At 36.0% G+C, this 121,896-nt stretch overlaps 19 protein-coding genes, 3 non-coding genes and 1 pseudogene across 27 annotated transcripts; 11 read left to right on the top strand and 12 right to left on the bottom strand.

Annotated features, from left to right (window-relative positions):
* The first annotated feature begins 397 nt into the window (after window positions 1-397).
* On the top strand, window positions 398-3,673 carry LOC147276780 (AP2/B3-like transcriptional factor family protein). The gene is made up of 7 exons (XM_086255284.1): window positions 398-438; window positions 538-628; window positions 1,725-1,756; window positions 1,851-2,013; window positions 2,111-2,317; window positions 2,751-2,841; window positions 2,946-3,673. The coding sequence occupies exons 1-7, from the start codon at window positions 398-400 to the stop codon at window positions 3,671-3,673; spliced, it is 1,353 nt and encodes a 450-aa protein (XP_086111410.1).
* An 866-nt stretch (window positions 3,674-4,539) lies between these two features.
* Window positions 4,540-4,611, bottom strand: TRNAT-UGU (transfer RNA threonine (anticodon UGU)). Its single transcript has one exon. It is a non-coding gene; the product is annotated as a tRNA-Thr (tRNA).
* Window positions 4,612-12,053: 7,442 nt separating this feature from the next.
* On the top strand, window positions 12,054-12,896 carry LOC147276778 (oil body-associated protein 1A-like). The gene has a single exon (XM_086255212.1). The coding sequence runs from the start codon at window positions 12,192-12,194 to the stop codon at window positions 12,894-12,896; it is 705 nt and encodes a 234-aa protein (XP_086111338.1). The 5' UTR covers window positions 12,054-12,191.
* A 634-nt stretch (window positions 12,897-13,530) lies between these two features.
* On the bottom strand, window positions 13,531-23,903 carry NQR (ARP protein (REF)). The gene is made up of 18 exons (XM_086253245.1): window positions 23,664-23,903; window positions 23,032-23,205; window positions 22,451-22,632; window positions 21,326-21,431; window positions 21,066-21,142; window positions 20,889-20,976; window positions 20,115-20,304; window positions 18,825-18,951; window positions 17,782-17,862; window positions 17,565-17,666; window positions 17,281-17,376; window positions 16,942-17,016; window positions 16,318-16,437; window positions 15,452-15,580; window positions 14,926-15,003; window positions 14,500-14,586; window positions 14,111-14,197; window positions 13,531-14,010 (listed from the first exon to the last, which is right to left on the bottom strand). The coding sequence occupies exons 1-18, from the start codon at window positions 23,716-23,718 to the stop codon at window positions 13,960-13,962; spliced, it is 1,905 nt and encodes a 634-aa protein (XP_086109371.1). The 5' UTR covers window positions 23,719-23,903; the 3' UTR covers window positions 13,531-13,959.
* A 1,534-nt stretch (window positions 23,904-25,437) lies between these two features.
* On the bottom strand, window positions 25,438-25,964 carry LOC147276776 (defensin-like protein 1 pseudogene; annotated as a pseudogene).
* A 638-nt stretch (window positions 25,965-26,602) lies between these two features.
* NPQ6 (YCF20-like protein (DUF565)) lies at window positions 26,603-28,810 on the bottom strand. 2 transcript variants are annotated; one of them, XM_086253381.1, is made up of 2 exons: window positions 28,485-28,810; window positions 26,603-27,338 (listed from the first exon to the last, which is right to left on the bottom strand). In XM_086253381.1, exon 2 carries the CDS (start codon window positions 27,269-27,271, stop codon window positions 26,804-26,806), a length of 468 nt encoding a protein of 155 aa, XP_086109507.1. In that variant the 5' UTR covers window positions 27,272-27,338; window positions 28,485-28,810; the 3' UTR covers window positions 26,603-26,803. The 2 variants fall into 2 exon arrangements, with proteins under 2 accessions (XP_086109507.1, XP_086109506.1); XM_086253380.1 differs by having other exon boundaries at window positions 26,607-27,293; window positions 28,485-28,809.
* Window positions 28,811-29,870: 1,060 nt separating this feature from the next.
* On the top strand, window positions 29,871-42,403 carry LOC147276774 (autophagy 2). 5 transcript variants are annotated; one of them, XM_086253375.1, is made up of 15 exons: window positions 29,874-30,405; window positions 31,019-32,088; window positions 32,340-32,488; window positions 32,989-33,161; window positions 33,279-36,503; window positions 36,598-36,710; window positions 37,647-37,851; window positions 38,719-38,832; window positions 39,550-39,657; window positions 39,749-39,881; window positions 40,215-40,417; window positions 41,415-41,611; window positions 41,729-41,803; window positions 41,905-42,002; window positions 42,192-42,403. In XM_086253375.1, exons 1-13 carry the CDS (start codon window positions 30,202-30,204, stop codon window positions 41,799-41,801), a joined length of 5,967 nt encoding a protein of 1,988 aa, XP_086109501.1. In that variant the 5' UTR covers window positions 29,874-30,201; the 3' UTR covers window positions 41,802-41,803; window positions 41,905-42,002; window positions 42,192-42,403. The 5 variants fall into 5 exon arrangements, with proteins under 5 accessions (XP_086109505.1, XP_086109503.1, XP_086109501.1 ...); XM_086253374.1 differs by having other exon boundaries at window positions 41,729-41,808; XM_086253376.1 differs by having other exon boundaries at window positions 41,729-41,808; window positions 41,905-42,098.
* A 2,258-nt stretch (window positions 42,404-44,661) lies between these two features.
* Window positions 44,662-45,664, bottom strand: LOC147276773 (uncharacterized). The gene is made up of 2 exons (XM_086255040.1): window positions 45,047-45,664; window positions 44,662-44,934 (listed from the first exon to the last, which is right to left on the bottom strand). Exons 1-2 carry the CDS (start codon window positions 45,467-45,469, stop codon window positions 44,887-44,889), a joined length of 471 nt encoding a protein of 156 aa, XP_086111166.1. The 5' UTR covers window positions 45,470-45,664; the 3' UTR covers window positions 44,662-44,886.
* A 3,066-nt stretch (window positions 45,665-48,730) lies between these two features.
* Window positions 48,731-58,279, bottom strand: RAD54 (DNA repair/recombination protein). Its single transcript, XM_086254621.1, has 21 exons — window positions 58,035-58,279; window positions 57,178-57,561; window positions 56,791-56,877; window positions 56,415-56,655; window positions 56,224-56,349; window positions 56,070-56,126; window positions 55,907-55,993; window positions 55,430-55,525; window positions 55,158-55,208; window positions 54,703-54,777; window positions 54,500-54,586; window positions 53,974-54,065; window positions 53,763-53,895; window positions 52,018-52,137; window positions 51,776-51,889; window positions 51,581-51,664; window positions 51,379-51,456; window positions 51,240-51,298; window positions 50,282-50,471; window positions 50,093-50,191; window positions 48,731-49,207 (listed from the first exon to the last, which is right to left on the bottom strand). Exons 1-21 carry the CDS (start codon window positions 58,277-58,279, stop codon window positions 48,836-48,838), a joined length of 2,877 nt encoding a protein of 958 aa, XP_086110747.1. The 3' UTR covers window positions 48,731-48,835.
* A 242-nt stretch (window positions 58,280-58,521) lies between these two features.
* TRNAR-ACG (transfer RNA arginine (anticodon ACG)) lies at window positions 58,522-58,594 on the top strand. Its single transcript has one exon. It is a non-coding gene; the product is annotated as a tRNA-Arg (tRNA).
* Window positions 58,595-59,728: 1,134 nt separating this feature from the next.
* On the top strand, window positions 59,729-61,728 carry LOC147276770 (protein PLANT CADMIUM RESISTANCE 2-like). The gene is made up of 4 exons (XM_086255105.1): window positions 59,729-59,948; window positions 60,069-60,140; window positions 60,398-60,610; window positions 61,652-61,728. Exons 1-4 carry the CDS (start codon window positions 59,729-59,731, stop codon window positions 61,726-61,728), a joined length of 582 nt encoding a protein of 193 aa, XP_086111231.1.
* A 4,457-nt stretch (window positions 61,729-66,185) lies between these two features.
* LOC147276769 (Tetratricopeptide repeat (TPR)-like superfamily protein) lies at window positions 66,186-68,344 on the top strand. The gene has a single exon (XM_086253951.1). It carries the CDS (start codon window positions 66,270-66,272, stop codon window positions 68,091-68,093), a length of 1,824 nt encoding a protein of 607 aa, XP_086110077.1. The 5' UTR covers window positions 66,186-66,269; the 3' UTR covers window positions 68,094-68,344.
* Window positions 68,345-69,366: 1,022 nt separating this feature from the next.
* On the bottom strand, window positions 69,367-70,209 carry CML30 (Calcium-binding EF-hand family protein). Its single transcript, XM_086253701.1, has one exon. The coding sequence runs from the start codon at window positions 70,098-70,100 to the stop codon at window positions 69,543-69,545; it is 558 nt and encodes a 185-aa protein (XP_086109827.1). The 5' UTR covers window positions 70,101-70,209; the 3' UTR covers window positions 69,367-69,542.
* Window positions 70,210-70,340: 131 nt separating this feature from the next.
* On the bottom strand, window positions 70,341-73,150 carry SCO2 (protein disulfide isomerase). The gene is made up of 3 exons (XM_086253702.1): window positions 72,616-73,150; window positions 72,401-72,527; window positions 70,341-70,596 (listed from the first exon to the last, which is right to left on the bottom strand). The coding sequence occupies exons 1-3, from the start codon at window positions 72,997-72,999 to the stop codon at window positions 70,523-70,525; spliced, it is 585 nt and encodes a 194-aa protein (XP_086109828.1). The 5' UTR covers window positions 73,000-73,150; the 3' UTR covers window positions 70,341-70,522.
* A 965-nt stretch (window positions 73,151-74,115) lies between these two features.
* TRNAR-CCU (transfer RNA arginine (anticodon CCU)) lies at window positions 74,116-74,188 on the top strand. Its single transcript has one exon. It is a non-coding gene; the product is annotated as a tRNA-Arg (tRNA).
* A 97-nt stretch (window positions 74,189-74,285) lies between these two features.
* LOC147276765 (EKC/KEOPS complex subunit tprkb-like protein) lies at window positions 74,286-76,185 on the top strand. The gene is made up of 6 exons (XM_086254927.1): window positions 74,286-74,445; window positions 75,025-75,091; window positions 75,206-75,328; window positions 75,417-75,500; window positions 75,607-75,699; window positions 75,785-76,185. Exons 1-6 carry the CDS (start codon window positions 74,378-74,380, stop codon window positions 75,869-75,871), a joined length of 522 nt encoding a protein of 173 aa, XP_086111053.1. The 5' UTR covers window positions 74,286-74,377; the 3' UTR covers window positions 75,872-76,185.
* Window positions 76,186-79,310: 3,125 nt separating this feature from the next.
* Window positions 79,311-84,097, top strand: LOC147276764 (Vacuolar import/degradation, Vid27-related protein). The gene is made up of 2 exons (XM_086255187.1): window positions 79,311-81,162; window positions 83,602-84,097. The coding sequence occupies exons 1-2, from the start codon at window positions 79,507-79,509 to the stop codon at window positions 83,881-83,883; spliced, it is 1,938 nt and encodes a 645-aa protein (XP_086111313.1). The 5' UTR covers window positions 79,311-79,506; the 3' UTR covers window positions 83,884-84,097.
* A 319-nt stretch (window positions 84,098-84,416) lies between these two features.
* On the bottom strand, window positions 84,417-85,745 carry LOC147276763 (putative FBD-associated F-box protein At5g56400). The gene is made up of 3 exons (XM_086255561.1): window positions 85,336-85,745; window positions 84,725-85,139; window positions 84,417-84,596 (listed from the first exon to the last, which is right to left on the bottom strand). Exons 1-3 carry the CDS (start codon window positions 85,743-85,745, stop codon window positions 84,417-84,419), a joined length of 1,005 nt encoding a protein of 334 aa, XP_086111687.1.
* Window positions 85,746-87,698: 1,953 nt separating this feature from the next.
* Window positions 87,699-88,814, bottom strand: LOC147276762 (uncharacterized). The gene is made up of 2 exons (XM_086255560.1): window positions 88,668-88,814; window positions 87,699-87,848 (listed from the first exon to the last, which is right to left on the bottom strand). Exons 1-2 carry the CDS (start codon window positions 88,812-88,814, stop codon window positions 87,699-87,701), a joined length of 297 nt encoding a protein of 98 aa, XP_086111686.1.
* A 1,548-nt stretch (window positions 88,815-90,362) lies between these two features.
* On the bottom strand, window positions 90,363-92,059 carry LOC147276761 (putative FBD-associated F-box protein At5g22720). Its single transcript, XM_086255559.1, has 2 exons — window positions 90,833-92,059; window positions 90,363-90,542 (listed from the first exon to the last, which is right to left on the bottom strand). Exons 1-2 carry the CDS (start codon window positions 92,057-92,059, stop codon window positions 90,363-90,365), a joined length of 1,407 nt encoding a protein of 468 aa, XP_086111685.1.
* A 7,783-nt stretch (window positions 92,060-99,842) lies between these two features.
* Window positions 99,843-101,521, top strand: LOC147276760 (putative FBD-associated F-box protein At5g22720). Its single transcript, XM_086255557.1, has 2 exons — window positions 99,843-100,958; window positions 101,318-101,521. The coding sequence occupies exons 1-2, from the start codon at window positions 99,843-99,845 to the stop codon at window positions 101,519-101,521; spliced, it is 1,320 nt and encodes a 439-aa protein (XP_086111683.1).
* Window positions 101,522-109,012: 7,491 nt separating this feature from the next.
* LOC147276759 (putative F-box/LRR-repeat protein At4g00320) lies at window positions 109,013-110,637 on the top strand. Its single transcript, XM_086255556.1, has 2 exons — window positions 109,013-110,170; window positions 110,446-110,637. The coding sequence occupies exons 1-2, from the start codon at window positions 109,013-109,015 to the stop codon at window positions 110,635-110,637; spliced, it is 1,350 nt and encodes a 449-aa protein (XP_086111682.1).
* Window positions 110,638-117,246: 6,609 nt separating this feature from the next.
* RRTF1 (redox responsive transcription factor 1) lies at window positions 117,247-118,421 on the bottom strand. Its single transcript, XM_086253481.1, has one exon. The coding sequence runs from the start codon at window positions 118,344-118,346 to the stop codon at window positions 117,540-117,542; it is 807 nt and encodes a 268-aa protein (XP_086109607.1). The 5' UTR covers window positions 118,347-118,421; the 3' UTR covers window positions 117,247-117,539.
* Between the last annotated feature and the right edge of the window lie 3,475 nt (window positions 118,422-121,896).

Genomic DNA, 121,896 nt, shown 5'->3' with positions numbered 1-121,896 from the left:
TCTGAAATAAAACTGATTGTTCTATCTCTAAGTTTTGTTCCATATAGAGCAAAAATTAAGAATTTCTTTCCATTTCTCTCCATTGGAGATGGTTTCATCTCTAAAATGGTCTAAGTGGATGGTAAGTAAAAAAAGGGCAGGAAAAAAAAGGGTGAACAAAAATGTTTTCAAGACATTGTTAATGCCCAAAGAGCCCCTATTAGTTTCCCTTTTTCCCTATTAATTTTGAAAACTGGCTCCATTTTAGGTAAGCTTCTACCTCTTGAGTGTCTGACAGAAATCCAAATTTGAAAGCAAACAGTCTGTTCATCTTCCCCATTCTATATCTTCACTTCTTCACTCTTCAGTCTTTACCCCCACAAACCATAAGCGAGACTGTGAGAGAGCCAAAGACCCAATGGCTGTTGTTCAAGAGCAGAAACAGAGCTCCTCTTATCTACCTCCTAAGGTCCTCTCTCTCTCTCTCTCTCTCTCTCTCTCTCTCAGGTAAGTGTATGGTTTTGCTTGTAAGCTGAGTATGTGACTGTTCAATAATGGTTTGCAGATTAAGAGGGGAAGACTACCAAAGAACACAGAAAAGCTGTTCATGAAAAAATCTTCATGTCTCAAACTGATAACTGCAAACAATGTGAGAAACACTATACTCTGTGTTCTTTTTTTTCTTTCTTTTTCTTATTTCCCATTTCATGTTCTCTATTTATACTTATTCCTTTTGTGGGTTTTTTTCCCTGAATTTGAACTATACAAGGACATGGTTAGATGGGCTTGCTAGAAAGTTTTGAAATTTACTAAATGTGCACAGAGAATGGTGCTAATCTGTTCTAGTTATAGAGGCATTCCCAAATGTGTTTAGACCACAGTTTGGCATAGTTTTGGACAATTTCATGGACATGAGTCGTGGTGGAGCTAGAAAAATATACCTGGGGCACCGTAGACAATATAAAAATTAAAAGTTGAAGCTCATATTTAGACAAAATATCAATATTGATTGATAAAAGTTTTGTTCATTACAATGACAATTACAGTTGTCATCGATTTTTTCATTTTTCATTTTGAAATCGTTGCATGATAATTTTATTATGAAAACTGTCTTGCTCAGTATATTGAATCAAACAATTGTTCATCCATCGATCTTTCATTCTATTGCGTAATCAATTTTTCACAATATTCATTTAAAGCAGGAAAACACATGAGAGGTGGAAAATGTAATGACTGTTTTAGTAGCATTTAAGTAAAATATTTGAAGCCTTGAAGAGTGTATACACAATGCTTTTCTTCCAAATAGTTAGAGAGGGGGCACGTGGCTCCTCCACTGGGAATGAGCCTTTTTCAGCAACCAAAGACTTCCTCCAAACCACAAGTTTTTTTGTTCATTGTCTCCAATTTTGATGATTGAAAAGGAAAAAACAAACTGTTTCTGAAAGTGGACTGCCCAAGACTTCAAACTATGTACAGTGAGTATGGGGTGGTGTCTGTTTCCTTTGTTTATGTAGTAGAAAACTGTTTTGTTTTGTTTTTTTGTTTTTTTTTGTGATACTCTAGTCCTACATATGGAAGCCTTAGTGTGATTTCAAACCCACTCTGGGTCAAATATTTGGTTGAACTTGAACTGGCCAACATTTTCTCATTTCTTCAATTGTTTGTAGATGAATAGATGGTATTTTTCTTTCTTTGTCAATAGATTCAAATGCTGAATTAACTAACACATTTTCAAATTCATACAGGTAGTTAATGCTAATGCCATTAACTCTGAAAGGTCAGTGAGTGTATTCTAATTACTTCTTAATCTGTTATTACTCAGTTATTTTTTTGTCTTATTAAGTAACACTGGAATCTCAATCTTTAAACAGTCATAAACGAAAGAGAGCCACAGTGGGTGACTTGTATGAAACTTCGGCAGCTCGGATTTCTGCTCTGGAAAGAGCAAAGGAGGTTCAAGCAAACCTAGCAGCTGAGTTCCCTTCTACACACAAAGTTATGCTCCCATCACATGTTTCTGGAGGATTCTGGCTTGTAAGTAAAGCCTCACTCTCTTCACAAGTATTCAATATATGAAGGCATTGACTACTAGGATGATTAATTTATATGCATTTACCTTTTGAGTTGGCAGGGTCTTCCTAGGAAATTCTGTTGTGACCATTTGCCAAAGCAAGATACAATGTTTGTTTTGGAAGATAAAGGTGGGGAAGAATACCCAACGAAATATCTTTGGGAGAAGGTGGGACTGAGTGGTGGATGGAGAGGGTTCTCCATTGCTCACAAGTTAGTGGAGGGAGATGTTGTAGTTTTCCATCTAGTCACTCCTTCCAAATTTAAGGTAAATGATTGAAGCTTCTTGAAATGTTTGTGGATATTTCGTTTAATATTCTCAAAATTGTTTGGTTGCAAGTGTTACTATGCTCCATTTAGTTAAGATTGGTGAATTGCCTAAAACGGTTGATCATTGGTTTGCAAACTAAATCTTTAAGGCAAAGCTATTCTCAAAGTAGAGTGTATAAAAAAGTAGATGATATGAAGGTTCGGAAAGGATAGGACTAATTTGGTTGGGTTAGATTTTTTGAGTATTTCATATTCTTCTTAAATTTTGATGGGGTTGCTCTTGAATGGAGATTTGAAGGTTCTTAATGCTTCTTCTTGAATGAAGCCCTTGCATGTGGGTTGTCGAGCATAGATTATAGTTATTTTTGCTTTGAGATACTACTTCTGAATGCATATGAACCACTTCATGCATTTGCTCCGTATTTGTTTAGGTGTATATTGTTAAAGCAAATGGTTCTGATGATCTGGATTGCGCTCTAGGCCTTATCCAATTAGATGCTTGCATCAACCAAAGTAATACCTGTAAGTTGTTTCAAGATTCACCGAGTTATTTTTCTAAATGCTTGAAGTCATAAATTTTACTTTCTTTGACTCCCATCTGTCATTTCATTATTTAAATCATGCAGCTGATATTACTGCATATGAAAGAGAAGAAAATAAGAATTTGGAACCTATTCCAGAGGACAGTCAAGAAAATATTCAAAAGAACAACACAATAGCCTGTAATACAAAAACGGGTCCAATATCAGATCACTCTGAAAATGAAAGTGAAGGTCTTGGTTCTGATGTTATGGATGGAATTAGACTTTCAGAGTCTGTTGTCACTTTTGAAGAAGTTAAATGCATGGAGAACTTCAATGTTCTTGTCAATGGTTTAATCATAAATTCCGAGTTTACGAAACACCTTCTGACCAAGTACCATGAGCTTTGCTGCAGTCAAAAGTCATTCCTTCATGACCATCTTCTTGAGGGTCTGAACTGCAAACTGGCTGCTGGAGTAATTTCCGAGACAATCAACATTGCAGATGCCATTCGATCCTGCAAGATCACTACCTCAGAAGGCTATTTTTCCACTTGGGATAAGACTTTGAAAGCCTTTGAGGAGTTAGGCATGAATGTCGGCTTCCTGCGTACCCGGCTGGACCAGCTTGTAAGTCTTGCTTCCAAATCAAAAAGGTGTAAAGAGGCTAGAATTGAAAGGGACCAAGCAGAGGAGGGGATGAGAGCCTTGGAAGCAAAGCTTTTGGAAGTAAAAGAGACCATAAATAGGCTTGACTCTGAGATTGAGACTATAAATGTGAGTTCAGAGAAGATTGAGCTTATGTTCCGAGAAGTGGCTAATGCCCCTTGGTGATGGCAAACTTCAATGCCTCTTTTTCTTTTTCTTTTTTGGCATACCTCAAGCTTCATTATATAGTCCAAGAACTAGAAATGTGCCAAAGCTGCATGATGAAGAACCGTTTTGTGTCAAGAGCATTCAGCTTTTTTGTGGTGTTCCATGCACATCAGTTGACAATCTTTTGTATAGGAGTGTTGTACTCCAGCAATGTAGTTTATCCTTTTCTGAGATTTTGAGTAACTTAACAATAGAATTATGATCATTAGAGGGATGAGTAGGTACCAAGCAGGGAGGATTATTGTACCTTCTGGTTCTCTCTTTTGTTATTTCTAGTTAAATTATATTGGACAATATGATATAGAAGTATAGAACCAATTGACCAAATATCATTTTCTCTCACACACAAACACAGTCACTCATACACAAGAAGTTGATGTCATCTTAAAAGTTTAAACACATAGCGGGTTTTTATTGGGCTGTCCTACCACTTCAGCATATTGAGGTGGTAGGACTTTCCCACCCAAGTTTTATTCCAGACCAAAAGAAGTCAGATGACTCAGATGTGTCTTTCTCTCCCCCAAAGGAATGCAATCAGTTGCTTCTATTGAGATCAAAATATGTGAACAAAGGAATGCTTGGGAAGTTACATTTCCACTTGTATAATGCATATATGTAACTAAAATGGCTTCAAGGACCATGTTCATGCATGATCACATTCATAGCAACATGTTAGGACAACTGGTTGTAATTAAGTAATAATTAATTGATCTGACCAAAAAGTAATAATTTATCTTCTGGAAGAAAAAAAAAATGTTGGCCAAAAAAAATGCTCTGTGCCAAAGTGAAGAGCTAGAGCATGATGAAAAAATGTTATACCCATCTGCCCACATGCAGGATCGAACTACAGACCTTCAGTTTACAAGACTGACGCTCTACCACTGAGCTATACGGGCACTTATGGTTGCTTTTTCTTTTTTGATTAATTTTACCTTTATAGTCTTAGTGAATTCCGCACAAAGTCAGAAATAAAAAAAAAGAGAAAAGAAATTCAGCTCAATGTTCAGTCCACCTTCTTATTAGAGAAAATAACAATGCTTGGAAAATAAATACTTGAGATTACTGACTAATTCTTTCTAACTTGAGACTAAATTCGAGAAAATAAGAGTAATAAGATTCAAATTTGAAGCCATTTTATTTACTCAATTGATTTCTCAAAATAAGAAAAAAGAATTGTTTTTATTTTTTGAGCGTAAATAAGATTACAATTTTTTTAATTTTAACAAAAAGGAGAAGAATGGGGAAAAAAATGAAAATATAGTAAGAAGAAAGATTTTTTTAAATGGAAAACATAAGTCTTTTTCATTACATAAAACCAGCGGCAGATTCAGGAAATTAGTCCAGGAGGGCTTCTAAATATTTTTTTTAAAAGATAAAAATAACAAAGATAATAAAAACTATGGTTAAATACAAAAATGGTCTACGAATTTTACAATGATTCTCAATTTGGTTTACTAATTATAAAAAGTGTTAATTTGGTCCACAAATTTTTCAAGTTGTACCAAAACAGTACAAACATTAACTTCCATAAAAAAAAAAAAAAAAAAGTTAACGGAAACTAGTCATGTGCATAGCATGTGACTACATTTTTAAGAAAATTTCAGTTTGTTCATCATATTTTCATGTGACCACAGCCGTCAATTTTTTGATAAAAATTAATGTTTTTTACTGTTTTGGTACAACTTAGAAAGTTTATAGACCAAATTGACACTTTTTTATAGTTAGTAGACCAAATTAAGAATCAATATAAAATTCATGAACCATTTTTATATTTAACCCTAAAAACTATATAGCATTACAATTACCACAAAAATTCAAATATCTTATTTATAAAGTTCATACTTCATACTTACATTTATAATTGGCCTCTACAAGTTTTCATATTTTGAAATTTTTTCATGGTTGTATCATTATCAATCTCCTCCAAAATATCATTATCTATGTATACAACCATGTTATCGCTCAGCCACTCATCACTCATCCAATTGCGCAACCTACCATATTTCAAGTTAATTATAATTGTCAAAAAGCCTAAACAGTGCACATGGCCTAATCATATAAATTGCAACTACTTGCAAGTCAATTATCAAAACCTACGATATTTCAAGAAACAATATGTTATTGTAAATGTCTTCTTTACATAAGTACAATAAGATTTGAGTTTTACATGTAATTGTAGTACTATAAGTAGGTTTTATGATATATGTATATGTATATAACTATATATGTAAAGTTAACACTCTTTTATAAAGAGGGCTGCTATTTGCACACTTTTTTTTTTTTTGCACACATTTTTCTCTTACACACCTTCTATTATTTTTTAAAATGTAAAATGTCTCCTTAACACACCCCTCTCATTACCAAAATACCCTCAATCTCATTAATCTTACTAAGTTTCTCTTACACACCTCACCCAATCTATTCAAACAATATACACCCACTCAATCCTTTCAGACAATACACACCCCCACCTCTAACCTCACACCCACTCAATCCTAGCCAAGAACACATAGTCATAGCCATTGTTGTCAACACCATAGTTATGTCTTAAGTTAAATTATTTTGATTCATATGCAAATCTAGGTTATTTTTTTATCAAATTTAAATTGGTTAATCCATTTCAAGACCTATTTTTTTCTGTTTGAGATAATTTGGAGTGCGGGTTTTCTGGATTTCAAGATTGAAATTTCGGGTTTGAGTTATAGGGTTTCGCAGGTCGTTCTGCACTGGTCTACTGAACATTTCGGTTTCGTTCGGTAGTTTACTACCGAATGAAATCGAAATATTCGGTAGACCAGTGCTGAACGACCTGCGAATCCGAAAATGAATAACCAGAAAATTCACTCTTGCACTCTAAATAACCTCACTTGAAATCATCGCAAACAGACGAGAAAGGTATTAGGATTGATTAACCAATTTAAATTAGATAAGAAAACATTAGATTTACATTCAAATCCAAAAATTTTAGGTTAGAGCATATCTCCAACTTCCAATAGCTATGGTGGAGAGAGGATGCATGAGCGGCGATGAAGGCGGGATGTGGGTGTTGGCAATTTTGGGATGGAGGTGGGGTCACGAGTGGAGTGTGTTTTGGTTGTGGTTGGAGATGAGGTTGAGGGTGGGGTGTGTAAGAAGAGTTTTTTTTTTTTTTTTTTTTTTAAATGATGCAGATTGTCCTTTAAGGTAATTTCTCTTTATGTCAATTAAGTAATTTCACAAAATAAATTAGTAGAAGTGTGCAAAAAAAAAAAAAAAAAAGATGTGCAAATAGCAACTCTCTTTATAAATTACAATCCTACTACATGGGCTTTTGATCATTTATTAGAGGGGGCTTTGTTGTCATTTAATAAATATACACACACAAAAAAAAAAAAAACTAGTTAAAAGTGAGTGGGGGCTTAGCGCCCTTGGTCCTTAATTGGATCAGCCCCTGCATAAAACATAAACCCAATTACAGAGTAACAGAGCTCATAAAATTAAAAACTAAAAACCATAAATAATTTTTTTTCCAGTTTTTAATTTTATTTTATGTATTTTGTTTCATTTCTTCATCACAAATCTCATATCACATCGTCTCCATCCTTTCTCCCATGTATTTTCTCTATATTTCTTTAATTAAATGAAACTAAAAACCAAAAACATATAAATATTAGCAAAGAGACCCTAAGAAAATAAAATACTCGCACCTAAAATTTTTGAAAGAGCTATAAAAGCAGACGTTATTTTGTTCTTTAGTTGGCCTGTAAATTAATTTATGCATTTTGTGATGATTCAACCCAAACCTTTTATTTCAAGTGCTATTAATTAATAAGGCCAACATGTATAATTGACAATTATAAAATGCAATTAACTAACAAATGCAATGCAGAATGAATCCGATCTATTATCAAGTTTATCAAAAGGCGACAAATTGATTGGCAAATATTTGCCAATCATCCTACAATTATATAATATTTCTATTTCATCGCTCATGATTTAGGATTTAGATTCAAAATTTTAGAAAAAAATGTCTCGCAATTGCCAAACAAATCATAAAATGAGATGCTGAATTCAGAAGAACTTATTTTATTGATTAATCTATTGGACTAATTAAGCATCAAGATCGAATTGAAAATGGATAGAAATTATATATTCTAGTCACATATTTTTCTAGAAGTTCTTCTTGCGCTTGTACATGCAGTCATACTCATGGCTCATGCATGTGTTGGAGGTTTCTTTGGAGGATGTGTCCTTGGAGGAGTATAGTCCCCCCCCAACTCATCTTCCCAATCTGAATTTTGTGTTGGAGGACTCCTTGGAGGGTGTGTCCTTGGAGGAGTATAGTCCAACCCAAACTCATCTTCACCATCTGAATTTTGTGTTGGAGGACTCTTTGGAGGGTGTGTCCTTGGAGGAGTATAGTCCCCCCCAAACTCATCTTCACCAACTGAATTTTCTGTTGGAGGACTCTTTGGAGGGTGTGTCCTTGGAGGAGTATAGTCCCTCCCAAACTCATCTTCACCATCTGAATTTTGTGTTGGAGGACTCTTTGGAGGGTGTGTCCTTGGAGGAGTATAGTCCCCCCCAAGCTCATCTTCACCATCTGAATTTTGTGTTGGAGGACTCCTTGGAGGGTGTGTCCTTGGAGGAGTACTATAGTCCCCCCCAAACTCATCTTCACCATCTGAACTACTACTTCTTCTTAATGAAGGGGGCACAGGGGAGTAATGTGGTGGATGCGCACTTGGAGGAGGATAATCGTCCTCAAAGTCATCAACATCGCCATACAAAGTGTGTTTTTCTTCACCTTGTTCCTGTAATATTTGACAATATTCATTTGTAAACCTTAAAATTTGAAGGAAAAAGTTTAAGAAAACAATTATATTATAAAATTATTTGTACCACATTTTTTTATAATATATTAAAACACATTTTTAATAGAGATGAAATTCACTTGTATTAGTAGGTCTCATCTTTATTAGAAATGTGATATCAACGTGATACATCTAACATTACTTGAGTTGTAATCTTTTTTTTACTCACGTAGATATTTTCTTGGTCAGTTATTATAGATCTCTCAAAGCTTGCTAAGCGAATTCCTGGGCAAAATAATATGATTTAATATATAACACAATAAAATATATATATATATATAAAGCTGAAAATAATTAAGATCGATCCTGCTATGTATATATGCTCATCATGATCAGATGTTGGCTACATTAATTACCTTCAACATTATGGAGGTTAAGGAACAATTGCAAGAGAACAACGGAGGCAAATGTGCAAAGCATGGCACTTGAGTTTCTCATGACTCCAGGCCCCAATTCCAGATTTGTTCTAGCTTTGCAAGCTTGAGAAGTATGGTACGTTTAAGCACAGGGTATATATACACTGACACACACCTATGTATCATGTATGTATGAATGCACCCAAAGACTGTTTCTTGATATTGCGTAAACCGTAATTAATTAAATTGATTACTTTCCTTTTTTCATATATATATTTTTTAATGGAAAGATTACATTCCATATATGGGATAGAGGGATTTAAGAACGAATTTGGTTTTACTTTTACCAACAAAAAAAATAGAAGAATGAATTTGGAACCAAATTAACGTAATAATTTTTTACTTTCCTATTTTTTATTTTATTTTTATGGAAAGATTGTAATCCAGGGAAGGAGGGATTGTAATGATATAAATTAAAATATATTTTACTTTCCTCAATTAAAACATATAAGTTTCTAGATATAAGGGTCTCCAAAGATTAGTTTTTGATATAAATTTTATAGAAAATTAGGATTAAATATCAAATCTCAATAATTTTTTGGTATAGCATGAAGACCATATAATTAATATTTCAATTGAACTACTAAATTTAAATGTAGTTTTTTAGATTAGGTCACAAATATGTTGGCCCCTTTGATTTGAGCATTTTTCATATGACATTTTTGTCCTTTGGCCCACATATGATGAGTGTTAGTTAAAATTTATAAGGTTTTGACAAAATTACCCTTGAGTCTTTTATATTATCTTGAAAATTTGCTAATGTAGTCTCAACTTCACATTTAGTTGTGACTGTACGACACTCACAACTTCAAATTTAGTTGTGACTGAACGACAGTCACATATAAGTTGTGAGACAGTCACAGTTAAGTTGTGACTTAATTGAATTATTTTTAGAGAAATTATACTACAATATAGTACAAATAGAGGTCAAAACAATACTTTTACTCAAAATAATACATAGTATAAAGGTGTGAGTTGTCTCTTTCAATTTACCAAGACAGTCACTGTTAAGTTGTGACTGGATTGATTTTTTTTAATACATTATAGTATAAATTAATGTAATATTTGTGATGTAATATTATTATTATTATTTTTTATTGTAGTGGCATGTGAATAATATTTGTAAATTTTAATACCTTTTACTTTATTATTTTGTTTGACTTTTCAACTAGTACCTAATTTAAAATGCTATTTAATTTTGGTATATAAATTAAAAAGTTATTAAAATTTAGTAGTTAAAATCAATGGACTTTAAATTTTATGCCATTTTGAATTATAATTAATTTTGATCCTTTGACTACATATACTGATATACACATTGGATCCAACTTTTGACTATTGATTGTGCAAATTTTTAAGATTTTAATTATTTATCAATTAATATCCATAATTTTAGATGATTGATTATAATTTGCATAATGACTTATTTATAGCAGCTCTAGTTAAAAAAAAAAAAAACATATTTCACATTTATTTCCCTGATTTAGTTTAAATTTGCCTATTTCAAATTTCAAAATTTTTCAAACGTAAGTGAAAAACCTATAAGTTAAAGGAGGTGATTCTGGCACTCCATTTTTCTCTTTCTATACTTCTTCTATTTTATAAATATTTATCATATTTTTTTATTACTTTAATTTCCTAATCTACCGTTCATATCTGACTCAAAAGGCATTTAATTTTCTCTCTTATAAATGTAGGTCGGTCTTCTTCTCCAAATAGTACAGCACAATGTGCTATAGTCTATAGGCTTTAATGCTAACACTAACGCTGATCTGATTAATGCTGCCTATAAAGAAAAAACCCAAGTACATAAATCTATATGTTCACTCCCATCTGGAAACGCAACAATATTATAACGCACAAAAGATTTTAGTGTTTTCAGTTGTTTTTGTACCTTTTTTTTTTTCTACAAACTAGTTTCTTGGCTTTTATAAAACTCACTTTAGATTGTTTTTTTTTTTTCATGCACCCACATGGATGTTTTGTTGGCCAGTTGTTGTAGATCTTTCTACTCCTGCAAGGCGAATTCCTGTGCAAATATTAATATATTGAACAATTAGATATAATCTAATATAAAGCTAAAGATTAATAAGTATATATGTATGCTGATCATGATTAGATAGATATATTTTGGCTACGTAACCTTCAACATTATTGAGGTGAAGGAACAAGAGCACAAGGGAGACAAATGTGAAAAGCGTGGCACTTGAGTTTCTCATGATCACATGCCCCGATTTTAGATTTGTTCAAAGCTTGATGCTTGTGCATGTATATATAATGTGGGGAACCATAATAACTTGGTACGACTAATTCCTTGGGATGGAAAGATTAATTACAATCCATTTGGGATGGAGGGATTTAAAAGAAAGAATCTGGTTTTAGAAAAAATAAAGGAAAAGAAGAATAAATTTGGATCTCTACGATATGCTTTTTTAAAGAACGTATTCAATACTGGATAAATGTGTGTATTATAAATGAATAGGAAAGGACTAAACATGTGAAATGACTAGGATTACCTAGCTGGCTAGCTCTTACAAGTACTTCTTTCATATACCCAAAATAATTTCTTTCGTATACAAAAGATTTTATGTGACCGTAACATCATAATGCAGTGTGATCAATATATTCATTTATATGCATGTATAATTTAAAAAAAAAAAAATTAAATTTTATAATTGTAAATATTAATGCATGTATACATATACATATATCATACAACTATGTGATTTTACGATTACATATTATTCCCTTATACAAGTGCGTGTGGGAATAAATCTTGAATGAAGAAGTCTGACCACATATATTATACGATCACTTAATGATATAATACTATATGTTCTATTTATTTTAAAAGACCGTAAGCTTTACTTGAAACGAGAACACATATAATTGTAACATTTCACAAAAAATCTCAAGTAGTTCCTGAATAAAATTTACGTTAGTAAAACAATATACATGGCAGCTTAGCTATTAAAGAATTTTGTACAAGTAGTTCCTGAATAAAGGCCACGTTACAAGTGAAACGCGCCACGTCCATAGCTCCTACCACGCGTAACACTGCATGCAACACAGCCTTCAACAACCCCAACACCCAACATTTAAAAGTCTCGATCTCCTTCCTTCTTCTTCACAGATAACCCAAAACAAAAACCACTACTCTTTCTTCTTTCACCATCATCATCTAAACAGTACACCCAAAAGCACACAATGTCGGCCACTCACCCTTTCGTCCCCGGCGAGCCAACCCAGACCGGAACAGCCCTCCTGGAGACGGCGACCTCCGCGATCCAATCCTTCGGCCCCATCAACAAAATCCACCAGCACCTCTGCGCCTTCCACTTCTACTCCCACGACATGACCCGACAGGTGGAGGCCCACCACTTCTGTGCCCACCAGAACGAGGAGATGAGACAGTGCCTCATCTACTCGGGCCCCGAGCCCGATGCTAAGCTGATCGGGCTCGAGTATATAGTTTCCGAGACCCTATTCCTCACACTACCCGACGACGAGAAGCGGCTCTGGCACTCGCACGAGTACGAGGTGAAGAGCGGGGTGCTGTTCATGCCCGGGGTCCCGGCTCCCGTGCAGCGCCAGGACCTGGAGAAAGTGTGCAAGACGTACGGGAAGGTTTTCCATTTCTGGCAGGTGGATAGGGGGGACAATCTTCCGGTGGGGCTGCCGCAGCTGATGATGGCTCTGACCCGGGACGGCCAGCTTTATGAGGAGATGGCGAAGACCGTGGAGGAGAGGTATGGAGTCAGTTTTGAGGAGGAGAGGGTGAAGAGGAAGTATATGAGTGGGCCCCAGCACGGGGTGCATCCCATGGCCAATGGCGGAGGGAAGGGGCTTGTGGTGGAGCTCAGGGAGACCCAGTGTAAGCCTGTGGCTTCTGTTCCCAGGGTCTTTGTTTGACTGTTTGAGAGAATGTGTGTTTATATCAAGAATCTGTAGTTTGGCAAGTGACATGACATTGGTCCTTACTAGTTGTATGTTTTAATGTAATTTTGTGGATAAACTATACTAGTTGCTTGGTTTAATTCTAGGATTTTCATGTTTTGTGATCTTGACCTTCCATCTTAAAAACAAAAAAAAAATGTTTTTCAGATGAAAGAATTTATATTTCAAAGTAGAGATAATTACACGTTGGTCTATTTATTATTTCATAATTTTTGTGTTGGTCCACAAAATTTTTTTAAGTGCCAAATGAACTAACGTGGGGAGCACATGAAAGTGCAGAAGGGAGAGAGGACATGAAATCACCGATTTACCGATTTGCCTCTCTATGTACGCCTCACGTGACAAAACTTAACAGGCCTGTTTGGGGTATCATTTGGCACTTCAAAAAATTCATGAACTAACACGGAAATTATAAAATAATAAGTGGACTAACAAGTCTAACATGTAATTATCTCTTCAAAGTAGGATTTCTAGAGTCTTCTCTAGAGTGGATGTTCCTATTCCTTAAGTACATGTCCAAGTGGTCAGGCTGAATGATGAATATAAGAAGTGCTGTGATCAAAGCTTTTTATCAATTAAAAAATTAACAGATCCAAAACCCTCCTGATTTAATTAATGATGCAAAAGAGGGCAGTAACTATAATTCAATGTATATAGCTCATATTTAGCCATATATGACAGACGATAAAAAAAGTATTTTGCAGTTGCTGTATACCTGCACCACCACCTTCACCTTCTTCTAGCCATATATATATATATATATATATATATATATATATATATTTTTGGCCAAATACAACCACAGATTTGCTTGTCAAAACTGATCAAATTTTCTACTAGTTTTGAAGTGGTGTATGGCTTGTATCTGTATTGTCAATATTTTTGGCTAGGCTTGTTGGACAAGAGCTGAACAGAGCTGCAAATAGTATCGGTGCCCTTCAATTTTCTTTCTTACTCGAATACTTATTGTTCAGAAAAGAAGGAAAATATGTCTGGGAAGCAACAGAACAACATCTGCTCATAATCTTGCTGTTTGTTTCCCATAGGATGGATCAATGCAAACAACAACCTGTAACATTTTTGTTGCCAGGAAAAGAGTATTTAGGGGCAAGTTGAATGGCAGCAATGACCACAATGAGAGTGAGATAAAGAGAGAGCAGAAGACATACCTTCCCTACACTTTTACCAGAATGAAGATACTCGACAGCATCTGCAATGGAATGGACACCCAAAAATTGTTTTGGGTCTAAAGAAACCTGTAAAAATGAAGGCATACAATCAAGGAATACCAATCACTTAAGTCCAAGAAGTCCTTGGATAAGAACTATAGTAAATCAGCGGGTGTCTTGTTTAGGTGAGTGAAAAGGGTGACCAATCACAACTTTCATGCTGAAGAAAAAAAGCATATGCTCATCTATCATGTTAAAACTGGTAAATAAATGAAAAATGTGCCTTGGCATAACCAATAACCATAGATTAAAGAAAGCATCAGCTTAGAAAGGAACTCCAAAAAACATGCACACACACATATACATATATATTTTTATTTATACATTACCTTCAGCTTTCCCATAGAGAAAAGATGAAATAATTTATCCAGATGTTCTTGCCAGAAGCGACTGTATTGCACTAGGAAGAAACCAGCCTGAAAACATTAGCATTGTTAAATCAACCAGTTTGCTATATAATGATGAATCCACCTACACTAAAAAATTTAAATATAACAAACTAAATTAGAATCAGACATGCTAAAACAAATATATTTCAATGTAGAATCAGATCTCAAAACTAGGATGATGAATGTGACAAAACATAGTGTGGGATCTATCATCGAAACAGATCAATGAGTGGGTGTACTAATGACCCAATAATAGTATCCCAGTACCAAAAACAGTTGAATGCGAGAATACATAAGGGGGATAAAATGAGGATGGAGTGATGGCTATGTATATGAGGACCAATTTAGTATTTAGCAGCTACATACCACAGTTTGGCTTTTCGCTAAAAGCTTCTCGCAAAGTCCGGGGTAGTTTGATGGCTTCCACCCATGCTCTCCTTGATACTGAGACCAGAATGAATCATCTCATTGGAATAAACCAAAACCACCAATATCAATCCCAAGAAGACAAGAAATAATTAAATTGAAATACTAGTTCTCACTGACATTCAGGGCACCATATGATTGAACTAAAACCAGATCCAGTTATATACAAATTTAAATAAACAAGAAAACTACCAATAAAACCAGGTCCTTAATGTGTGTTTGATTGGTACAGAATTTTGATCACTAAATTCCTTCATGTGACCATAAAACAAAAGTTTTTACCATTTTACCAAGATGATGGAGAGCTAGATTAAAATTGTAAGTAAACCAAACCATGAAGCCAAACCGAAAAAAGAAAGGGATCAAATTTATAGCTTATTTCAGTTTTTCTATTCAAACAGCATGTCAAGTGTCAAGAAAGATCATCATAACGTAATGATGTTTGAGCTTGCTTTAAATAAACCACCTGAGAAATCATTCCGATCACTATGAGTCTTCCATAAACTGCCAGAGCATTCAAGCACAAATCGAACATGTGACCACCAACAGACTCATAGATAATGTCAACACCTTTTGGAAACTCCTCCTTTAGAACCTGGAAAATTAAAAGTTATCAACATCTACGACTTTGAACTTAAATGACTTAGAATAAAATGTATTGCATTGCTCCTAAAATTAAATCAGGTTCAAGAGCATTTAGTTCTTACTGTAACTGTTCCTTTATCCATTCAACATATACGTGTGCGGGTCCATGTTATAAAGTAACACTCCAAATAGTCCAATTTAAATTGGAAGAGTAAGGGATTACACAAGTGTGTTGAACTTTCATGAGTGTTACAGACTGCATTCTAAAACCAATTTCAGTGATGATATAATTGGACAATGAAGGTAAACTAACAAAAAATGAAAAGGAAAATCATACAAGCAGATGAGTCAAGGTTACTTCAAGAAAATGGGAGAACTAGACTCCACATTACCCAGTAACAGATCATGATAGGCTTCGAGAAATTCTATAATCTAATACCAAGTGTATCACAAGCCTTCTTACTTTTTGCAACTTGGATTTTGGAGTCAGTGAATTATGCTAATATTAAAAAACATACATGCACATGCTTTAAATTAGATATTAATCTGAAGAGGCTTTGAAATTAAAACCAAACAATCAATATAAGCAGATGTAGTCAAATACTCAATTTTATTAGCTGGAATCTGGATTAATTGACATGTTGCATCACAATAATGAAGTCATGGGAGGCTACAGCTTCCCATTCCACCAAATACAACTATAGAAACAATTTAACAAAATAACAGGGAAAGATTTAAAAGACGTACAGTTTTGATATCTTCAGCTTTATAGTCTATGACTCGATCAACCCCCCATTCTTTCAAAAGCTTTGCCTTGTCCTTTCCTCCACAAGTTGCAACCACGGTATTTCCAGCTAGTTTTGCAAGCTGTGCATATATCACCTCCCAATTAATAGTTTTTTTTGTCATAAAAAATTAGAAACAAATACAATTGGGGACCAGAATTTCTTAATGGAGAATGGGGAGAAGGTAGGAACAAATTTGACTATAAAAGACAGCTAAAAGTAATGTTTGAGCAAACAAAAACAAAACATTAGAAAATGATAGGCAATCCTTCAGAAAATGCCTGAAAGACGCACCAACATTTCGGTCTATATTCACCAAAATTTTGGAGAGTTTTCAGGAGTCGATGGAGAAAATGAGGCTTTTGCCTCAGATTTCCAATGACACCAAAATTTGCCATCATTCTGGTGAAATCATATACCCTCCACCCCTAATCAGTGTTAGTGGTTTGAACACCTGAAATGGCGGTATGTTGGTCCACATTTTAAACACTGAGTGCACTGCACTCACAAACAGTCATATACCCTATGGAATCAAACAAAAAAGCATGCATGTAATAAAGAGCTATTTCCACATTTGAAAGCAAACCTGGACTGCAAATTGTCCAGTCCCTCCAGCAGCAGCAGTAACAAGAACTACTTTTCCAGAGTCCATTTGTCCCGCCTAAAAAATTCATGATGAAATTCTTTCAGACAAGTAGAAATGCGGTGTCTCAGTGAATAATCTAATACAAACTATTAAAACCAATGAAGGCTACAAAACAAAGAATATAATACACAATGGCTAGAAAATTATTCCAAAAATCGACATGAAGTTATCATTCTGAATGTGACCACCAGGGAATCAGCTAAGGAAATAATATGAAACTCTGGTACACAGCACAAACACGCACACACACACAACACATATACATTACACGCATTTTACCTTTTCTAGAGCAATTGATGCTGTCAGTCCAGAAGTAAGCATAGCAACAACTTCTGGATCTGGTCTTTCCACAGGAAGGATGTATTTTGAAGGCACCTAACTCAAGTGAAAAACTCAGCATTAATTAAACTAGTGATTGATGTTAAATAAAGATAAAAGATGTTGACAAATATAATAGAATCATTTGGTGTAATGATTAAGTGGACACTTGGAAACATTCATGACATTAAAAATGAAAGGATTTCTCACTAAACATTGAAAAAAATATTCTCCAGATAGTGTACCATCACGAATTCAGCATAACTTCCAAAATTTATGACTGCAGCAGGAGTACCAATTTTGAAGTTAGTGACAGATTCCCCTACTGCTGCAATTATCCCAACAGACTGCAACAGTGTGTCATGTTTATCAACTAGGCATCATATAGATAATAATAACTTTGTAAATAACAGTCAACTGCATGAGTGATTGTAGAATGTCAAAAATTATATCGTCCTGCACCTCAAACCCAGCATCAAATGGAAGAGGAGGGCCAAGGCCTTTGCTGCTTCCACTGAAATAACGTCCTGAGCTGAAATTTACCTGCCAATAATAAGTCCTTGTTAGAGTATATATTGATATGAGAGAGAGAGAGAGAGAGAGAGAGAAAGTAGAATTTACTCTACAAAAAAGAGGCAAAAATCCTCAATAACATTATACTTGGTAACAATCATCACAGTATAGAAAAAGAAAGACCAGAAATCTTGAGACTCCTTACTTTCTTAGATCTTTCCCCACCCCCAACCCATTTTAATCTACACGAGCATCCCTTCTCTGTACAATTAGCAGTTTTTCCCGTCATAGAAGGTGATAAGTCCCCCAACCACAGAATTTATGTGTTTAACTAATGTTGATGTTGTGGAGTAATTCAGTCTATATGTCAAGACTCTATTGCCAGTCATGGACAATTGCCAGTCTTGTGTCCATGCAAAAGAAACTTACATAGACTGCTAGAGACTTGACTAAATCCAGTTAGAAAATAAGAAAGGATATGACAATAGGGAGGGAAATCCCTAAGAACAAGCTACTCAAGCCTCTGAGGTCCAGAATAGCTCAGGTTTTGTATCCGCATTCCATTTCCTCAATAATAATAATACTCTGGATGAAGTGATCATGGACTAATAATAACTCCAAAATGTAGCGAGAAGCTTGTGTTATCTAAAAGCTAAGCTACAAAATCCCAAATTTGGACATCATAATTTATACAATTTATTAGAAGAACTTCAGGTCAGATGAAAATGAGCCTGAGCAAATAACTATATGCCTTATCTTTTGTTCATTAGAATAACCATTGTGCCAGTGCCTCAGGCAGCTGGTCACCCAGTTGATCACCAAGTTCAGTCCAGTTCTAAACACTAGTCAGATAATTTAGACTTCATTAAAATAAGCTGAATATCATAAAATGAAGAAGGGCGATACATGTTAGCCAATACAAATTTGGTAAAAAATAAACTATGAAAATGAAAAACTTAGGATAAATATTTCAAGGGGAGTCATAAACTTACATCACTAGCATTTACACCAGCATATATGATTTTCACAAGAACATGATGTGGTTCAATTGGTAATCTCAATGGTGTGCGCACTATGCGGGTAGCATTACGAAAATTGTGACTCAAGGTGTGAACAACTCTGAAGACAAAGAACTATGATTAACTGCCAAAATTTAATAACAAACCACTTGCCTTCTTTCGAGAGATAATTTAGGCTTGCTTCTGTGAAAATAATGATCAACAAAATACGTGAAAGATTTCAACAGATAACAAATGAAGCATGAATGGAAGAAGTTTTGGGTTACAAGACCAAAGCCATGCTTTATTGAAGAGAAACAAAATTTTATTAACACAAAAAAACAATAAGTAAAATGTGTGGATGAGGCATTCACAGCTGAATTTCAAGAAGAAAAAAAAAACATAATACTCTAATCTATCAAAAAAGTCAAAGGCATCAAAAACATCTGAGACCACAGAAGGCAAACATCACTCCACAACAGCTAGCAAATCCAGCATAATCTTTACAAAGGAAATCTCCCTAAAATCACAACCAAAGTCATACATTATGGTGAGCATTTTAGACATAAGCATATTAAAAGCAGTTAGAAAGTTGTTCTTTCAAAACATTTAGGGTCAGTTTGGTATTCTATTCAAAAACTATTTTTTGTTTTCAAAAACAAAAAAACAAGTTTTAGTCAAGAAAACGTGTTTGGTAGACCATTTTTAAAAACAGTTTTTAGAAAAAAAATTCAAAAACATGCCTCTTTTTAAAAATGATAAAACATCGTTTTTCTCTTTTTTTTTTTACACTTCTTTTTTTCTTAGATGTCATCATTTTTTAAATTTAAAAATTGTTTTCAAATTTCATACCAAACACGTTTTCAAATTTTAAAAATTGATTTTGAAAACTCACATTTTAAAAAAAAAATCTTAATTTTTGAAAAAACAATTTGAGTTGGATACCAAACGGGCCCTTAGTGATCAAAGGACATTGTAAGTCGAGCAAAAGGAAAACTGGACTACAATGAACAGATTTATGCAAAGGCTCTGGATGCAAAGCTTCATATTCAGCTTATATCAACAAAAGTAATCATTTGGCATATTTTTTTCAACAAAAGAGTTAGTGTGGAATATTCTAACATCGTTACCCAAAACATAACTTTATCCTGCATATGCAAGCCAATCAATTTGTAAATTCACATATACGATATATCCAATCATGATCACCTCAGAATTGAACTTGTATCTTCTCATAAAAGAAATGGGGGGAAAAAGAATAATGTTTCATGTATTATTACTCACAATTTCTCAAAACTTTGTGGAAGTTCAAAATTCAAAGGAACTTGTGTCGTAGCTCTCTTCCTCGAGCTTGAGGAGCGAACCAAGTATTTTGCTATTTCTGTGGGAGTCGGCCAATATTCCATGCCCCTCCGATTTGTAATCCATAGGCAGGAACCAGCTTTACTCTCATCAGTAATAAGCTCAAAAGCACCTAAAATGCACAACAGCTAAAAATCATGAGAACTTATTTTTAAAAATTTGAAAAATTAAGAAGAGTTGATCAGTCACTGATTGCATGGATTGAGCTGAGCTCCTTTATTTATGAATAAAACATGGAATTTCTTAAACCCAGAATTTTAACACTGTGGTGTAAACAAAATATTCAAGCACCAAATTCAGTGCTATGGTTCACATCCATACAAGCTAAAAGCAAGTAAAAAATGTATCCGATAGCCCTTCTGAAAGTTTTGACCTTTTCAGTACATAGACTGCAAAGAACTGTGACTTTGCAAGGTACTGACAATAGATAAGTTTTCAAAATCATCCCTCCTCCATTTTGGGGCTAAAAGACTATTGAAAAACACAAAATCATCATTGCCACTATACAACTGTTTCTTCTAATTATTTATAGGAATATTGATTTTCTTTTTTATATAGTAGGATATCGTACAGGAGACTTGAGAAAATCCTAATTATGAGGTCCAAAAATCTAATACCTATGATTAAAATTTGCCTCCACACATGATTACTAGAATTCCAAACTTCATCAGAGAAAAGATTTCACATAAATCATACCTTTCACCACCATTTCCATAGGTACAAAGCCCTCCATTAGATTAACATATTCAGTATCAATCTTTGAGCCCATTTCAGTTTCAACAAACTGCATCAAAGAAGTTGGCAATTATTTTTTACTAAAATATACCATTGAATTGGAGTCTTATTTCAGTCATAATTAAGTTACATTCTTACTTCAGGACAAAGCACATTGATGCGAATGCCTCGACGTTTGTAGGGAACAAGTGATCTAGTAAACAGAACAACACCACCTGCAAAACATTATTTTATGTTATCAATTTATATATGAAAATGGCACTAACAATATATGTAAACACACATTAGATATACTTTATGTTATCTGTATCCATCGATACTCCAAAAAAAGGTATAAACTGACCAGAAGAAGAGTTTTGACGAGGAAATCAGCAACAAAGATAGTGCAAAGAACAAACCTTTTGTGGCAGAGTAGATTGGATCAAGGTACATCGGGTAAAGACCAGAGGCAGACCCCAAATTGATAATTACGCCAGGCTTTTGCACAGCTTCCATGGTTTTAATCTGTTTGGAAAATAGTTGCTTCATGAGACAGGCTACTGTAGTCAACATTAATAAGTTCAGAAGGATAATTAACATAGAAAGCCTTTCCCTGTGGACCTCTATAATCCTCAATTAACATATATCAAATTTCAACATTATTGCCATATCCTCCCACCAGGTATAAATTCAAAAGTTTGGAAATCTGAAGCATCATCATGGGCAATATTTTTCTTTCAGATGAATTTATGATGAAATAAGAAAGATGAAGAACACCTTATCATCCACTTTCATAAGCCCAAATTAAAAGCTTTGCAAGCAAGGCTCAGACTGAACAAACAGTTGTCTAACTACTGGGAAGAAAATTGGACCACAAAAAAAGGACTATAGAATTTAGAAGCCAACCGTGCAAGACTATAGGTAATCCATGTTTCTTATAAATGGTGAAATATTCCCTTAAGTTCTAAGTATGAGGACTGTAGGATTTAAAAATTTTTTACTACTCACATAGTCTTTTAATATATTGGTCGTGTAAGGAGAGGCTTCACAACATCACTTTTCAGTCTATAACAAGTGGAGTTTATTTTCCAACCAAAAAAATATATATATATATACTCCATAATAATTCACTATACTTTTAAGAAATGGCCAAAAACAATAGAGAACCTCAAAAATGGACTGCTGAAATTGTATTTCCAAGATACCAGAAGGACCTTCATAAATCAACACATGCTAATCCTTGGTTCAAATTTTTTTGATGCAACATGGAAATGGCTATGCATTAAATACCTCGATTCCTTGGAAAGAAAGTAATACTCATTCGGAAATTGAGTCTTTGATCCTTAAAGACTACACTAGACTAAAACATCAGGAATGGCAATATATTCCCCGTCAACACTACAGACTAAACTTTGTTGGCAATGCAAATTAATAGATTTTTTATTGTTTTCGGGGAAACCCTTGGGAGGTAAATTAATATGTAGCAGAATCAGAAGCTGATATGGAAGTACATCAGCAAAACCTAGTAAAAGTTCAAAGCATACCGCAAGGCGAGTGCAATCAATGATTGCAATCAGATTCACGTGAACTGTCCGTCTCCATGAATGAGTGCCATCAGTTTGATCCTTATAGAATGGTATGGGAGTACTGATGCCCGCACTGTTAATACAGATATCCAATCCTCCAAATGTTGCTAAATGCTTCTCAAATGCAGCGGTTATAGCTCCTGTCCATGGCATAAAGAATATTGTGATTATCTGAAGGGTACCATCTAACTCCAAATTAATATAACTGTCCACATAGATAAATAAGAAGCAAACCTTTAAGTTTAAGTTCATTATTGTGAAATGCAGATACATGTAAAGATTTGTAATCACCAAAGCATGCCTAGAAAACAGAACGTTTTGCTTTTTTCTTCTTTTCTTTATATCCAAATTTTTTAATCATTGCTCAATAGACATTTATGATAATTTTCGGCCTCCTCATAGAATGTTTGGTGTTACCATGCCAAGTAAGTATGTTAAAACTTACAAGCCTTAGTTCTCAATCATAGAAATACAACAAAAAACCAAAAAATAAATTAGCCGCTCATTCCTAGGAATTATGTACAAACAGTTACACTTACCTGTATCTGTCACGTCGCATTTTTTAAACATAGCAGATGGGAAATTCAAATTGGTATGGAACTTGGCATTCTCCTTCTGAACAAGGGCTGCAACTTCCTTTCCCTTTTCTTCAGAGAAATCAACGACCGTCACAAATATTCCCTTCGCTCCAAGAGCTAAGCTAAGAGCTTTTCCTACATATCAACATCAAAAAAATCACCAATGTTTACAGCTTGTGCTCACAATCATACAGCTAAACATCTACAAGTCTTGAATATAAAATGTTTCTGCCATTGGTTAGTGATTACATTACGAGTTGAATTGGGATTGAAAGCTCCAACCCCAGCCACTGATTGGTTCCTATGCATACTAATTTCTCCATTATTTGATAATTTAATAGATTTCAAATCAACCCCAATTCTTTACAAACCAAACACAACCTGATGATGTACAAGATCACAATCCACAGCGGCTCTGCAGCTGCCATCTACCAGTTACACTTATACACAATGGTTTTCTTTTTCTTTTTTTCGTTTTTGTTTTTGACAATTGAGCTATAAAATCAATCCAATATTTACAGCAGTACTAGTCTTTTCTTGTTGAATGATGAAGCAAAAAAATTGATAGAAGAAGATAGTAATGGATGGTTTACCAATTCCAGAGGCTCCACCAGTGACCAGAGCTGATAGACCTGGTTTAAGCTCCATTTCTTTTGGGAATTTGACTGTGAAAAATGGAAGGTACTGATCTGGGGATTATCGGCTCAACTATTGAAGGCTAACAAATACGTGCCGTTTCATAGCTTTTCTCGTCATTCAAAAAGGCGCGATTCTCCCGGTAACGGACAAAAGGCAAGGCCGCCCTCGGGAGGGAGTGAAAGGTCAATTTATCCAGTTTTTACTATATCCAGAATGTCCTATCAACACTTGTCGCTTTATAAGAGGGCGTATTGGGTTTTTTGTTTTTTTTTTTGGGCATTTGGATTGGGTTCTTCAAGTACTCCTATTTTCTGTTCTATGTCAATTTGGGCCCATATATTTATAATCGTGTACAGTACACATGTTACTAGAGGCACCGGTTTGAATACAAATCATGCACTTACTACAAAAGTTTCTCTTCATTTTGTCATAACTAATTTGCAATTTTGACGTGCTTCTAACTTCTAAGTTCTAACCATGTCATTTGGAGAGTTTCTAATCCTATGAGGTACAGTTTTTTTAACAATACTCCACAGTATATCTCTATATATATTATGATCATAACTATTTTTTTTAAGATTATTATTTAATATTAACTAAATTAGAAATCATTTAATTATATTTTTTTTTGTCATATTTAATTATCAATTAAATAAACGATTTTGATAACAATTAGTTTATTATCTATTTATTTGATAACAGTTACTTAAATGATTAAATAATTTTTTATTTAATTAACTTTTTACAAATATAATATTTAAAATGTGATACAGAAACTAAACAATTTTGGCTGCAATACGGAATTGACACGAGAAGAGATAAAGACAACTAACATTCTCATACGCATATGTTGGAGATGCTTGATCTTTATATACTTATTTTTATAGTTAGTGTATGGTACTGTTTTTTCAAGTTTTCTTTTAACTTGTTCAAACTTTTTTGTTTGAAACTTTGAATGGAGAATTTAGTCTAAATAACGGTACACTAGTTTTTTCTTATTTATTGAGTAATAATATATTTTGTCCATCTATCTAAAAAACGTACACCATATTGAACGATACACTAGTTTGTTCTTATTTATTGAGTAATAATATATTTTGTCCATCTATCTAAAAAACGTACACCCATTGTTCAATATTGAAATAAGCCTCTATTTATGTGTTATTTATGAATTATTTAGTGATACTTCTTTGTACAATGTTAGAGATGTCTCAAATTCAAAATTTCTCTCTTCAAATTAAAAATAAATTAATATTAATAATACACCAAAAATGCAAAAATAGAAGGTTTATACATTGGTTATTTTTATTTTTTTCTGATTTTCTTTATTTTTTTGTATCGATCAAAAGTCTAGTCATTGACATGTATTCAAAAAGATAAAAACAAAACTTGGTTAAGATTTGAAAATTACAATTTAACCAAAAACCTATCAACCATGCTAATTGCACAACAATACAATTATGCATGTTTCATCAACATAAATTGGATGGAAAAATATGATAATGAATTTAGATTTTTTTTTTATTTGCTAAGCCTAAAGCTGAAAGTATTGTATGCATCCAAAGAACAAGTCACAGAGACAATCAACCAAGTAATTAGTAGTATATATTCATAAACCATGAGTTCCTACGTTTTTAGACAACATTGCTCCATTCAGCAGCCCAGTTTTTGATACACTGAAAGTACTGAATGCATTTGTGAAATGTGGGTATTCATTCACTATTCTATTCAGCAATCGAAATAGCAATCACAATGATGAAAAAGAAACCCATGGCATGCTCCATGAGAAGCATGCTCCCACCTTATGCAGTGCTTATTACACCCCTTTGATGAAAACCAATTGCAAACCCCTGACCATGTTCTGCTTCTTTGACTTCTACAAGATGCATGAATTCTTGCATCTGCACCATGTAAAAATAAAAAGAACTAATGACCAAAACTAAAATTACGCATGAATTGTAAATATGTATATTACGGAATTTGAAAGATTTCTAATCTAAGTCTCGTATCAGAAATTTACGTATTCTCTCAGTTTATTTAAAGTTTGATAGTAAAACTCAAAAAAAAAAAAAAAAAAAAACTAAACTCTTAGATTTTTGATGAACTGACTTAGATTAGAAACTAATGATTGTTGAGAAAATAAGATGAAGACCTGATTATCTGATAAATATATGTTTAAACTCACCGATGTTTGTTAAGAGATTGAAGATGAAGATAATGGTAAAGAGGTAAACAAGTTTAGAAGCTTTAGCCATGTTCTTTTCATGATTGATAAATTTGATTTGGCTCCCTCATGAAGGTGCCCTTTTATGTATGTTTCTTGCTTGGCCTTTTCATGGGCTTTTTATGAAGTGATATTTATGTAAGCTTGGAGATACATTAATTTAAAGCACTCGTTCTAAATTGCCAGTCGTCACCTATTTTACCCCAACCCCAACGCTTCGTTACTTGTTGAGTCAACCATATCGTAATTTTTCGACAAAAAAAAAAAAACATCGTAATTTCAAATTTGGTTTTCCTCTTATTTAACGATTGTTCACTTGCTTAGTTGCTTGTATGATTAAAAAAAGCACCTATCCAAATAATCAAGAGGTTGGTGAAACATTACAGTCATTGATGTATGTATAAACAAAAGTCCAGCTTATCTTAAACAGTGTATAAATATATATAGAAATTGAAGCCACCTACTAAACATTTGTTTTAACAAGCAATACGGACATAACATATGAACCTTTTTAAACTGGAATCAATTACCAAAAGTTCACAATGAATTTACAGAGTAAAAACCATACGACATAGGGCTATTGATCTAGTGGTATTTCTCTTCTCAATGTTAGAAGAGATTTTAAATTTAAATCACCTATCGGATAAAAGAAAAAAATAGCAAAATGTAGAGTTTGATATACAAATCAAAGGCAACTTTGAATATGGTAAAAAAATAAAGAAATACAGAGTGTTGTATTCAGACCACAAAAAATAGTGGGTGTGTATAACTGGGAAATGTATCTTTTAATCTTTACCAATACAAACACAGAACAGAGAACTTTACATAGCCAAACCAAAGGTCATGGTCAAGAGAGTTTCCAATATGCCATTAACTGGCAAGCTTAAAAGCATCTATGAACAGACCATAAGTGAATCCCATTTTGAAATTGTTGAGAAGGGCAATAGGGAATGTAACTTTTGGTCGACTGTAATAAAATTTCGTCACATACTCTGTAAGGAGAACGCACACTACTGCAGCAATAACATCATTGACTCCTAAAGCTCCAAATGACAGAGATATTGTTTGTGCAACATAAAAGCCACCCAGCAAAGAGATCCCCCCAAAGAGAGCCCTACGAGATGGACTTCGAAAATAGTTCCTGGAGAGCTCTGGCACAATTCTGATAATATCAATTAGTCTTCGAGGCCCTCCACTCTCTTGCACAGCCCGAACACGAAGAAACCCAGGTGAAGATCTCAAAGTAAAAGCTCCGTATTTTCTGCCTGAAACTCTGTTTTGAGGACTCAATCCAAATTTATGTAGGCCTGTAGATAGCAAACTCAAAGAATGTGCCATTTGCTATCAAGATTCCACTATCCTGGAAAAATGAATCGGAAGCAACACTTCTTAACAAGCCAACCAGCTAGAAACATAAGCAAGGCACATATGAAAAAAATAAAAGAAAAGAAAAATCAGTTCAGAGCACAAAAAGAGAGTATGTTTTTAGTCAATAGCAAAAGTAATACAAGGACTCCGACAATGTGAATATCCAACTTCTTCTATTTTTTCATAAAAGAAAATTCCTCACATAATATTTTTATGCCATCAATTAGTTAATATTGTCATGTTTGTATACTGATGCTTTTCTTTTACTACTCAAAATTATTTAACGTTGTCATGTATAATAGGACCAATGTTATGGAAAACATGACTGCAGAGAGTCCAACCTCAACTCTACTATTCCTATATAATCCATCACCATGACCTCAAGCATTCTTCCAGACACCCCCATAAATCACACCACAATCCTACTAAGGAACATCACCACAATTGGTAAGATCTGTAGGTTCACCTAAGGAATGCAGTTCTCTTGTCATCCAATCAATCAAAGAAAATGTGTTTTCAAACTTAAACTACATAATTTCCATCTACAACTACAAGAGATCGAAAAGGGGGTCCCCTGACACATTGAAAGGACACAAGTTCTATAGCCCCAACTCACATGTGAAATAGAGAAGTTGGTCTCCTACACTATCATTCCGACAACTAAAGTTTTCCACAATATACAAACCATTTTGATCTCTAAAACAAGAAATGAGGCATAAACAGGCCATTGCGGACCATATAACCATGAAATTTATGCTCCACCTTGATGCCATGAAAATGTAATAATACAGTAAAAATTATCTTGGGTTTTTAATTTAGAAACAAAAAACTGAAGTCAACCTTGTATAATCATCTGGGTTTGTCGAGTTTTTCACTTTTATTATACAAATAACAAAAACATGCTGCCAAAAAAAATAAAAATAGATGACATTTCTTTGCCTCTAACATGCTAAGCAACCAAATGGTAAATCCCCAATGGAAAAATGTTGAAATTATTGACAACCCTGATGTAAAAGATCAGAGATTTCACAGTTCCAAGGCTCAGTTTGGTTCCATGGATTTGGCATTGCATTGGGTCCTTTCAATGCCAAATCCAAATGTAGCCCCAACCCCAATTCGCATTTGGCTGAGAACCCAAATTCCAAATTTGTTTTAGCTAATCATCAGAATCAAATCTACTTACCCCAGAGTCCTCCTTTCAACTTCAACAGCAATGGCGAGCCAGAAGCCACTCAAAAGGTATGGTTATCACTGAAAATCCCTAATCCAAATCCAATAATCCGAAACAGATCCCCCTTTATCTCTCTTCTCAGCGAGCCGTAGTGTAAACTATGGAGGACCATGACTCATGACTGTGATGTGTATGTAGGTGATGTACTATCGGAAGAGACACTCTGCGACTGCAGCTTCAATTGTAAACTTCGGGTTCCACCGCTGGTTTAGCATCTTATCGTTACTCGTAAAACAAAAGTGTGGCATGTTCCTGCCAAAAAATGAAGCAGCAATCAAACAAACTAATAAAGTGTAATATTGCACATTTGCACCCAAACAAAAGAATTGACTTTATGTACGAGGAGGAGAATTTAATAAAATCAACATTTTTAATGAATTTACTTTAACCTAAAAAATAGAAATTATGATTATTTTTTATTTATCTTTAAATTATTAATTTTGATGAATATTTTTTTTAGAAGGTTTTGAACATTTTTAAATGTCAAATGACTTTAATATTTTGCATCCTTATTGGAGTATAATTTATAGTGGAATATGTTAAGATCATAAGTCTAATAGATTGAGCAATTATAGTCAAACATGTTGAAATTAAAGTTGAAAATTTATATTTCTAGTAAATATTGAAGTCGAATAGATTCAGATTATGTCAGTGACAAGTAATGCTTAATTAACAAACAATTACAAGCTCAACTTTCGAACTCTAGTGTCAATTTTGAGTGTTTAAACATTGGACACAAATAGGTAAAAGTAGACCAACTTCAATTGTTTTGAACACCTCCCTTATTCCACATATTTTTTTATTAATTAATAACCTTAAAATAAAAAATTATTTATAATATACTTAACTATAAAATAAAAATAAAATTTAATTATTTCACTATAAGGTACACAAAATTAAATGAATTTCAAACATTAACAAACAACAAAGTAAGTAATTGTAATTATTACAGTTTGGTTTTTAAAAATAATATTGAGTGAGCGTTTTTGGACACAAACGAATGTCTTTCATGATTTTCATCCAAGGTTTTGGCCAAAATTTAAATTTGGTACTAAACTAATAAGAAGAAAAAAATAATAATATGAAGATAAATAAAGTTTAGAGGGAATAGGGATTAAGGAACAAATAAATAATATATTCAATAAAAATTATAAAAGATGATAAATAATGTTTAATATTTTTAAATTTTTGTCATGGGAGTGTTTTTTCCTAAATTTAACTTTTTTTCCAGTTGTCTTTCGACACAGTAACATCACCAAATTTTTGGGAAAGAGTTGAAGATGAGTCAGGAAATCATATATAGGAGCCGAAATTAAAATTCCCGGGAGACCTCGACGACGCGCATAGACCAAAAAACTGAAAACTGAAAAGGGGTCATCGTCATCGTCACCCTCCCTCCTTTTTCTAAAAATTCTAATCCCATCCAACTTTTCTCTCTCTATCTTTCGTCAGCACACAAATCAAAATTCAAAAGCAATTATTCTTCTTCTTCTTCTCTCTCTCTCTCTCTCTCTCTCTCTCTCTCTCTCTCTCTCTCTCTCTCGGCTTGACGGGGGTTCGACCTCGACCTACCGTCTCAAAATTCCAATTCTCCAAACCCTAAATTCCCCAATTCCTCCACCAAATTTCAAATTCATTGTCGTCGTCGTTCTCCTCCTCGTCAGCCGCCATGTTCCCGTGGAACATCGCGAAGTCGGCGGAGGCGATGTTCTCGCGGTGGGCCGTGAAGAGGGTGTGCAAGTTCTTGTTGAAGAAGAAGCTCGGGCAGTTCATTCTCGGCGACATCGATGCTGACCAGCTCGATGTCCAGCTCTCCGAGGGCACCATCCAGCTCAGCGACCTCGCGCTCAACGTCGATTTTATTAATCAGAAGGTACGCGCCGTTTTCTTGTGTAATTGGTTTTGGAATTCAGCTCATGTTTGGTTGATGAGAAAGTAAAGGAAAAGAAAATATTACGTTTCTATTTGTTCATAGACTGTGAAATGTGAATATTGCGTCGGTACAGTGCCGTTTTTCTTCTCCGTTTTTCAATATTTTGAAGTAGTGTGGGCCTGAAAGTTCGTTCAGGGATATTGTGAATTTATTTATAGTTCGACACCAAGCTATACAGAAGATTTTATCAACATCTTTTGAATCTTTGTTAACTTTCATCTTGTGGTTTTTCTAATTTGTTGCTAGTAGAACACTTATATAGTTGTAGTTGAGCTCAGAAAAGCATAAAACTCCATGTTATATGAATGCTACTGATAATCTGATAATCATAAGATTATAAATAGTAAACGTCTTTAAATATTAAAGACTCCAATTTTCGTATCATTGGCCCAGTCTATTCTGTTGTCACTATGGTAACGGGGGTTTCTTATACGTTAAGTTTTGGTGGAGTTTAGAGAGCCATTGTATTTTTGCTTTAACTGCATCTGAATTTTGACCTTTTATATAATATTTCTGTAATTTTATTGCTTTCTTATGGCCAATGTTTTTCCAGTTTGGTGCTGCCACATCAGTCATAATAAAAGAAGGATCTATTGGCTCCCTATTAGTTAGAATGCCTTGGAAGGGTAAAGGTTGTGAGGTGGAAGTGGATGAACTTGAGCTCGTGCTAACTCCATGCTCAGAGAATAACTCACCAGCTAGAGCTGAAAGTTGTAACCGCGACCAAGATGGTAATCTGGGGAAGTTAGATGGTGACATGGCAGACAATGCCACAAAATCTACTTCCAGGGATGTGCATGAAGGGGTTAAAACAATTGCAAAGATGGTAAAGTGGTTTCTTACAAGCTTCCATGTAAGGATAAAAAGGTTGATTGTTGCATTTGATCCTTGTTTAGAGATGAATGGAAAGACCTCGGGGTGTCGCTCAACGTTGGTGCTTCGAATTTCAGAAACAGAATGTGGGACATGTGTTGCTGAAGATGCTAATCAAAATCCTGATGCAAGAATTGAGAACTTTCTTGGGATTAGTCAACTAACCAACTTTGTCAAGTTTCAGGGAGCAGTACTTGAACTGCTTCAAATGGATAATGTTGATAATCAAGCATGCATTCCATCTGTTTCAGAAAGAACTTTTGGGGAATTGTTTTCAGGGTGCTGTCCATCGGTTACTACCACTCCAATCATGATTGGGAAAAAAGGTGGATTTTCAGGGAATTTAAAGTTAAGTATACCTTGGAAGAATGGGTCTTTAGACATTCGTAAAGTGGATGCGGAGGCTTTTATTGACCCTGTAGAATTAAGATTTCAACCCAGCACAATTAAATGGTTTTTACTTTCTTGGGAAATGTATAAAAATCTGCAGAAGGATGGAAGCAATCATAAGTCAACAGATTCTGTTTTCCATAATTCAGCCTCTCACTGCATTTCATCAATATCTGGTTCTGCAACAGATAAGGTCACACCAATCTGTGGTAGTTTTCCCACTGAATTCTCTTCTTTGACACTGCAAGAATCAGGGACTGAAGCTCTGCTACCTGGGTCACATCTCATATCAGATTGGGTACCATTTTTCATCAATAAAAATAACAAGGATGGTATTGAAGAACTTGATTTCGGGGCAAGGTTGGTATTCTTTTTCTGCTGTCAGTGTTTTTATAACAGTTGCAGTAGGAAGGAACTACTGTTGACACTCTTTCTAGAGTCTGTTAGTATCTTTAATTAATTTCTTTTCACTGGTTATTAAGTTGTTGCAATTAGTAAAGCTAATCATATCACATAAATTAAGACATATGTTACAAACTTCTCACCAACTTATTGGTCTGTATCTCCTATTCTCGTATTTTTGCTTACATTCATTTTTGGTCTTTGTGCAGTGTGGACCAGTTTTTTGAATGTTTTGATGGAATGAGAAGTTCCCAATCAGCATTAGGAAGCAGTGGGATGTGGAATTGGACGTGTTCTGTTTTCAGTGCCATCACAGCTGCATCCAGCCTTGCTTCTGGTTCTTTGCATATTCCCTCTGGTAAGTGCAATTTGACTTATACCTAGAATATTTAATGCTTTAAAATAAATTAATGCATTGCATTTTCATTTTAATATTTTTTGTGCAAGTTATTTGCATCAAAGTTCTGTATCATATTAAAAATATCGTGGTGCCAAATTGTTGTAAATGCAGTTTCTATTTGCATAACTTGTGTTTGGTGTGATATGGTCGGCAACACCCAGGTAGTAAAGAAACTTTTGAACTCGTTTGAAACTATGCATAAAGAAATTAGATTGTATGTTCTGAATATTTTTTAAATATTGGAAATCTTACACAGTCTTTCAGGAAGAACATGAAAGGAAGTTAAATAAGAAGAGAAAACATAGTTTCTCTTGGAGATATACATGGACTTGATTGGTTGACTCTTTAGATGCTTTTATTCTCTGATATTTGTTTCATATTAATAAAGTTTTCAGTCTGTGTCATTACTTTCTTCAGACATTTGTCATTGGACCGTTGATTTTAATCTTTGTGTACAGAACAGCAACATGTTGAAACCAATCTTAAAGCAACTTTGGCTGGGATTTCTGTTGTATTTTCATTCCAAGATGAAAACCAGAAACATTGTGATACTAAGGGTGATCATTTAGGTATTGGTTCAGATGTACTATACCTAGGTGCAGAATGCCGAGACATCCTTCTTGTTATGCAGGTAATAACTGTGCTTTGGGAACGTCTTATCTTTTGAGTTTGATGGCTCTGCTTTACGCTTGTTGGTTCTACATGATTGTTAACTACACTAACTTGAAACATTTGATAAGGTGAACAGGTATGTCCTCAAGAAATAAAGTTTGAGGGAACAATGAACTATATTGAGGTTGCTAATTACTCAAGTTACAAAGATGATAACTTGGAGTTTGGCTTGAAAGGGTGTAATAACGATATTAACAGCCAAACTCTTTCAATTCAACATCTTCAAGCTGCGGTTCAAAGTGCTCTTCCTCTGCATGTCTCATCTTCTGAACATTTGGATGAATCAAATGGTTTAACTGCTGAAGATTTTCCATTTGGGTTCAAGGATGGTGTAGTCAGAACTACATTGCTTAAAACTTCAGGTGCCACTCATTGTCAATTTACTGTGAGATCTAGTTCATCAGATGGGAGTTTATCTGGGCGAACATCATTTTCACTTAAAATGCCACGTTTTGTTTTCTGGGTGGACTTCTCTTTGCTAAACATGTTATTAGAGATGTTGAAGGAAGTTGGAAATTGTGTTGAAATGAATAAACAGGCTGAGTTTCTTTCTGAGGTCTCCAATAAGAAGCATGAATCATCTCATGGTGATCTTAGAAGAACTTCTAGTTGTGTTACGACCTTGTCTTCTACAGAAAGTCTGCGAGGTAATATGTTGATCCCTAATGCAAGGATAATTCTGTGTTTCCGTACTAAAGATGGTCGAAAAGTTAGTGGCATCTCTTCCTGGGATCAGTTTATTGCTCTTGAATTTTCTTCACCATCAAATTTTAACAAAGGTATAATTCAAGACCATGGTCCAACCTTAGGTGCAAGTTCAGAGAAAAGGTATTCTTCAACAGTCACACGTTCTTTACACCTGAATGTTGGTAATCTTGATATTTTCCTTGTCAGTCCTGCAAGTAAAGATAATGATGGAATCAGCTCTGGAAACATGCAGAGGCCAAAATTTTCTGCACAGAATATAATGTCTGTCACCAACACTACAGGCCGTCTTTCTGTCATTAGTATGCTTTGGCAGGAGGGTTATGTGACTGGTCCTTGGATTGCAAAAAAAGCCAAGTGCTTAGCTACTTTTGAGGAATCAAGGAGCGTTTCTAAATTTGTGGGAAAAGATCATGAGTTTGCTTCTGTATCTACTGTGAAAGACCTGGAAGATTTAAATTCCCATGCTAGACAAGAGATTATTTTGAGCTCTGCATTTTTCCTACATGTGTGTCTACCCGCTGTTACTATAAATTTAGGCAATCCTCAATATAAAGGGTTATATTGTCTTTTGGATCAAATGATAAATGACTTATCAAATGTGGCTTGTGATTCAGTCAATGTTAAGGAAGAGTCTTCCATGTCTCAGACATCTATCCTTGTGGGCTGTGATTCTGTAGAAATTTTGATTAGCCCGGATGTAAAGGAGAATATCAAAGGCTCAATGCAGAGTGAACTTCCTGGGTCGTGGAATCGTCTAAAACTGAATGTTCAGAAACTTGAAATGCTGTCTGTTTCAAATATTGGAGGTATAACGGGTGCCAATTTTTTCTGGCTGGCCCATGGTGAAGGCAAATTGTGGGGTTCTATCACTGATATTCCTGATCAGGAATTTCTTCTGATTGCATGTAGCAACTCAACAATGAAACGTGGTGATGGAGGAGGTTCGAATGCATTATCATCTAGGTTGGCTGGTTCTGATATTATACACCTGTGGGATCCCAAGAGTTTTCATGGTTCTACATCTATAACTGTCAGATGTGCCACAATTGTTGCAGTAGGTGGTCGCTTGGATTGGTCAGAAGTAATATGCTCCTTTTTTATTATTCCTTCTCCTGAAATTGAACAAGCAGTGGACAAGTGTAACGGAAAGGGTGACATTAATGCATCTCATGGAACTTCTTTTGTTCTTAACTTGGTTGATATTGGATTAAGTTACGAGCCCTACCCAAAGAATTTGGTGGTCAGGAGTGAAGCTTTAGATTCTGAGTCTAGTTATTCATATGTCAATGAAGAGATGGGTGAGGAATATGTTGCTTGTCTTTTGGCTGCATCTTCCTTGAATCTTTCAAATTCAACCGTGGCAGATTCAATAGAAAATGTTTACAGAATTAGAGTGCAAGATCTTGGGCTTCTTCTCCGTGTAATGTCAAAGCCTGAGGTTGTTGCTGGCACTTACAGTGTAGAACATCTTCAGAAGATTGGGTATGTTAAAGTTGCAAGGGAGGCACTTGTTGAAGCAACTTTGAGAACTAATTGTAAGAATGGCCTTCTCTGGGAGGTAGAATGTTCAAAATCTCACATTTTTGTGGAAACGTGCCATGACACCATGTCTAGTCTGATTCGTTTGGCTGCTCAACTTCAACAGCTATTTGCCCCTGACATGGAGGAATCAGTCGTACACTTGCAGACTAGATGGAATAAATTTCAGCAGGAACAAGAAAGGAGAGGTTTCAATGATGAAACATGTATCTTTGACAGTGATTCTTTACTACCAACTTCTCATTTGCGCACTTCTGATGTAGTTTCAGAGAGTGAGCCTCAGTTGGTTGGTTTAATGGATGAGATATGTGAAGATGCATTCCGCTCAGATAAGAATCTGACCTTCCTTTATGATTCTCCTGAGTCACAAGCTTGTATGTCATTTGATCAAGACCTTGGAGAGGCGTGTTACTCAAGTATTGAAACTCCTGAAATTCTCTTGCCTGGTCTGTCTTATGATGGGTCAGTGCCTTCAGCGGAAATGGAAAGTGGTCAAACATCATTCCTACAAGAAGGTAATGCTCTGGAGTTAATCGAAGGGTATTGTTTATCTGAGTTACGGTCTCTCTCGGAATTGTCTACCAACAGACAATCATCTCATGAGGTTCTGAAATGCAAGTCCAGGAATGTCAGAAATGGAAATGTTGGAAGAGAAAATAATGGATGGTATGGTACCTCAGTAAGAATTTTAGAAAACCACATTTCAGAAGCGAGTGAAAGTAGTATGGAACAATTTGTCGAAGACAAGCTTCCTTCTACTGAAAGTACAAAATGCAAAGATGTTGGGCAGGCTATTGGATGTGTTCTTCTTAAAAACATTGATGTTAGATGGAGAATGCTTGCTGGGTCTGACTGGCATGATTCTAGAGCAATCGGTCAGCGGATGGTGGATTTTAGTGGAAGGGATGCTACTGTATGTCTAGAAGTCTCACTATCTGGGATGGAATTTCAGTATGACATTTTCCCAGTTGGTGGAATATGTGCGTCTAAGCTTTCTCTTTCAGTTCAAGATTTTTATCTATATGACAGGAGCAAAGATGCTCCTTGGAAACTGGTAAACCTTTTATACTTTAATACTCAAAAAGAGAAATTTTACATTTTGTGCTTTACGGAATAGGTTAAATTTATTTTACCTTTTGGATTGGAAGGTGCTAGGATATTACCATTCAAAGGATCATCCTCGGAAATCATCTTCAAAAGCATTCAAGCTGGACTTAGAAGCTGTCAGACCAGATCCTCTAACCCCTCTTGAAGAATACCGGTATTCCTTCAGTTTTATACTATAATTACTGTGTTAATTAAGTTTCCAGTACGCATTTGTTTAACTTTACCTCAGGGGGATTCATTATATATAAGTCTCTGCCTTGTTATTCAGAGCTGTAGGTTGTTAACTTGATAAAAGTGTATTAATTTAGTTAGTATTTTATCTGTGGTGATCAAGTAGTTATTAGATAATAGGAATCAAAAGTAAAAATCTTAACAATGGATTTTTTTCTCTGGCGTTCTTGTTTACTTTCAGATTTTAGTGGAATTGATCTAGGTTTAGGGTTGTCCGTGGTTTGGGGTTTCATTTAATTTTTGTTGTTTTGAAAGCTGATTACTCATGGTTTCAGGTTCTGGTTTGCTATACAGTTTTTTATGGGGCCAGGCTTGTCTACATAATGTTAATTTATGTCAAAGTTATTTATGACTTGTGAGATCTTTGTTCTCTTGAAAAGGTTAATGAACCTTTATGTTTATAATTTCTCAGAAATTTCAAATGCAAATCTTCAGTTCAAATTTTTTTAAAAGGACCATGGTAAACTTTATAAGGTTGGCAATGCACTCTAGCCTTTCCTGAATAAGAAAAAGTTACCTCAATTGCTACTTTTTCTGAGTATATCTAGTAGTCCTATCCTTGCAGAATATGTGTTTCCACACTAGTCAATCTTCTGTGAAGCTCAAGTCTGCTGCATGAATGTTCACTTTTCACATCATGAAATTCATGATTTTTCATGCTTTTTAGTTTATTTAAAACAGTAGTGGCCTGCTTTCTTCTAATATTTTTCAAAGTGGTGTTTCTTTACCCAGAAATTTGATGTCCCGTCAATAATTTTGAATTGGGTTGATTGTTCTTTTCTGTAAATTTTTCATGGAAGGATAAATGGTGTTGTAACAGTGTTAATTGAGTGTTTGTTCCTGTATTCTTCCCTCATAGGTTACGTGTTGCATTGCTTCCCACGCTATTGCATCTTCATCAAAGCCAACTTGATTTTCTCATCGGCTTCTTTGGGACAAAGAGCTCTTCAGTCGACCAGTCTCCAGGTTATCGAGATTCAGATGGTTCAAAAGTGTTGCCAACAAAGAGTAATAATCTTGCAGGGGATTCCATTGCAGAGGAGGCATTTCTTCCTTACTTCCAGGCAAGTTTTTTACCCTTTCTCCCTGCAGTGCCTTGAGTTCTAGCTTGCATCCTAAGAAGTGCCCTTTAACTTTGTGTGTTTGCATTTTCTAGAAAGTGATAGTATGTTATAAAAAGAACATAAAGGGATTTGGCACATGGGAAATATCTGTCTAGCTTAATTAATCCTTTACCAAGAAAATTAGGGTCAGCTGCACGACCCTGCTTTTTTGAGACTACTGTGGTCCTCAAGCATGTATTCTTTTAGGGCTCTTAGCCGTGTTCCAAGCCAGTCTCCATTATATCTATAATGATTATATCCTTTCTACTTCTACAAGAGAGAAAACTGAAAGGGAAAAAAGGGAAAGAAAAGTAGGAAAATCAAATAAAAGAATGGGACCAAATTTTCCTGCATAATTCATTGGAACAATCAATGAAACTCATGGGAGTAATAGATCTTGAGCAAGCTGGCATTTTGGTAACTGGTGATGCACAGAAATCTCTATGCTTGTAAGTGTACAATCCTTCAACTTCTCCATGAAATGTAAAAAGAGTTGCACTAGTTTTGTGTCTCCAAATCCCTCCTTGCAACTCACTGGCAGCTTTACGTGTGCTGTGAGTAGTTTGATTAGTTACACGGTTCTTATTTACGTATGAGCACAGTAATGCAAGCTGCTATCCAATTGGTTGTCTTTGCTCCCTTCTGCAATTCTATGTTGTTCTGATGATGCTACTTTCAATTTACGCTTACATGATTTAGTCATTTTTAGAATTCATGCCTTGTGATTTGGCTAAACTACTGGCTTTTCATTGTTCCCCCTTAATATGTGGATTTTTATATATTCAAATCCATGTACTAACTTTTAGAATTTTTTTTTTTTCCCTTCAGAAGTTCGAAATATGGCCTATCCTTGTTCGGGTCGACTACAGTCCCAGCCGTGTTGATCTGGCAGCATTAAGAGGTGGGAAGTATGTAGAACTTGTAAATCTTGTGCCATGGAAGGTAATTGTTTTCTTTCTATGTTGACCATTTTGAGGTTTTATACAAGGGAAAAAAGGTGTTACTTGTTACTTATTTGTCCTCATAGAGCTGTTTGTGTAAAGAACAAATTAGTCTGATGATCTCATGAAGGATACTATGTTTGATGTTGTCCTATTTATTAATTTCAGTTCAAGAGTTCGTTCTATTGTTTTTCATTTTTCTATAATAAAACATTAAAAGAGAATATATATTGATCCTTAACTGGAGGTCTAGAAATTGAATGAATAAAGCAAACAGAAAGGTTGCCTTTAAAAGAGGCTTATCATAGATATGTATGTGCATTTGTATGTATTATGCATGTGCACACTCACACACAGACACACGTGTGTATAACTTTACAAACTTCACAGAACTTGGGTGATGACTGATGAAGTGATGAGTTATAAACAAGATAAGCTTAGATCTTTTCCTCATTCTGCTTATTTAAATTTGTTTACACAACTGATGTTTGATTTTGTTACTTAGTGGTATTGTCATTCTTGGTTATGTATTGTCTCCAACAATTTGGTTGGAGTATAAACTGAACTTATAACGTTTATTTGTGTCAGTGAATTTTGTAGTCCTGACAACTAAATATCTGATCCCTGTTTTCCATTGTTTGAATTTGAACTTTTTTTGCTCGTTGAGATTTATGAAAGAATTTACTGACCATTCTTTCAAAAAAAAAAAAAAATGCAGGGAGTGGAGCTACATCTGAAGCATGTTCATGCTGTTGGTGTTTATGGCTGGGGTAGTGTATGTGAAACTATTTTAGGGGAGTGGTTGGAAGATATTTCTCAAAATCAGGTTTTAGTAGCATTATTTATACTTCTTGAGAATTGTGGCCGTCTTGCAAATGCTAGTGCATTTATAACAGGTCATTGTACTTCTCTTGTAGGTTCGTAAAATATTGCGAGGTCTTCCTACCATTCGATCTTTGGTTGCTGTTGGTGCTGGCGCAGCAAAGTTGGTGTCTTTGCCTGTTGAGAGCTATAGGAAAGACAGGAGAGTACTTAAGGGAATGCAAAGAGGTAGGTGGAATTCATTCAAATTTCTCCCTTTGGTGAACATGTGTGCATCCATGTCTCTTTTTGGGCAATGCATTTTATGTAAGATGTGTTGGTTGAAGTATGTGAGAAAGGGAAAACAAATTCTTAAAATTGATCCTTGACTCAGCTTTATACCTAAGCTTCAATCACAATTAACTGAGGTCAGATAAATTAATCCTTTCTGATTATTCAATGCTACAAGGCCATGTTATTACTGGTACATTGTTAATACCAAATTAATGTCTCCGTGTCCGATAATATTAATTTGGAACATAATAATTCTTTGTACTCATGACGGAGCAACTTCCCTTCCAGGTGCAATTGCATTTCTTAGAAGTATCTCACTTGAAGCTGTTGGACTTGGAGTACATTTGGCAGCTGGGGCTCATGATATTTTACTCCAAGGAGAATATTTACTAACAAGCATTCCTCCTTCTGTACCATGGCCTGTACCACATAAAATGAAGACCAATGTTCGATCCAATCAGCCTAAAGATGCTCAACAAGGAATTCATCAGGTGAATATTCCAACATGTGGCAATCATTGCAATGAATTAGCTTTCCTCTTTTTGGTTGCTTGCAAATATTTAGAAATAGTCATCCTAAAGTCTTAGTACCCTGTGCCTTAAAATTAGTTCTTTCAAAATCTGAATATCAATTCAAAGCTGTTGGTATCGAATTGGATTTTAAAGAAACAAATACTGAAAAAGAAAGGCTTCCGACTTATAGTTGCTGCAGTTACCACGTACAGCATGCAAGTGAACTTATGGGGTATTCTTATGCAAGTGAACTTATTTAATGTGCTTCTAAAAAAACTGAAGGAATTTTCGATCATATGGGATTGGAAATGTGACTACTCTTATTATTGTCTATTTTTCTTGCATAATATATACAGATTCGATCAGGTTCGAACGTACGAACATGCGCACCCGCTGCCAAGTGCTCGGTAGCTTTGCCGAGCGCTCGGCAGCGCTCACCGCTGCTTCCACGGCCGAGTTTTGAGGGTAAATCCCCATCTTTTCGCCCCATCCCCTCCTAGGGTATAAAATGGGCTTGGTGGAGGCGTTATGTTAGGGTTTAGCTCCAAGATTTTGGGCGGACCCCTCCCCTCCTAGGGTATAAAATGGGCTTGGTTCCGCCCAAAATTCCGGAGCTAAACCATAACATTAACACCTTTGAACCTGCACCAAGCGCTCGGTAGCTGCAAAATTTTGCACTACCGAGTGCTCGGCGGCCTCGGCGCACATTCACACCTGAATGGGCCTGTATATATATATATATTTTTTTTTTATACACACTTTTATATTCTGCTGCTTCAATCATAGTTATTGTTTCCATCAAAGTAGTACATTACTAAATTGTGAGTTAAAATTATGGCAAGGAAGAAAGCCTCAGGATTAATTTGTGTTGTCCTGTCCATAATTTTCAAACCATTTTTGGAACGTAGTTGAGATCAATGCGGTTTCATTTATTCTACTTCATAAAAACAAAAAGTTAATTTTCTTTCTTTGACAGGCTTATGAAAGCCTCAGTGATGGCTTGGGGAAATCTGCTTCTGCATTAGTTCGGACTCCCCTGAAAAAATACCAACGTGGAGCTGGTGCAGGATCAGCTTTGGCAACTGCTGTTCGGGCAGTTCCTGCAGCTGCTATAGCTCCAGCTTCTGCTTGTGCAAGTGCCGTGCATTGTGCTCTTCTTGGCTTCAGAAATAGGTTAGTTTGTATCCTTGATTTTATTATAAACATTTTGATAAAAAACAAAATTATTTCATGATAATATTAATGCGTTAATTTCTAGAAACAAGACTTACCGTGGTTGCATGTGTGCAGCCTTGATCCTGAGCGTAAGAAAGAGTCCATGGAAAAATACCTGGGCCCTCCTCAGCCATGGGAACAAGATTGATGGTTTGGTCAATACTATTACTTTTCAACTGAGTATTTCTTTCATAGTCATCACATAGCATCCCAAATTGGTAACTGACTTTTTTGTTTGGTTTTTAATGTAGGGAATTAAATCGTGACTGAAATTTGAACTTCTGCGATCCTGGGGAAAAGAGGGATCATCAATGAGTTCTCTATTTCTGTGCTAGAACCTATATATCATGTGAGTTGAACCTTCTAGTATATGGAATTAAGTGTCTGGGAGTGTGTCATGGTAGGCTTTTGGGGAATGATTAGTTGTGAAAGATAATGATGCCAGGTGTTCTTGATTTTATCCCTTATTCACTATACTATTTTATGATTGATAGAATATCACAGCAATGGTTATGCTCATTGTATTTATTGGTTGCAGGTGTACAGTAAAACTAGAACAATTCACCAGATTCTTTCCACAAGACCATCAGGTAGTTTTGTACAAAATGTAAATGTTTAGTAGTGGTTTTAAGTTTTTACCATAGAATATCTGATTGATTCTTTCAAAAAACCTCAAAGTGTAAGTTTGCTTCTGTTGTTGTAAATATTCATTCAAATGATTATCTCTCAATGAGCAATGTTTGCAGTCAATAGAGATTTTGTGCGTAAGTGCTCTGTGCATAGTGCATTTAATTTTTATTCTTTTAGGCTCTCTTTAACCAATTATTTATTCAGCCACAGACATAACTGCAGATCAAGGACATCAGTCCAGAGTGCAATACAACACAAGTAGACAACATGCTTACACGGTTAACACCAAACTGGGCAGAAAGATCTAAAGCAGGTCAAAACCTTCTACAACCAAGTCAACTAAACAGAATATTTCTTTTCGGTCTTGGCAAAAATTTGGGTTTTGATTTGAGAAGGGAAATTTGAAACTACTCTGACCAAAAAAAAAAAAATTGAAACTACTGGTCAACCCATTGTGTTTCTAGATTTAATGAATCTGAAATTTGATACTAATGGTGAAGGGTTTTTTTTTTTTTTTAATAAAGAATGACAAAAGATGTTTTCGGCAAAAGGTGCTAACCACAACAGACTAGTTAAGCCAGCTCCCACTCAGTTGGGTTCGGCTATACAAAGATCTCTTAAGATTTTGTTTTACTAGTGCCGAAAGGATAGCTACGTTCATTCTTGTGGATGTGCTCTTATTTACAGGCCTGCAATTCCAAATTCCAAAGGAAACTAATACAAATGGATGATACTGTTTATTGTTTAGGAAAAACCAAAACATCGTGAAATTTTGACTACAATTGTGGTTGGGGAGCTTGTGTTGATTGATTAATAAATAAATAAGCATTCCTTAGTGAATCGTGATGGTGATCAATTTGCTTGTACCCAAAGCCATCCTCGGTGAATGGGTCACTTTCAAGATTACCGCTTTCTAGATATCGTCTAGAAAATGCTGTCTTTTAACCAATCCACAAGCAATTTTTGTCAATGTTCTCTACTTTAGAGGTATATCATTGAGAAAAGTGTAGCATTGCAATAAAATTGCATCAGTCGACCTCATAATGCGAAGTTGATGTGTTAATTAATAGTTGGCTATAATAAATCGTCAACATTATGTAAACAGTTACTGTTGTTTTAAAATGTGATGTCTCTAACATTTTCCTTGAGGAAATAGTTGATGGCCCTTCCTCTTGTGAACCCTATTTCCAAGAAGGGGGGGGGGGGCTGTTCAGACCACCCAAACCTGATAAATTGACCACCCCATTCAAATTTTATCCCTTTTTGCCCATTTTGCCCCTGCATAAAAAAAAAACCCACCCCTCCAATTTCCCGGCCACTTCTCCCCGCCGCCGGCGCAACCCACCCCACCCCCTCCCCATGGCCGGCGCGACCCCCCCTCCCCACCGCCGGCGCGACCCACCCCTCCCCATGGCCGGCGCGACCCCCCCTCCCCTGGCCCGATCTCCTCTCTCTCTTCCCTCTCTCTGCCATCTTCTCTCTCTCCCCTCTGTCTGCCTCCCTCCCTCACCGGACCACCATGGGTGGCCGGCGCAACCCCATAGACCTCCAGATCGGGGGTGGGGGATGGGTGCGACGGGGGCTGGGGTTGGGGGGTGCGACGGGGGCTGGGCTTGGGGTGAGGGGGTGCGGGCGGGCTGGGGAGGGGTGCGACGGGGGCTAGGTTTGGGGTGAGGGGGTGCGGGCGGGCTGGGGATGGGTGCGACGGCGGCGGGGCTTGGGGTGAGGGGGTGCGGGCGGGCTGGGGAGGGGCTGGCTGGGTAGGGGTGGGCTGGCTGGGGGCGGGCTGGGGAGGGGAGGGGATGGGTGGGGGAGTGGTGGCTGGGTGGGGGAGGAGGATAGGAGGGGAGATGCGGTGGGGAGGGGTGGGGTCGCGCCGGCGATGGAGAGGGGGTGGGGTTGCGCCGGCGGCGGAGAGGGGTGGCTGGCCAAAATCTGGAAAATGGGCATGCAGGGGCAAAATGGGCAAAAATTGGCAAAATTTTAGGGGGGTGGTCAACTCAGCACAATAGGGTGGTCTGAATAGCCCCCCCCTTCCAAGAATTGATTCCGGACCTCTTCTTCCTTGAAGAGAGTAGTCATCTGGGTGGCTGGAAAGGTCAGTAGAACACTAAAACCTAGTGATTTGGGCATGCAGTATAGATATTTCAGGAAGATCATGGAAGAGAGAAGACAACTTCACTCTTGGTATTAGCAACAGGCTGATTTCCCAGTACTTAATGTGAAAAAAATAGGGGGTGGATCCAAATCCATATAGAATAAAAGAAACCCATAATGTAACCCAAAAAAAAACCCATAATAAGATAGATCAACACAATAAAATTTACACCAACTCACAGAATTTCTTCTGAATCAGAAAAAAAAAAAAAAAAAAAAAAAAAAAAACTCACAGAATTTCTTCAACTGCAAACATTTGTACAAAATGGAACAGCCAAAAGTACCTTCTTCTTCATCTACTAATCAGGAGGATGGGATGGGATGGGATGTTGTCTAGGATTAAATGGACAAAAAGAACTGCAAAGCTGAGCCAAGCCAAAGCCCTAAACATACACTCATAGAAACCACTCTATCCATACCTTAAAAAGTTAGCAGGAAATTAATCCTCAGATCCCATCATTTCTGCAAGTCAACCCTCCTTCAAATAAAAATTCCTGCAAACAAGAAACCATTAATAAGACTTAATTAAGAATTCTCAATTACCATCTTACTTAGAAACATCAAAGAGAAAAAAGAAGAAAAAGAAAAAAAAAAAATTCATCTTACCTGGCTTTCCTTGCTAATAAGTACAGCTTCATGAACAAACATAGGCCTCCTCTCTTCAACTATCCTTTCAAGAACTCCATGACTTCTATCACCTTTCTTAGGAACAATTTGTGCCCTCTTGAACCCCAACCTCTCCTTCCACCTGCTCAAACTCTTTGGTTGCCTTGGCAATACATCACCATAATCATCATCAACAAGCAATTCATCTCTCAAAGTAGTCTTCCCTAGCTGGTTGGCACAATTGTCCTTCAAGGGCAGCAATGTGCCCTGGAATATGATCTCATCCGCGGATATCATCCCAAAATTGTTCACGGAGAATTCGAAATCCGACGAGACAGGTGCTTCTCTGTAGATGGCAGCTTCATGCTTGATGGCTTGTTGAGTGTCTGCAAAGTCATTGGAGAAGGAAATTCTAGGATCCATAGAGAAGAGGAATAAGCTCAAGTAGTAGTAGTAGTAGTAGTAGTGGTGGTGGTGGTGCAAACAATAAGGCCTAGCTTGTTGCTGTTCCTGCTAATTGTTAAACATGTTTAAGCATGCCATGGACACACAAAACCAATGCCTACTAAAGCTTTTAAATTTGCTGATTTACTTGCAAAGTTAGAATCCACATGGAGATGTTTGCATTTATATTAGGGAGAGCTTGTTTTATGCGTATGTCTGGTAGACATCTCATGTTACTTATTAGATTTGTCACCTTTTAATTAAAAATGCATGTAAAAAAAAACAAACATTTTGATCTCTTTCTCTATAACATAATATTCTACAGCCAGTAACACCTAATAATTATTAATATTAATTTGTTCTGCTGGGGGTGGCGTTGGCCAATCCACATTCACTTATCAAATAGGACGTGAGTGGATGACAATTGATTGCAAAAAGTTTGGTTTCCATTGCACTTTAGTCAAATGTGCCAGACACTTTTATAAGTTATTTTTTTGTTTTTCTTTTTGGAAGATGGTTAAATTTTCTGTCTGTCCAAATAAGGGGCATGTGTGACAGTCACATGTCATGATATGGGTGAGATCGCAATCCTATATGATATTTACAACGTACAGGCCCTCTCTGTTTGATTGGTGGTAGAACATAAGTAGGAAAAATAAAAAGAAAACAAAAATTGTTTTACCTGCATATATATATAGCTGTCAGTTTGAGATTTAGTAGCGCTAGAGAGCACATTTTTTCCTCTCACATTAGATGATTATATAATGTGATATTATTAATCAATGATTGATCATAATAATTGATGAATAAGTACACACATCAGTCACATTATATTGTGTGAGTAACTAATGTGGGGAGAAAATATAATTCGTCTAATGTTATTCGTTTTAGGATGTAGGGCCGGGCTTATAGCTTTTTTACCAAACACTTCTTCCCACACTCATGACTTTAAATTGACTATTTTTTTATAAGGATAATATTTCAATAAAAACTTAAAAAGTAGTTGATTCAAATCATTTTATTACATTGAGGGTGACTCTCATAAATCATAATAATGTCCTAAACTTGGAAGTTCATAGATGTCCATTATAGAGAATTATTGTGTTAAAAGGATAGTTTTCTCGACAGATTAGATCCCATCACTTTTCTTGAGATTTACTATTAGTTTTGACATTTATTCTTGTAATGGTTTATCTCTCATATTGCCTCTCTCCATCTTAAGCTTGGGAATCCTTTTCCATATAATTGGTATGTGTCCTTTGAGATCTCCCAAGGTTCATGAAGACTTCAGCTAGCCAGTCTGCTTGTTAATCAAATAGTATATACACATAAAGTTTTTTCCACTCCTACACCCATCCATGAAACAAACCCAATCTAGGACTTTGGATTCACTCCAACCTGCACAAGAAGAATAAAGATTCTTTATTCCACTCTCTTAGGACTATTGACCTTCACAGTGGTTGCACATGGTATACCCTCTATCTAGATCATTGAAATTTCTACAACTTGGCCTAATGGGTTTTTGACAAGTGGCTGATTCCCAATTGACAACTGTGGCAAACTTTTGCAGATACCTGAAAGGCATTGCATTAGCCTCATGGGTTAGAGGAAGAAGAACTTGGTCAAAGGGCAATGTCTCCCTTTTGGTCTCCCATCTTGTTAACAAAACTTGTCTTTTGCACTCTACTTTAAGTGCTTCCTCTGTCCTATCTTAAAAACTACCATAATTTAATCCATCTTCAAGGCTCATTTTACAATGTCAGATCAAGGATATAAACCTCTATTATGTTTGGTGCTTTGAACGTTACCCTAAATGTATATATAATGTTATACTAATTAATCTCTCTCCTCCCTTTTCTAACATGCTTGTTGTATAGAAGTAGTTGAAAGTGGCTCCATCGCTATGTCAAAACTTATGCCATCGATGCCTAGTATATTCTGCTCTAAAGTCTAGCCTAGTCTAGTCTCTCATATATTTTAATGAAATGTAAGGCTGCTTAATTAGTGTTAAATATAATAATGAAAGTGATGCTACATGTGCTAACCAAATCTCTTATAGAAGTGAAATTCATCTACACAATTAGTTCCGGGTCTATGAAAAATGTAGCTGATCAATATAGTTAGTAAATGTAGTAAAATCAAATGGGAATTGAATTCTCTAACGTGCATACTCTTACTTCAATCATAGTCGTATAATACAAATCCAGAATATAATTGATCCCACATACCTAAAAATATTATGAACCCATTCATCTTATACTCGTACACCCTTAAATTTATAATATAGATTTATAATTGAAAGTTAAATAAAAATAAGTATATGAAAATTGATAGAGGATCCGGATCCAATCAAATGATATGAGGAGTCGTAAAACTCACTTTCAGATTGATGGGCCAATCACTTATTCAAGACCATGAAGGTTGTCTGGACTCATAAATGGCTAGAACGATAAATTGTGGGTGCAATTAAGATATTGGCTGGCAATGCAGTCTATACTTCAACTTGCAAAAGCAAAAGCCATGATATTAATTTACAGGATGGATATTGCTCTCTAGTCTCTATTAGACCTGTAAATGTATCGGATTCGGATTGGATTTCGAATTGAAATCCGATCAATTTGCAAGTCTAGTCTCTATCCCCTTCTACAATGAAGCTGGCTTCATAATATCAACCATATGGAGCCGAGCAAGAAAAGAAGAAAGAACATCAATAACATCAGCAACTGCACATGCATCTGTCTACCGATCTTTCTATATCAGTGAAGTGAAAGAAACGTTCGTGACTTACATCAAATGGATTAATGGAAGACCTTAATTTTGTCTCGCATGTCATTGATATCATGATATTGGTTTAATCTGTCTTCTCTCTTAAGCATTCAATTATTTGAAATGATATAATGCCTTTCTTATAAGTATTTGGAAATTATATGAATATTACCAATGGAGCCTTACAATTGATTCAGGGATGCCACCCATATTATAAATTTATAATTCTTGGACGAATTTTAATTTTACCAATTAGAGAATGCTGTCATCAAATCTTACGGTACACCATTCGATATTGTTAGGATTCGAATTTAGAATCTTGAATGTAGAGATAAAAACGGTTAATCACTAGAGTTACAAACCCGCATTAGCAGTACACCATATAAAATTTGAATATATATGTATTTGGTGATCATGTATCTTGCAGGGTATGTATGTTTCATATACACAACTTGCCATAAATTTGTATTGTTACATATTTATGCTTACATTAATCTAACCCACTATTGTTACATACTATTGCAAAAATGGTGACAACAATGAAAATAACAAAACCACTAAAGAAAGCCAAAACAAAACTTACACAAAATCATCATCATCATGTTGGACAGTATCAGGAGACGATCTTTTCTGGGGCAATCGATTTGCAAGAGAGAGTTTAGGCTTCAATGCTACATGCACTGAACCCTTCAAAGAAGTTCTCACTGAATTCACAGAGGTGTTCGGTGAGGGCCTGAAAGGGGCAGATAGTGTGCTTCTGGTAGAATTGTCACTCGAAAAGACAGGTTCTAGGGGTTTTCTTTGCCAAGACAATGGCATGGATTTCCGAGTCAGGTTTTGCTTTAATTTGAGGTGATTCTCTTTTCCTTCTTCTCCCTGAATCTTTGGGGTTACTGCTGATTCAATAGGTACAAGCTTCCCATCCACTTGGTTTGAAAAAACAAATGTGACCTGAATGGTTAATGATCAGGATATCATGATTCTGTTACGTAACATGAGTAAATGAAGCGTTAAAGAGAAGTAGATATGGCTTCTTGTTTTTGTCATATGTATATGAATGCTAAATGCAGTAACTGGAACTAGAGGCAAAAGGCAAACTAATGTGGTAATTTGCTTCCATGAAATAATTAATGAGAATAACAAAATGGAGAAGAGAAAAGGGGAACAAAGAAAAAAATTTACCCTCCATTGGATAGTTCTCACTTGTTGAGCTGGGATCCATTCCCAAACTAAACGCCCATTCGTATTGTTAAACCATCCAGTACTGTTTTTTTTTCCCTCATTTCTTGGGAATGCTTGTATCAGACTCTCATGTTGGTTAAGCCATAAACATGGATGGGGGAAAGCTCTTTGAATTTAGGAAAAAAACCTTTCAAAAACAATTTTATTACAAAAGCATGTAAAAAGTAAAGTTTGATAGGCATGGTTTACTTAACATCAGTGTCGGATATGCATGTGTGTTTTTATTTTGGCTCCTAAAATACATTGTGTCAAAGTTTTTTTATCCTTAAGCAAGAATCAGAAAGAAAACATGTAGTAATGAAAAAAAGTTCAAAAACCTAGTTTAGTTCTTAGAAGTTAATGTAATGGTCACTGTAGATTCAATGGCAGAGTCTTAGAGATACTTCCCTATATTTTTCTATTTTCTTTGCAATTTTTCATATTTTCTAATTCAAGAAAAACACTATACAAACAATACTAAGAAATTGAAAACTTGTCTGGGGTGGTAAACCTTTGTGGCCAAGTTAAAGGCAAAATTATTGCCATGCCGTTATCCAAAAAGATGATTGAAAAAAGAAAAAAAAACTAGAACGGTTGTAAAAAACTTTCTTATACCTCATCGCCAGCTGAAGCTTGGAGAATAGCATCAGGTACTGAAGTCGGGAAGAAATGATGCCCCCAATTACTTAAATCTTCTTCTAGAGGTGCCCCTACCTGAAAAACAAAATGTTTCTATAAGTTTATCAAAACATATATGAAAAGGCTATTAGCATCTATGACGTCTAATAAACAGATGTGGCCAACCTGCTTCTCTGAGCTCTTTAACTCATGTAAGCATCCCGCAATCTCTGCAAATCCACCTATATCAGAGATTTCTTGGTCAGACTGACCACTTTTGTTGGTTGATTCGTTTGCATCTCCCTCTGCTATTCTCTGTGGTGCGTCATTGCAATTTTGGCAACGGATGCAGTTCATCTGCTCATGCACTTCAGACCTTCATATATAGATAACACCCATTAACAGGAAAAGGGAATTTTCACAGCACGAAAATGAAATGCGGCAGTCAAGAAACAATTTAACCAGCATTTCCAAAGGACTCAACAGGGTAAGAAGATTAATTCAAACCTTCATTTCATAAACAAAAAGAATCAAATTAATAATTATTGTGTAAAAGAAATAGTTACTTGATTTATTTTGATAACTGAAAAACTACAATATCTTATTACCTCTTGAGAAAAGGTTTGCAATGCTGGATAAAAGCTGATATGCATAACCTATTAATTTTCTGATACAAGGCTAAAGTTTACCACTATTTCTTTTATGCTTTGGCACACTGACCGGAAAATAGAGAAATAGAAGAGGAGCAATATAAGTAGGCATCATTATACAGTATCATCTGATATGTAGTGGCACAACTTAACAATAGTGTGATAAGAGCTACATTTAGAAAGAAAAAGGGAGAATAAAAGGCATCTACAGTAGAAGTTTTGGAACTTTCATAAAAATCATACAAAAGATTAGCAACTGTAAATGAAAAGAGAAACCTACTACTCAATCCATGTATTGTTAACAACCAATCAACAAGGTATGAAACATATACACTCTTGATTCTACCATTTGAAATACTAAATCCACATATTAAAATTCAACAACCGTTTCACATCAGCAAACCCATTCACATGGCAGATATACATGATGATAATGCAGTAAAGCACATGACCCAGAAAAGGATTACAAAAAAAAAAAGATTAGAAGAAATTACCTCACGTTCTCATGAAATGTGAACAGATCGCGTAGGTCTTCAATTGAAAGAAAGTTTCCCTAGAACAAAAGAACTTTTGTATAACATGCATTTAAAGGCAAAACCAACCACAAAGCAAGAAAGAGTTCCAAATCCAGACCTGTGCCATCGAGCTATCTGTTTGTTCCTGCTGAATAACTTTTTGAAGACCTTCTTTTGACATCTGACGCTGGTAGACCTACCGAATACAAGGATGGTGTTTTTACTAGGAATCTTGAAAGAATTGACTGCATAAATCATACAAATGCAGAAGGAAACAAATGACAGTGATTATGATAACTTGATTGTTGCCACATCAAAACCTTTTCTTCAATTGTTCCAGTACTCAAAAATCTATATACGTATACTCTCTTCTTTTGGCCATCCCTCCAAACCCTTGCAGCAGCCTACATATGGGATAAGACAAAAAATCAAACAAGGAAAATATTATACAGAAGAATGTGCGTATTTTATGATCCTTCGCAGTCGTACATGTAGAGCTTAACCTAAGCACTTACTTGTTTATCATTGGCAGGATTCCAATCAGGATCAAACAAGACTAGTCGATTTCCACCTATCAAATTGAGACCACAACCACCAGCCTTGCTGCTTAAGAGAAATGCAAATTCATCCTGCAAGAAGTTGAGTTAGACTTGTGTTTCATAAATAAGCCCCAATAGAAGTATAGAACTAAGGAAACATAAAAAGAAATTAAAAGTGTCTATATTGCAAATATAGTTATAAACATAAATCTTTATACCTTTGAGGGGTCATTAAACTGGTTTACTAACTTCTGTCTTTTACTAATAGATGTGGTTCCGTCAAGCCTCAAATACGGGTATCTTCTTTCTCGACATAATTGCGCAAAAAGGTCCAGCGTCTGTTACATAATAATACATTAGTTTACAAAAAGATAAGTTAAAACCTAGTTTCTTCCACCAAAATTGTGGCAATGAATGTTTAGCTGAATGACTAAATATTGAGTTCAGGTTTGGCCCAAAAACAATGTTGAGTTCAGGTATTACGTTTTTTTTATAAGAAATAGAAGAATTTTATTAACACAAACTAAACATAAGTACAACAGCAATGAACAAGCAGTCCACCAAAGGTACAATCATAACCTTTAACATCCAACTATAATATAAGTATATAACTAACTACACATGACCATTAAGAATTAACATCCAACTCTAATATCTTTAAATTCATAAGATATCGATGCCCACAAAGATGCTGAAAATCTAACTTTATCCAGCAAGAAATCCTACTCCTCTCCCCATTTGCCCTAAAAAATCCTACTATTTCTTTCCGACCAAATAACCCAAAAGATTGTCAATATGATACAATTGCACAGAACTTAGACCTATTTTCCTCTACCAAAAACACAATATGTCATATTAAATAAAGATGCATAGGAATAATAAATCACCCAACTCAACCTTGCCTCCTGAAATAGCTTATGCCATAATCTCAAAGTAATGGAACAGTGAAGGAAGAGGTGATCAATACTTTCAGCAACCTCTTTGCACATGATACACCAATGAGGTGACAAACAAGCAATAGGCCTCATCTTAAAATATATATATATTCACAGGTATTTACTCCTGTATGAGTGATAATCCAAGTACTTGTACTTATAATGTACCTTAGCCTTCCAACTAATCACAGTTGGGTTGAAAAGAGAGAGAGATGGGACGCCAACCAATTATCTAAAATATGACTTGCACAAGAAATGCCAAAGGGTTCAGTTTTCAAGATCTTCTATCAACTCGTAGTGAATGTAACAAGACACCTTTAATTAAAGAGAGTATAGAAAAACACTCACCAAGATCATTCAAAATTGAGATATTAGGTCGTAAATGAAAAGAAACAAAAAAAACTTGTCCCTAATTAGCTATAACATAGTATTGTAACAGTACATAAATCATGCTGACTGATGGCACAAATGATTTATTGTTGAGAACCGTATACTGCCTGCAGACCAGAAAGAAATAAAGGCAAAGTATATATATATACAGAAAGGCTCCATTGCAGGATCCTACAAATAAAATTATTTGTAGGATATCTCATGGGGCCCACTCCCATATATTTTCAATAATCCGAACCGCCTATTTTTTAAATCTCTATTCATAGATCATCCTTACAAAAAATTAGCCAAATCAAAAATCATTTTCCTATCTAACTTTGATCAAACAAATAGACGAACCAAAAATTTCGATAAAACCGTTCATTTGTTTGATCAAAGTTAGATAGGCAAATGATTTCCGATTTGGCTAATTTTTTGCAAAAAAGATCTATGAATAGAGGTCTAAAAAATAGACGGTTCGGATTGTTGAAAAACTACATGGGAGTGGGCCTCATGAGGTATCCTACAAATAATTTTATTTGTAGGATCCTACAATGGAGCCTTCCTGTATATATATATATATATATATCTTTATATATATATATATATGTGTGTGTGTGTGTACATATATATAGTATACAATCATTGTATAACATTACCTGTGTATAGTTTGAGACAAGGACAATACGGTCATCAGTCCTTTGACGTAAATGGGCCAGTAACCGAGCTAAAACATGCATTTTTCCAGACAGTTCAACCCAAGCCCCATCCCCGCCAGTCCATGATCCAGATCTAACAACATAAGAAACATGTTGTATAGCTGTCGATGTTGGAATATTATACTGGGGGGAAATTTACAAAAATGCATACCTTCCAGAGAACATCTCCGGAGGGAAAAAGCGAATACAGTTCTCAAAACCCGAAGTTCCTGGACTTCCACTTTTTATAGTATCATAGATGAGCTACAAGATGAACATATTTCAAGAGGATGTAAGCAACCCAAACTAAAACTTAAAATAAATAAATGGGAAGTTAGAAGAAGAGCTAACTTAAAAAATTAATCATGATGATACTAAACAGAAAATTTGAAAAATGCAAAACTCTTGAAAGCCTATATCCACTGAGATTCCAAAGCCCACTTGAAGTTTATCAGATGTGGACTTGCTTTTTCTATTTGAAAAAGGAACTATATCGATTCTGTATGTGGAGGCTTATAGGAAGAGATAATAAAGGTATCTTTACAAGAAAAGGAAAGGGCTATTAGCAACCAATACCAAAATTTGTATGATGTTACCATGTTTCCTCAGAATAGGTCCAAAGATAATAAAAACAGAAAAACATGCCGATTAAATTATGTCTGCATGCCTATATATGTGTCAGTGTGTCTGTGCCATACCTTTGGATGATTGCATAGCTTCTTAAGAGCTGTTATATAAGCCAAAATCTTTGATTGCTTCACATCTTCAGAGATTGCTCGTTTAACCTATGGTTGAGGAAAACAACATAAAACCATGTCCTGTCAGACAGTCTTTTCATTAACTCCAAAAGTTCTGCACCTTTCAGAAATTACTTGACAGCTCAATAGGAATGGGAACCCACATTTTTTGAATGTATAAAATGGTTATATAAGTTTAATTGGAGAGGAGTCAACTTGCAACAAACAACTTCAATTATCTGCAAGGGGGAAAAACATAGAAACTCAGAATTTCTTTCTTGTAACAAATATTTGAAATAAAAATAGGCAATTTATATGCAAGCCTGTCTGAGCCAATACATTTGGCTGTCTATGTTAGAGGCAAGGTGCAACTAGGAACAAGTCTATCTACCTGATATCCATTATAGTAAAAATCTAAAGTTTCACATTGCTAATGAAATATGCAGAGTAGATAGTTCTAACAGAAGATTTTTCTTTTCAAATTAATAATTCTACTATAATTGATTTCCCAAAAAGTGTAAATATTCATCTACCATACCTAACCACATAACTATTAATTATGTAAGTATACGCACACACATATGTAACCTTTTGGCATAGTCCGAGATAAGTGTCATACCTTTGGTGGCAGGTGATTTGATAATAGTGCATTAGTCCTCCGCAATATAAACTGCAAAATTATGTTAATTATTAGTAACAAAAAAACGCTGATTTCATATTTTAATTAACCATAAAGATGCTGATACAACTCCCTTGAAGCAAAGACTGGACAAAGGTAATGTCTAGAATTAAAACTCCCAAAATTAGTGAAAGATGCTGATACAACTCTCTTAAAGCATAGACTGAACAAAAGTAATGTCTAGAATTGTCATGTCAACAAGAAAATGTAACCTGATTAACTTTTGCACTTAGTTCTGCAGAGCGCTCAAAACCTAGCTTCCTCTCTTCTTCAGAGGCATTAGGTTCTCTTCCACAAATAATAGGCGCCTTCACAAAACATATATGTAACAATTCATATTCAGAAAAAAAATACATGTCAACAGTGAGAAAAGAAGAAAAATGATTAATACAACGTTAATATTTGGAATATTTCAATCATATGAAAAAGGGATATTCCTCCAACACATACAATTCAAAGAATATTACCACGCATTGCATCACTAAATAATTTACTATATGATGCAAAAACAAAATTACTAGAAAGAACCCCAACTTATGATAATAAATTCCTAGCTAGCTTTAGGAGAAGGACAAAAAGGAAAAGAAAAACAAGAAACCAATATCAAAGAAATCAAATAAACTTGATGATGTAGATTCATTCTTAAAGGCCATAAAGGGTATATATAAAATGTAAAGTCATCAACTCACTTCATAGTAGCGGCGAAAATGTGCAGCATCAACTAAGATTCCCGGATTAGTAAAGTTGACCATGGCAAAGAACTCTTCTAGGTCATTCTGCAAAGGAATAAATCGAGAGAAATAAGAAACAAAAACTTGGAACCATGAAGCATCATGCATCATTGCATCCCACCTGCATTGGAGTTCCTGACAATAAAACGCGCCGCTTGCATGAAAGAGCAGCCAATGCCTGACAGAATATACATGAATAGTATCAGGGGAACAAAATGGCATATAGGTTTTTAAAAAACAAACATGAGAACAGGCAGAACTTGTATACATCATACCCGATTCGTCATTGTCTGATCATTCTTTAGCCTGTGAGCTTCATCACATATGAGAAGGTCACAGGATTCACTTTGGCTAAATTTTGTTGAATGCATCCGGAATGTCTCATATGAAACAATTAGTACCTGAGGTGTATTGATTGTAAGAGCATTGTTCAAGGATAAATGTTAGACTAGTTACACAAATTTACCTGTAAAGGGCTACGAGGACTTGTGAACCGGTCAATTCCAGAAATAACATCATCTCTGGTACTTTCACAAAGAGCAATGAGACGAACTCTTTCTCCAACCCATTTATTTATTTCAGCCTCCCAATTGCTCACAAGACTTGTGGGCGTGACTATAATGGCCTTTTTAACCATCGGTTTTCCATCAAACCCTTGAAAAAGAAGGGTATAAAGTAATGTGATTGACTGCAATGTCTTTCCCAAACTACAAAAACAATAAGATTAAGAACAAACCTGAATAAATGATCCCCAGACATAATAACATAAAAGAAAAAACTGCAGATATAATATATATATATACATAAATAGGGAGAGAGAGAGAGAGAGAGAGAGAGTTTACCCCATATCATCTGCCAGAATGCATCCATATATATTTGCAGCACTATTTAATCCTGAAACACATTCAAACATAAACTGAACTCCTTCTCTGCATCAAAACTTCATCTCATCAATTTTAAGCAATGCCAACCATATGAAAACATTAATGCAAATTAGAAATTTTCTTAATTATGATGGATGCATCTGCCACGTAACCAACATGTTATGATATTTTGGCATTCAAAATTCAAATGGCAATAGAACTTTAGAAGGAATATACAAAGTAATATTTGATAAAAAGTTATGTTTATACTTATAATAAATGATAGAGCCATTTGTGAGTACACCATTATTAAATTTTTACCAAAAGGAAAACAAACAGAAACAGTTTTAATATCCTGAGAAAAACCTTTGATGTGGTCGAAGGAAACGGACAAGAAGTGGGTCCACTACAATCTGCGTCATATTAACATCCCCATCCTCGAATTCTTCAGCTTGCCACAAAACCAAAGGATCAATTCCTGGTGGAAGAGTCACACTCTCTTCCACTACATCTTTCTCAGCATCATTTGGTATACTCAAAAACCTATTAATAGTAGGAACCAATACTGCACTTGATGAGCCCCACGGAACAAACCTTCTACGTGCTGAGAGACGACGAGCGAGCTGGTCATTTCCATCATTATAGCCATTAGAGCATGGTGGTTTAAAGGGTTTTCTACAAACCGTTGCTCCTTCCGTCACTGAGAGAACTCGTGGAAGCAGGGACTGTCTTTTCACAACAAGATTACCTCTGATATAAAATCATTACCACAAATTTCAGTTGAAATTAAACAAAAAATGAATGAACAAAAACCCAATACCAAAAATTACAACTAGAACTGAGTAGAGACATTCCCCTTTACATAAGTGGCAGCACAATGAAAAACCCAAAATGAATCCACGCAGAGTTTTCCATTGTTTGATAGCTCGGACGCCAATAATAATGGCACCAACAGCTTAGTCAAGCAATATCATTTCCTGGAAACCAAACCAATCTGAACCCTATGATTCAAACCACTTGTGTTTCTTTTATTTTCCACTATTTTCTCACCAACCAAACAAGAAAACAATAAATAAAAGAAATGAATGATAAAAGCACACATAAATCCAATTTCACACCACATAAAACGCGAAACCCTAGGTGAGCTGCAGCTGTAGAAATTTAAAATTGCTAAGCAAAAATTCTTCAACCAAAAAAAAATTATAGGCAAAACTCAGAGGCACCTGACGAGAGCATCGACATTCTTTGATTTCCGGTCATCCCCAGACGGCTGAGGATGAGGACGGTCCGTGGATTGTTTACTATTATTATTATTATTCTCTTCTACGTCGTCGTTTTGGAGGTGGTCGTCTTCAAGGTCATCTTCTGCTTGTTCTAATTCTTCTTGGTCGGCCGTGTATTCCTCCTCGCTGGAATCGGAGGCAACGGAGACATCGGAGGCCGAGAGAACTTCGTCTTCGTCCTCCATAGTTGTGTGAGTGTGAGTGTGTGAGCGACTTGGGCGAGACTCAGAGAAAGTGGTGTGTTTAAATTTGATACATTTTGGCGCTAAAAGTGTGGGCAGTCGCGCGAAGCTTTTAACTCATTATTGTTTTAGGGACTGTTTGTTTGCTTTGAAAATGATTTCTCAAACGTGGATAATATATTCCTAGTTTTTTCGTATAAGAGAAAAAGGTCAAATTCATTTTCTCTCAACCTCTGCGTCCAAAGGACTCCATGGCCCAATGGATAAGGCGCTGGTCTACGGAACCAGAGATTCTGGGTTCGATCCCCAGTGGAGTCGTTTGTATTATTCACATTAATTTGGTTTTTGCTGGCTTGTTTATCACAAATTCACGATTGACTTTTGAGCTTAGATATTTATAAGTGCATATAATAACTCAACGTTTAGTTAGCATACATACTTGTAATAACAATTAACAAGACAATAAAGTTGGTGAACAATTATGATAACAATCAGATACCACTTGATTTTATAATTTTTTTTAATAAAATGATTAATTACGGGATGAGAAGGTGCTCAAGTCCTTCCAAGACAACAACACAACACAAGAATTTCCCACCAAATTCCCATTTGTAAACTTCAATCAGCAAAAGTTGAAAATCAAAGGAAACATAGTAACATATATACACTTAGCAACTAATATTAAAGTAACCAATCAGTCCATCCTAATTAAGTAAAAAACTGTTGCACTATATAATATGATGTTAGTACCCCATGATTAATCTAACCGAGATTCAATATATCTGAAGATGCGATCGAAATTCATGACTTATCATAGTCCTAACAAATTTTTCCACTTGGTCCTACCACTGCAGCGTCTGATGCACAAGATTATTTGAGGGACCATATATTTTAGTAAACATCATGTTTGGATATCTCAATTAGACCATGACTTTTCTCCTGGCCTTTCTCTTGTCTTGGGTAGTACGTTGGAAGATGAAGTAAAAATGTGAGTCTTCATATTTAAATTTTCATGGCATGCACATCAACTTATATTCATATACTGCATGCATCATCATCAGCTTTGAAATCAAAATGGCTTACGTACGTACGCTTCACACTATGATACTGAATATATGTATAACAAAACAGAAGTCAATGGAAAGTAGTCCAACTCGTTCTCTGTCTCTTGCCACTTGTCCTGGACGAAGATACTATACAACTTCCTAGAGTTGGACAAGGGGTATTGTGCCTTTGGGGTACTTTCCATTTATGTTAAAATAGGCCAATGGGCTTCATATACAAATATACAATGCAGTCAACTATTTTAGAATATTGTTTAAATCATATTAATCTTTGTCAGCCTCAGACCATATGGCAATTTCCACCAAGGAACACTCCACCTAGAGCCAGGCCTATATATAGAAGAATTACTATATAAAAGAGCTACTAAAACAACCAGCTAACCCCAAAATGTATCCTACAGTACATGACCAAGAGAAATATGCAGCTGATCATGCTCACCATATTCCAGGTCCTGTCCCAGCTGCTCCAAGACTGAGTCCTAGTGTAGCAAGAGTTTATGCTCCTCCATACATATACAGAAGTAACAGAACTAGTATGCAGTCTTCTGTTCATGTAGGAGGGAACTGGTCCACTGGTCTTTGCCATTGTTGTGACGATCCTGAAAATTGTAATTGATGAACATATACTCATCATCATCATATTGCTAGCTTCAACAAAAAAATATCAACCATCAAGTTTGATCTTCAATTTTCTAGCTAATAACCAGTTTCATTTTCAACTTTTGAAGGTCTGATCACTTGCTTTTGCCCTGGCATCACATTCGGTAAGATAGCTGAGATAGTGAATCAAGGTTCCTCACGTAAGCCCTCAAAACACTAGAATCTTGGATATATGACCCTTGTATGTATGTATATGATAAATTTTCTCTTGCCAGCTAATCTGACATGTTATGTTGTCAGACTGTTAATCTGGACCATTGATTAGGTGGAACCTTGATTAAATGTGTGGTAAGAGTGATAGTCTGGCAACATGTTAATGTTAGATATCTGGCAAGAGAATATGACCATTATATATAGCCTTGTTTGTTTGATTTTATTGTTGATTTATGTGTTGCAGCTTGTGCTAGACAGGGTTTGTTGTATGGGATTCTTCTTGCAACTACTGGTAATGCATGCTTGTACTCGTGCTTCTACCGGTCCAGGTTGAGAGGTCAATATGACTTGGAAGAAGCACCTTGTGTGGATTGCGTAGTGCATTTCTGCTGTGCCACTTGTGCACTCTGTCAAGAGTACAGAGAGCTCACCAATCGTGGGTTTGATATGGGGATAGGTAAGTGAGTTCACTACTTAATTAACTTTATGGTAATTAAGAATCTCACATTAAATTGATGACCCTGAGGCTTAATCGTAATCTAATATCTGGTGTGGTGTTTGAGAAACTAATGGTTTATTTGGGAACCTGACTAATATCAGTTTTTAAAGCACTGTCATCTTAATTAGTCTGGTTTAATTTTGGCTCTTGTTAATGCCAAATTTTGGTCCACGGTCAAGATAAAACTGTAAAATTACAATCACAGGTTTTGGTTCACCCTAAATTTAGCTATGTCCACGTGATCGTTTGGTGTTTTCACTAATAATCAAGAAAGACTGTAGATGCTACAAGGCTTTGGTTTAAGAATAATAGCCATGAAAGAGAATTATTTTTTTAAGGTTGGCATCAACAGCTCTGTAGTACTGAGCAAGACATATATGGGTGAAAGAATATTCTCCAACCTACCATGATGTCATTTCAGTGGAATCAGTGGTATCTGCATAATAACCTGATTGATGTGGTAACATCAAGTTTAGGGTGATCTGAATACAGATGTGGTATATGAATACAGATTTTGTGCATTAGTGACAAGTTTACTACCTTGGTGGCATCAAATAGCATTAGAGTGATCTGAAGGCCAACAGAGAGACCATCAGTTATTGTTTAGGCAGCAGATAGTTGGCACATGATATCACTTTCAGCAGTGAAAACGATATGTACATAAATATTATACACCAAATTGCAATCATGCACTAAAAATAACACCAAATTGTAGCAGATCAATAAGACGAAGACTGGGTCAATGTGAGCCTCATTAAGCATCTTCTGCACTTTTATCAGTACCTCCTTAGCTATGACATCATACAAAAACAAAATCCATGCATATCTTCAGTCGTTATAACTTAAAAAGCAGTACTTGCATATTATATGAACATGTTGGTTGTACTTAATTCTATAATTGATTCAACATGCATGCACATTGACCATGCTTTGTTTCTCTGATTTATTTGTCTTTTAATACATTTGTGGGTGATTGTTAATTGTTGGAAATGAATGAAGGTTGGGAAGCCAACATGGACAGGCAAAGGCGCGGAGTCACTGCAGCTCCAATTGTGGTGCCAAGCATGACAAGATAAAAGAGATCATAAGAGAATTGTATGGAACCATTTCTTGTGTCATGGATGCTGCTGATGCTAGCTACTGGCTGCTGCTGGTGTGCTTGTTTGTTGCTTGTACACATTTGCTGGTTTGGAGTGTTTGCCCATGTGTTTTTGTTGTAATATTTAATAAGAGTGTACATAATTTGGGGAAAAATTTAGTGATGTTCACACTGGCAGCTGTATCTTTCATTTTAGTCCATATATATATATATATATCAATGGCAAATTGCAGGTAAAAGCACAAGTGGTTAGACCATAATAATTGACTATATTTCATCACCCACTATGTGCTATTTAAATAGTGAAGAAGTTTTTGGAGGGTATGGAGATTGATATTGTTTTTGGAGGAAACTGTTAACAATGAGCTAGATGTTTGGCTTTATCAATTCTTGTTACTAGTCAGAGACTTCCTTTTTAACTAGATAATTAGGTATTGTATGGGTCAATTGAATTAGACAAGATGTGCCCAATAACTTTAGCTCTAGTAGCATGGGTGAGATGGTGAAGGAGAGATCCTAAATTCCAAGTTCCTTTGTGGAGTTTGGATAATCTAAGTGATTCAATAGAAATTCAAATAAAATCTAGATGCCTTGTACCAAACAAAAAAGAAAAGAAAAGATTGTTTTGGCGCCAGATTGCACAAAGGGGCTTCAGAATGCACCAAACAATCAGTACATCAGCATCCAAGACAAATGAAGGCTGACATGGTCTTCATTTGGACAAAAAATTTGGACCGATTTATATGTTTGACGTCTCTCAAGTCACGTGATGAGAGAAATATATGCAATAAACCTAGACCGTTAGAAATTCTTCTCCATTCCACATATTCTTTTGAATTAAATACACTGTTGGTCCACTTATTTTCACGTTTTTCTCGAGTTAATTGGTCCACGATTTTTTTTTTGGTACCAAGTTGGTTAGTTTTTTTTCGACGTTTATCTACTTGATTTATTCTGTCAATTCTGTTATAAATTCTTTTAAAAAGAAGGATAAAATGGTCTTTTCATATTAAATAAATATTTAATTATATTCTAATTTAAAAATATTAAGACAAAAAAAGAAAAAATAAATTAGAATTTTAAAATTTTAAAATTTAAAATTACCCCTCCCCCAACCCAGCCCTCGTCCCACCCCCTCCACCGACCCAACCAACCAACCCAGCCTCTCTCTGACCACCCCTCCCCCTACCCAACCCAACCTTTCTCCTTTTCTCTTTCTCTCCCCATAGGCTTGGATCACCTAGAAAACCACTAGAATTGAAGAATCCGGACGAGCCTCGAAAGTCAACTCCAGCGGCGATCTGTTGTCTCTGGCCAAATCGAGGCATCGGACCTACTAGGTATTCTTCCCTCGTCAAGGTGAGTCTTGCCATGGTCTCTGATTGCCCAACTGATGCTCCATGACGCCGAATCGAAGCTCCAAAGCTGCGGTTGCTCTGGCGAATCTGGCGGTGATCTCCGTCGAGTAAGATTATATTCTCGTTCCTCCCTCTGCTCTACATGTTTTTGTAATTAGTTTGGGCCAATTGTGAGTGGAATGAAAATCCCCAAATCGGAACCCACGGCCACCGTGGGCTCCGCTGCACGTGATGGCTGGTTTGGGCTTTCTTCGCTCAATTTTTGTCCCTCTTTCATCCCTTGGATATATGTGAGTTGATTTTCAAGCTTGGAATTGTGATTGGTTGCTATTTTGTGTAAAATCATGTTTGGGTAGCCGTCGGAAGTGACGACAATGTTGAATTCCGACCACTTTAAGACTACACAGTCGTTGTTTGGGATTTTGGTGAGGGTAGGCTAGGCATGGGTTGGGGATGGGAAGGTGGTGGGGGTGGGTTGGATAGTGGAAGGTGGTTGGGGATGTGTTGCAAAAGAAGAAAGAAAGAATAAGAAAAAAGAAGAAAGAGGAAGAAGAAGAAAAGAAGAAAGATGAATGAAAAGTCTATTATTATGCCCTTCAATTTGACGAAAAATTTTAAAAAATTTGACGGAATTGACGAAATAGTTAAAAGTCGAAAAGAAGTGGACCAACTTGATACAAAAAAAAAAATCGTGGACCAACTTAGAAAAAACTTGAAAGTAAGTGGACCAACTGTGCATTTTGCTCTATTCTTTTAAATTTTTAATTTTCTTACCACCATATTCAAAGACAAAATTGAAAAGTTTTTTTAATATTGGGTGTACAACACAAATAGTTAGGTGCATTTAGATGCTCCTTATCCAAAAATGGTGAACTCAATTGCATTTTGAGGATAATTTTTACAATTATTTTTTTTAAAGTCTAATTCAGAAATTAGACCGATAACATATCCCACTTGTTACTACAAAAACCAGTCCAATCCATTTTAATAAGAATGCGCAACACCAAAGTTACTCAGTGCTCAGCAATTGCCACTATGAAAATAGCTATCTAAATTGCAAAAAACACGTGTTATACTCTTATTAATTGCCTCTATGCGACAATGACAATTGGTCTATTTTTTTAAAAAAACTCATTGAGCGCTCGATGTCAAAAACACTGAAAACACATAATGTGAGCTTTATTTGTACAAAGGGAATTTATTTATCATTACAACTTTTTAAGTGACTTTATTAACTTGCGTAAAATGAACTTTAAAGCAAGGAAGAAAATTTCGTTTTTTTGGAGGAGGGAAATTTTATTCAATGCCCATAATTTTTTCAGTAATATTTCAGTAATTTCGCCGAATCGATGCCTCTTTAGTGGGTTTCTGTCACTTTTCTAGAGAAATTAACGAAATTTCGTCGAAATTTTGGCGAAATTTCGTCGAAATTTTGGCGAAATTTCGTCGAAATTTTGGCGAAATTTCGTTTTAACCCAAAATGGCAGACTGCTTGCATTTCACAATTGTCACTCTCTATTTCGCTTTTGTTGTGACTAACACTCAGATCTCTCAAATCCCAGCCTCATTTTCATCTCTCAAATCTCTCTCTGTCTTTTCCCCCTGCGTGCACTCAGCTTGGGTCGGGGCCACCAGCCACCCAGCCTGCCTCTGGCGTACTCATGGTTGAGATTTGTTAGATTATGCTCTTTGGCCCGGCCGATTGGGTTTGGTTTACCTTAATTGTTGTCTCCATCAGAACTGGAAATCATCTACTTCAAGTCTCAAAGCCAGAAAAAAAGAAAAAAGAAAGAGAAAATCGTCAACTGCTGAAAAATTCCAAGACCAAACGGTGGAGAGATTTAGAGAGAAGATGATTGGGGGTTCATTCATGAAGAATATAGAGGAGGAGAAAGCACACAGATCGATGAAAATGCAAACTAAACAATGAAGTTTTGGCTAAAAGAACTATGCTGACATAGAGTAACTTAATACGAGTGGATTAATTGTAGAGTAATAATTTATCAAAATGCAAGAAAAAGGCAGACAAGCTAAAGGCAGAGGAGCAAAATCCAAGAGAGAGAGAGAGATAAGAATGGTTTCAGGATGATGTTGAATTGTTAGTCTTGTGTGCTTTGTTTCTTGATTGTAAGTTTTTGTGTGGTTTATGAGTTTATCTGAGATATGTTCTTTTTTATTTATTATTATTATTTCTTTACAAAAAGTGGAATATCTTCTTTTGTAATTGTAGTTCTTCTTTTTGGACAGAGGAAAAAAATGAAAGGGAATGAATAAGAAATCAAAAAGAGCTGTCAAAATAGGCTATTTCAGACTTGAAGGTAAATTAGAAAAAATTTAAAGTTCAAAAGGACTGAAAGCTTTTATTTATCTGAAAAGTAATTGTAAACTCGGGCAATAGTTTCGAAGGTGTTAGTTATTTAGTTAATATCATTTTTTTCTATATGATAAATTGATAAAATCTATGTGTTGTATATTCTTGCGTGGAGGTGTATACAAAAATTGCATTATGCTAATTCCAAGGCTACTTTGTGCACAAAATTACAAATTTTATCATTTTAATGTCAAATGTGATCCATGCAAAACAAGAAAAGAAAAAAAAAAAGCATTATTGATTGGGAATGTAGAGAATGCCAGCAAACGTGATAAATAATTTAAGGTGTTATTTATATAATTATTAATTAGTGACCAATTTTTTTAACAGTATTTGTCTTCAGCGCGCATTATATTCAACTTATATCACATAAAATTATACTATATAATTTAGTTTCTTTAATATTTTTTATCAATGTAGTAAATAATATGTTAAATAAACATATAGTCAAGTTTCATTCAAAATTTCCGTATTTTGATAACAATTTTTGTCGTTTTTGTCTAATTTTGTCGAAATCAAAATTTTTGCGAAAATTTCCGTCGAAAATTTTCTTGAAACCGAAATTTTACTCCTTGTTTTAAAGTAATTTATTTAAAATTTTATATGACCCAACCCGACCATTTCAATGAGCTCAAATGGGCCAAACCAGACAAAGACCTGGGCCTTGCAAAAATTCCAAGTCCCACCATCACAAGCAGTCCATCACAGTTCACACGCAAAGCGTAAGGTTTTACATAAGAAAATGCAGCAGAGAGCATTTTAGGGTTTTAGCTTAAATCTCACTCAGAAATGGCGTCTCTGATAGCGATTCGACGCGCGCGAAACCCAGCAACACTATCTTCCATCTTCAAGGTACGGCCTCTTCACCCTTCTCATTTCACCTCCATTGACAACAACACCACCAACCTCCAAACCCTATCCCTGACCAAAACCCTAAGCACCTCCACATTCCCAAATGAGTACCAAAGGCCTCCTCATCCGCCACAGCAGCAACCCCCGCCATCCGATCCCAACTCTTTCAACGACCCGAGAAACCCTAACCAGTGGGGCCCACAAGGCCAGGGATACGGGGTGAACTCGAACCAGTGGAATTCACAGAGCCAGAGCCAGAGCCAGAGACCTAACAACAATCAGTACAATTGTCAGGGTCAGAACCAGAGCTATCCGGGCCGTGGATATCCTAATCAAGGTCAGGGTTATCCCAATCGCGGGTATCCTAACCAGAATCAGAACTATCCGCAACATGGGAACACTAATCAGTGGAGTCCTCAGGGTCAGGGCTCTCCTCAGTATCAAGACCCTAATCCGGTGAACCCTCCGAGCCCCAATTTTCAGCAACCCAGAACCCCAAATCAGTGGAACAATCAGAATCAAGCATACCCACAACCTGGAAACCCTAATCAGTGGACCCCTCAGGCCCAAAACCCTAATCAGTGGAACAACAGCAATCAGGCTGTGAAGCAAACCCCCGTTATCGTGCCGCCTTCGATTGAGGATTTGAGGCGGTTGTGCCAAGAGGGGAAGGTGAAAGAAGCTCTTGAATTGATGGATAAAGATGGGGTTAAGGCCGATGCTGATTGCTTTGGCTCTTTGTTCGAGTTGTGTGGGAAGTTGAAGTCGCTGGAGCAGGCAAAAAAGGTTCATGATTTCTTTTTGCAGTCTACGTTTAGGGGTAATCGGGAGTTGCTCCATAAAGTAATTGAAATGTATGGAAAGTGTGCGAGCATGACTGATTCGCGGAGAGTGTTCGATCATATGCTTGATAAGAATATTGACACTTGGCATTTGATGATTAATCAGTATGCGGATAATGGGTTAGGAGATGATGGGTTGCATATGTTTGAGGTCATGAGGGAGCAGGGTTTGAAACCCAATTCGGAAACTTTCCTCGGGGTGTTCTCTGCTTGTGCTAGTGCAGATGCTGTGGAAGAGGCATTTATACATTTCGAGTCGATGAAAGATGAGTATGGAATTGCTCCGGGAGTGGAGCATTATTTTGGGATTCTAGATGTGCTTGGAAAATGTGGTCATCTAAGTGAAGCAGTTGATTATATTGAGAAACTCCCGTTTGAGCCTACAGTGGCGGTTTGGGAGGCATTGAGGAACTATGCTCGGATTCATGGAGATATTGATCTTGAAGATCATGCTGAGGAGTTAATGGTTGCTCTTGACCCATCAAAGGCTGTTGCTAATAAGATCCCTACTCCACCACCCAAAAAGCGAACTGCTATTAGCATGCTCGATGGTAAGAACAGAATCAGTGAGTTTAAAAATCCATCACTCTACAAGGATGATGAAAAGTTGAAGGCTCTCAGTGGGATGAAAGAAGCAGGTTATGTGCCAGACACAAGATATGTTCTTCATGACATTGATCAGGAGGCTAAGGAGCAAGCCTTGCTCTATCACAGTGAGCGTTTGGCGATTGCATATGGTCTGATTAGTACTCCGGCAAGGACACCTCTTAGGATCATTAAGAACCTTCGCGTCTGTGTTGACTGCCACAATGCCATTAAGATCATGGCCAAGATTGTTGGAAGGGAATTAATCGTTAGGGACAACAAACGATTTCATCATTTTAAGGATGGAAAATGCTCTTGTGGGGATTATTGGTGAAGTCAAAGGCAACCTCAGAACTTATCTAACGGGATTTTATTCCCAGTCGCAGTTTGGTGTGTAAAAAGTTCAAACAATGCCGAGCTATAAATATGGGATCCTCTGTAGATGAGCACCAGTGCTACTAGTTGGTAGGACATGAACCATCCACTGCTTGTTTTGACATATGTGCCGATCTATATCTGTATTGTCTGCTTGTCTTGACATTCAATCAATTATTTGTCATAATGCTCAATCATATTTGCTTATCATTTTTGGCCTCTGAATTTCTTTCTTGCTATGCAATATCATTGGAAATAACCACATTTTTGGTTGATGGTGTCTTAAAGTTATTAGAAGCTTGCTTTCGAAAAATATCATCATTGTCTTTAATTTTATGGTGCAATTGTGCAAAGATGGCATCCTGTTTTGGCATTAGTGTACAAATTCACCAGGAACTTTTGGGTGCGTATAAATGTGAATTCTAGAATAGTACATGTGTTAAAGTTTTATGGCATGTCGAATTTGTTGGAGCAGGACAATGTAATGTGCTGATTGGTTTGAGTTGTTTGACTAGGAATGGCGACAGGGTGGGTTGGGTTTGCCCTCCGCTACCATTCCTTATACCCATTTCCAACCCAATCCTCGTTTAGAGATGGCGTAGATTTTTCATCCTCAAATCGCCTATGCAATGGATTAAACTGCTGTTAATGTTTGAGGGGTTCTTGGAGGTTTGAGTGGGTTCAAACCCTTCGAAGTATACCAACGTCCAATTGGATGAAGTTCATACTTAATAGACCTTATTGTGACATATTGGCAACTGGTGACATGAAAAATGTGTTTAGAACCTTTTGTGACTAAAATATTGCCTGGCTGAAGCCTGAATTATTTACTCATAAAGTTTAAGAATATGTTTAAGAAATTTAGGGTAGGTCTCTGAACTTTCAGCCTAGCCCGGTAGCCAATGGAGCTCTAGCTCCAAACCATATGATAAGAGGAAGAGGAAGCTATTATCTCAATCATGATTCATGGTAGACCTTCCCCAAACTTGCATGGATGTATACACCATTCTTCTCACAATAAATGGTCACACGACTAATATGTGTGAGAAGATGTTGTGAGAATGTGGGTATATACACTTATTACATGCAAGTTTTACTCAAATCTCTATCAAAAGGCTTAAGTTGCATATTCCTACCAGTACCACCAAGTGCAAAAGCATTGGACCATTAGGTTGCATTTGTCATGAGCTAAATGCAATAGTTTGCTTGCTCGGCAAAAAAAAACAAACGGAGAGAAAAGCACTGGGTTCCTTTGACAAACAATGTCATGCCACATTATGCTACACAGCAAATTATACATTACAGACATGATGCTGCTACGCACAGAAAACTATACAGTACAGTGCCTCAGATAGAATGGCATAAACACAAACACACACACACACAAACAGAAACAACATCTCTTTCCCTAAGCATGTCTCATGGACCGAGTCATCATGGTCATGAACTCATCTAGGCTAACCATGCCATCCCCATCAGTGTCAACTGCTCTTACCATTCGCTGGCAATCTTCAAGGCTGCACCTTTCCCCCAACCTCCTCAGCACTTCCATAACTTCTTCTGCACTAATTTTTCCATCACCATTCAAATCAAATGTCCGAAAAGCATTCTGAATGTCAATCGTCCTAATCCCACCTCCCTTCTTGTGTACTTCCATGAACTCCTTGAAGTTAATGAACCCATCTCCATCCAAATCAACAATACTGAAAATGTTTGGCACTTCTCCAATCATGTTGTCCTTTCCTAGTGCTCTCAATATGGTCCTGTAATCCTCCTGCGATATCTTGCCATCTTTGTTGGAGTCAAATTTTTCAAACACTCGCTTCATCTCATTGAGATTTGGCTCGAAAGTAGGTCCTAAGCCAGAGTTTTGCCTGTCTCGGGAGGAAAATAAACGAGTAGGTTTCCGCAGAAACTTCCTTTTCGAGATGTTATACTGGATCTCGAGGAAGCTCATATTCGACATCTGTCTTCTGCTGATCAGAGCAAATACCAAAATGAAACTTTAATACAACAGTCCAGACAACCTTCAATAAGAGATGGTGGGAATTGGGTTTCACTCTTTATATGCTGCATGCTATACAGGATAGATAGAAAGTTAAGATTCTAAAGTCAAGTCATAAATCAATTTGATTCCTTAACAAATTGTGGCAACTTAAGAACAAAAGATTCTTATGTGATAAATGAGAAAGATAAAGCATAGACAAGAAAAGAACACATTCTTTGCAAAAGCTACAAGTAACTACAACATCCTTTCTCATCCTCAAAACTCTCCTTTTGAGGAGTTGATTTTTATTAAAGAAAAATTATTCTGAGGGAAAACTAGAACTCATCAAAATAATTTAAATATTCCCGATATAGAAGAAAAAAAAAATAGCTATGTTTGGCTCATGGTGGTTTTCTATTATCCAAGTCCTCCATTACTTCAATGTCCTTGCGAGCTGTTATCTTTTGTACATATCCTGCAATGATGAATATCTTGTATAAGAACTCTAGAGTTGTAATCAAAACCGCAAGGGGTTTATAAAGGTTTTCATATTAAAATTAATAAAAATGAAATCTAAGATGGAAAAAGCCCATAGTCTTGCAAGATGTATACACAAAAATGATGACCTAAAGGAATCAGTAAAATTTCTTTTTGAGCTTTGAACAATCTCTGAAGTCCTTTAAGCATTCCTACACATAAAGCTTCCTTCACAAAGTAAATGTGAAAGTTAACAGAACCTCCACATCATCACATATTCTCATATATCCCCTTTGATGTATGACAAAGGAGAGTGCTGAACTGCTTGCTAAACATTAATAATCAGTCTCCCCATTAATGGTTTTAGCACTACAACAATCAAGAGCAAACCAAATTGGAAGACCTAGGTGATGCCTTGCAAAAAGAGTTGAGACAATTCATTAATGTTGGGAAAGAGGAAGAAAAAAGGTAGGGACATGCTTATGTTAGTTTATCCAATTTTACACAACTTGAAAAGATATATCATCTCATTTACCTATATAAGGTGATGTTCAAATGAGAACTTAACTTAAAACCTTACATCTCAGCAATCAGATTAGATATGGATGGTTAAAATGAATAGTGGGTTGGATGCATCCATCTAACATGTCCACATACCTATTATAAGCCCCATGATAATACAAGAAAGCCTCAACCCAACCACCAAGCACCACTGAAAGGAAAAGGTTTCAATGCAAAAAACCTGGTTTCTCGCTTCTAAATGTCTCTACAGTCCTCCTGAATCCAGTCAAACATGAGATGAAGGAGAACATCTTTTTTTTTTTCTTTTTTTCTTTTTTAATATTGAGTTTAAAATAGTGAAGGAGAACATCTTATTTAAACTCAATATTTCAAAAAAACAAATCACAAGGATGCATCATCCCTCATTAATCAGTAAGTTCAATGTATGAATCTAGTCAGTTGCGCTGCTGCCTGCTGGCCTCAGTAAATGATAAATAAGAGATATGACAGAGGAACTTGGTAAATTCTTGACTTAATATATGTATACAAGAATTCATAAAAGCCAATAAATCCTTGAGTTAATATATCTATACAAGAATCCAGAAAAGCCAAATGGCAAAACGTACAACATAAACTTTTCTAGAAGCCTCCCAGATACCCCAAAACGATATATAACAAAGGGTTTATTCCCACATAGAGAGGCCTTTTTGTCCCCCACTTCTCTACAGTAGGGAATTCGAACAATGACTTTGATAATGCTATATCTGAGGATGTGTAATAAGCATGTTAAGTTAGGCTGTCAAGTCTACCAGCTGGATATAGAAGGTTACTACTGCCTAGAAGGGGGAAAGTGGGAAACTTTGATGCATTTGGAAATCTCCGAAAATTACTCAAGCATATAAGATGCATAGGCAGGGGTACTTATGCATCAGTCATGTTCATTTTCCTAAGCTTAATTATGCTGCAAACTGAAATAGAATTCATAAGCTTCGAACAGAGCAATCCACGAAATATTCAACATGATGGTTTCAAAATGCATCGTGTAAGAGCTAGAACTTATTTATTTATGCTTCATGTGAGTATTTTAAACAGTATGAACACACACATCACACATGTAATGGCCCAAAGCCAAATAAATACCACATTATAAGATTCCAATCACATCCAAAAATGGGAAAGCATAAACTTTGACATGTAATTGAGTTTTCAATTAAACCAAGGTAAATAAGCCACCCCTTCCAAACTTTCTATTTACAAAGCACAAGATGAGCTCAAAAAACCCAAAAAAAAAAACTTCATACCGATTCCTTGGCAAGGTATACATTTGCAGATAGTTTCTTTTCCTCTCTTGTTGTAATAACTGACCAATCCTGAGCCTTGGCAACTCCGACACTTCCCTGTCCATTCATATACAACTTCCTTGCAATCCTACAAAATTTCCCAAATTTTTGAATGAATTATCCACACCCAATTTTTCAAATTATAACCAAATCGAAGTTGAAATTTTGATTCTCACATCATATCGAGGGTCACAACGGAGCCTGCGGTCGATCTCCTCCGGCGAGACCGGAGAAGTATCGGGATAGGTCATAGGGAGAGGGAGGGCGTCGCCATCGTCGGCCAAGTAGCTCTCTCTGTGGCGCGACCACTTCCTCTCTTTTGCGTTCACCTTGAGACCAGCGCCGGCGCCAAAGCCGCGGAGCCGAGCTGAGCTGTCGAGGTCGGAGTCTTGGCCGATTCGGATGCTGACAGCGGCCACGTCAGCGGCGGCGGAGGGGAACTGGAACAGGCGGGGGAATGTGGGGCCCCGAGGGAGGTCGGCGGCGGCGGCGCGGCAGCGGAGGATTGAGGTTGTGCAGGAGGAGGAGAAGAAGCGGGAGCTAGGGTTTGTAGCCAACATTCCAAGAAATGCGAGGAGCTCGAGAGTCGAAGAGAGTGAGTTTTTTAATGGAGTGGGTGAGAAATGAAGGAGAGGATTTATATAGATTGCGGATGGCGCGCGCGCTGTAACAGCACACAACAGCGAAAGTGTTGGCAGTGACTCAGTGAGTGAGTGAGTGTTATAAGTTAGTTATAACGTGCGGTCATTGCTTCCACTTGTTTTAAGCGTAGTAGAATTGAGGAATGTAGTTGTGGGGCAATAACTGCCTCAAAAGATAGTCGTTGTGGTAGAGTAGCGATGACCAAGGGCGGCGCGAGGCCGGATTTGTCATTTCCATTCCCGTTTCGCTGGATAAACGGGAATTTTTGTCGGTATGTGGTACTCGATACTATCTTTTGAAATTTTTATTAAAATGATAGAAATTACTATAATTATCTTATATATAAAAATATAAACGGATTTAAATCCTCTACCAATCCTTCTTTGTTAATCCTAAACGGATTTGGATCCTAAATAGGTCTCTTCGGTAATTTTTTAAAAAATTCAAAAAATCTTTAGTTAATTAAAATCATTAAAAAAAAATTTCATTTTTTCTTTAAAACAAATGAATTTTATTATTAAGTAGATAAATCCTCGTACAAAGCCGAACCGAGCCAAAAGATCCCAATTCCACATCTAACCATACATATAAACGATGATTAGACAATGCAGATTTAGCTAATAAGTGTGCAACATTGTTATCATTTTCTCTCTCTTTCCCCCTCTCCTCTCCCCTTCCCTCTATCTCCTTCTCTTAGTCTCCGGCCCCTACAACCGATCGAAGAGTGAGGGGCAGAGGAGAGAGTGAAAGAGAGAAAGGGAGAGTGAAACACAAAAAGAGAAGGGAAGGAGAGAGAAAGGGAGTCACCAGGTTGAACTGCTAAAAGTGCACTGTGGAGAGGTAGGGTTGAGACTTAGGTGGATTGTCTTTTATAATCATTTAGGTTAAGGTTAAAAGTGTAATTCATTAAATAAGTTAAAAGGGGGTGTGTAGTGAGAGGAAGAAAGGTTGCATATAGCACTGCTCTTATTTATTCAAGCCATTGTTATAAAGAACTATATTTATAAGTTTCTAAAGGACTAGCAAACAAACAAGCGCCTGTAGCTCAGTGGATAGAGCGTCTGTTTCCTAAGCAGAAAGTCGTAGGTTCGACCCCTACCTGGCGCGTTTCTCGTGCTTCCACCGTTCCACGTTGGGTTTGTTTTTCTAAAACTTACTCAGTCTCAACACGACGTCGTTTTGGGTTGAGAGGTTAAAACTCACCTCTTTACCCATTCAGAACCCCCAAATCACGATACCTCTTCCCCATTGTTTTGTTGCTGTGCAGAAAGCCTACTATAACTTGAAGACGCAATCATGAAGATGTTTGAGGTCAATGGGAGCACTCTTTCTCTTGCTCTCTTCACTGACGTCACCAACTCCAAGTACTCTCTCTCTCTCTCTCTCTCTCTCTCTCTCTCAACCAGCTCAATTGGGTATTGCTTGTTCATGGAAACTGAGAAAACTTGTTAACCTTAAGAATAAAATTGGGCATTTTTTTTATCATGATTTCTTTTTCACATAGATATGAACTTGTTCGTTTATCAAATTCCAGTAAGAAATTTGTTTTTCCTTTTTGGGAATTGATGATTTCCCTCTTTGGTTAACATAGTCCTAATTGCAACAAGATTACCATTACTTGTGAATCTAATTTTCACCCCAAAAGAACAAGTATCTAATTTTAATTAACATTGAAAGATGGTGCATGAATTTTAGATAGAAGTAAAGAATGAACCCATGAATTTGAGTTGATTTTGAATAAAATTCTCAGTCATTGTATGTTGTAAGTAAATACTGAATGAGAGGTCCAGAGACCAAGTTATCTTTCCCCCCTGAAAAATCCACCTGCAATTTTAAACTTCATTATCTCTGTTACTATTTTCTAATCCTTTTTTGTAGATATGATATCTATGCTATGTGAGAACTGGTCAACTAAAGTGCCTAATAAACTCATTATCTTGCAGGGAACTGCTTGATTCTATGCAAGCTGGGACACTAGAACCAGAAGCTGCATTTCTGAATGCTTCACTTGTATAATCCCATAAGCTTTAACCATCTTCTACTTTTGCCTTCAATTTGGTGCTCTCTTCTGAGATGCTTATTGTTGAGTTTCTCTAATGTTATCTTCATCCACTGCGGAAGCAGATCCCGGATGTTTTCCCTCTGCTTGCAGCTGCACATAAAGCACTTATAAGCAAGTCCCGGGAGTCACTGACAACTCGTACTCTTCATTCTGAGCTTGTTTACAATTACTCAGGATCCAAGCATGTAAGTCCTCTGCAAATTAGCTATTATGGTCTATTTCTTATTTTGTTATTGCTGCAAATATGTAACCCCTAGCTTTGGTCATGACTAGATTACAGAATCCTTGAAAAGATGTGGCATCTCTGGCAGTTCGACATATGTGCTTGCAGCTCGTTTCAATGCTTCTCCTGATGAGGTAAGATTAATGTCTCATGAATGGTGTAGATGATCAAGCCTTACATTGCTTCACGAGAAAATTGTTTGAGCCTTTACTATTTTAATGACTTTTTGTGTTATACTAGATCGAAAAAAAATCTGTAGAGAAACTTATCAATGGAAAAGAGATTGACTTGGAGGAGTTGGGAGTGAGGGCAGATCAAGCCCAAATACAAAAGGTATATGCCTATATTGGTCACTTATCTAGCAGTTTTTCTATGATGGTGTTTCTAGTCGGTGATCATCAACACTTTGTATTTTCAGCACTATAAGATATCTGGCCCAGAATTAGGGATATCCTCGCTTGCTGATGCTGTTACATGCCGGATTGCTGCTCGCGATGCCTTGTGAGACGAAGAAGTTGTAACTAGCTTCCCTGTTCCCAAATACTTAGCTAGATTACATCTCTCTCTACAATGAGGTTGATGTTCTAGGAATATGGAATATGTAAGGTGGTGAAGGAAACAGAAATGGCTGTAGCTTACCATATTTTGTTTGGGCAAATTCAAAACTGTGTAATATGTAGAATATTTTTAGGCAAAGCTGAAATTTGGGAACAAGTGACTATGCTGTAGCCTATACGTAGTAATGAATCTATGATAAATTTAACTTTAAGTTGTGGTATTTGTTGTGAGATTGCAATGAGAAATCTCAGTATTTGTTCATGGTTGGTTTCTTGGACAGTCGTAGATTTTCACATCTTCCGTTAAGCAGGCTTGGCATCTCCTGATGCATGCAGAATAGAAGTGCCCATGGCCCACGGCCCACGGCCCACCATCAGCTACAAGTAATTTATAGAGGTGTACTAAACAGACGACTATGAGCCATTGATTTCTTTGGTCCATCATGGAGTCTACAATGCTCAACCTTAAAAAAGTTTAGGGTTAATTTCAGTTCAGTACCTCAAGTTTGCTTCAAATTTCAATTTAGTACCTCATGTTTAAAATCTTGTAATGTCATACCTTATCTTTCTAATTTGTTGCAATGTCATACCTCCGTCAGTATGACTGTTAAGAAATTTCTTCAATACTGATGCGGCACTTACGTAGCACTCCCACAATGCTGACTGAATACTACGTGGCTTGATAATATAACACATTATGCCATATAACATAAAAAATAATTTAAAATCTAAAAATTGAAAGAAAAAAAATTAATAATTACGTGCCATATTTCTATATTTTAAATTATTTTTATGTCACGTGGCATGACGTGGTCTGTTATCAGACCACGTGACATCCAGTCATCATTGTAGGAGTGTCATGTAAGTGCCACATCAGCATTTAAGAGATTTCTTAACAGTCATACTGACGGAGGTATGACATTGCAACAAATTGGAAAGATGAGGTATGATATTGTAAAATTTTAAACATGAGGTACTAAATTAAAATTTGAAGTAAACTTGAAGTACTGAACTGAAATTCTATTAAATATCCCAACCATTACAAGCAACTTTAACAATAGATTTGATAACTAGTTCTTTCTGTCATTGGTCAATGGCATGCTACTCCCTTTCCTTTTTCTTTTGCTTATAAGGGGAATTGAACCTAGAAATTGCCCTCCTCATGCCACTTAACTAAGCTCATAGGCACTTTAGTATAAATTTCAATCTTTTCATACTTTGTTGAATTTGAATTGTACTATGATGTCCTATTGAAAATTATTATTCTTATATGTGATGCTTATGATATTACATAATTAAAAATTTGCATGCGTATAAATAAAATGAAAATAGCATGCCTTAAAAAATAAGGGGGGACATTTAACCGATTAAATAGAGTACTAGATCGATGGTTTGGTTTGATTTTTACATAAATTGTTTTTTGGTAGATCATAAACTGAACCAAACTGTTATTTAAGATATGAACTATTTATAAATGGCCTAAACCAAATATAACCTTTCAATATTACCATACCCATTGCATATTTATTTCCTTTTACTCATCTCATCCCTTCTCCACTCTAGTCAATGTCTCCATCTTATTTCTCTCTTCGCAACTTTTCTCAATCTTCTTCTTTAATTTCTTCATGTTTTTTTTCCTATTCATCCTTGATCTCTCCATTATAATTTCTTTGTTTTTTTGTTCTCACTCTCCAAACCAAATAAAAGACGAATGAATTTGTTCAATTTGGTTTAGTATATGATTTGGTCGGTTTTGATTTTGAACAAATATGAACCGATTAGATTGGTTTGGTTTGCAGTTTTGAAACAAAACCCAACCAGGGCCGGCCCTGAGGGCGGGCGAGCTGGGCGACCGCCTATGTCCCACCCACCCAAAGGCCTCCTACTTCTAAGTTAGGCTTCTTAAAAGAAAAAAAAAAAAAAAAAATTTTAGTTTTTCATGTTTTGTGTTTGTTTTTATATTATTTTTTTTAATATCATGGTGAACTACTCTAATGTGGCTGATTGCTCTACAATGACTTATATGTGTGAGAATCCTAATACATATTATTAATAATTAGCTTGTTATGCAGACAGTAGTATGAGAATACTAATGCATGAATAAATAATTAAATTTGGAATATAAACAGAGACTTAGTTGCTTTACACTTTGTCTCTTTTAATTAATATCGAGGAGTAAAGAAACTCTCTAATTTGTAACAAAAGTTTGTTAGCAGGGAATTTGGAATATAGATTGCCAAGAAGCTTGTTACTTGCAGCATAAAGTTTGCTACATGTATTAGTTATCTTTAAAACTGACTCTAACTTTTGTGTACTTAATGATTCTCAATTAATTCAAATCAGTTCTATTTTTTAATTTCTCTTACTAAATTGATGATTATCAAGTTAGAAATTGTTTATTGATTTTTTGGTTAATTAATTTTAGTTATTGAATGGGCAAAGGCCTCAAATTTTTTTCTTGCCTAGGTCTACCTAAATTCTCGGACCAGCCTGAACCCAACAATCTTGATTGTCTTGTCATACTAAAAAACTAAAAATTAAACACTTTTTTTTTTTCATAAATAAATAACTTATATTCAATGATTTCAAGTTGTAAAAGATAAGTGTAATCAATGTAGAGTTTTACACTTATATTTTGTACATTTGCACTCCTCTTTATGTGAATAATTTGATCACAATAAATACATTATAAGGGATGAAAACAAACTCAATTAAGAGTTTCAAATTTCCCTTACTTAATCCCATTTCCATGTAAAGATCAACATATTCTTTTGATCGAATAAAATAAAATAAACATATTTTCAAAATACACATATCGATTTTGATAATAGAAATTCATACTTGTTCTTAAACCTTATACCTGAGAAACAAAAGTGACCTATTGTTCTTAGAATCAAATATTACATGTTAGAGGAATCATTCACATTCATTTAACACAAATCATCCTCTATATCTGTTATTTGCACTGTAGGTAATTGCATTGATCGATTGGTGAGGGAAGCATATCAATGATCAATCCACAAGTTAGTATTTGCATTGCTAGAAACTCCATTGCTTCGATTTATAGCCTTCTTTTTTTTTTTTTCTTTTTCACTTTTTGATTTTATTTTTCACGATACTGTTTAGTGTAGAATCGTTTATAAGAACTTAAATTTTTAACTTTTTTTGTTAATCCGGAGTTTAAATTTTAAACTTTTAACTCTAAAATTTTGAACTTAAAAATTGAATAATCCGATTCTAAAGAGGAAATGAGCATTTGATTTAACACATTAATTAAGAGTAAGAGTGTAAGACATATAAATAGTCTCACAAATGAGAGATGGACAAAAGTAATGCTAATTATTTTCTTCGGCAATAAGTTATGCCGACGTCAAATGAACGCTACACGGCAAAGCAAAGCATTTGTAAAACCCAGCCAGTCAGCAACCAACTGAATGAACTCCTACAAAATCCCAAACTCTAAAAAATTTCGCTCTCATTTCTCAAATTCTAGAACCAATTTCAATTCTCCAAATCTTGTGTAACTCCAACATTTCTATCTCTCTTTCTGAGCTTTGAGAAATTTGATTCCAAATTCAAAGCCATGGGAACCTCTCAGAGCCGCGAGGACCACATCTCGGACTCAGACGACTACAACGAAGAAGAAGAGGAGGAAGAAGAAGAAGAAGAAGAGGAGGAGCAATACGACGACGCTCAAGAAAAGCTACCCCAAAAACCCTCTTCTAAGCCCAAATCGGAAACCCTAAGCAGCTCCATCGATGATGTCGACGCCAGGCTCAAAGCCCTCAAGCTCAAGTATGGATCGCCTTCATCTTCTTCATCTAACTCGCAGAACGCTGTCAAGCTCTACCTCCACATCGGCGGAAACACTCCCAAGGCCAAGTGGGTCACCTCCGAGAAGCTCACGTACTACGCCTTCGTCAAGACCACCAGAATTGGTGATGATGATGACGGCGACGACGACGATGATGATCGGTCGGGCGGTGGTGAGGGACAGTGGGTTCTCAAGGTCGGGGGGTCCAAGGTCCGAGCTAGGGTTTCCACCGACTTGCAATTGAAGATGTTCGGCGACCAGCGCCGTGTCGATTTCGTGTCCAGGGGCGTCTGGGCTCTGAAATTCTACACCGACGAGCAGTACCGGAGGTTCGTCACGGAGTTTCAGGACTGCTTGTTCGAGAACGTGTACGGACTCAAGGCCACGGAGGAGAACAAGGTCAAGGTTTATGGAAAGGAGTTTATGGGGTGGGTTAAGCCGGAGGCAGCTGACGATTCGGCTTGGGACTATGCGGAGGATGCTGATTTCGGGAGGAGCCCCAAGTCGGCCACACCGGTGCGGTCGAGGCAGGACTTGATGGAGGAGTTCGAGGAGGCCGCCAGTGGAGGAGTGCAGAGCTTAACTCTTGGCGCATTGGATAATAGCTTCTTGGTGAACGATTCTGGTGTTCAGGTTTATAGGAATTTAAGCCATGGGATTCAAGGAAAGGGTGTGTGTGCGAAATTCGATAGTGGGAGTTCGAGCTATGGGAATAATTCGACCCCGAAGAAGGCCCTGCTTATGAGGGCCGAGACCAATATGCTCCTTATGAGTCCATTAAAGGAGGGGAAGCCTCAAGCTACTGGGCTTCAACAGCTCGATATCGAGACGGGCAAGATTGTCACTGAGTGGAAGTTTGAGAAGGATGGAACAGAGGTTACAATGAGGGATATCACCAATGACACTAAAGGATCGCAATTGGATCCTTCTGAGTCGACCTTTTTAGGTTTGGATGATAATAGGCTTTGCCAGTGGGATATGCGTGACCGTAGAGGAATGGTTCAGACCATTGCTACGAATTCGCCGGTCCTGAATTGGACTCAGGGGCATCAGTTTTCGCGAGGCACCAATTTCCAGTGCTTTGCTAGCACTGGAGATGGATCTATTGTTGTTGGGTCTCTGGACGGGAAGATACGGTTGTACTCGAAGACTTCGATGAGGCAGGCAAAGACTGCTTTTCCGGGGCTCGGTTCCCCCATTACTCATGTTGATGTCACTTACGATGGGAAGTGGGTGTTAGGCACGACTGACACTTATTTGGTCCTTATATGCACTCTCTTCACTGACAAAGATGGAAAGACAAAGACTGGATTCGGTGGTCGAATGGGAAACAAGATACCAGCTCCCAGGTTATTGAAGCTGACTCCTCTGGATTCACATTTGGCTGGCACAGACAACAGATTTCATGGTGGCCATTTCTCATGGGTAAGCATACTTATCCCCTTTGGAATGTTGCAATAATTAAATTCTTGGATATATGCATGCTTGAATAAGACCTTAGAATTGCCATCTTTGTTCAGTTTCATATATTTTGGTTAGATTAAATGTCCATCCATATTATTGACTTTTGAATGAGTTCTGGTGTTTATGTTTTTCTTAATTTTTATGCAGTGCAGTTTCATATATCTTGGTTGGAATTGATGTCCATAATAATGAGGAATAGGTTATTTCAGTGTTCATGTTTTCCTTAATTATCATACAGCTTCATCATCAACCTATAGTATTTCTAAATACTTGTATTACCTAAATTAGGAACTCACCTTCAGCAACTCAATTATGGTATTAATTGGATTCGGGATTTGAGAGACAGAGAGCGAACTGAAAGGGAAAATTATATAACTCAGTGAACAAAATAAAAATTTAACAATTGGAGTTCTAAATTCAGAAATTACGAGAGATTACCTTGCAGTGGGGATGTGAGAGAGTAAAGAAAAAGGAGAGCAAGGGGGAGAGGTTCTGTTGCTATGGCTTGCGTGTCATTTTGAAGAGAAAAGAGAGCAACAGAGGCAGGGGAAGGCTGGTGTAGTGGCTGACATTTGTGAAGACTGAACTGAATAGAAACGAAAAATATATTTAAACCCTAGAAATTAAAGAGAAAAGCGAAAAGTGAAATGAAAAATGAATAGAAATTAACCGTAGATTCAACTTACCTGGGTCTTGGAGCTCCTAGAGAATGTAAGAACTGAACCAAAAAGAAAATTTAAAGAAGAAGAGTGAAAGGGTAGGTCTCAATAAAAAAAATGGAGTAGCTGTCGAGCTGGGGTTGGGATGCCACAATCTACTTCAGAATCTTTTCTTAATTGGGATAGCCCGAGCTACAGCCCAAGCTAGCCAAATAATGGCTCTATTCTTGGTTCTGACTCTCTAGATGATGAGAGCGAGCATTGAACTAGAGATGATGTGCATCCAATTAGCATGTTCCATTGCATTGAAATGTGAAATTATTGGCTTTAGTACTAGGTATTAGTTCTTCACTTGCATGGATTTGCGCCGGATTTTGTGTTTGTAAACTAATACTTTGGTTAGGGTTGTCTCATTAGATATGGATGTGAGATTTTGGTTTCTAGCTAGATCATTCATTTGGCTTCATCTGATATTTTTACTAGACAAAGCCATTGGTTATTGTTCAGGGTCAGTCATTTGTTTCTGATTTTTTTGCCCTGTTTTTGTTCTTCTATAAATAGACCGCTAAGATTGTAGTTTGTTCATCCAGTGCTATTATAGAAGTGTTTCCATCAGCAACTTTTTGGTAGGTTCAGTTATATTTCTATATATAACTGACAGAATGGAGCACAATTATCTCATTTATTTATTTATTTTTCCTAATATATTTAGAAGATCAGAATCAACAAATATAAATAACTGACAATGATCAATAGAACCTGGCTGGATCCGGGCTGGGATAGTGGCACCTATTCCTCACTGATTATCCTATGTATAAAGAGTTCTCTTAGTTAAGTCTTGTTTGATAGTTGAAGTTCTTGATAACCAATTCTATAAATGTTAAAATGAAGTACTCAGAAAGATGAAAATTCATAGTTCATAATAAAAAATAATGTGTACCAAACAATAATGGCTTGCGGCATAATAAAAAGGCTTATTCACACCATTGCCCCCTGTAAGATACACTTTTTTTCACTTTGCCCCCTGAAACTTAAATCCTCTCAGTTTGCCACATGAACTTCACAAAGTTGTTGCAAAAGACCCTATGCCGTTAACTCTGTCAATTTTTCTGTTAAAATAGCTGACATGACACCTATATGGCATGAGTGAGACCCTTTTTTAGTTATGTAAGATCCATGTAGACAAGCAAAATTATAAAAAATTGACATGGATCTTATTATTTTTAGTTTAAAAATTATTTTTTTTGTCCACATGGATTTTACATAATTAAAAAAGGGTCTCACTCATGCCATATAGGTGTCACGTCAGCTATTTTAACGGAAAAATTGACAGAGTTAACGGCATAGAGTCTTTTGCAATAACTTTGTGAAGTTCAGGTGGCAAACTGAGAGGATTTAAGTTTCAGGGGCAAAGTGAAAAAAAGTGTATATTACAGAGGGCAATGATGTAAATAAGCCTAATAAAAATTAAAACAATCGTGCCCTGATTTGGATAGCGGAAGACTTAACATTAGGTTCTCTATGGATGAACACACTATTGATTAAGAAATTCCTTGTGTTGAGTTTGCTTAGAAACTTAAGGTACATGTGCTCTTTTATATCATGGACCCAATTTTGAGATTGTGTTGCATGTTATTTGGGGTAATTTCTGGTACTTGTACATAAATACATTTTTCTCCCTCATCTCCATTATTTGTTTGGATGAACCCAATTGAGTTTAATTTGTAATTTTGGTGTACAGGTCACTGAAAATGGTAAACAAGAGCGTCACCTAGTTGCAACAGTGGGAAAGTTCAGTGTGATATGGGACTTCCAGCAGGTGAAGAACAGTGCCCATGCATGTTACAGGAATCAGCAAGGCCTTAAGAGTTGTTACTGTTACAAGATTTTGTTGAAGGATGAGTCCATTGTTGAGAGTCGTTTCATGCATGATAAGTTTGCTGTCAGTGACTCCCCGGAAGCTCCCCTGGTGGTGGCAACCCCTATGAAAGTCAGCTCGATTAGTCTCTCTGGCAAAAGATGATACTGCCACACCATTTGTATATGAGTTGACATTATCATCAGTGTTGTGCATATGGGATTGTTCTAATGGTACCCTTCAGATGCCTTGTGATTGTTAATAAGCTTGACTCAGTTTTTTTAATCTTTGTAGTTCTTAGCTTCTGCTTGTATTTTATTTGAGTTGTTTTACTGGTTTGCACACTTATAAATTCAAAATAGGGTCTTTTATTGATGTCTCTGGCAGTGTGTTACGAATTGTATTTTAATCTCGTGTACATTCTCGTATTTGCCATAAACTTCTACGTTTAGAAAAAAATTGGTTAGGGACAAATAAAAGAGTGTGTACAACACTTTTCTCATATTGATTCTCTTAGTAACATCATTAGCAAGTGTGCTGTATGTAAGAGCTTTAAATTGCACAGGAAGCAACACCCAAATAATGATTTAGCACATCATCCATGGTGAGCATGTAAAGGTCATGTATATTAGTCCACATAGATGGTGAAATAAATAAAAAATTACAAAGCATGAAAGGTGCACAAAATTTGTAAATCGTCAGAATCTCTTCAAATAGCATATTGGTGAAATCTCTGCAGAAGGTGTCATCCAAAGCAAGGAGTCCCTCAAATCAGAATCTCTAGCTATAGTTGGAGAAGTCGAAAATAACTTGAGTTTCTTGACGCTAGGCAACGGTGAAGAGAAGGTCTTTTTTAAAATTTCTGGAAAGATGAGAGCCTACACCATTTACACAACAAATTGAAAAGGAAATCAGTAAGGATTAATTGCAGAAATTGAAACACATAACAAATAAACAAACTGAAAAGTGATTGAAAGCTATCTAGCATGCATAGATACATATATACCTCAGCATCATGAACAGAGATTTTTAGGTTTTTGGAGCAACCAAAACTTTCAAGAAAATCTCTTAGAGTTGAGAAATGTTGCCATGACCAGTTGGTGGGTTCCGAGTGCCGAAGTTGGATATTAGCCTCCCATAAATTTGGAGCTTCAATAGCCACGCGGGAGTTCAAATAACCACAAACAGTAAGATAAAGTAGATTTGGAGTGTTGATTTTGGCCTCAATACTATCTTGGCATCCAGATAATACAAATTTTTTCAGGTACGGAGCTTGGATGTTGATATATTTCGAGTTTTGGCAATTATTCAAGACCACGTAACTGATTTGACAATTTGAAACCAATCTAAAAGACTCAGGATTCGTAGCTTCAAGATACAAACCACACAATGCAGTACTTTCTTGATCAGTACACTCGGAACTGCAATCCATAATTTCCAATGATTTGAGACACGAACTTGAAACAAAATTCTGGATACAGTTAAGAGAGCATGAAGTGAATGACAAATACTCAATGGAAGGGCACCCCGAAATTAAGCTGCTGAGAGACACATTACCAAATTTCACATTTTTGAGGGACATAGTTTTCAAAGACGGAAGCCTTACATCTACACTACCTTATTCTCACAGACTCCAAGTTTAAGCTAGTTATAGATTTTGCATTAAGAAGAGTCTGGGATAGGCAGAAGTAGTCATCAGTAGGATCATGTTCATGTGTACTGTCCTTCCGATTTTTACTTCGAAGGCTGATATCTAACTCTCTGACACTTCTATCAACTGCAAAGCTCAACCACTTATCTACTCTAGAAGCATCTGCAAGCGAGTTGTACCTGGTCATGTGAAGCCTAAATTTATCTATGATCCGCTTGTCACAAAATTTCAGATGCTTTTCGAAGAAGTTGATGAACGTTGTATGTTGAAATTTGCCAAGGCTTTCTTTAGTGTGTGGCTCATCACCCTCTTTGAAATTTAATACAGCGGGGAACGAAGACCATACACCTTCCCATCGCTTGGAAAGCAATCTCATGCGAAAGGCAGATTTAGTGGGGAGGAGTCGGAGGATTTGGTGGATAACAAGGTCAGGTAAGTGACGCTGGCGGCGTGTTTTTCTTTGTTGGATTTTTTTTTCTTTTTTGGCGTAATTTTCTTTTGGTAGCCACAATAAAGGACCATACAGAATAGATGCAGTGGGGATGACGATTGAAGAATAGGAGCTCTTATTTATAAACGCCAGAATCCTTAAAGGAGTAGGAAGCCTTGATGCCTTGAACTGCAAGAAATTGATAAACTAGTTTCTATTTTTCTTTTTTAGAGCAATAGGAAATCTAGTTAAAAGGTTAATTTCTCTAATGAAACGGGCAGTTTATTGCATTTAAAAGCATCTTAGATTCTTAGCCGTTTACCATATCCAATTGCCAGAACTACACCAGTTAAACACTTCATATGATCAGTTTAGCCTTCCAAACTTTTTTTTTTTTTTTCACTTTTCACAAACAGCTATAAGAAGTCTATGCTCTCACAAACAAATATAGATCACTGTTTAGGATCATTCAGTACCCATAACCAAGAAGTGCCTTATTGTTTAAGGGAAAGAAACAGAAACAACGAACCATTCACATGACCATGTTTGCTGAAAAATGGCATGGCCAAGATATGAAAGGGCGAGGATCAAGGCGAACTATTTGTCTTTATGATTGTAGGGATGCCACTACCTGGCTTAGCGTTTTTTTTTTTTTTTTGGTTACATACTTGACTTAGATTAACCAGAAATAAACTGCACCATCAGACCAAACTTTTGCAACTGTAAACCAAATGTCTGCAGTAGACAGCCAAAACAAAGCTCAATGAGCCAAAATTGTTTTAGTTGCAGCAATTGTATTAATTAGTGTCCACATTGCTTGATTCAAACACAGACATATATATATGCATCGAAGAAGGTGCAATTTTCCAATATATGTCATTAAACATTGAAGGACTGATTACTAAAGAAAAAGTTCTTGATTTGCCCCCTTCCAGTTTTATTTGTTGAGACAGTAACACTCATAATAAGAATAATATATGTGTCTTTCTTTGCCTTTTCTTGCAATGCATTACACTGTTAGAACAAATGCATTGGCTTTAGAACAATAATTTGTGCACTTGCAGTCTAGCATTGGGTTGTCCTGGATAATGAAGTTATAAACTGAAACCAGATTTCAATTAAAACTGTAGAACTCCTGATCAAACATCAAGAAGAAAGATGAATTTTGTTAGGATACAGCCATTGTATTCAAACAAGTTTTTCAACAAATTTTATTTCAAGTATCTCTGATTGACTTAAATCAAAGCATATTGTGACAGACAGTCTCTACTCTACGCATTCCTTATTCACATATATATACCAACTTGCAGATGTCTTTACAAAGGCCCTTAATGATCAGCTTCTATTTTAACAAGCATAGTCCAACAGTCTAATAAGCTGATTTTCATGCACCAGCTTGAGAGAAGTGTTAGAATTAAATTCAAAGGACAATTATTTTGTTAACTGGAAAACCAAATTTAAAATTCCACTGTCAAAATGTTTTGTCTACCATATCACCTTATTTGGAGACTTCAAACATAAAATTGTCGGCACAGGGAGCAGAATACATTATGATACCATCCGTGGTGATTATTTGGATTGACAAGAAGAACACATAATTCATCTTACTAGCTCCACATAGATGTTGATGGTGAAAAAACAAACCAAGATGCTTATTATAATATTATAAAAATAAAACAAAATAAACAAATTGGTGAAGATGCACAACATTAGAGTACGAAATATACAAACTCCCTCTGGGCCTACTATGTTCCAGAAAACACAGAATCCTTTTCAGACACAACACCTTTGCAATATTTCAAGAAGCTTTTGAACAATTTTTCATTCAAGTAACTATTCCTTAATAATATAAAGCACAATCTGACAGTTTTTTCTCCCCAAAAACATTGGTTTGCTCTTTCAGAAATCCCTGTAAGAAATTGGTAGAATCTCTGCAGAAGGTACCATCCAAAGCAAGGAATCCCTCAACTCAGATTCTCTGGTCTTTTTTGGGGAAGTCTTGATGATTACCTCAAGTAGCTTGACAGTAGGCAAAGATGGAGAGCAGGTCTTTCAGAATTTTTCTGGAAACATGAGAACCTACACCATTCACACAAAACAAATAAAAATCTAAATCAGTAATTAAGGATTAACTGCAGAACTTAGAATATATAGCAAACATACAAACTTAAAAATGATTAAAACTTATCACCAACGTGTAGATATACCTCAGCATCATGAACACAGAGTTAACTTTTCAGAGCAACCAATTCTTTTAAGGAAATCCCTCAGAGTCGAAAAATGTTTCCATGACAAGCATAAGGTGGGTTCCAAGTCGTAAAGTTGGATTCTAGCCTCCGATATATTTGGAGCTTCCATGGAAACTGTGGACTTTAAATAACCAATAAAATTAAAATAAAGTAGATTTGGAGTGTGGATAGTGGCCTTCACACTATATGAGTATCCAGGAAATAATACAAATTTTTTCAGGTACTGAGAATGGATGTTGATATATTTCAAGTTGCAGCATTCATACAAGATCATTTCCTCAAAGACCGGATATTCCGAAATGAATGTGAGAGATTCAAGGTTTATAGCTTGAATGGCCATACAAGGTTGTGCAGTTTTACCCTCAGAACTGCAATTCAAAAATTCCAAAGATTTAAGACTGGTACTAGTAACTTCAAGTGTCCAGCCAAATGAACATGAAATGAATGACAAATACTCAATGGAAGGGCACTCAGAAATTAAATAGGACAAAATCTGGCGTTCAGCCAGGTGCACAGTTTTGAGGGACATAGTTTTCAAAGACGAGAACAAAAAATAAGGAGGTCTAGAACTGAATTTTATTCTCACACACTCCAAATTTAAAGTAGTTATATATTTTGCCTCAGGAAGGGTCAGCAGGTATAAGCAGTAGTAGTCGATCCGATGTTTATTTCTAAGGCTCATATCTAACTCTTTGACCCTTCTCCCAACTGCAAAACTCAACCACTTATCTACTCTAGTACCGTCTCCAAATGAGTACCTTGTCATGTGAAGCCTGAACTTATCTACTCTCAACTTTGAGGGAAATATAGGGAAAGGATAGGAGTTGCTCTAATGTCTCTGAAAATTAATGCTTCCTCTAACATGTTATGACTGCTCTTAATGACAACACATAGAGATGGAAGAGTTCATAAAACAAAGAAATTATCAACTGACCTCAACCAGACAAGCACTTGTACTGGTGGTTTGATTCTAACAATCATACTAAATTGGAAATTCATCTGTTACTTAATTGATATCAACTTTATCTTTTAACCCCAGGGACTAGACTTGGTTCTCTAGCAAATGTTTGACAATTGTATTATCTCTCTTCAATTAGTGTCCATATTTAGGAACTTCCTTCAATCCTTTCTCTTCTTACAATTTTGACGCTTCTGTATATAATGCAGATTCAACAGGAACTTACATCAGGAGTGTACAGAGCCCATGATCTTCATTCAAACACAGATGAATTTTCTTCTGGGTTTAGGCTTGATCACCCATCAAGGGTTTCTGTCAGCATATACCTTGTATTTGAATACATGAAGTAGGATTGCAGAAAATAACCGGGATCAAGTTCACTTAAACAAAGGAACTTGTTTTTCCCCCTTCCAATTTTATGTGCTGAGATCATTAAAACTCATACTAAGAATTAAATGTCTCTTAAACTCACATATTGCACTATGACTTCTATATGATAATCGTGGCTGATTATCACAACAAACAACTTCATGTAAGTTAAGAACATTTTAGTTACTCTCAATATATCGTGTAAATACAAATTGGGTCTTTCATGGATGCCTTTGGCCTATTTGTGTTCATACATGGTCCTATTGCTAACATTGTGAGATTCAGATTTCTCTGTCAAAATTTGATTTTGCAATTGAATTTGTTCAAAATGGCGGCATGTCAGATACAGAACTAGGTTAAAAGCTGTACCTTGATGATAGTCTGACAAATTCAATATGCCTGCAGAGGATGCAGTGATGATTTAGCATATCATCCATGGTGATCAGATCCTTACAAGAATATCGAGTTCATATTACTAGCTTCACATAGATGGTTAGAAAGCTAGATGCTTATTATAATATTATAAGATAAAAATAAACAAATTGGTGAAGCTGCACAGCTAGCATTAAAGTATGGAAAACAAGAACTCTGGTTTGCCAACAAATTGGTGAAGCAGCTGGCACAAACCATGCTTTCAAAATATGAAGAAGCAGTTTATAACATACTCTCATGGCTCAGCGTCTGTCATATTATTCCATCCATGAATTACTAAAGGATAACAATTCATAGTCAAATTAATTATAAACTGAATCAATCCAGTCTTCAATAAACTACCAACTGTCTTCAATAAAACTGCTCCAAAATTATTAGTGAACCATCAAGAATAATTTGTGGAGGCTTGTGACCCCTACAACTTCAAGAATAATACACAAATTTTGCATCCAAAGAAATTATTGATGAGTTTTTTATTCTAGCAACTATTTCCTAATGATGTAAAGCACACTCTGCCAGTCTTTTATCCCCGGCCATAAACATTGATTTACTATTTCAGAGATTGGTACTATATTCTACTGGTAGAATCTCAGCAGAAGGTGCCATCCAGAGCAAGGAGTTCGTCAACTCCGGATCTCTAGCCTCTGTTGGAGAAGTCCTGTATAACTTGAGTTCCTTGACACTAGGCAATGGTGAAGAACAGGTCCTTCTGAAACTTTCTGGAAAGATGAGAGCCTGCACCATTCACACAGAAAAACATTGAAAGTCAGTAATTTTTTCTTGGTGAGAAGGAATCAAAGGATTAATTGCAGATGACTTGGAATATATAACGGAAAGAACTTACCTATCACGGTTGTATACACTCTTTGTGTCTATCTTTCTTATCATGTGATCTAGCATGTGATGAGAGAGATAGACACAATGATATATACATCCGTTACATGAAAGTCTTTCTCATATATAACAGATATACGTACACACCGAAAAGTGATTGAAACCTATCAAGCATGCGTAGATATATATACCTCAGCATCACGAAAAAAGAGAAGTAACATTTCGGAGCAATCAAATCTTTCAAGAAAATCTCTTAGAGTAGAAAAAAGTTTCCATGACCAGTTGAAGGTCGGTTCCAGTCTCCGAAGTCGAATTGTAGCCTCCCTTAAATTTGGAGCTTCTGTAGAAAGGCTGGTATTCAAAGTACCACTAAACTTAAAATAAAGTAGATGTGGAGTATGGATTGTGGCTTCCACACCATCTTGGTCTCCACATAATGTAAAATCTTGCAGGTACTGTGCACGGATGTTGATATATTTCAAGTTGCCACACTCGTACAAGACCAAACGCCCGAAGATTGGATAACCTGAAACATAGGTAAAAGATTCAAGATTCGGAGCTTCAAGAGTCAAACTAGGCCATCCACTTTGTTGACGGGAACACTCAGAACTGCAACAGATATAGTCAACAGTCTGATGGGTACGCTTAGAACTGCAACACATAACTTCCAATGATCTGAGACTCGAACTTGAAACATACATGCCGCGACACACAGAGTAGTCAAAAGAGCATGAAGTAAATGACATATGCTCAATGGAAGGACACTCCGAAATGAATGTTCTGAGAGCCCTAATGTTGTGTAATTTCACAGTTTTGAGGGACATTGTTGTCAAAGACGGGAGGCATACATCATCACTGTGCATTATTCTCACATACTCCAAGTTTAAGCTAGTTATAGAACTTGCATTAAAAATATGGAGTGGGCAGATGTAGTCACGATGAGTACCGTGCTTTCTTAAAAGGCTGATATCAACCTCTTTCACGCTTCTGTCAACTACGAAACTCAACCACTTATCTACAATATATGTATCACTAGACGAGTACCTTGTCATGCGAAGCCTAAATTTATCTATGGCCTGCTCTTTGTCTCTCTTGCAGAATTCTAAGTACCTTTCTAAGAAGTTAATGAAGTTGGTATGTTGAAGTTTGTCAAGATTGTCGTCACCATGTGGCTCGCCCTCTTCTAAATCTAATACGGGGAACAACCAAGACCATACGCATTCCCATTTCTTGGAAAGACAGCCCATGCGAATGCCAGATTTAGTGGTGGGAAGGAGTCGAAGGATTCGTTGGATAATAGGGTCAGGAAAGTGAGGCCTTACGGCCTTGACATTCGTTTGATCAGCTTGCTTTCTGAACTTTTTATTTGAAGTTGGGTCCTCTGAGATGTTGCTGCATGTTTTTCTTCGGAAAGCCATGTGATGAATGCCCATTGAAAACTAGAAACTAGCTCTTAGTTATAAAGAGCTTCAAGGATTATAGAGAGAATGCTCTATAATCCTTGAAGGATCGGAGTAAAAATCTGCTAGAAAATAAAGAGCAAAGCAAACTTAATCTAAGAAATGGAGGCTGTGGATCGAGACCAAGTTTTTGTACTTTTGGAGCAACCAAGAAGATAGAGAGCAAATTAAGTAAACTTAATCTAAGAAAAATAACAATCTCTTTAAAATTCACCTAACAAACTATGAACTCTTTGAAGAAACAAAGGCAAAGTAACAATCACTCTCTGATAGTCTGGTCATAAGTGCTTGGATTTTCTCTATAGAGGAGGAGGTGTCTTTCTCTTCTCATATATATAGAGGCTCTATTTAAGTTTTCTATAATAACGTTTCTTGACTGCACATCTCGGAAGATATTATTCTTTAATTTCCAAGCTTCAATAAATGTTTGATAAAATCTGCGAATCTCTATAATTAAATATCTCGATTTTCTCTCATATCTACCCAAAATCTACCAACCTTCATCTAATGATCTAAAATCATCTTGGTTTATGTGCGGCTGAACGAGGTACAAACAGACGAGAAATTATTCAATGTAATCTAGAACCAATTGAAAACCTCGTTTCTTTTTGGAGAAAAATAGCAAATCATAGTAATCAACCATTTGATTTTGATCCAATGGTTGGTATTAATTTAAAAAATATAAAATACTTTATTGGGATTGGAGCCAAGTTTATATTTCGGACAATTTTTTTTTGGGTTTTTTATTTGAAGTCTAGTTAAAAAATAAGGTTGATAACCAAGTCTGTTTCACTTTAATAAAACTTTAATAAAATGCTCGTGACGCGGAACCACCAAACGTTCAATGAACAGTACTGAGCGCTCAACTCTGTTTATTGCGTACTCGGCAATTGTCACTGTGCAACAGTTGCTATTTAAACTGTATAAAAATAACACTAATAGATATACTAGTCATAATTTGATTCAATTAATTGCAAGTTGCTATTTATAGTATAATAAAAATAACACTAATAGGGTAACCCTAAAAATAATTTTTAAAGTTTAATGACTATTTATATTTAAATTAAAATTATAAAAAATAATTGTAAAGTAGATTGGAAAGTTAAATAATCCTACTTTCGCTCTTTTGCGACAGCAACCTAAATCCTTATCACACAGTGTCCCTCTCCTCTTGATTTTCATGGTCCTCTTTTTGAATTGACCCAATGTAGTCCAGTTCAAGATCTTGTTCTTATTTTGGCCCAACGGCCCAATTGTTTAATGTTTAAGAAAAATAAATCAATAACCAAATCCAAGTGAAACCCATATGTTATGAAAAAAGAAAAGGTCCATTGACTTTAAATACCAAACTTTAATAATTTTTTAGTTTAGATACTAAAATTTAATAGCATTTTAGTTTAGATACTAGTTGAAAAGTCAAACAAACTAATAAAGTGAAGGGTATTAGAATTCATAAAAATTACATCATATGCCACTACAATAAAAAAAATTTAAAAAATTCCCAACTAACCACCGGCCACCTCCGTCCGGCCAACCACTGGCCACCGCCATCCGACCAACCACCGGCCACCTCCGTCCGGCCGACCACCGACCAACGCCGTTCAATAACACAAAAACAACTTGGCATAGAAGGGATTCAAACCCCTCTCATGCAAGAGAAAGAGACCTCTTACCACTACACTACATAATAATTTCAATAAAAGTATTACTTTGACCTCTATTTATCCAATATTGTAATACAATTTAAAAAAAATAAATTTAATTCAGTCACAAGTCACAAGTCACAAGTCACAAGTTAAACTGTGACTGTCTCACAATTTGTTGTGACTGTCATAGTAAGTTGAAAGAGATACCTTCCCCAATTGCACTAGTAATTATTTTGTATAAAAAATATTGCTTTGACCTCTATTTATACTACATTGTAGTACAATTTTTTCAAAAACATTCAATCAAGTTACAACTTAACCGTGATTGTCTCATAATTTAGTTGTGATTGTTCTATAGTCACAACTAAATTTGAAGTTGTGACTGTCACAATTTGAAAAAGATAGACCATAAACTCCAGCATGCAAACTATAGAAAGTACACCTAAACCACCCCAAAACTCATATAACAAAATTTGAAGTTGTGACTAATATTAAAAAAAAGATAAGTTTAACATAAAATACATAAATGTTTAACATAAAAGTTCACGTAAAATAGAGAAAAGGTTCAGAGTATCCCCTACATAACCAGCAAAAATATTTCAAATTCCCAAAGAACAAATTCAGAGTTAAAAGGCTTAAAGCAACCTTGCTTACCAAGACCAGCATTCTTATTTACTACCCATTTTGAGTTTTATTACTTGTTTTACTGAAAAAACTCTGAGTTGGTCATTGAGCAATGAATCAATTTCAAAAAATAACAAACCCATGAACAATACATGGAAACCCATAATCAACATCAATGCAAAAGTATCGGTAAACCTATTCTGCCAAAAAGGGGGGGAAAAAGGAAACAAAAGCCCAAATGTTTCATTGGTTCTAACCTTATTACTCTCAAAGAAAAAATTACAAAGATAGCAAAATGAAAATCATAATTTAGAAGACATTAAAAGAACACACACTTGTCATAAGAATGGAAAAGAAGTCACAATGAAAACTGAACATACATGCAAATACAAAGTCGCAATTTGACATCAAAATTCAAAACCTTTGTGGCACTCACTATAATGCACTAAATCTTCTTTTGTGTAAAGTAATTGTTTTGAACCTAATTTATATAATATTGTGTATATATATACTTTTTTAAATAATTGATTCAGTCAGTCACAACTAATTAAATCTAAGTTGTGACTGTCATAATTTGGTTGTAACTATTCGCACAACAACCAAACAATAATTTTTTAACAATTATTAATTATACTAAACCCAATAAACAGGCCAAGGGCAAAATCGGAATATGAAATAAGCCCATTAGAAATGGGCTAGGCTGGAAATAAGATTTGGTATCTAATCTAAAATGTTTTTAAGAAAGTTAGTAGCCAAACTAAAAAAAATAGTCATGTGCTGGTATTTCAAAAAGTTATTAGAATTAGGTAGTTAATCCTAATTTTCTCAAAAAGAAAACCCAGAAAAATGATTTAGACGTTTCATAAGATTGATATACTGCCATACCCTTTGTATATGAGTTCACATTGTCTACTCTGTTTCAGCTGCTTTGCAATTGGTAATTAGATTGGTCTGCTTTGCTTTTTTCTTTTCCATCTTGCAGTTCTTAGCTTCTGCTTGTATATATCTACTGGTTTTCCACACTTAATACAAAATAGGGCCTTCTATTGATGACTTTGGCAAAGTTTGTGCTCATACATGGTCCTATTGCTAACATTTTGAGTTCAGATTTCATTGTAAAAATTTGATCTTGCAATTGAATTTTGTTCAAAACGGCGCCATGTCAGATATAGCTGTACCCTGATGATAGTCTGACTAATTCAATTGCATGCACACAAATTATGATATCATCCATTGTACCAAAAAAAAAAAACATCAAGAAATTAAAAAGCACATCGACTCCTGTTCAGAGACCATCTTTGCATACAAACAAGCTTAATTTTGAACATTTTTTCATTCTAGAAACTATTTATTAATGATGTAAAGCACATTCTGAGAGCCAGTCTTCCAAAACTAGCATCGATTTACTATTTCAAAGATCCATATATAGTATTGGTAGAATGATCTTTGTAGAAGGTGCCATCCAAAGCAAGGAGTTCCTTATGTCAGAATCTCTGATCGGTGTTGGAGAAGTTCTGTATAACTCAAGCTCCTTGACACTAGGCAGTGGTGAAGAACATGTCTTTCTGAAGTTTTCTGGAAAGATGAGAGCCTACACCATTCACACAACAAGTTAAAAGGGAAATCAGTAATTAAGAATTAATTGCAGAAATTGGAATATAGAAAAAATAATATAAACTATATATACCTCAGCATCACGAACAAAGAGAGTTATTCTTTCAGAGCCACCAAATTTTTCAAGGAAATCTCTGAGAGTAGAAAAATGTTCCCATGACCAGTGGAAGGTGGGTTCCCGGTTCCGAAGTCGGATTCTAGACTCTGATAAAGTCGGATCCTAATAATACAAATTTTTTCAGGTACTGAGCACGGATGTGTAGTCAAAAGAGCATGAAGTCAAGGATAAATATTCAATGAAAGGACACCCCCTAATAAAGGGACTGAGAGCCCCCTTATCGAATTTCACAGTTTTGAGGGCCATAGTTTTCAAAGACGGAAGGCGTACACCCTTTCTGTACTTCTCTATTCTCACATACTCCAAGTTTAAGCTAGTTATAGATTTTGCATTAACAAGGGTCCGTGGTAGGCAGAAGTAGTCATATTGATAAGTAATGTCGTTCCAATTTTGTCTTAGAAGACTAATATCTACCTCTTTGACGCTTCTCTCAGCTACGAAACTCAACCACTTATCCACAATAGTAGCATCTCCAGACAAGTACATTGTCATGTGAAGCCTAAATTTATCCAAGACCTGCTTGTTGTCTCTCTCGCAGAATTCTAAATACTTTTGCAAGAAGTTGATGAACTTGGTATGTTGAAGTTTGTCATCAAGATCATCGTCGTCACTCTGTGGCTCGCCCTCGTCTAAATCTAACATGGGGAACACGGGGAACAACAAAGACCATAAACATTCCCATTGCTTGGAAAGAAAGCTCATGCGGATGACAGATTTAGTGGTGGGAAGGAGTCGGAGGATTCGGTGGATAATAGGGTCAGGTAAGTGAGGTCGTATTGTGTTTACCGCGGTGGCGTTTTGGTCATCGTGACGATCTTCCCTTGTTTGATCGGCTTGCTTTGTGAGATTTTTATTTGATGAATTTGTGTTCTCTGAGATTGAGGTTTTGCTCCACGTTTTTGTTTCAGATGCCATAATAAGCGACTCTTTCTTATAAGAGAATGCTATATATATATATACATAAATCCTTAGAGGAATAACCTTCCAAGAAGTCTAGAACCAAAAGGAAAACCCGTTTCTTTTTTGAGCGAAATAGGAAAATAAGGCCCCTTTGGTTTAAGGTTTAGGGTTCCATACAATTTATGTTGTAGCTCTTTTTGATACAAGCATAGGAGCTCGTATCTATAAGTAATGCAGAGCATATGAACAGAGAATTAGAATCACATGTTTAACAGGGGATAAAATAAAAAGGATCAACTAAACACACCTTTTGGAGATGTACGGCCACACAAACTTCACTTGATAACTCTATAACAGATATGAGTAATCTCTCTCTGTCAATACAAGTCAATACTCAATAGTACTTTCTCTGTTTTGTGGGAAGTGTTATAATTGAATTCAAATTATACAACTGTCAATATTCTACTATCAATTATGCTTTAGTAACGTATTTTCTTATTGAAGATGCCACGGAAGTTGGAAAATAAAAGTTGGGATAATAAGCATTTTCCATTGTAAGTTAGTAACAATACATTCTATGTGAAGAAGGGTGATCAAATCTACAATTGTTTTTCCCCTTATCACAAATTTTAGTGACAACAATTTCTTTTTTTCTTTGTTTGCAAAGGAGAAAATAATATTGAAAAAGAAGAAGAGAATTACAATGTGTCCAAAAAGGAAAGGAAAGTGCAGACACCAAGAGCAGAACATAAACTGCACCATCAGACCAAAATTTAGCAACAGTAACCAAATTAATATCTATAGTAGACAATCAATAAAACTGGATGATCGAGCCAAACTGCACCATCAGAAAGATTGGAGACTGCAATTTGAAACTTTAACTGTCCGGCACCCGTGTAAAAAAGAACACGACAGCAGTGACAAGTACTCAATGGAAGGGCAGCCCGAAATTAAAAGGGAGAAAACCCTGTCACCAAATTGAACATTTTTGAGTGACATAGTTTTCAAAGATGGAAGGCGTATCGGATAAGTGATGTTCATTATTTTCACATGCTCCAAATTTAAAGTAGTTAAAGATTTTGCAGAAAGAAGGGTCCCGGATAAGCAGTAGTATTCGATCTGAGGCCTTCTTCGAAGGCTAATATCGAGCTCTTTGACACTTCTTTCAACCGCAAAACTCAACCACTTGTCTACGCTTCCAGCACCTCCACAGTATCTCATGTGAAGCCTGAATTTATCTAAGAGCTTGTCCTTCTCACGGAATTTCAAACACCCCATCAAGAAATTGAGGAACTTTCTGCGTTGAACCCTGTCAAGATTGCCATCACGATCATATGCATCATGCTGGTGGAAATCTAATACGGGGATCCCAGACCATACGTCTGTCCACTGCTTGGAAAGAATGCTCACGTGGACAGCCAGTGTAGTGGGAAGGTGTAGGAGGATTTGGTGCACAACAGAGTCAGGTAAGTGAGGTATCAATGCGTCCACAGCCATGCCGTTTTGGTTATGATCGTCTTGCTTTCGGAGCCTTTTACTTGTGTTTGGGTTTTGGCTGCAAGTTTCTCTTTTCATAGCCATAATAGATCTGCAACAGCCAACAGGGGTTGTGATATTAATGCTCTTATTGAGGAATATGCGAATTGAAAGCTCTTCTTTATAATGCTAGAAACTAGAAGTCTATATGTAATATAAAACCCAATACAAAAGAGAGAAAAACTCAGAATTCAGAATTGTACCAAAAAAAGGAAGCTCTGACATTAGGCAAATTGTATCAACTAGAAGTCCACCTTCATGGACAAGTTGGGACCTGCAAGGTTGCTTCCATCTCTCATGGCTAGAGGTGTCAAGCGGGCTAGCCCGGCCTGTTTAAGTTGGTTCCATTCATGCTTTTTTGTGTTGCGGCTGCCCGCCCTGTTTAATAATCGTGTCATGCTCATCTAGTGCCAAGATAGTTAAGGTCTAGGCCCGACCCACAACTCGTGACTCATTCGTACTCGTGTCATGCCTTAAACGGGCCGGTTCACAGACTCTTTTTTTGTTTTGTTAGGGGTAAGAAAACTTATTTTATAATATTTTCTCTTTTTTGTAATTAAATAGGAACATCTTTTTTGCTTGAAACATTGAATTTTCTTAATTGTTGAAAAGTTTTTTTAAAAAGTACAAAATAATGTTAACCGAGTCGTGCTTAGTTCGAAACAATTTTGTGCTCGTGTCGTGTTTGATGAGCTGAAAACTTCGGCTCGACTCTACCCATTTACTTGTGTCGTGCTCGTGCTGGCAGAGATAGAGAGGGGAAAAGGGGAGGGAGTGGTCGACAAGGTGGCCGGAGGGAGGGAGGGAGGGAGGGAGGGAGGGAGGGAGGGAGGGAGGGAAGGGGTTGGGTTGGGTGGGGGGAGATCAATGGTTATTTTTAAGTTAGAATAAAATTATAATAAAAAAATATTTGTGCAGTGTGAAAAGAATTTGTGGGATTTCTTTAGAATCTCTCCCTAAAAAAATGAAAGAAAAATTATCTAAAAGTTCTTATGATAATTTACTCTTAATGTAATGTCACATACAATAATTTTCCGTATTTAACATATTCAAGATGTTATAATTGTACAATCGAGAAACCCGCAAAGATGTTCAAGAGGTTATGATTTACTCTGAGATCTCAATTACACTAGTAAAATAAAAAATAATAAAAAAAGGAAATCTTAAATTTGACGAAGCCGAAGAATATTCCTTGGTTTCCTACTCCTATAAAGATTCTAGAACTATCTATCTATATATATATAAGACCTCTTTATATTCTTTCTTCCCTTAATCATTAAACACGGCCGCTGCTAAACCCTTGATGGCTGCGAAGAGAAAACCCCGAAGCAGCCTCCCAATACACCCAAACAGAATTAAAAAGCTGAAAATCGAAGAAGAAAAAACAAACCACTTACCCGACCTTGTGATCCACCAAATCCTCCTCCAACTTCCCACTAAACTTGCCGTCCGCGCCAGCGCTGTTTCGAAACAATGGGTGGACGTGTGCTCTTCGATCCCCGTGTTGGATCTCGACGAGGGAGACCTGTACTACAACGACGTCAACCGTGACAAACTTCAGCGCAGAAAGTTCATCAACTTCTTGAAAACATGTTTGAAATGCCGCCAGAAAGATCATATGGTCTTGGACAAATGCAGACTCCGAATGTGGTACCGCGGAGGCTCTATTACCGTAGATAAGTGGTTGACTTTCGCGATTGAGAGAAGGGTCAAAGAGTTGGATCTCAGCCTTCCCTGTAGTATTAAATCTGGGGCCAAGTCCTACCGCTTGCCACATACCCTCTTTGCTGCAAAATTTATAACCACTCTGAATTTAGGGCATGTGAGAATCAAATATAGTACTGAGTCTACTGACCATCATTGTATAAGTCTTCCCTCTATCAAAACAATGTCCTTAAAATCTGTGTGTTTTGATGACTGGCCACTCGAGAAATTAATTTCAGGGTGCCCTTCCATCGAGTATTTGTCATTGACTTCATGTGTTGGAGATGGCGTGCTTGAGCTTAAAATCTTTAGTTCGAGTATCAAATCTTTGGAAGTCATGGATTGTAGATCCAATAATGTTCAAATCGAAGCTATAAATCTCGAATCTTTTACATTCAATTCGAAATATCGTCTCCTCGATTGTATGACCTTATTTGATTGCCGCAGCTTGAAATATATCAACATCAATGGTCAGCACTTGAAACACTTATTATTGTATGGATGTCAACAAGCTAGCGCCAATGCCACAATTCATGCTCCAAAGATGGTTTCGTTTGATTATAGTGGTTATTTGAATGCCAACGTTTCTGTTAAAGCTCGAGAGGTTACACTCATACTTTTGGACTACTACAGCGGACCCACCTTCAAGCTCAGAGACTATCTTGAAAAATTTGGTTTCTCCCAAACAATCAACCTACATATTTATAATGCTGAGGTATCTCTATATGCATGCTCTCTAATCACTTTTCAATTTATATATTGTTGTTATTGAGAAATAGTCAAATTTTGTGCACTATTTATTGAGATTCAAGCAATGCTCGACAGGATTTGAGCACAACTTGAGGAGAATTTGAAAACAATACTCAAGCACACTAGCTACTCGAGGGAGTTCGAGCAGTACTGCTTCGGAGTTATATTTCTATTAAACTCTAAAACAAAAAGGTTAAAAAAAGTCTTTAAATGGTTCAAAATTTGACTAGTTTTCAAAATTCTCAATTGTTTTATTCCAATTTCTTCAGTTAAATTTAATAATTAAATATTGATTTCCCTTTTTAATTTGTTGTTATGGTGCAGGTTGTCATATTTCCAAAAAATTTCAGAACTACTTGCTCTCCACCATTGCCTAGTCTCAAGCATCTCAATATATTCATGTTTTCTCGTGCAAAGGAGACAGATTATGACTTGGAGGACTCTTTCCGTTGGATGGCACCTTCGCTAGAGACTTTATCAATACAATACTTAAAAGTAGAAGATTCTTCTAATACAATATCCTTGTAATAAGGTAATTATAAGTCACAAAAACATCGATCGTAGAATATTAACATTGATTTGAATTCATATTATTACTCACATAAATTGGGATTTACAAATTTTATAACATTTCTAATCAGCATTAATGCCAAACTTGGTAGTTAAGGACTGAAATAAATATTAGAATATCACCAAGTTGTTATTGAGTTGTTATACAAGTTGAGGCCTTTGTAAAAACATATATATGCAAGTTGCTATTGAGTTGGTATGTGAGTGATAAATTTGTAAACCTGTGCTCAAGAATCATCTTTTTTCTTTTCTTTTCTTTTCTTTTCTTTTCTTTTACATATGTTATGTTTTCATGTGTACGTTGGATATTGACCCGTCAACAAAAAATTTCCTATTAATTTGTCCAAACAACTAATTAAGTTCAATTTTTCAAGTAAGGTTTTTCGATCATTGACGCTTAATAAATATCAAGTTAATCTTTACTTGACGGTTAATAAAACTTTAGTTGATGGTTGTAACCCATCAAACCTATCAAGTGTTAGTGTGTCGATAGGTATTAGAACTCCTATTCATGAGTTATTGACGATTTTGATCTCTTTCTTGATGTTTCTTTGCCGTCAATAATTTAAAAAATAATAATAATAATAATAATTTCATGTATTTGCTCATGACATAGAGAACCAATAAGTTGAAAATGGATTGGTCGATTCAACTATAAAATAGTTAATAAAGATATCATGACTTAATAACAACTTGCAGATGCACCATACCAATTCAGTCAAAGAAAAACAAGCAAAGGCAACCAATTTTTTTTGGTAGGCATAGAGGCAACTGCCACTTTTGTTAGTTTGTAATGTCTCTTGCCACACTGCAGTCACTATATATCATGTTGGAGGTTGGTGTTGGGGTGGCAAGAGAGTTAAGGCCACCCACATGTAAGCATGGTGGAAGCTTCTGCCAAAACCTGCAGTGTCAGTCTGACAGGTCCGGTCCTCACCAATGCTGCAGTTAGTGGGTTTCACTTGTTCACCATCTCTATTGGGGTTGCTAAATTGGTGGAGGATTGATATTATTAATTAATGTCATGCCATGGTTTCTTCTACTATCTTGTTAACAGTGGGTATGAATGCTCACTAATAACAACCATTGCTTACTGCACTCCCACCTTATTGGTATTAGTTTCTGATTTGGTTTCAGAAATTAAATATCCTCCACCATGCAAGAACTTTGGTGACTATTTATATGAGATTGAGAATGCATTTTCCCACCAAAACGATTGCTGCAGTGGGATTGAATGTACTGCAGTGTCCAATTAATCTTTCATTTGCAACAGTCCGAATATGCATTTTTCAGTTCTAGATGCTTGCAATTGTTGTTACACCATATTATTCATAAAATGTGGAAAGCCTACACTAATATTGGAGCAAGCATGCTTAACTTTCAGTCCAGAAATCCCATTAATAGGAGGGGTATGTAGCAGAACCTCAATGCCATATCAGAAAAATAAAAAACCAAATAATTGACAACTCAAGTTACACAGCTGAACCCACACAGCCTTTCTTCATTGATGCAAATACGACTTGCTATATACATTGAAATTGCATGTTTAATTCAAGTAGTGGTTCAAGTGCATAGTTACAACCATTCTAATTAATTACCCCATACTTTTCACAATTTCTAAAACAGAATGAAACTTAGATACCAAAAACAACAAAAGCATAATCACTAGCTGCGCAACACTTAGTCATATGATCCCAACAGAATATCCACACTTCCAAACTTGGTGATATATATCATAGTCTAAACCATAATATAACCCACCAAGTTTATAGTTCTATGACAAAAGCTGTTCAAAATACCGGCAGTATATTACTCAAAACAACAAAAAGTATTCTTACTGGCAGCCATGATTTCTTTTGCTATGTCGATCAGTTGTGTTGTGACCTTCCAACCCCGCTTCTTGAAGCGCCTGCATCTCCCACAGCATCATCCTCTGCTCCCATGTCATTCCTAACATGCTGTTGCGCCAATTGTTGGGGACCAGCCAGTCCTGCTCTAGAAAATGGTGTAATCACACCTGTCATCTGTGGAAGGTGGAAGGAATTTGTGCCAGTCTGAACTGGGGGCAGTGGGGGTGCCAAGTATGGAGTGTTGCCAGTGCTTGTGCCAATGTTGCCCCTGAAGTAGTTGTCTACAGCTGTGGTAAGCCTCCCATTCAAGTTGAAATCCATGTGGGACTGCTGCCTTTGAATGTTCAATATCTCTTGAGTGTTTACCATTGCAATCCTCTCCAATTCAACCCGATATTGCTCTAGATCACTGCCAAATAGGATTTCTATTATGAAAAAAAGTGATGTAGGACAAGAAAAGGTTTTGAAGAATGAAGACCAGACCGCCCCATTAAGGTCCGGTCCTCTAGAACCTCACCTAGTGAAAATAGAGCTCAAGTATAATTTTCCCTGCTGGCCGGAGGTCTGGTCTTCCAAAGAGAGGTCTGGACCTCCCTGCATGAAATCTCCATTTCAAGCTGCGTCGTCTATGGAGGTCAGGTTCTCCCAAGCAACGTCCGGACCTTCCTTCGTGCAAATTCCATTTCACTGCTGCTACCTTCACTAGAGGTCCGGTCCTCCAGTGTAAGGTCCGGACCTTCTTCCCTCATAATTTTGGCTCTCTGTTTTTTTTCTTTTCCTTTCTTGAGCCAAATATGCCTAACTTGGTGATCTGAAGCTTTTTCTCCTTATATATATATATATATATTGCTTAGGGAGATTAATTAAACTTCTTATATCTTTGAGTTTTTTTTTCTAATGTGTTGCTTCTTAATATATTCTAGAGCAAAGACAAATTATTGAAGGCATACAATCAATTAATCTTCAGAATATGTCATAAGTGCAGGGAATATGTCATACCTTACAATGTAAAGCTTCACAACCTATTCACAAAAGCCAGGATGATTTCTAGCTCCATTCCCTCCTTCACTTCAGCTTCAGGTCGACAAAGGAAGATTTCATTACTTGATCATTGAGAACTCATGCGCTACCTGCTCTTTTCTCTGGTTTAACCAAATACAGTTGGTTTCCCAGTCAAAATCTGAGCTCACTAGGTGCTTTCGGGCTTTGATCTCTTTTCTGATCTATCCATAAATCAAAGTGTGCTTTTTCCATCTCTTGCTTAGCTTGGATCTGCACTTAATGGCTGGCTCTCCTCAGTACCAATGTGTAGAGCAGTAGAGCAGTAGATGCAGATGATATTCTCTCTGCAAAGTCTCTTGAGTGTAGCAGTAGGTCTACCTGCTTCACTGCAGCATTGTGAATGCTCTGCTAAATATCTTAAACACTTTATGGAGGATTTCCTTACTGTATATAATATCCCTTGAAGCCTGTCAGCAGCCACAAGTAGTTGACACCTTATCAAGTCAGTCATGGGTAACTGTGATTCCAACCTACTAGGCGCCATTAGAAGGAGGGAAAATATTGAGCATGGGCGGGAGATGGCTTTTTAAATTTGTCTCATTGACTGACCACTTGTAAAAGGGGTTTTCAAGTTGCTATTGTACCTGATTTGTAAAAGGGGTTTCCCACTTGTCAGCACAGCCATGAATCACTGTAACCATAGAAGCAAAAAAACCCATGAATTTCCCCCACCTATGCACAACATCAGTGGTAGGATGGAACCCCAGTTATTTGGCAATAACCAACCCAAAGAGAACCCACTTTCCGATGGTGACTGGAGGAGGAGCAACCCCTTAATTTGGGGATTTGAACCGATCGACACTTTCTGGCGTGACCATTGACATCCACCGATGCTGGATCCCGTTTGGTTTGGGGGTGGGAAGAAAGAGATGCTGCCACAAGGGAACCCCAGTATTTTGGTTTAGCAACTAGCAGCAACTAGACAACTCAACCCACGCATTTTTTAACTCCCTTTTTTAGTCCCTAAATTATTTGACCCCTTTTTTTACTTTAAATTACTGGGTTGCCACTGATTAATCAACTAATCAGAAGCAAAGGTTGGATATGAATTCACTGTTCATATCTGACATAATAATGTGACCACTAATGTTAATTATAAGTGAACACCCACATTAGCAATTGGCACCCCCCCAACTTTAGTTGCCTTCATTGGAGGCCTTTGGCCAAAATTGTGGTAGTTGCAACCCAATAACAGATGATTCTTGAGCACAGGTATCACTAGAGCAAGTGCAAGAAAATAAAGCACTAAAGGTATCACTAGATCTGTAGCTAGGCATTCAAAACAAATAAACATATTTACATCTATAATAAATTCAGTCCCATATATATATATATATATATATATATATATATATATAGAAATTGATCCAGTGCATGCATATGTACATAAAAAACTGATCGACTTGCAAGTGCAAGTGACCAATTAGTTTGAAGTATATATAATTGCAAGCTGATCGATTATGTTTCCATTCAAAGACAGGTCTTTGAATAGATGCAAATTAAAGAAGCTAGCTTGAATTAATAATAGTGATGCTCGATCTCAGTTTTTTTATGGTTAATTAGTCCTACCTTGCACATTTCCAAAATGAAATTAGAAACCTGCATCAGAAGATTGCAAAGAACTTTAGTCGATTTATGTTCAAATATATGTTCAAATGTCAAGAATCATATAATGTTACATAAGAGGCCGGAACCACCCAACTCACTCTCGCCTCTCCAAAGAGCAGATTCTACAATCTAAGTTCCACTCGATCTTTTTCCATGCACCAAGATTATGAAAGACTCATGTATGACCTCCTACATTGAATGTTAATTATCACAAGTACTGACCCTCGCATGACTCGAGTGAGAAATTATCCAAACAAGTACTCGAACCTTTGCAAGATAATCTTAGCAGGCCTTCCAAATCATTTCAGATGGATGGAAAAAGGGTACCAATGTCATACTATGGAAACAGTTTAGATTCTGATATAGAGGCTTGTTGAAGTATAGAGGGAGGCTGACAGGCTTGGTTTCCATAGTATGTTGTAGACATTGGGAGTTGGGACAATGAAAACCAACATGGAAATCAGAGAGGATTAGATATTTTCTGACAAATTTTGAGAGAAAAATATCAGCCCAATACACCCATATGCAAATTTGGGGGAAAAGTAAGACAAGTCAAAATTTAAAGTAATTAAAAGAAAAAAAAGAAGAGAATTTACCTTCTAAGCTTACAGTCTCACAATTTCTACATTTCCATCACACTATTGTTCTGTCTACCAAAACAATGGGGAGATTGAGAGAGAAATTCAAGGCGGGGTACCTAAAAAATTATGAGAAGATCGATTTAGTTAAGCTTAAGGAAAAACCAATTATATAGAATCTCCTCAATGAACACAGCATGGACAATCACAAATTAACCCAGTTGCAATGCTCAAATATAAATTAGAAATTCAAATAGCATGCCCTATATCAGAAATTCAAACGCTTATCAAACATAAATACAAAAAATAATAATAATAATAATAATAATAATAATAAATAAAACAAGAGTACGTACAAGTTTACAACGACTTTAGTTAAGAGAAAAAAAAAAATCCCCAATATAAACATCAGAAAAAGTTAGCATATAGCTGACTTTTTTTAAAAGCGTCAAAGCTGAGGGGATATAGTTGCCAGTTTTTAAAAACCGTAAAAGTTGAGAGGAAAAGTTGATGGTTTTTGCTAAATTAAACATCAACTAAAAATTAAAGCGTCAAGTTAGACCATTTTTCTTGTAGTGGAGACCTCAAAGAACATTGTGTGTGACCATAAAGATTAGTTGGCTATTAAGTTGTATGGAAGACTTTTAATTTAAATGACGCATTTTCTCTAAAGAAGGTCCAAAGTACAGCCTTGGACTTAGGTAGGCCCCGACTTGATCCTAGAGGGGTGAAATGGGCCGAGTCAGCACTCGCACGACACGATTCAAACACACCACATGAGTAAATTAATGAGCCAGACTAGGATGGAATTTTAGACCATCACATGGCACGGTACGAGCACGACATGGGACAAGTATGGCACGAGCACGAGCACGAGCACGAGTACGAAAATGAAAATGAAATGGGACCAAACTTGGCACGACTCGTCTAATATTGTTTTTTTTTTTTTCATTTTTTAAGAGCTTTTCAACTAGGAAATTCAATTTTTCCAGAAAAAATGTTAACATATAATTATAAGAAAAAAAAATCATAAGATTAGCTAGTTTTCTACTCTAAAAACATACAAAAAAGCATGAGAGTCATTCAGTTTAAGGCACGACACAAGCACGCCGCGAGCTGTGGGCCGTGCTGGGCCTTGGTCTTAGGCTCTTAGCTGTATATAGGGCGCGCAACTTAAAAGCCGGCCCCTTCTACACCTTTACTCGATCCCAATATTTCTAACACATTACACCACCTACATAGTACATCGTGTTTTTGTTGTCAATAGAGCAGCAACCATCATATCAGATTATGAGTAAAAAAATTTAAGTATTGACAACGAAGAAATTCTAAGTTTGTGTTTCATACAATGAACCAAGACCGCACTTCTGGGTTCACTGCACATAATTTTATAAATCTAGAACCTAAACCCTTAACTTTCCAAAAATTGAACATACTAATGCAAAAACCTAACATTTTTTGCCTTAGAATTGTTACCGAACGATTCGAAGGAAGAAAATCTAAGTTTAATTTGACAGCGAAGAAATTCTAGGTTTGCGTATTATGCAATGAACCAAGACCGCACTTCCTAGTTCAGTGCATAAAATTGTATAGATCCTGACTTTATTCACTTTCCAAAAACCCAACGATGCAAATCCTAACATTTTCCTCCTTAGAATTGTCATTGATAACGATTCAAAGGAAGGAAATCTATGTTTTGACAATGAAGAAATTCTAGATTGCGTACCATGCAATGAACCAAGACCGCACTTCCTGGTTCACTGCACAAAATTTTATAAATCCAAAATTTATTTACTTTCCAAAAGCCGAACATAATGATGCAAAAACCTAACATTTTCCTTCTAAAAATTGTCACCGATAACGATTTTGAAGAAGAACATTTAAGTATAAATCCAGAAAACATGAAAACATATAATCATCAAATAACTCATTTAAACATAAAAAATATAGGGATTGGGCATTGCAAGGAGGAAAAGGGGAAGATAATTTTTTTTTTTTTTTTTTAAGAATTAAACAAATAAAAATAACAGAAATATTCGTATTATTACATTTAATAGGTATGGTGAACAAATACAAAGGGATGGGAGAGAAATTAGAGCGTTAGATGAAATTATAGTGTATATATATATATATTATATTACGCACAAATGTTTTTAGTTTTTCATGTTTTAAGCGGAAGTAACAAAAAAAAGATTAACCTCTTACATAAACTATCACTACCATCTACGGTCTACCAACCCACACAACAAATTAAACAATAAAAGGGAAACTTCCAAATTCGAAGAATTGGAGGATATAAGGATTCTTTCTTCCCTCACCATTCAACACTCCCAGCTGCTACCTTCCTCACAATGGCTGGGAAGAGAAAAAGGCGCAGCAGCCTCCCAAAACACCCAAAACCAAATAAAAAGCTTCAAAGCCACAAAGAAAAAACCAAACAAGATGAGAACCCCAACCCTGCGGGCAATGACAACAACTTTCCCGAGCTTGTGATCAACAAAATCCTCCTCCAAGTTCCTACAAAGGTCGCCTTCCGTGCCAGCACTGTTTCGAAGCAATGGGCAGACGTGTGCTTTTCGATCCCTGCACTAGATCTCGACGAGGGAGACCCCTGCGATGACACGGGCAGACTCATCAAACCCCAGCGCACAAACTTCTTCAACTTCGTGAAAGCGTGGATGAAGCGCCGCGAGAAAGATAAGTTCTTGGACAAGTTCAAACTACGAATGTTGTTTACTGGAGGGAATATTCGCGTAGACAAGTGGTTGCGTTTTGCACTTGAGCGAAGCGTCAAAGTGTTGGATCTCAGCTTCCCTCCAACCACTAGATCTTGGAGCGGATACTACAAGTTGCCGCATAACATTTTAGCTGCAAAATTTATAACCACTCTCAGTTTGGAGTACGTCAGAATGAACGATATTAGTACCAATCATTGTCTAAGCCTCCCTTCTCTGAAAACTTTGTCCTTGAAAGATGTGCGTTTGCGTGACTGGGCTCTCTCCAAATTAATTTCGGGCTGCCCTTTCTTGGAGTGTTTGTCACTAACTTCATGTGCATTTCGTGAGCTTAAAATTTTTAGTTCGAGTCTCGTGTCTTTGGAAGTAAAGGAATGCAGATCTCGATACATTCTAATTGATGCAATGAGTCTTGGATCTTTTACATTCATTTCGAAACATCGCCACCTCGATAGTATAACCTTGTTCGATTGCCGCAGCTTGAAATACATCAACGTCCATGGTGAGCACCTGAAATACTTACAATTGTATGGATGTCTACAAGCTAGTGTGGAGGCCACAATTCATGCTCCAAAGGTGGAGTCCTTTGATTTTAGTGGTTATTTGAAGGCCAACGTTTCTATGAAAGCTCCAAAGACTACACTCCTACTTTTGGACGGCAGCCCCACCTTCAAGTGGTCATCGAAAGATTCCAAACACTTCCCTAATCTCAGAGACTATCTTCAAAATTTTGGTTCTTCCCAAACAATCAAGCTATATATTTTTAATCCTGAGGTATTTATTTATACATGCTCCATAGATTCTAACCACTTTTCAATTTGTAAATTTTTTGGTTATAAAGGGCCGGTGTGACTTTTTGAGAAGGCCGGTTCGAGCACCTCTCAAAAGTTATATTTTTAAGACACTAAAACACAAAAGTTAAACATCTTTAAATGGTTCAAATTTTGACTAGATTTCAAAACAATTTGTTATTTTACTACAATTTGTACAAGTAATTTCAATACTTAAATATTGACTTCCCTTTTGATTTGTTGTTATGGTGCATGCAGGTTTTCATGTTTCCAAAAAATTTCAGAAAGAGGTGCTCTGTAGTACCATTGCCTGAACTCAAACATCTCAATGTATTCATATTGACTTCTCCTGCAAAGGAAAGGGATTCTGGATTAAAGGACTCCTTGTGTTGGATGGCGCCTTCGTTAGAGACGCTATCGATAGAATACTTAGAAGCCAAAGATTTCTAGTACAATATCGATCCTTGTAATAAGGTGATTATAAGTATAAAAAAAAACAAACATTTTTATAAGCAATATATGTAGGTGACTCACAAACATACTATATAACATATATACACCTATTCAAAAAATTTAATAAGAAGATTAATAAATTAAGAATCAATTAAGTTAGTGAGCATGTCTAGTTTCTTGGTTGCCTTTCTTAAGAAATTTTCTTTTATGATTTTTCCCTTTCATAGCTTTTTAGATTTTTGGTTTTGAACGTATTTAATTTCTGAAAGTGGTGGTTTTTTTCATTTGGTTTGTTTGGCTCAGTTTGGTGGTTTTATTTTCTGCTCTCGATTTCTTCTTCGCGATATGGTTTTCAATGTTGTTGTTCATCAATCACTATAGTTACAAATTTGTTTTGCTTTGATTTGACACTTAATTTTTGTTCTCAATTTCTTTTGTAGTTTTAATTTATTGATTTATTGCTACTAATTTTGAGATTTTCTTCTCTGCTTTTAATTTCTTCTTTGCGATATGGATTTCAATGTTGTTTTTCATCAATCAAACATCTTGTTTTGCTTCAATTTGATGCTTAATTAATTGGTTTTTCTCAATTTTGTTTCTGATTCGATTTATTGATTTATAGGTATTGATTTGTTTGATTTTGATTTTTGTGTTGCAATATGCATATTCAGATTTAGTAATGTTTCGCGCTTTGTGTTGCTCATTCATGTAAATCAAGGTTTATTTTGCGCTTCGTTTACTTTATTCCATTTAAAGATCGAGTTCTATAATCGATTTCTTGTATTGGCTATTTTGGTGATTAATTTCTACTTTTTCCAATTTGAAGCTTTATCTTCCTTGCAATTAGGTATTTTACTGTATTTTGATTTTTTTTTAGCTATACTGTTTGTAGTTTTGATACTATTTTCATATCAATTTATGCTATTTAATGATTTAAAATTGTAAGTCTTTTGATTGTTTTTGGAATTATGTGATGCACTTTGTTTGATATTTCTACATGTTTGTGATGTTTTAAAGTTTTAAAAATATTTGGATCTTTTATTTGTGATTTGTTTTTAGTGGTATCTATTGATAGACAGATCTCACAATGAAAATGCGGGGCTTTGCATAGTAGTTTGTAAAGGTCTTTAGCTACTCCTTTTATCTCCAATTGGTTTTTATTTTAGAATGGATGCTTAGATATCTTCATAGTATCAGAGGTTAGGCCCAATGGCCACAACTACGGGGGCATGTTGAGAGAAAGATCTTATACTGAAAATGTGAGGCCTTACATACTGGTTTATAAGGGTATTGGACTACGTACTCCTCATATTGCCAATTGATTTCAGAATGAATGTCTAGATTTATTCATATATAGTATCATACCAGGATATCCGGCCATGTGTTAGGCCTAATAGCCACAGGTGTGGGGTTGTGTTGTTGAGAGAAAGATCTCACATAGACAATGTGAGGTATTGCATACTAGTTTATAAGGGTCTTGGATATGAGTGCCTAGATTTCTTCAATATCATGTTTCTACTGGAGTAAGATTTTATAGTTTGGACTTTTTATTTTATTGTATTCATTATTTTTTTAATCTGCATGATTTTGATTACTTTTTAATGTTAGTTATGTAGGTGCAGTTTGGTTCGGTTTCTGTTAAATTCAATTCATTTTATATGCATGATATTAGTTTCTACTGAATTCAATTGATTTTAGTGTAGTTTCAGTTAGTTTTTGTTCTTTTTATTTCTATTCATTGTTTTGTTTTTTCTTTGTAGAGTAATGGAAGGCATGAAATTTTCTCGTTGTACCCTATGGTGGAGAGGCTGTGATGCTTGGTCATTTATTCTGCTATAATTGGTTGATGGAAATGTGAGATGAAGTTAAAGCTACAGATTTCTCCAATTAGTTTATATTTTTCAGATTGCATTAATTTGAGTTACAGATTTCATCTAGTTGAGTTTTTTTTTTTTTTTATCGAAATGGAGATTTAGTGGTTTTAGAATATTCTAGGTTGCATTGTTGTTAAAGATATTAAGTAATTTCATATTTTAGGTGGTTGTTTTACTACAATGAAGTTTTTGAGGAATGATTTTGAGGTAGTTGGTTTGGAAATTTCAATTTTTTAAATGGGATAGATATGTTCTTGTATGAAACATCTTATTGCATTGCTTTTTAAAATGTTTATTTTGTTGGAACATCGTATTGCATTGTTTAGTATCATTAGCTTTTTGAGTAATGATTTTTATGTAGTTGAGTTGGAAATTTCAATTTCAACATATATTTCTGTGTTTGCAAAGTTTGTCTGCTGCAGTTGCAGTTGTAGTTTCAGTTGAATTTTTTCCAATTACAACTTATTTTTTGAAAGATTATGAGGTGATCATGACCATTTATGAAGGTGATCTGCAACTTATGAATGGGATCTATGGTTGGAATTATGTTGTTTTTTGTGTGTCTTTTTTTGTTTTTTATAGGGCACAGATCCCGATCATTTTTAGAATGTGGTCTGCAAGTTATGAATGGGCTTTGAGTGTTTTTATTAAATATATATGTTGTTAGCAGGGTGTTAAATTTTGATTTTTAGGGGTGTTGAAATCGAAACCCATATTTATTAAATTTTTGACATAATTTCGCCGAAATTGTCGAAATCCTCGAAATTTCGCCAAAATTTTCGGTGGTGAATCTGGTTTTGGGTTTTAGAATGCTAGGTTTTTGGAGAACAATGGAGCGGTGGCAGAGGGCGGCAGGGGGGAGATCGAGGGAGAAAAAGGGGGTGGTGGCTAGGCGGCGGCAGGGGGGAGAGAGAGGCGACTGCATGGGGCGATGGCAGGGGGCAACGTCAGGGGGAGGTGAGGGAGAAAGAGAGGAGGGAGAAAGAGGTGAGGGTGGGTTGTTGTCTGGATTGGAGATGCACAGAGAGAGAGAGGATGAAGAAAGGAAAGGAAGAAAAAATAGTGCAGTGGATGAGTGTTGCGCTGGAATATCGGGGGAAAAGAAAGGAAAGGAAAGGAAGGAAAGAAAAAGAAGACAAAAAAAAAGAAAAAAAAAGGAAAGAAAGAAAAAGAAGAAAAAAAAATAAAATAAAAAAAAATAAAAAAGAGCAAAAAATTAAAAGGTTTAGGGTTGATTGGGGTTTGCGGTTTTTGGGCTATTGTAAAGAAAAAAAATGGTTTGGGGTTTCGTTTGGCCGTTTTGGAGTTTCGTTTAGTTGTTTTTAAACCATAAACTAGTAAACTCTAATATATTTTTATATAAAAAATAATTTAAAATACCCTAAAGGGCCTAAATCCTAATATCATATACCATATCCTAAATAATATAAAATATAGATTATAAAATATATAGAGTTTAATTAGTGTACAGATTATAGAGTATAAATAATATACTAATTTCATATATTTATTACACTAATTTTATTTAATAATATTTGTCTCCAGCGTGCATTATATTCATCTTATATTACATAAAACCTACTATATAATTTGGTTTCTTTAATATTTTTTATCAATTTAGTAGATAATATGTTAAATAAACATATGATAAAGTTTCCTTCAAAATTTCCGTATTTTGATAATAATTTCTGTCATTTCCATCTAATTTTTGTTGAAATTTAAAAATCTTCGAAATTTTTGTCGAAATTTAAAAATCTTCGAAATTTCTGTCGAAATTTCCATCGAAATTTCCTCGAAATCCGAAATTTTATTCTTTGGTTGTTAGTACCCTCTAATCAACATACCCTTAATATTATTATTACTCACATAATTAAATTTTGTAGTTTTCCAAATTTTATAACATTTTCACTAAACTTGGTAGTTATTGATTGAAATAGAACATCACCAAGGGGCCTTTGTAAAACATATGCAAGTTGTTATTAGATTGGTATGTGAGTGATAAATGTTTAAAATACGTTCTCAAGAATCATCTTTTTTTTTTTTTTTCTTTTCTTTTAAATCTTTCATATTTTCAAGCTTACAGTGGATATCGGCCCCTCAAACAAAATTGATCATATCTATTCATATTCTTCCTACTGTATTGCCAAAATGCTCGATTTAATGCCTCAAAAAGGCTTTGGTGTAGACAACTTGTATTTGAAGGCCAACGTTTCTATGAAAGCTCCACAGGCTACACTCCTACTTTTGGACATTAACAGGGGCCCACCTTCAAGTGGTCATCGAAACAATTTCCTAATCTCGGATACTATATATCTTTAAAAATTTGGTTTCTCCCAAACAATAAACCTATACTGAGGTATCTATATATATGCATGCTCCATAGATGCTAATCACTTTTCAATTTATATATTTTCTGTTGTTGAGAAATTTTGAAAATTAGTCAAATTTGTTCACTATTTCATATCTGAGCACTAGTCAAGGAAGATGCGAGCGCTACTTGAGGAGATTCAAGTCCTAGCTGAGATGATTAGAGCACGAAGGGGAATTTGAGCACACTAATCGAAAGAGTTTGTGACTTCTCAATGAAGATTTGAGCACCACTCAAGAGTTATATTTCTAAGATATATACTAAAACACAAATGTTAAAAATCTTACTCCAATTTCTACTATTAGTTTCAATACTAATTAAATATTGACTTCCCTTTCGAATTTGTTGTTATGATGTCGGTTGTCATGTTTCCAAATTTTTTTAGAAAAACGTGCTCTTCACCATTGTCTAATCTCAAACATCTCAAAAAATGGATTTTGAATTGAATGACTCCTTGTGTTGAATGGCTCCTTCATTAGAGACTCTTTCGATAAAATACTTAGAAGTAAAAGATTCTTCTTGTACAATATCCTTGTAATACGGTGATTATAAGTCAAAAGAAAAATTGATAGTAAAATAATAGCATCGATTTGAGTTCAAATTATTACTCACATAACTAAATTTTGTATATTTACAAATTTTATAACATTTTTAATCAGCGATACCAAACTTGGTATATATCATATATGGATTGAAATAGAAAATCACCACAGGGCCTTTGTAAAAAATATGCAAGTTGTTATTGAGTTGGTATGTGACTATGTGAGTGATAAATGTGTAAATATGTGCTCAATAATCTTTTTTTTCTTTTTCTTTTAAATATGTTATGTTTTCATATTTTCAAGAGAGAGCAGTGGGTTATTCAACCAATGGCCGACTCAACCGACATAGTCGGTTGCCCAACCATCAACCGACCCATAACAGTCAGGTTGGTTTTAGGAAATAGCCAAAGTCGGTTGGTCGTGTGGGTTTGTTGTTTGGCCGATATAGACCTGACCCGACCCATTTTCAGCCCTAGCTATTAGGGTTAGAGGGTGATATGTTGTGAGATGACTTTTTAAAAAAATAATAATAAAAAATCATGTTGATCGGTTTGATTCAGTCAAACGTGGAGTTTTGAAGTCGAGGGTCAAACTGGCTGGCCAATCTGATTCAGTTATTAGACTAAAACTTGAAAAATAAGAGAAAAAATTGGTCTAAATCGAATCATCCAATTTGATTCGGCTGGCTTTAGCGGTTTCTCAATAAGTTTGTCCGCCTCTAAGTTGTACTTGATTCGTCCTGTTGCAGCCCCATACTTTGTTTTTGGATAATTTTATAGACACTCGAAAGTTATCTCTAGGCACCAATTTCAGAATGTTAGCATTATAAAGTTTTTAATTTCTTAACAGTCAACCACATTTAAAAATATACTAAATTCAATTCTAAACAATTATATTTTATTTTCTAATACTTCAAACTAAAAAATAAGAAATGAAGTGAACATGTGGGAGGGAGTCGGGTACTCATTCTCCGCGGCCTTCTCCTCCCCCCTTCTCTAGGCAGCAGCTGCCTAGAGGAGCAACAAATAATAATCATGTGGTTAATTATAAAGAGGGAATTCATCAACCAAATAAAATTGGTTAGTGAACCACAATTTTTGTTTTTTATCTAAGGAAAAAAAGATTCAAACTTGAGATATTTCTAATATTGTGAAAATTTTTATATCACTAAATCACAAACTAATTGATACTGAATCACAATTATACATTTAGAAATTAAGGGGGATTAACAGGGTTAATCATGTGCTATTCAAAGTTAAATTGTCAAACTATATGACTCTACTCATCTTAGCGGCAACATTCCCGAGTAAGAGCATATTCAATAATTATTCGGTGCCATCAATTATTCAAAAGAATAGCCTAAAAAAATTCTTAGCATATCTATTTGACTCCAATAATAAAATTAAATAAATAAAAAAATTAGCAGAAAAAAAAAAAAAAAGTTATGGTTTTCCTTCGTTTTGGATAATCCATTAATTTAGTTCAGTTCCAATTAACACGTGATTATTTAAAACATGTAAAACATGAGCCCAGTTGATTGTCCGTATAAGCAAAGCGCACATGTTGTATCACTATTATAAGTGGCTTAATGCTTACAGCTTGGTGCACGGGGCAGTATCTACCATCTAGTAGGGTCTTCAAAATATTATAAGCGCACATGCTCATTAATATTGTTCATTCCTTATTCCATAACCATATCCAACAATGACATCCCTACGTGTGGACCCCACTCACACCTGAGTCCGTCCCAAGAAAATTCAATATCGCGCTAGTTGGATAAACGTGTTAATATGTTATTATTCAAAAATTAGTAAAATTTAAATAAGTAAATAATTTTATATTATTTGATGAACGAAGAAATATTTATTAACAGTTAATTGGACGTTTGAAATAACATAATGTCTTTGAAAACCACGAAGTTGTAAAACATAAAAATGTGATTTTCTCATAAAAACATATTCACATTAATGTTAAGTAATCAAAGAACAAATGAACTCCCCTGCCAAAAAAGGAAAGAACAAATGAACTGCTTGCCTCACTCAGTCAAACAGTCACGTACAAGATACAATGGTATCTAAAAAATTACGCATTTTGCATAATTATGGCTGAAATTTGTCAAGCACTAAGAGCATTCCCAGCTGATGCAGTACCCGAATCCGACGAATGTTCGGCATTAAAATCCATCATTATCATCCACTGTTGAAATTCGTCCTCTCCCATCGTTTCCCAGAAGTCATTCTCCCTCCCAATATCCGACGTGGTTTCGATTTCCATCGAAAGCCCGCTGTTACTTGTTTGCTCTGCAACAACCTGCTGCTGCTGGGTCTGTGCGGGTTGCCCCGAAACTTGTTGGGTCAACAATGTGGTGTCGGCCGGAAACGGAAAATTGAGCTTCGCTCTGGGCCCGCGAAACTCAATCGCCGCCTTATCATAGGCCCGGGCCGCGTCCTCGGCCGTGTTGAACGTGCCAAGCCAGACCCGGGTGGCCCGTCTTGGGTCGCGGATTTCCGCGGCCCATTTTCCCCACGGCCGCTGCCTCACTCCCCTGAAATTCTTCTTCACCCTCTTCTTGGGGCCAAGCTTCTTGTTGTTCTTTTCCTCTTGGGGTGGCGGGAAAAAGTTGCACCCCAGACAGCCCTTGATCTTGCACACGTGGCAGGTGTCCAAATCGGACGGTGGCAAGAGGTCCCCGCTGTTGGCGCTGGGAGAGGAAGTGGTGGCGCAATTTATTGAGGGTAGGAGCGAATTAAGGTCCATTACTGACGTGCCGGTGGCGGTGCCGGAGACTACGTTTCGAAGGGCGGAGACGATAACCGCGATTTCTTGGTCGTGGGTGAGGCGGTGAGGCGGGTGTTGGGCCAATGGGGTGGGCGGGGCTCCGATGAGTTTGGGTCGCTTCATGGAGGAGTTGCTGCTGCGCATTTTGGTCTTCTTGTGGTGTTGTTGTTGTTAGCTGCTGGGAAAGGCTTTGAAATTTGGTTTGCTTCGAGTCAAAGGCTTTTGCCGAGTGTGGGCGTTTATATACGGTTTGGGAGTGACCTGCAGACAGTTGTCAACACCTTTCGCACACGTTGTTGGGGAAGGGCACGTGAGTAATCTTGTGTGTATCTTTTTGTCTGTGTGCGTCTGACTGTCTCTTCGGGTTGTGCAAAGGTGGATACAACTCACACGCGCTGACGCGCCCATATCGAATGAACGAAGAAGGTGACGTGAACCTTAGCTTTTATCTGAAGATGTGACACGTGAGGCTCTCTGAAGTGGGACAAGTTCCACTGTGGACCAAGAGGTCTTAACCTTCGTCTTCCATAAACTGCCAGCTGGCCAATGGACGGAGAAGGTATTGCAATACGACATCATTTACGTCATCATGAGAGTCGGAAAAATCCTAGTCTACCGGTGAGTACTTGAGGGTTTCAGATTTTCACATGAGAGTACAATTAACACCCGGAAGATTCGGAAGAGTTTCACAATTTGTACCTTATTATTTTAATTTTTTTAATTTAATATATAACGTTTTGATTTACTTATAATTAACTAATATCATATGTCTAACTGTTTAATTATACGTTAATTGATGATGTTTCAGTTGCAGGCTCTATCTTTTATTGACTTGTAGGCCAAACAACCTTCTAAACTGCCCCATAAGAAGTACTTAAGCAGTTTGATATGAATTTTTGTTTTTGAACGATCTCCCAAAATTTATATCGATACATATGCAGAAAGGTCATTCGGCCTTACATGTTGGCAAAAATTTGGGATCCACAACTGTCAAGTCATCAATTAATATATAATTAAATAGTGAGAAATATGACAATAGTTAATTGTAAGTAAATTAAAATGTTAGATACTAAATTAAAAAAATTGAAACTATAGAGTGTAAATTATGAAACACCTCAAATCTCAATGATGTAAATTGTAATTTGCTCTTATATTAATCACTAAATATGTCATTTCCAATATATTTTTAAGGGCATACTGCATTTTAGTACCTCAAGTTTACCTCCAATTTCAAATAATTTTGATCAAACAAATGAACGGTTTCATCGAAAATATTTGGTTCGTCCATTTATTTGATCAAAGTTAGATAGACAAATGATTTCCGATTTGGCTAATTTTTTACAAGGATGATCTATCAATGGAGATGTAAAAATTGAACGATTCGGATCGACACAAAACGACTCGTGTGGGCCCCAATAGAGTATACCTCAATATAAATAAGTTGAGGTATATCTCAATAGAAGGAGCCTGTATATATATATATATATAAACCTAGGTATTGATACAATTGAAATGTACTTATATATACTTTTTTTTTATGTATTTGATTATTTTCAATTTTATGGGTTAATGCATTTTTTTTATATTTGTATAATTTAAACGGATATTATCTTTTATTATTTTAAATTATAAAACATAAAAACTAGATAATCTTGCATGTTTTAATTAAAAAATAAAAAATAAAAAATGTCCTAACGGATATTATCTTTCATAATTTTTAATATTAATTCATATTAATTATCTTAATTTTAAGAGATAATATGAGTTAAAATTTTCAAAAAGTCCATTTTTTAGACCTTAGCCTTCAAATTGGATTTAAGTACAAATCTAAATTCCTATATGGTTTTAATTTAAATGACTCTCCAAAATTAGATAATTAACTCATATAAATTTTCATTTTATCGATATTTTAGCTTCTCCCCACTCTTATTGCTATCACATGACCTTTTCGGTTTTTCTCCTCTCGATATCTTTATTTCTATATGTAACTCTCTTCTTCGGCACTCGACCCAAGGGGTCGTATGAGCACTAAAAAGTATACTTACAATAATTTTTTATAATTCTTTTGCACTCGGCCACCTTTTATATTTTTCTCTTCGGAATTCAACACTAACGTGGGTGGGACTAGTCAATATGGGTATCACTTAAACCCAATTTTGAGTTTTAGTTTGAGTATCCAACATCTACGGGGATGAATTTTCTAACTCATAAACGTGATAGAGATACCCATTTTTGGCTTTGGTAATTAGTTTACCGAGCCATAGTACATGGTCCAAACGTGATAGTGATACATTTTTTACTTTGGGTATCAATTTTTCAGGCCATAGTAGATGGCCTAAAAGTATATTGAATGAATTATGTAGATTCTACAAACAATAATTATATGTAATTTTGGTTGCAACAAATATTACATTGCTAATTTTTCAAAAAAGAAAAAAATTCACATTTAATTCGTTGCAAACAATAATGATGTGTTTGACATTAAAAAAAAAACAATAATGATGTGTGCAACCGTTTTACCCGAAACGGTTTCAACATTAAAACACGGTTGTCCATATCATTAGTCTTGGCTCAGTCTTTAGTATTCCAGCAAGTAGGGGTGTGCATGATTCGAAAAATTAAACCACAAAATAATAATCGTAACCAAACTAATATTTTCGAAATGGACAATCTGAGAACCAAAACCAAACCAAACCAAGCCTAGCCCAATCCGACTGGTTTGGTTAACCGTGAATATTGGTTCGGATGGTTTGGTTATCCGGAAACCAGAGAACAATTGGGCCAAAATATTAAGTTCAACTTTGTGAGTTTTTTGGATAATGGCCCATTTTTCAAGCCTAATTAGGCTAGCTAAAGACTCATTTTGCACACTTCATATAGCTATATACAGGCTCATTTTGACAATCTAAGCACTTTTCAGAAATCTAAACACAAGTTACACAAATTCTGACAAACTTCAATACAAACAAATAAGTGACAAGTTCTAACCAGTTACACAACATAAAAAACAAAACAACCAACATAATGAACAAGTGACAAGTTCTTACCTTTCTATAGTTTAAAAACATATATATACTATAATAGGAAATTTGGTTTACTCTATAATTAATAGGTATTAAAATCATATAGTATAAACTATAATAAACATATACAAAATTACAAACATATATAAACTATAATAGAGAATTTAGTTTACTCTATAATTAATAGGTATTAAAATTATATATAAAATAATTAATATATAAAAATTAATATATATTATCAGTGGTGGTTCGGTTTGATTAAGACAAAAAATTTTCATATTGAAAACCAAAACCAAATTACAAAATTCGGATTGATTTGGTTTGATATTCGAGGAAAAAAAAAAAAAAAAGCCTGAATCGGTTTGATTCAATTCAAAACTCAATTTTTCGGTATTTTTGCACACCCATACCAGCAAGTTCCTGCGGTCAGAACATCTCCATGGATAAAGCAAGCTTTTTTTTGTTTTTTTTTTATTCTTTTTGCCAACAATAAATGAAGCAAGGATTAATAAGTAATTAAGCTCCATTCCAAAATTGTATTTGTTGACACTAGGTTACAGTCAACCTATATTTTACAAAAATATGCCAACTTGTGAAGCTGTGATTGGTGGACTAAACTTGTACTACCGGACGTTTAATGCTGAATGGATTTGGTTGAAAAGGACCCCTCG

Source organism: Dryas octopetala, chromosome 8 (assembly GCF_963921425.1).
Source record: "Dryas octopetala chromosome 8, drDryOcto1.1, whole genome shotgun sequence".
In the NCBI taxonomy this organism is placed as follows: Eukaryota; Viridiplantae; Streptophyta; class Magnoliopsida; order Rosales; family Rosaceae; genus Dryas; species Dryas octopetala.
This window is presented reverse-complemented; position numbering and strand designations above follow the sequence as displayed.

Bases quoted from the DNA above. Each gene is read 5' to 3' on its own strand.
- LOC147276763 (XM_086255561.1), bottom strand. From the start codon at position 85,745: ATGAGATTGCTTTCCAAGCGATGGGAAGGTGTATGGTCTTCGTTCCCC. The intron at 85,140-85,335 runs GTAGTGTAGATG...TATGGATTGCAG, and splicing joins TTGGAGTCTGTGAGAATAAG to TTCCGAGTGTACTGATCAAG. The intron at 84,597-84,724 runs GTATATATGTAT...TAAATGGTGTAG, and splicing joins TCTCTGTTCATGATGCTGAG to GCTCTCATCTTTCCAGAAAT.
- RAD54 (XM_086254621.1), bottom strand. From the start codon at position 58,279: ATGGAGGACGAAGACGAAGTTCTCTCGGCCTCCGATGTCTCCGTTGCC. The intron at 55,526-55,906 runs GTGAGTTGATGA...TGTTTTGTGAAG, and splicing joins ATTTTCGCCGCTACTATGAA to GCGCCTATTATTTGTGGAAG. The intron at 54,587-54,702 runs GTGGGTTCCCAT...CCTCAACCATAG, and splicing joins ATTTTATACATTCAAAAAAT to GTTAAACGAGCAATCTCTGA.
- LOC147276759 (XM_086255556.1), top strand. From the start codon at position 109,013: ATGGCTGGGAAGAGAAAAAGGCGCAGCAGCCTCCCAAAACACCCAAAA. The intron at 110,171-110,445 runs GTATTTATTTAT...TGGTGCATGCAG, and splicing joins TATATATTTTTAATCCTGAG to GTTTTCATGTTTCCAAAAAA.
- LOC147276774 (XM_086253375.1), top strand. From the start codon at position 30,202: ATGTTCCCGTGGAACATCGCGAAGTCGGCGGAGGCGATGTTCTCGCGG. The intron at 30,406-31,018 runs GTACGCGCCGTT...ATGTTTTTCCAG, and splicing joins TCGATTTTATTAATCAGAAG to TTTGGTGCTGCCACATCAGT. The intron at 33,162-33,278 runs GTAATAACTGTG...TAAGGTGAACAG, and splicing joins ACATCCTTCTTGTTATGCAG to GTATGTCCTCAAGAAATAAA.
- SCO2 (XM_086253702.1), bottom strand. From the start codon at position 72,999: ATGTTGGCTACAAACCCTAGCTCCCGCTTCTTCTCCTCCTCCTGCACA. The intron at 72,528-72,615 runs GTGAGAATCAAA...GAAATTTTGTAG, and splicing joins GTTGTGACCCTCGATATGAT to GATTGCAAGGAAGTTGTATA. The intron at 70,597-72,400 runs GTATGAAGTTTT...TCATCATTGCAG, and splicing joins TATACCTTGCCAAGGAATCG to GATATGTACAAAAGATAACA.
- LOC147276760 (XM_086255557.1), top strand. From the start codon at position 99,843: ATGGCTGCGAAGAGAAAACCCCGAAGCAGCCTCCCAATACACCCAAAC. The intron at 100,959-101,317 runs GTATCTCTATAT...GTTATGGTGCAG, and splicing joins TACATATTTATAATGCTGAG to GTTGTCATATTTCCAAAAAA.
- NPQ6 (XM_086253381.1), bottom strand. From the start codon at position 27,271: ATGGCACATTCTTTGAGTTTGCTATCTACAGGCCTACATAAATTTGGA.
- LOC147276762 (XM_086255560.1), bottom strand. From the start codon at position 88,814: ATGACAAGGTACTCATTTGGAGACGGTACTAGAGTAGATAAGTGGTTG. The intron at 87,849-88,667 runs GCAAAATATATA...AAATTCTGAAAG, and splicing joins ACCTGCTGACCCTTCCTGAG to ACCTGCTCTCCATCTTTGCC.
- LOC147276778 (XM_086255212.1), top strand. From the start codon at position 12,192: ATGTCGGCCACTCACCCTTTCGTCCCCGGCGAGCCAACCCAGACCGGA.
- LOC147276780 (XM_086255284.1), top strand. From the start codon at position 398: ATGGCTGTTGTTCAAGAGCAGAAACAGAGCTCCTCTTATCT. The intron at 439-537 runs ACCTCCTAAGGT...GTTCAATAATGG, and splicing joins AAACAGAGCTCCTCTTATCT to TTTGCAGATTAAGAGGGGAA. The intron at 1,757-1,850 runs GTCAGTGAGTGT...ATCTTTAAACAG, and splicing joins AATGCCATTAACTCTGAAAG to TCATAAACGAAAGAGAGCCA.
- LOC147276769 (XM_086253951.1), top strand. From the start codon at position 66,270: ATGGCGTCTCTGATAGCGATTCGACGCGCGCGAAACCCAGCAACACTA.
- LOC147276773 (XM_086255040.1), bottom strand. From the start codon at position 45,469: ATGGATCCTAGAATTTCCTTCTCCAATGACTTTGCAGACACTCAACAA. The intron at 44,935-45,046 runs GTAAGATGAATT...TCTTGTTTGCAG, and splicing joins TTATTAGCAAGGAAAGCCAG to GAATTTTTATTTGAAGGAGG.
- NQR (XM_086253245.1), bottom strand. From the start codon at position 23,718: ATGGAGCTTAAACCAGGTCTATCAGCTCTGGTCACTGGTGGAGCCTCT. The intron at 15,004-15,451 runs GTGGTTTATTTA...TTCTGGTCTCAG, and splicing joins TGATCGGAATGATTTCTCAG to TATCAAGGAGAGCATGGGTG. The intron at 14,587-14,925 runs GTATGTAGCTGC...TAATGTTTTCAG, and splicing joins TAGCGAAAAGCCAAACTGTG to GCTGGTTTCTTCCTAGTGCA.
- LOC147276761 (XM_086255559.1), bottom strand. From the start codon at position 92,059: ATGGCTTTCCGAAGAAAAACATGCAGCAACATCTCAGAGGACCCAACT. The intron at 90,543-90,832 runs GTATATATATCT...TGAATGGTGCAG, and splicing joins TCTTTTTTCGTGATGCTGAG to GCTCTCATCTTTCCAGAAAG.
- CML30 (XM_086253701.1), bottom strand. From the start codon at position 70,100: ATGTCGAATATGAGCTTCCTCGAGATCCAGTATAACATCTCGAAAAGG.
- LOC147276764 (XM_086255187.1), top strand. From the start codon at position 79,507: ATGGGAACCTCTCAGAGCCGCGAGGACCACATCTCGGACTCAGACGAC. The intron at 81,163-83,601 runs GTAAGCATACTT...TTTGGTGTACAG, and splicing joins ATGGTGGCCATTTCTCATGG to GTCACTGAAAATGGTAAACA.
- RRTF1 (XM_086253481.1), bottom strand. From the start codon at position 118,346: ATGCGCAGCAGCAACTCCTCCATGAAGCGACCCAAACTCATCGGAGCC.
- LOC147276765 (XM_086254927.1), top strand. From the start codon at position 74,378: ATGAAGATGTTTGAGGTCAATGGGAGCACTCTTTCTCTTGCTCTCTTC. The intron at 75,329-75,416 runs GTAAGTCCTCTG...GGTCATGACTAG, and splicing joins ATTACTCAGGATCCAAGCAT to ATTACAGAATCCTTGAAAAG. The intron at 75,501-75,606 runs GTAAGATTAATG...GTGTTATACTAG, and splicing joins TCAATGCTTCTCCTGATGAG to ATCGAAAAAAAATCTGTAGA.
- LOC147276770 (XM_086255105.1), top strand. From the start codon at position 59,729: ATGTATCCTACAGTACATGACCAAGAGAAATATGCAGCTGATCATGCT. The intron at 60,141-60,397 runs GTAAGCCCTCAA...TATGTGTTGCAG, and splicing joins AGTGAATCAAGGTTCCTCAC to CTTGTGCTAGACAGGGTTTG. The intron at 60,611-61,651 runs GTAAGTGAGTTC...AAATGAATGAAG, and splicing joins TGGGTTTGATATGGGGATAG to GTTGGGAAGCCAACATGGAC.